Raw genomic sequence first — 144179 nt, 5'->3', positions numbered from 1 at the left:
AAACCCAGCGTGACCAAGAACACTACGAATACCTTTAACATCCCTAGGATAGGGCATCTTCTCAATTGCTTCAACTTTAGCTCTATCAACTTCAATACCTCTCTCGGAAATTTTATGTCCCAATACAATTCCTTCATTAACCATAAAGTGGCATTTCTCCCAATTAAGAACAAGGTTAGTTTCTTCACATCTCTGCAAAACTTTATCAAGGTTCCACAAGCAATTATCAAAAGAATTCCCATAGACAGAAAAATCATCCATGAATACCTCTACAATACTCTCGCAAAAGCCATGAAAAATAGCAGACATACATCTTTGAAAAGTAGCAGGGGCATTACATAAACCAAAAGGCATACGTCTATAAGCATAAGTTCCATAGGGACAAGTAAAAGTGGTTTTCTCTTGATCCTTAGTTTTAACAGCAATTTGTGAAAACCCAGAATAACCATCAAGAAAGCAAAAGTGAGTATTCTTAGATAACCTTTCTAACATTTGATCAATAAAAGGCAAAGGGTAATGATCTTTTTAGTAACCTTATTAACTTTTCGATAATCAATGCACATTCTATACCCTACAACTACTCTTTGAGGTATGAGCTCATCATTATCATTAGGCACAACAGTCATTCCTCCTTTCTTAGGAACACAATGCACAGGACTAACCCATCTACTATCAGCAATAGGATATATAATACCAGCTTCAAGAAGTCTTAATACCTCATTTCTTACCACATCCTTCATCTTAGGAATTAGACGACGCTGAGGTTCAACAACAGGCTTGGCATCATCTTCCATATTAATGGCGTGTTGGCAAATAGAGGGAGAATCCCCTTCAAGTCATTAAGAGTGTAGCCAATAGCACCTCAGTGTTTCTTTAATATTTCCAATAACCTTTCTTCTTCAAACTCTGTAAGCTTAGAACTAATAATAACAGGATATATTTTCTTATCATCAATATGAGCATATTTAAGATTATCAGGCAATGGTTTTAAATCAAAGACAGGATCTTCCTTTGGTGGTGGTGTTGTACCCAGATCTTCCACCGGTAAATCATGCTTAAGAATAGGTTGACGAAGGAAAATTTCATCAAGCTCATCTCTTTCTTCCCTAAAAACTTCACTCTCACTATTCTCCAAATGTTGCTGCAAGGGATTATTAGGAGCAAGAACAATAGATGCACACTGTTCAACTTTAAAATCATTATTAGGCAAATCAGCTTTATAAGGAGTTTTGGTAAATTTAGAGAAGTTAAACTCATAAGATTCACAGCAAATTTAGTCAAAATTTTCTCTTTCTTGCAATCTATAATAGCTCCACAAGTATTTAGAAAAGGTCTACCAAAAATGATAGGACAATATTTACTAGCAGCAGAACCAAGTACCAAAAAGTCAGCAGGATATTTAATCTTACCGCATAGAACTTCCACATCTCGAACAATACCAATTGGAGAAATAGTTTCTCTATTAGCCAGCCGAATAACCACATCAATATCTTCAAGTTCACAAGAACCAATTTCGTGCATAATCTCCGTGTAAAGCTCATAAGGAATAGCACTAATACTTGCACCAATATCACATAAACCATAATAACAATGATCACCAATTCTAACAGATAGCATAGGAACACTAGCTTGCTTGGACTTAATAGGACGTGAAACAATATTAGAGGCATCTTCACAGAAAATAATATGACCATCCTCCACATTTTCAGTCACAAGATCTTTAACTATTGCAACAGCAGGTTCAACTTTTATTTGTTCTTCAGGTTCTATAGGTTTCTTTTCACTTTTATGAACCGCACTATTTATAACAGAGTACTCCTTCATTTTAGCAGGGAAAGGAGTTTTTTCAATATAAGCTTCAGGAATAACATGATCAACAGTTTCAACTACAACACATTTATTAATAGATGAATCAATTTTATCTTTATACGGTTCATGATACTTATCAAAATTCTTCTTAGGCAATTCATAATGAGAGGCAAAAGCTTTATAAAGATTTGCAGCAACTTGAGAATCAAGACCATAAGTAGCACTCATATTACGAAATTTATCAGTATCCATAAAAGCTTCAATGCATTTATAATCATAATTTATACCTGATTCTCTATCTTTGTCGTTCTCCCATCCTTCAGTATTTTCCTAGATCCGATTGAGAAGGTCCCTTTTAAACTCTTCTTTGTTGTGCGTAAATGATCCAGAACAAGAAGTATCCAGCAAGGTCTTGTCTTCAAAAGAAAGTCTTGCATAGAAATTATCAATAATAACATTACCAGGAAGCTCATGAATGGGGCATTTGAGCATTAAAGACTTCAATATCCCCCACGCTTGGGCAATACTCTCTCCATCATGAGGCCAAAAAATATATATGCGGTTCCGATCCTTATGAATTTCACTTGGAGGATAGAACTTAGAATAAAATCGGGGCACAATATCATTCTATTCAAGAGAATCCCCATTATCCAGTAATTTATACCAATGCGCCGCTTTACCAGACAGCGATATAGAGAATAGTTTCTTCCTCACTTCATCCATAGCAATACCTGCACACTTGAATAAACCGCATAATTCATGTAAAAACAGTAAATGATCTCCAGGGTGGACAGTTCCATCCCCTGTATAACGGTTATCCACTACACGTTCAATAATTTTCATAGGTATTTTGTATGGTATCTCTTCCTCACCTGGCGCCTCATCAACTACCTTTGCAGTAGTAGCAGATTTTCCAAATAAAAACTCAAGAGAAGATCTCTCCATAATGAATTATGGCAGCAGGCAGAAATAAAATCAGCACAAACAGTAGGAGTTTCCCTTACCAATTCCACTTACCAATAGCGCTTCACTCCCCGGCAACGGCGCCAGAAAATAGTCTTGATGACCCACAAGTATAGGGGGTGTATCGTAGTATCTTCGATAAGTAAGAATGTCGATCCCAACGAGGAGCAGAAGGTGTTGACAAGTAGTTTCGATGAAGGATTCACTGTAAATGCTCACAGACAAGTATTCAGGGGGTTTTGATGTAGCAGATGAATAAAGTACGAGTAAGTAAAGTGCGAGAGTAACAATTGCAGCGAGTGGCCCAATCCTTTTTAGCACAAAGGACAAGCCGGTTTGTTTACTTATAATGACCAAACGTTCTCGAGGACACACGGGATTTTAGTCTAGTGCTTTCGCTACATACGGCTAATTAATCTTCATTGTTTTGATAAGTGTTGTGTGGGTGAACCTGTGCTAATGTACCACCCTTCCTAGGACTAATACATACTTGTGATTATACCCCTTGCAAGCATCCGCAACTACAAGAAAGTAATTAAGATAAATCTAACCACAACCTTAAACTCTGAGATCCTGCTATCCCTCCTGCATCGATATACCAACGGGGGCTTAGGTTTCTGTCACTCCGGCAACCCCGCAATTGGCAAACGAGTACAAGATGCATTCCCCTAGGCCCATAAAGGTGAAGTGTCGTGTAGTCGACATTCACACGACACCACTAGAAGAATAACACCACAACTTAAATATCATAACATCGAATATTACTCAACCATACTTCACTACTAACATTTAGACTTCACCCATGTCCTCAAGAACTAAACGAACTACTCACGAGACATCATATGGAACATGATCAGAGGTGATATGATGATGAATAACAATCTGAACATAAACCTTGGTCCAACGGTTTCACTCAATAGCATCAATAACAAGTAGAAATCAACACCGGGAGAGTTTCCCCTATCAAACAATCAAGATCAAACCCAAATTGCTATAGCGGTGACGATGTGCAGCGGTGGAGACGGCGGTGATGATGATGAAGATGATGATGATGGTGATGGAGATGATGTCCAACTTGATGGCGGTGACGATGGCGTCGATTTCCCCCTCCAGGAGGGAATTTCCCCGGCGGATCTCAGCCCGCCGGAGAGCTCTTTTCTCTCTGGTGTTCTCCGCCCCGCAGAGGCGGCTGTAACTCTTCGCGAGGTATCCCCTGGAGCTTAGGTTTTCGGGACGAAGGCATACGCGAAGAAAAGGAGGCGAGAGGGGGCTGTGGGCCCCTCCTCACAGGGCGGCACGGCCAGGCCTTGGGCCGCGCCGGCCTATGAGGTGGGCCCACCTCGGGTCCCCTCGGGTCCCCCTTCTGGCTCCCTCCGTCATCTGGAAAAATAGGATTTTTCGTATAATTTCCGTTAACTGTTGATCTTCCGAAATATTGCATTCTGACGGCGCTTTTTCCAGCAGAATCCTGGCTCCGGTGCGCGATCCTCCAATAATCATGAAACATGCAAAATAGATGAAATAACATAAGTATTATCTCCAAATATGAAATATATCAATGAATAACAGCAAATTATGATATAAAATAGTGATGCAAATTGGACGTATCAAGGTATCACCGAGATATGGATAGATGGGGTCATTCGGGAAACAAGTTATTCCAAGAAGCTCGCGAGCCAACTAATTGTGGATCATGCAATAGTAAGGGCCACAATAAAAGGAAGTGTACATCCGGCAAAAAATTAAAGGGCAATGATGCTACCACAAGTCAAGCATCAATTAGCCAACAAGCTTTAAATCAACCTCCAAGCCAACAAACCCCAAGCCAACAAACCCCAAGCCAACAAGCTCCAAGCCAACCGTCTCCACGTCAACCTCCTCCAAGCCAACAAGCTCCAAGCACATAAGCCCCACGGCAACAAGCTCCAAGGCAACAAGCCCCACTGCAACAAGCTCCAACGCAACAAGCTCCAAGTCAACAAGCTCCAAGGCAATAAGCCCCACGGCAACAAGCTCCTACGCAACAAGCTCCAAGGCAACAAGCCGCAAGGCATCAACCACAATGGCGACAAGCTCCAAGGCAACCAAGGATTCATGTAGGGCTTAGTAGAGGTCGGCATGGTGGCCGTCGGGGTACTAGTATGCTAGGATACCTAGTTGGGCCTTATCCCTATGTGTCTCCAAGTTACTAATTGCATTGTACTTTCTATTTTCCTATTCCATGACTAACTTTGGTTTTTCAATTTGGATTTCAGGTATGGCAACTCAACCCACCAAGGGGAAGGGGGCATGGGAGGGCAATGAGAAGGAGGAGTCGGTTTGGGAGGAGGCGATAAGGACGGTGCGGAAGAGGGAAAAGGAAGAACTTGAGAGGAAGAGGCGGGAGGAGATAGCTAAGAAGAAGGAGGAAGATGACCGTATGCAAAGGGGGTATGAGGAATATCTGTTACGCCACAAGAGGAGGAATGAGAAGCTGAAGGCCGAACGGGACCGCGAGGCACGGGAAAAATTCCAGAGGAGCTGCCAACTTGAGCAAATAGCGAGGGAGAGGGCCAATAGGATGCACCTAGAGGAGGTGGCTAGGGAGGTTGAACGCATCAAGGAGGAAAGAGCTCAAGCGGAAGCTGCAAAGATGGAGGAGCGCCACCACTTCTTCGATTTGGTCATTCAGTTGGCTCGTGACATAAGGGAGAAGGAAGAATTGGCTGAAGAATCTAAGAAGAAGAAGACGAGGGGGAGGGAGCCTTTGCCACGCAGTGATGTCCATTTGGCTATGTTCTTGTTGTCGAACCTTTATGTTGTCGAACCATGATGTTGTGTGAACCTTGATCTTCTCGAACCTTCATGTCGTTGAACCTTATTGTAATTGGAACCTTGATGTCGTGAACCTTATTTGTCGTTTGAACCATTATGCTGTGTCGTACATATTCAGTGCAATGTTGTACTCAAAACTGTTGGAATATGGTAGGATTTTTCATGGTTTTAACACAAGTCAATGTGTGGCGCCCTTCCCACTGGCGCCACACAGCACACTGCACTGTGTGGCGCCCGTGGCATCGGCGCCACACATGCCAACATATATCAACTTTTTGGTCGAAAACATCCAGGGGCTCCGGACGATTAGTCCTTAGCCGTTTTGGCGAGCCTCTTTGTGTGGCGCCCGTGGCATCGGCGCCACACTGTGAGGTGTGGCGCCCGTGGCATCGGCGCCACACAAACAGGGTCGCAAAACGGCTAAGTCCCAGACTTCCGGATCCCCTGGATGTTTTCGACATAAAAGTTGCAATGTGTGGCGCCCGTGTCGTCGGCGCCACACTGTGAAGTGTGGCGCCCATGTCATCGGCGCCACACATTGACTTGGGTATAAAAATCAAGAAAACTGCCTTCGTATGGTTGCAAAGTGACTTCTCATATCAACAGCAATTTCATACACACATCATACACATAACAACATCATAGTTAACATCGTAGCACATAGTTTCATACAATTTAAGATAGAATTCAAACCACGTAGCAATGAAGATGGAGTTCACAACACTCTAAGTTCTAACTATCAGTGTCCGAGCCGGATTTGCCGGTATGGTAGTGCACGCGGCAAGCAGTGTCGTCGAACACCTTGATGATCATCTCGTCGTCCCCCTCGTAGAGGAAGGTGAGCTGGCAGCCGGGCTCGAGCGCGAGGTCACGGGCAAACTTGTCCCACCCCGTGTGCAGGTACATCTTGCCCTGCCCATCGAACAGGACCTCCACGGTCCAGCGGCAGAAGTTGCAGCTGGCCTCCCGTAGCTGCAACTGCGCCGGCTCGACGCCATCGACGAACTCGGCGAAGACGAGGAGGGCGCAGGCGACGGCGAGCGTGGGGCCATTGCTGCTCCACCACGGCGGCCCCTTCCCCGACCCCGGGGGCGTCCAGGGCCGCGGTCTCGACCGCCTCGCCGGCCACCAGGACCGGCCATGGACTTCCTCGCGGGCCTGGATATTATGAGCCATTCCACTAACAAATATGAGTTATTCCATCAAAAATACTAGGCATATGTAACACATTTGAATGCATTTTCTAGGCAAATATTACACATTTCAACACATACATACATAGGGTTTCAAAACATACATGTGAAATTTATATCTAGGTTTCAACAAATCTATGGTTCAAACACATGCATACATGAGGCTATGAATTTCAACACATACACTACAATATAGAGTCCACCAAAAAAATTCCATGTCTAGGGTTCATGTACAAATCTAGCAAGATCTATGAAATTAGTGGATGAATGTGAAGGATTCGAAGGGGATTACCTTGAGGAATGGATGGGGAAGAGATTGGCCGGACAGATCTGATGATTTGGTGGTGGATTTGGTGGGGGGGAGAGGGGGAGGAGGAGAAACCGTCGGCCGCCTCCTGTTCTTGACGCGAAGCAGAGAAAGAAAGAAAGGCTGGTCGGGCTGGGGGCGGGCGCGGGCGCCACACATAAGTGGATGTGTGGCGCCCTTGTCACGGGCGCCACACTTTCAAAGTGTGGCGCTGGCGAGAGCGGCGCCACACGGCCTGCCACGTGGGATCGGTGCACAGCTCAGCGTCGACGGCGCCACGTCGGATGGGTGTGTGGCGCCGGCAGCATGGGCATCACACGGGCATGTGTGGCGCCCATGAGAGGGACGCCACACAAAATGGTTAGATAGGTGAAATAGTTTGCCCGAGAGGTCAGTATGTGCTATAGTTGCAACAAAGGGTTATTTCTGTGTAAATCGCCTCAACTAATCAACCTCCTTTTGGGCGATCAGCCAAAAATTGGAACCCGCAACCCTGAAGCGAGTCCACACTGACATGCTACTGCACCAACAATTGCTCTATTTTAATCATAGCAAGCTACCCTATTTGATCCAATTCTGAAGTTTAAATTAAAAAGTTTCTGAGATTTCTGGTTTCCAGCAAGATTTCAGATATTTCAGCCGAGAAAAAATCCCTGCTGATAGGTTATTGCAAGAAATTGCTCTATTTGATATTCAAATTTTTTGAATTCAAATTGTTTGAATAAACTTGGATGGGATAATCTAAGAATTTGCCGTAACCGTATTTTCTGTTGGCCTCCGGTAAAAAGCTGTCACCGAGAAAAGAAACTAAAAAGACATTGTTCATTCCTTCTTTTTCATAATATTTATCGCATATTTGGACATATCAATTCATAACCTATGTCATAGATACATTAAAATTTACGATAAGAATTATGGAACGGAGAAAATAGCCTGAATTAGCTTTTTCTTAACGGCTTACATTTCAAAACGGGGTAGTATAGTTAAATTACGAGAGGCTCGGAATTAGTGAATACAGAGTACGTACGTTGCACCATGGTGTGTTAACAGACTGGACACTGCAGGCCCCGCCAGAGGATTTTAGCTTGTCGGTGAGAATGAAAATGGCCCCACAGCTTTGTTGCATGGAACGCCTTGGGTCGACCGGTTCCTGGGTGGAGACATTAGAGCATCTCCAGCTGCGTCCCACAAAGTGTCCCCAAAACGCGTCGGATTAAGCATTTGGGGGACGTGTTTCATTTGTGCCGCGTTTGGGGGACGTCGCTCCCCAGTCGCGTCCTCCAAACAAAATTTCGAAAATTTTAAGCTTAACGAGATTCGATTAAGATTCGTCCAAACTTACATAGATTCGAACGAAATTTGACTAAATTTAAACTAAACATAATCTAGAACCACTTGCGGCGGCCGGAGGCGTCGTAGTACTGCTGGAAGTTGTACATGTCGTCGGTGACGACCTCCTGCTTGACGCGCTCGTCGACGGGCTCGTCCTTCACCAAGCCGCTTGGTCCTGCCTCGCCGTCGTCTGAGAGGTCCACCAGCGGCTTGCCGGAGTCGCGGATGGACATGGCGATCGCCGCGTCGAGGTCGCCCCTCCAGGCGTCCTTGTCGTTCATGGACGCCAAGAACGCCGCCCGCAAACCCGGGCAGTCCTCGGGGTCGTCGCTGTTGGCGATGAGCCGCTGCTGCCGCTCGTACTCCGCCAGCAGCGCCGCCTGCGACGTTTCCTCCGGCTCCTCCTTCACCTCCGGCTTCGGGATGAGGAGGGCGCCGCCGCTCCTCCCTTGCTTCCGCCGGCTGCCGCTGCCGCCACACCTCGTGTTAACGGGCGTCGCCGGCTCCTCCTTCACCTCCCGTTTGGGGACGGTGTAGGGCACCGACCGGTACGACGAGGACGGCGTCGATCGCGCCGGTCCTGAGGAAGAAGAGTGCGAGGAGGACGAGTATGTCGTCCTACTCGGCTGCCATTGAGGAGACGGCGGCGGTGACGACGGCATCTCCAACCTTGGAGCGCCGTTGCGGATGCCGCGGATGACGTTCTCGAGGGTGCGCCCCGAAACGCCCCAGAACAGGGCGCGGCCGTCCTTGTTCCAGCTGTTGGGGCCGCCGACGAGCCCGTCGGTGCTGTGCATCTCAACGTCGTACTTCGCCTTGAAGTACGTCGTCCACCAGGCGTTGTTGTTGTTGGCCGCCCACGTCGGATCCAACCGCTCCTCGGCGGTGAGTTGAGCCCGACGGGCCTTGATGGCGTCCCTCCATTGGTCCGTGCGCGGCTTCGGCGGCGGCGGAACGCCAATGCCGTTCATGGCCATCTTCCAGCCGCCGCTGCTTGGCAGCCGCATGTCCGGCGGGACTGGATACCGGGCGTTGTACTGCGCCCACGCCTCCGACACAGTGAGGCTGCCGCGGCCGAAGCCGTTCGCTGCGGCGATCTTGCGGGAGGACGAGCTCGACATTTTTGGAGCGGCGAGGAGAAGATCTGGTAGGGGGGAGGCGGCGGCGACGAGATGGTTTGTGAGCGGTGAGAACTGCAGGGCGTCTTTAAACAGCGGCGGCAGCGGGTGGTTGCACGCAATAACGATGGCGCAGATGGCCACGCGGCCCTGCACGACGAGACGCGTCCCTGCGTCGGCTGGGAAAACAGGGACGCCATTAACGTCGCTTGACCAAAGGTAGGCGACGGGGTTTTAGGCTTCCGAGCCGCTGACGCGTCAGGCCCGCGTCGGTTCGCCTCGTTTTTCGGTGTCTCCGGCGTCCCCGGAGCGTCCCCTGTAGGACGGGGACGGGCTCGGGGTGCCGGACACCGTATTGGGGCGCGCCGGAAAAAATGGGCTTTGGGGGACGCGGCTGGAACGGTTTTTTGGTCCGGCGCGCCCCAAATCCCTTTGGGAGACGCTTTGGGGGACGCGGCTGGAGATGCTCTTAGATCCTAAGAGCATCCCCACTCGTTTGTCCTCCCCAGGCCGAAATCCGGGGATAATTTCGTCCGGATTGGACGGAAAAGTGGCGTGGGGAGGGCCAGTTTCCCAGCCGCGATCCCAGGCGTAGCCGTTGATTTAATTTTGAAAAACATAAACTTGAGGCTTAATGATATTTACTATATAGAGGGCGAAGTTCATACATAGAGACCGAATTCGACTATATTTCGAATTCGACTAGGGGAATACAACTCTAAATTTTAAAACACGATGCTCTACATACTGAAATGGCGGTAGAACACCGTGTAGTCGCCGCCGCCGTCGCCGCCATCATCGTCGGAGCCGTCGTCGTCAAACTGCGGCGGCGCGGCCTGGCTACTGCCCTGACCGGCGTCTCCCCACCGACCACTGGTGCGAGGAGGGGATGGCGATGGCTTGTACCAGTCGTCGTCGGAGGCTTCGAGGTCGATGACGGGGACGGCGACGCCGGATGGAGGAGTCGCAGGCCGGCGGTAGCGAGCGACGTCCTCGAGGAGCCTCGCCTGCCGCTCCGCCTCCTCCTTCTCCCACTGCTCCCTCGACCAGGCGCAGGCCTGGTCGAGTGGCATGGAGTTCTCGGCGGGGACGAGGTCCTGGAGGGACCTCGCCTTGACGGCCTCGAGGATGGCAGCGTCCTCGGCGCTTTCGGCCTCCTCCACCTTCACCTTCGCTGGCTTGCGCTTCCACTCGCCGGAGGAGTCGAGTTCGCGCTTGGGGCGCCGCCGTCCTTGTGCCGTCGATGGCTCGCGGATGACAATCCCGCCGCCGCGCCGACCTGGAGATCGACCTCGCCGCCGAACCGGACGACGAGGAACTGGCAGCCATGCGTCGTGGCTGACAGCTTCCCCTTCGGCGGCTGGCCGATGCCCTCGACAGTGGGGGCACACTACAAGGAAAAGGCCTATTGCCGGCGCACCAAAAAGGCCTATTGCCGGCGCACTTAGAGCCCGCCGGTGGGAACAGGCCGGTGATAATCGCTTATTGCCGGCGCACCTGTTGGTGCGCCGGTGGTAACTCGCGTTATCCCCGGCGCACCTGTCTTGTTCGCCGGCGGTAGGTTATACAAGAAAACAAAAAAAAAATCTAGATCTAGATCTAGCTAATCAGTGGTTGTCGTCTCTGCGCCGGTGTAGGAGGTACAGGAGGTGCAGGATGATGGCGGAAGCTCCCGAGGTCATCACGTCGGTGTAGGAGGAGGAGGAGTAGGCCGGAGGTGGAGGAGCCCGGAGTAGGTGGGGGAGCCCGGAGTTGATGGAGGTGGCCGGAGTTGGTGGAGGAGGCCGGAGGTGGTGGAGGAGGCTGGACGTGGTGGCGGAGGCCGGACGTGGTGGAGGAGGCCGGAGGTGGTGGAGGAGGCCGGAGGTGTTGGAGGAGGCCGGAGGACGTTGTGGCCGTCGGTGGCCATCGTGGCCGTCGGTGCAGTAAAGGTCGCCGAAGTAGCTCGCTGCAGTAGCTCGATGTAGTAGATGAGGAGGAGGAGGAGGAGGAAAAGAGAAGGAAAATGTGAAAGTGAGGAGCACAGGTAGGTGTGGAGTATATATATACCATAGGGTACTGCCGGCGCACCAAGTAGGGTGGTGCGCCGGGGGTATTTTTTTTCTTTTTTTCTCCCAAATCTTAAATCTGAAAAAAGTCCTGTTTCTGTTTTGAATTTGATGAATCCATTTTTTCTCCAAACGGCCATAGGCCGTTGAATTCGAATAGAAAATTTCGAGTAGATCGATTTTGATATAAAAAAGTTTTTCATCGGAGGTCGTATGCAACCAGAAATCCCGTTTTACCGAAAGATGACGCCATTTTGCATAATACATCGAAATTCAAATTTTCAAATTTTTACTAAAACTAGATCACATATTACATGGGCATTTCAAAGGATTTTATTTTTTGAATTTTCTATCATTTTCTATTATTTTTTCAAAAACTGAAAAGGCGATTCCCGCCGGGGGGGGGGGGGGTGGAGAGAAAAATCTAGGCAGCTTACCCCCGGCGCACCACCATAGAGGTGCACCGGGGGTAAGGTGCCCATAATTTTTGGTTCCGGCCAGATCTCTTCGAATTTTATCCCCGGCGCACTAATTTTTTTTGTGCGCCGGCAGTATAGGTCCATCGCCGGCGCGGCGCTTATTTGGTGCGCCGGCAACATGTTCCACCGGCGCATGCCTATGGTGGTGCGCCGGCACCACTTGCGTGCAGCTATAGCCCTTTTCCTAGTAGTGGCATCGTCAGAATGGGGAAGTTGCCGCCCTCGATGTGCTCGAGGACGGCCTCGAGCGTCCGGCCAGGAACGCTCCACCACCTCTTGCGTCCTGCGGTGTTGTTGCGCGGAGGCGGAGGCGGCGGGCCGTCGTAGGCGGCGAGCTCCTGCTCCCACCGGCGAAGGAAGAAGCTGTTCCACGCCGTCAGGTTGTCGGGTGGTAGCGCGGCTCGGCGCGGTCCTGGTCCGACAACGTTAGTCGGACCTCCACGATGGCGGCTTCGAGGTAGCGTCTGATATGTCTCCGACGTATCGATAATTTCTTATGTTCCATGCTACATTATTGATGATATCTACATGTTTTATGCATACTTTACATCATATTTATGCATTTTCTGGAACTAACCTATTAACAAGATGCCGAAGAGCCGATTCTTTGTTTCTGCTGTTTTTGGTTTCAGAAATCCTAGTAAGGAAATATTCTCGGAATTGGACGAAATCAACGCCCAGGGTCCTATTTTGCCACGAAGCTTCCAGAAGACCGAAGAGTCAACGAAGTGGGGCCACGAGGTGGCCAGGAGGTAGGGCGGCGCGGCCCAAGCCCTGGCCGCGCCGGCCTGTCTCCTGGGCCCCTCGCGACGCCCCTTGAGCTGCCCTTCCGCCTACAAATAGCCTTCGTCGCGAAACCCCCAGTACCGAGAGCCACGATACGGAAAACCTTCCAGAGACACCGCCGCCGCCAATCCCATCTCAAGGGATTCAGGAGATCGCCTCCGGCACCCTGCCGGAGAGGGGAATCATCTCCCGGAGGACTCTACGCCGCCATGGTCGCCTCCGGAGTGATGTGTGAGTAGTCTACCCCTGGACTATGGGTCCATAGCAGTAGCTAGATGGTTGTCTTCTCCCCATTGTGCTTAATTGTCGGGTCTTGTGAGCTGCCGAACATGATCAAGATCATCTATCTGTAATTCTATATGTTGTGTTTGTTGGGATCCGATGAATAGAGAATACCATGTTATGTTGATTATCAATTTATATCTATGTGTTGTTTATGATCTTGCATGCTCTCCGTTATTAGTAGATGCTCTGGCCAAGTTGATGCTAGTAACTCCAAGAGGGGGTATTTATGCTCGATAGTGGGTTCATGTCTCCGTGAATCTGGAGGAGTGACAAGAACCTCTAAGGTTATGGATGTGCCGTTCCCACTAGGGATAAAACATTGATGCTATGTCCGAGGATGTAGTTATTGATTACATTACGCGCAATACTTAATGCAATTGTCTGTTGTTAGCAACTTAATACTGGAAGGGGTTCGGATGATAACCTGAAGGTGAACTTTTTAGGCATAGATGCATGCTGGATAGCGGTCTATGTACTTTATCGTAATGCCCAATTAAATCTCACTATACTCATCATAATATGTATGTGCATGGTCATGCCCTCTCTATTTGTCAATTACCCAACTGTAATTTGTTCACCCAACATGCTGTTTATCTTATGGGAGAGACACCTCTAGTGAACTGTGGACCCGGTCCAATTCTCTATACTGAAATACAATCTACTGCAATACTGTTCTACTGTTTTCTGCAAACAATCATCATCCACACTATACATCTAATCCTTTGTTACACCAAGCCGGTGAGATTGACAACCTCACTGTTTCGTTGGGGCAAAGTACTTGGTTTGTGTTGTGCAGGTTCCACGTTGGCGCCGGAATCCCTGGTGTTGCGCCGCACTACATCTCGCCGCCATCAACCTTCAACGTGCTTCTTGGCTCCTACTGGTTCGATAAACCTTGGTTTCATACTGAGAGCAAACTTGCCGCTGTACGCATCACACCTTCCTCTTGGGGTTCCCAACGGACGCGTGCTGTACGCGTATCAAGCTCTTTTTCTGGCACCGTTGCCGGGGAGAACAAGACACGCTGCAAGGGGAGTCTCCACATCCCAATCTCTTTACTTTATTTTTGTCTTGCTTTACTTTATTTAGTACTTTGTTTGCTGCACTAAATCAAAATACAAAAAAATTAGTTGCTAGTTTTACTTTATTTACTGTCTTGCACGCTATATCAAAAACACAAAAAAATTAGTTACTTACATTTACTTTACTTATTTCATTATGTTTCCTTTTAATTTTACCGTAAAAGACATGCCGGTAGGACGTGGGTCTATAATTGGGAGAAATAATATAGAAGAATTTTTCAATCATGTTAGTACCGTTGAAGATTTTGAAGATAGACACTTGGTAGAACTCGCTCCTACTTATGAAATTGCTGCTGCTGCTTTAGTTCGCATGTTGGAAACTAAATTTGTTAATCTCAATCCTATAATCCAACACATGTTTCTTACACTCGGTGATATGGAAGAAGGGGAAAAGAAAGATTTTGTTTTAGAAACCCTTCTTAGAGAATTTGGTGGTATAGCAAGAGAGGCTAGAAAGGTCTTTATTAAATATAAGATGCTTGGTTCTTATACCAATTTTGTTAGTCTCCTTGAAAAGATGGATATGGATAGAATTAAGTACACTAATAATATTAATGATGGTGGGCAGATCAAAGCACCAATACCATGTAAGCTCCTAGCGATGAATGACGCACTAGAAAATAACTATGCTTGGCTTGTTCCTGAAAATTTGTTTGATGAGAGTAGCAAGCCCAAGACTAATGAAAAGGGAGCCGCTAAAACTTATGTATCCAATATACTATGCATGGTTAAGAAAACTCCACGCCCCGCTGTAGATGCACCATCCTTCGATAATACTTGATACACACTTTCTGCGCCTAGCTGAAAGGCGTTAAAGAAAAGCGCTTATGGGAGACAACCCATGTTTTTACTACAGTACTTTGTTTTATATGTGTCTTGGAAGTTGTTTACTACTGTAGCAACCTCTCCTTATCTTAGTTTTGTGCATTGTTATGCCAAGTAAAGTCGTTGATAATAAGGTTCATACTAGATTTGGATTACTGCGCAGAAACAGATTTCTTTGCTGTCACGAATCTGGGCAAAATTCTCTGTAGGTAACTCAGAAAATTATGCCAATTTACGTGAGTGATCCTCAGATATGTACGTAACTTTCATTCAATATAAGAATTTTCATTTGAGCAAGTCTGGTGCCTCAATAAAATTCGTCATTACGAACTGTTTTGTTTTTGACAGATTCTGCCTTTTATTTCGCATTGCCTGTTTTGATATGCTCGATGGATATTTCGATTCCATTGACTTTCAGTAGCTTTGTGCAATGTCCAGAAGTGTTAAGAATGATTATGTCACCTCTGAACATGTATATTTTGATTGTGCACTAACTCTCTAATGAGTTGTTTTGAGTTTGGTGTGGAGGAAGTTTTCAAGGATCAAGAGAGGGAGATGATACAACATGATCAAGGAGAGTGAAAGCTCTAAGCTTGGGGATGCCCCGGTGGTCCACCCCTGCATATATCAAGAAGACTCAAGCGTCTAAGCTTGGGGATGCCCAAGGCATCCCCTTCTTCATCGACAACATTATCAGGTTCCTCCCCTGAAACTATATTTTTATTCCATCACATCTTATGTGCTTTGCTTGGAGCGTCGGTTTGTTTTTGTTTTTGTTTTGTTTGAATAAAATGGATCCTAGCATTCTTTTTGTGGGAGAGAGACACGCTCCGCTGTTGCATATGGACAAATATGTCCTTAGGCTCTACTCATAGTATTCATGGCGAAGTTTCTTCTTCGTTAAATTTTTATATGGTTGGAATTGGAAAATGCTACATGTAGTAAATTGCTAAAATGTCTTGGATAATGTGATACTTGGAAATTTTTGTGCTCATGTTTAAGCTCTTGCATCATATGCTTTGCACCTATTAATGAAGAAATACATAGAGCATGCTAAAATTTGGTTTGCATATTTGGTCTCTCTAAGGTCTAGATAATTTCTAGTATTGAGTTTGAACAACAAGGAAGATGGTGTAGAGTCTTATAATGTTTTCAATATGTCTTTTATGTGAGTTTTGCTGCACCAGTTCATCCTTGTGTTTGTTTCAAATAGCCTTGCTAGCCTAAACCTTGTATCGAGAGGGAATACTTCTCATGCATCCAAAATACTTGAGCCAACCACTATGCCATTTGTGTCCACCATACCTACCTACTACATGGTATTTCCCCGCCATTCCAAAGTAAATTGCTTGAGCGCTACCTTTAAATTTCTATCGTCTACCTTTACAATATATAGCTCATGGGACAAATAGCTTAAAAACTATTGTGGTATTGAATATGTACTTATGCACTTTATCTCTTATTAAGTTGCTTGTTGTGCGATAACCATGTTCCTGGGGACGCCATCAACTACTCTTTGTTGAATATCATGTGAGTTGCTATGCATGTTCGTCTTGTCTGAAGTAAGGGAGATTTACCACCTAATGGTTAGAGCATGCGTATTGTTAGAGAAGAACATTGGGCCGCTAACTAAAGCCATGATCCATGGTGGAAGTTTCAGTTTTGGACAAATATCCTCAATCTCATATGAGAAAATTAATTGTTGCTACATGCTTATGCATAAAAGAGGAGTCCATTATCTGTTGTCTATGTTGTCCCGGTATGGATGTCTAAGTTGAGAATAATCAATAGCGAGAAATCCAATGCGAGCTTTCTCCTTAGACCTTTGTACATGCGGCATAGAGGTACCCCTTTGTGACACTTGGTTAAAACATGTGCATTGCGATAATCCCGGTAATCCAAGCTAATTAGGACAAGGTGCGGGCACTATTAGTATACTATGCATGAGGCTTGCAACTTGTAAGATATAATTTACATAACACATATGCTTTATTACTACCGTTGACAAAATTGTTTCTTGTTTTCAAAACCAAAGCTCTAGCACAAATATAGCAATCGATGCTTTCCTCTTTGAAGGACCATTCTTTTACTTTTATTGTTGAGTCAGTTCACCTATCTCTCTCCACCTCAAGAAGCAAACACTTGTGTGAACTGTGCATTGATTCCTACATACTTGCATATTGCACTTGTTATATTACTCTATGTTGACAATATCCATGAGATATACATGTTATAAGTTGAAAGCAACCGCTGAAACTTCATCTTCCTTTGTTTTGCTTCAATACCTCTACTTTGAATTATTGCTTTATGAGTTAACTCTTATGCAAGACTTATTGATGCTTGTCTTGAAGTACTATTCATGAAAAGTCTTTGCTATATGATTCATTTGTTTACTCATGTCATATACATTGTTTGGATCGCTGCATTCATTACATATGCTTACAATAGTATGATCAAGGTTATGATGGCATGTCACTCCAGAAATTATCTTTGTTTATCGTTTACCTGCTCGGGACGAGCAGGAACTAAGCTTGGGGATGCTGATACGTCTCCGACGTATCGATAATTTCTTATGTTCCATGCTACATTATTGATGATATCTACATGTTTTATGCATACTTTACATCATATTTATGCATTTTCTGGAACTAACATATTAACAAGATGCCGAAGAGCCAGTTGCTGTTTTCTGCTGTTTTTGGTTTCAGAAATCCTAGTAAGAAAATATTCTCGGAATTGGACGAAATCAACGCCCAGGGTCCTATTTTGCCACGAAGCTTCCAGAAGACCGAAGAGTCAACGAAGTGGGGCCACGAGGTGGCCAGGAGGTAGGGTGGCGTGGCCCAAGCCCTGGCCGCGCCGGCCTGTCTCCTGGGCCCCTCGCGACGCCCCTTGACCTGCCTTTCCGCCTACAAATAGCCTTCGTCGCGAAACCCCCAGTACCGAGAGCCACGATACGGAAAACCTTCCAGAGACGCCGCTGCCAATCCCATCTTGGGGGATTCAGGAGATCGCCTCCGGCACCCTGCCGGAGAGGGGAATCATCTCTCGGAGGACTCTACGCCGCCATGGTCGCCTCCGGAGTGATGTGTGAGTAGTCTACCCCTGGACTATGGGTCCATAGCAGTAGCTAGATGGTTGTCTTCTCCCCATTATGCTTAATTGTAGGGTCTTGTGAGCTGCCGAACATGATCAAGATCATCTATCTGTAATTCTATATGTTGTGTTTGTTGGGATCCGATGAATAGAGAATACCATGTTATGTTGATTATCAATTTATATCTATGTGTTGTTTATGATCTTGCATGCTCTCCGTTATTAGTAGATGCTCTGGCCAAGTTGATGCTAGTAACTCCAAGAGGGGGTATTTATGCTCGATAGTGGGTTCATGTCTCCGTGAATCTGGAGGAGTGACAAGAACCTCTAAGGTTATGGATGTGTTGTTGCCACTAGGGATAAAACATTGATGCTATGTCCGAGGATGTAGTTATTGATTACATTACGCGCAATACTTAATGCAATTGTCTGTTGTTAGCAACTTAATACTGGAAGGGGTTCGGATGATAACCTGAAGGTGGACTTTTTAGGCATAGATGCATGCTGGATATCGGTCTATGTACTTTGTCGTAATGCCCAATTAAATCTCACTATACTCATCATAATATGTATGTGCATGGTCATGCCCTCTCTATTTGTCAATTGCCCAACTGTAATTTGTTCACCCAACATGCTGTTTATCTTATGGGAGAGACACCTCTAATGAACTGTGGACCCCGGTCCAATTCTCTATACTGAAATACAATCTACTGCAATACTGTTCTACTGTTTTCTGCAAACAATCATCATCCACACTATACATCTAATCCTTTGTTACAGCAAGCCGGTGAGATTGACAACCTCACTGTTTTGTTGGGGCAAAGTACTTGGTTTGTGTTGTGCAGGTTCCATGTTGGCGCCGGAATCCCTGGTGTTGCGCCGCACTACATCTCGCCGCCATCAACCTTCAACGTGCTTCTTGGCTCTTACTTGTTCGATAAACCTTGGTTTCATATTGAGGGAAAACTTGCCGCTGTACGCATCACACCTTCCTCTTGGGGTTCCCAAGGGACGCGTGCTGTACGCGTATCAGCGTCCCTGGGGCGGCGGCGGGATAAGCACGCCGCCCGCACTTAACCGCCACCCGCCGCCGGGAGGCCTCGTGTCCAGCGGGCAGGGGTGCCCCGCCTGGTGGAGGAGGTGCCCCTCCCACGCGTGGAGGGACCGGCGAGGGAAGCCGTTGTTGGCGGCGCCATCTTCGTCGTTGTAGGCCATGGATCTCGTCGAGGTCGAGGAGGAGAAAGAGGAAGAGGAAGAGTGGTGCGACGCGTCGCGGCGAGCGGGGTATTTAGGCGAGCCAGGAGCCGGCGATTTATTGCCGCGTGGATGCTATGCGTCCGCGGCGAGCTGACCGGCGGCAGCCTTTACTCCGCGCGGAAGACGATGCGTCTGTCGCTGACCGGCCGGGTCCATCTCTCGCGCGGAAGCCGAAGCGAAAGCGCGGGAGATAAATCTCGGTGTTTGGCGCGCTTTCGCTTCGTCCGGAGTCCCCGAGCGCGCCTCGGGGGACCGGGGATGGCGTGGGCTCGCCGCATATATTTTGGTCCAAATCCGGAGAAAAACGAGAAATCGGGGGCGCGAATGGGCCAAAATTCGCCGTCCGGATGAGAAAAACGTCGCTCGGAGGCCTCGTCGGGGAGACGAGTGGGGATGCTCTAACTTTTACCTAGCTGAATAAGCCGATAAATCACCAGTTGATCGACACTTGGGTTAGGGTCCTGCACTCACCAGCCCAACTTTAAAAATAGAGCCTTCCAGAAGTTACTAAGGAGATATTCTTGATCGATGCTCTCCAATCATATTATTTCTACACTATTTTGTCAACTTTTCTATCGGTTTTGCAAAATAGCAGGCCTCCCATTCATTAAGCCCGTAACTTTATTATTTTAAAACAGGCAGAAGTTTTGCCATAGTCTATTAAATAGAGAACAATTACTCAGATATTAACAAAAAGTCGGTCAAAAACCGTAAGAACAAAGCCGCATGCCGACTACTCCTAAAACATGCACCTCTCGGACAACATATACATGCCAACAAACTCTCTCAACCCTACTAACGATACATGGATCACCACATCTCATAGAAAACTCTAGTGAAAACACACAAACAAAGACCTTGAACACAATGATGTCGAAAGTTGGGAACCTTCTGTCAAGCAGTTGCGTGCACCTTCTTTATAGCATCACTCTTCTTTAATTTTCTCGTGGGACACTTCCTCACCATCTTGATTTTTCCCCTCGTAGCCTTACCTGTTAGGAGGCAAGCGATTTCCTTGCCAGATCTAGGACTAGCCGTGTCCAAACTAACGAGTAAGTTGCAAACAGGTTTGTAAAGAGAGACTCATAGTTAGGTGCCACGAACCTGCCTCACTAACCTCAATACTTGATGGTCCACAAAGATGAACACCTGAAATGGATCTAACAACAATGGGGAGGGCTTCATGGACACGGCCAACATCGATGGTTTCCCACATAGCTTATGGAGCTCAGGAATAATCTGCACAACTGGAGCTACGACCTAGGTGATGACTTCACTCCCAAGACACGACAGTTGGGGTAGCATCGCCGGTGGGAGCAGACGGTGGGGGAGGTGGTGAAGCGGCACATCGGAGCGGTGTAGACTGATAAGTGTGAGGCTTAGCACGACAAGTGACATGACCGAAATGGATGCAGTTTGTCCATTGGATTGGGTCCCTGTTGGACCTGGCCCGATGACCTCTGGAGAGGTACCGGAAGGGGCTAGCCGTGCGCTGAAAGCTAGACTGATAAAAGGTTTTTAGAAGTCGGGAAAGATAACATACCATAGCTAAGAAAGTAAAATATGGCCATATTTGCTCTATCATTTTTTGGAGCAAGCACGAGAACCAGATTTCACAAAATTTACAATGTTCGTTCACTAGTAGGAAAACCCTTATAGGCGGAGCTTAGTTCTGTGGCGCACCTCGAAAAATGCGCCACAGAAATTTATTTTGTGGCGCACCAGGCAAGGTGCGCCACAGAAATAGCTTAATTTTGTGGCGCACCAGCGAACCGTGCGCCACAAAAACTTGGTGGGCCCCACAACCTGTCACCCCCAATCATTGGTTTTACTATTTCTATGGCGCACGTACCCCAGTGCGCCACAGAAATAAGCTATTCTGTGGTGCACGGCAACAGTGCGCCACAAAAATAAGCTATTCTGTGGCGCAGTTTGCCTGGTGCGCCACAGAAATAAGGTATTCTGTGACGCACTGTGTTCGGTGCGCCACAGAATTAGCGAACCAGATATACAAAAGTGAGCCAACCTCCCACCTACCACACTACACAAGCCATTCTTCTTCCTCCATCTAGCTCGTCCCCCCTTCTCTCTCATACCATTTTGGCTCTACTTTTCACTTGCTTGGGTATTTATTGCACTTACTTTGGTTGATACTTAATTGGAGTTGAGGATAAGGCTCTCCATACTCTCTCCTCCTCTCGAACTCATCGATCGCGGTCTCGTCTCGGTATCGAATCTAGAAGGTGAGTAGTTGGAGGAGACATACATATGCTTGGAGGAGACATGCATATGCTTGTAGATCTTGTGTGGCCGTCGTGTGTATGGATGCTTGTTGCAGGTGAAGCGCTTGTGTGTGTGCCGGTGTGGTGCATGGATGTTTTCCGAAATGTTGATTCATTTCCGTTTCGGCAAATTTTGCACTACCCATATGTCCTACTTTGAGGAGAGGTCATGCCGAATTTTTCCGCTCCATGTAATACCTTGAGGAGAGGTACGGCCCATGCATGTGTGTGCATTTGTTGCGGTTCTAATTTCCTGTTCTATGTATACCATTTGCAGGCAAGCATGGTCCTCTCGATGAGTTCCGCTCGAATCTCTAGATACAAGATAGACGCGAAGGAGGACATGATTCGGAACAATAGGCGCCAGATAAGATGTCCGTGTCGATCATGCAAACTCGAGCGCTGGATCAACCCTGATTCCGGACAACTGGAGGAGCACCTGCTGAGGCGCGGTTTCATGCAAGACAACCAGGCGCGGCCGGCCCCATCAAATGGTGCGCATGAAGACCATGTCGAGCGAGATGACTATCATCATGAAGAAGACTATCATCATGCCGACGGGGACTATCATCATGAAGAAGAAGTCGGCGGAGAAGATCATCATGAAGAAGAAGATGCCGGCGGAGAAGATCATCATGATGAAGAAGAAGTTTCCGGCGCGACCCCGCTAATTTCGGCCTTGTGGGACTCTCATGTTCAAGATCTTCTCCTCCAGGAGACGAGCAACGATAGAGTTGCAGCTAGAGAGAGAGCCAAGCTGTCGCAAATGGAGAAAGACGGGATGACTCTGATCTTTCCTGGGTGTCGTCTGCAGGATACGCGCTTGCATGTAACGCTTGATTACCTGCAGATGAAGACGCAGAACAAGTGGACCGATTCCAGCTTCAGCAAGAACTTAAAATTCTGGCACGATCGTCTCCCGGAGGGGAACACATTGCCAAGTAGTACCGAGGAGGCCAAGAAAGTCGTGTGTCCCCTTGACCTACCGCACGAAAAATACCACGCCTGCATTAATGATTGTGTGATTTATAGGTGCGAGTACAAGGACAGAACCACATATCCGGTGTGTGGCCACGGACGGTACAAGGTTGGGAACAAGAAGGTACCTCGAAAAGTGGTATGGTACTTTCCTATCACTCCCCGTCTGCAGCGGTATTTCGTGGACCCTAAGGAAGCAAAGCTCATGCAATGGCATGCGGAAAGGCAGAAGCCCGAAGAAGATCCGGAGATGGGCTATATGCTGACACACCCTTCAGACGCTGGACAGTGGCAAGCATTGGACATCGCCTTCCCTAGGTTTGGGGGCGACGCAATGAACATCAGGCTGGGTATGAGCACCGATGGACTCAATCCGTTCGGCAACCAGAGTAGCACGCATAGCACCTGGCATGTGTTTGTATGGCCTTACAACCTACCCCCGTGGCTGTGCACCAAGCAAAGGTACATACACCTGAGTATTCTCATTCAGGGGCCGAAACAACCAGGTGTCGACATGCATTTGTATCTCGGGCTGCTGAAAGAGGAGTTAGACACGTTGTGGAAGACGCCACCCCGTACGTGGGACGCCTACACTAAAACTTATTTCGATATGAGAGCCGCGTTGATCACGACGGTCACGGACTATCCTGGTTACGCATATGTATCTGCCCAAGTCGGCCACGGATTCAACGGTTGTGTGAAGTGCATGGACGAGACCCCGCATCTACAACTACCAAGGGATCCCGGGTCCTCGAAAACCGTCTACCCAGGTGCTCGAAGGTGGCTTCGCTTGGATCACCCGTGGAGAAAACGCGGTGATCTGTTCAATGGTAAAGATGAGCCAGATGGACCCCCACGCCCGAGGAGCGGCGCAGAAATTGATGATCTTCTGAAAAATTGGAAGGAGTGCCCAGCGCCGGGAAAGAAGCGACCGAAGCCAGAGCCGCTGCTCGGTGTATGGAAAGCGAGGTCTGTTTTCCACGACTTGGAGTACTGGAAGGTCCTCCACACGCCCCACAGCCTCGATGTCATGCACATTACGAAGAACGTTGCCGAGAGTCTGCTTGGCACTCTTTGACACTCAGAAAAGTCCAAGGATGGACCGAAAGCAAGATACGATCTTAAACATTTTGGCATCAGGAAAGATCTTCAAGCCCCCGATACTGACGACGACGATGATGATGATGATGATGATGATCAGACGGAAGGGACTCAGCGTCTCAGCAAAATGGCTAAGAAGAACGCGGTGCAGCTTCCCGCTGCCTGCTTCACAACGAGTCCGGAGGAGCTCGAGCAGTTTTTCAGGTGCCTCCTAGGAGTGAAAGTTCCTCACGGTTACTCCGGGAATATAAGCAGATATCTGGACATAGCGAAGAAGAGGTTCACCGGGATGAAGTCTCACGATTGCCACGTGCTAATGACGCAGATACTTCCTATTGCGATCCGAGGCATAATGGACGAGCACGTCCGTGATACGCTGTTTGGCCTTTGCAACTTTTTTGACGTTATCACCAGGAAGTCGATCGGCGTGAGGCAGCTCAAGATGCTACAGGATGAGATCGTGGTGATACTATGTGAGCTCGAGATTTACTTCCCGCCTGCATTCTGTGATATATGCGTCCATCTCCTTCTCCATGTCATTGAAGACATCAAGCAGCTCGGCCCAACGTTCCTCCACAACATGATGCCTTTCGAAAGGCAGAACGGTGTCATGAAAGGATACGTTTGCAATAGGGCCCGTCCAGACGCAAGCATGGCCAAGGGGTTTCTAACCTACGAGTGCATCTCCTTCTGCCAGAATTATCTAAGCACCGAGGACGACGAGGATCATGTTGGTTTACCCCCAGACGCACTCGGGAGGCTCGCTGGAGTCGGTCACCGCGAGGGCTACCGCTCAGTCCATGTCGGCATTGAAAATCGACGCGACGACTTTGACAGGGCTCACCGGGTCGCGCTACAACACTTAAAACTGATCGAACCTTTCATGCAAGAGCACAAAAGCATGGTCGAGCAGAATTACATCGATATGGGCCGGCCGAGGAAGATGGGAGACGTAACCAAAAAGCACAACTCCAGCTTCACGCGTTGGTTCAAGCAAACTCAACTGGTTGAAGCACAGAGAAAAAGGCCTTCTACCGAAGATGAAAAACTCATATACACCTTATCACAGGGACCCGCGCATAACGTAAGGACCTATCAGGGGTACGACATCAACGGTTACAGATTCTACACCGAGGAAAAGGACAGAAATAGTGAAAATCAAAACTCAGGAGTAACTATGTTGTCATACGCCGATGACGAGACTAATGTCAAGGAAAGATTTTTTGGAAGGATCGAGGAGATATGGGAGCTCAATTACTGTGGAGAGACGGTGCCAATGTTTCGTGTGAGATGGGCCAAGAAGGTCGAAAAAGAAGGCCGATATTTCACAACCATGGTTATACCCGATGCAAAATCGAAGAACGCATCCGCGAAAAATGAGCCATGGGTACTCGGTAGCCAAGTTGACCAATGCTTCTTCATCATCGATCCGTCGAGGCCTAGCCGTGTTGTCGTGAGGAGGGGCAAGAGGAGCATCATAGGAATGCAAGGAGATGCCAACGAGGAAGACTTGGACAAGAACAGTGACCCGAAGATTGAGGAGGAATTCGACAGGCACTTCGACATGCCTACTACTAGTAAAGTAAGAAGGAAGACCTCCCTACCCTCTAAAGGTTGTCCGTTCACGCGAAGAAATCTCAAGGTGGCCGGCATAAAGTATTCAACCGCCAACAACCGAAAGGGCAAGAAGATTGCGAAGAGACGCTAGAGCTCGGAGCCGGGACGAAGAAGATCTTTTTTTGGTCTATCACATGTGTGTGAGTGTGTGTGTTAGACAAGTACATGCATGTGTGTGTGAGAGAAACAAGAACATGTTTGTATGAGACAAGTAATTTATAATTCTCTACTAATTACTAAATAATGTTGTGTTATTTATTGAAATGTAACTAAAATATGAAAAAAAGGAAGAAAAATTGTGTGGCAGCCAGGGTTCGAACCTGGCTACTAATGGGCTAACATTGGCCTTAACCACTAGGCTAGTGCTAAGTATCTGTCAGGACACAGGTAACCCGTTTTGTTTTGCTAAGTGTCTAAATTCTGTGGCGCACGCCCCTTTGGGTGCGCCACAGAATTAAGGAATTCTGTGGCGCATGTCTGAGTTGATGTGCCACAGAATGCTTAGTTCAGTAGCGCATGTATAGGTGGTGCGCCACAGAATTTAGACACTTGGTGAAATAATCGACTCGTTTCTTTCTTCCCCACTCACAAACAGTTCTTCCCCGACAAGCCAACCCTAGCGCACGCCCGCCACTCTGCTCTCGCAACCACCGCCACCGCCTAGCGCCGCCGAGGAGGAGGAGGACCGCCACGCCACCGCCGAGCAGGACGCCCGAGCCGCTGCTGCCGCAGATCGAGGAGGAGGAGGACCACCACACCACCGCCGAGCAGGGACGCACGAGCCCGAGCCTCCATCGCAGAGGAGGAGGAGGAGGACAACGCTGCCACCACCGCAACCCTGCGCCGCCGCCATTCAGTGAGAGCCCCTCTCCCCTGTCCCCACTCCCTTGTCCCCCTCCTCACTGCCCTGTGCCCATCCCCAATCCTGCCACCGCGAGCGTCCTGCTCGATTAGTCCTTTTTTCTGGTGCTTTTGGGATGCTGGGTGATTTCCTTCTTGCTCGCAACTTGGAATTTGTCCATGTAATCGTCTGATTGAATCCTAATGCAATGTAGTGAAGATTATTTCATGTAAGAAGGCTGAATAAACAAGACGAAATACTAATGCAATGTGAATTATTTGTTTATATGTTTGGTATGTTGGTTTTGCAGTAAACAATTAATTGGTCTCTTGTGTTTTGCAGTAAACAATTATACAATTTTAGGACAATTTTAATTAGTTGATAAAGTAGCAGCAGTAGCTAGCAGTAGGTTTATTTAGTTGATATAATTTGGTGATTTAAATTTGCTACTACTGGGTAATGCTATGCTAGCTATTGGTAGGTAATGCTATGTTAGCAATAGCTCATGCTCATTTTCTAAATTCGAATTGGCAGAGAAATGTAGATACAAATAATTGGTTGATTTAGGTTTTGAATGTAGTTAGTGAATTGGCAGATACAAATTGGTTAGTGAATGTAGTTAGTGAATTGGTTGATTTAGGTTTTGAATGTTAGTTAGTGAATGTTAGGTAGAGAAATGTAGATATTAATCTTGTCATTTAGTAAGAACAGAATTAGGGTGAGAGTTAGTGATCATGTGTGTGTTGCATGTGCTAGTGAATCACTTGTGTCTCCTGCTGCCATTTTATGTTTTGAATTCATTTATGAAATGATCATGCTCATGCTTCTTGGTTGCAAGATAAGAATTCATAGATGGTTTTAGTTCACCTTTGGCCACTGATTAAATAGATGGTTTTAGTTCACATATGACCACTGATTAAATACATGATTAAATGCATAGATGGTTGCAGTATATATACAGTATATATATAGTATATATGAACTGTGTTAGTTGAGAAGATTATGATGATTGATGCTTTGGTTGTGGTTTAATAGCTTGTGATGCTAGGGGCCACTTCTCAAACCTATGAATGCCTATGATCCTATAGCAGCCCAATTTTGCTTCCCCCAAATAATGCAGTGGATGATGCTTTCATGAATATGTTGGCAGTAGCTAGTGGTCACATGTCATTATATACCATTACTGCTTGGGGTTTCAAGATAATAATGCTACTAGTACATGAAATGCTGCTGTTTGAATTTAGAGATAAAAAAGCTATTGCCTACTATTTGAATGAACAAGCTACAACCTACTATTTGGGAATAAAAATAAAAATGAACAAGCTAATGTTGTTGTTGTTTCTCTGTTTCTGCCAATTACTACTGCCTAGGATTTAGTTCACCTCTGGCCATCTCTGTCCTAGCAAGAATATTCCTCTGAACCAAAAATGCCTCTGCCTAGCAAGAACCGTCAGTACATGCATTGTCTCTCCTGACCAAATATGAAAGATTTTGAAGAATATTCCTGAACCAAAATGGACAGGCTCTCCTGACCCATTTTGGGGAATATTCCCAATGGCTTGTCTCTGACCCATTTTGGAGAATATTCTCCCTCTTGTGGATTGACATCACAATTCAAAAAAAGAAACTGATGGCATTGTCCTATGTAACAGAACTGTTCAGCTTGTGTTCTCATAACCTCTGTGCATGCCCTCCATCCTATATAAATGCCTAGTGTAGTGAACCTGAAAACCACACCAAACATGGACAACCTGTCCTGGAGTGCAAAGAGGAGGAGCACTGGCTCCCTTGGTGCCTCTGGCTCTAGGGATGCCACTCTTTCCAAGACTTTTTCTATGGGTAGGGCAGACAAGGAGTTGCTAGTGTATCGTAGGAGAAGTGTGCAAGAGAGGGAAGCTTCGCACAGGTTCAGGGAAGAAGAAGCAGCAGATGGCTTGAACCAGCTAGGTGTGTTCACATACACTACACAAGTTCTCCCAGTTCCAAAATCCAGACCTAAGGGCATGATCAAACTGAAAAAGTATAAGCATCAGTTGAGGGAAGGAGGACCCACAGAGGTGTTGCCCTACTATGTAGAACCAAATCTTGAAGAAAAGGTTAAAGCTGGAGTTATCTTGTGCTGGCTGAGGAAGGGCATGAAAAAAATCAAAGATTTGTTATCCTAGTTTGTTGTAGTTAGTTGTAGTTTCAGCCATCTAGTTTTAGTGTGTCCTAGGTTGTCTGAATAATTATGTAATGTAAGGGTTGATGTAATGCTTCCATGCAATATTCAAAAATGAAGAAGCATATACTGCCTTTTTAAATTTAAGTAATTATCTACCAAAAATTTAAGTAATTATGAGTAATAGCATTTTCATTTGAAGTCACTAGCATTTCCATATGATGCTCAAGCTTCTGCTATTTAATTATCTCTGGAATTTTATATGTTGATGTTCTTTATTGCTACTGCTAGCTAGGATTTGTTAGGTTTTTTAATACAAATGAAAAAATGAACAAGCTAATCATGAAATGATACTGCCTAGTTGATTTTGAATGAAATGCTACTGCCTACTATTGAAGTCATTTTTCTAAGTCATTAGCTACTGCCTTGGCTGCACTAAATATGCTAACAGTTGGTTAAAAAGATGCTCCAGGTTTGTTGTAGTGCTCCAGGTGATTGCTCCAGGTTTTGTTTGATGTATTGTAGATTCTCCAGGTTAATTTGTTGTAGATGCTCCAGGTTAATAATATCTGTTGTATTGATGCTCTAGGTTAATAATGCCTGCTGTATTGATGCTCCAGGTGTTATTTGATGTATTGTAGATGCTTCAGGTTAATTTGTTGTAGTGCTCCAGGTTAAAAAAATAGGAACTATATATGTCCAGCAATATATGTCCAGGTTTTCTGGTTTATGGTGGATATGGTGGATATATGGTGTATATGGTGGATATGGTGGATATACGGTGTATATGGTGGATATTTTTGCAGAGATTTCATTGAGTTGCCCATTTCTCCCAAAGCGTTGATTAACTTCCGTTTCGGTTGAGAAATGGGCACTCCTACATAGAAAAAATAGCAAAGGTCATGCCGAATTTTTTGGTTGACTTTTGTACTAACTTTTTGCCTCTTTTTAATGAAGTGCAAATAAACATGTCGGGCAGCACTTCTAAGCCCAGGAGCCAGAACGAAGAAGCAAGAGAGGCCAACAAGGACTTCTGGGAGGGCTACGAGCAGCCCCGGAAGGCCGCCGCCGAGTCGCCCGGCGATGAGGAAGAGGGCCGGGACGCCGCCTCCCAGGGAGAGGGCCGGGAGGCCGCCGACGACACCGACGAGGGCCGGGACGCCGCCTCCGAGGGAGAGGGTCGGGGGGCCGCCGACACCTGCGACGATGACGATACCTGGGACGCCGCCGCCGAGACCGGTGAAGAGACGACCGGTGAAGAGAACGCGGCCAACCGCACGGAAGGTGATAGCGGCGGCAACCCTCAGGAGGGTAAAAAGAAGAGGACGGCGAGGAGGCCAAGGAGGGATCAGAGGCCGCAAGTGCTCGCCAACGTCACCGATCATTTCACGGTAGTCTCCGAAAGTGGCCTACCCTTGGAGCCTTCGTGGGTTGCCAAAGGGTACGGCATGCAACTAGGGTGCATCGTCCGTGAAACCGTGCCGATCCTAACTCAGGACCTCAGAAGCAAGGAGAACGAGGCTCTCGCCCAATCCCTCCTCTAGAAGCTTCACCAACGATACACGTTCCCGGAGCCGTTCAATAAGAAGGTGGACTCTTTAGCTCTCACGAAGATGAGCACCGCCTTGAGCAGCTGGAAGAACCGGCTGAAGAAAAAGATCGATGTCGGTGAAAGCTGGGAGAGGATAAGTACCAAAGACCCGTTGATCTCCTTAGAAGACTTCAATGCATTCAAGTCTTACTTACAGACTGACAGTGTTAAAAAATGGACCGCCTGGGGGAAGAAAATGCGGGACTTGAACTTAGGGGCCCACCATTGCGGAAGCGGCGGTTACCGAGGAAAACAACCCACTTGGGACAAGGAGGATGCCGAGATGGTACGTCTAGGGAAAGAAAACCCCTGGCACAAAATCCAGGATGAACAGGCTAGGAACTTTGTCCGGTCCCGCTACTACTTAGACTGGAAGACGGGGGAATTTATTACGGATCACGAAGACGTGAGGGATTTCGAGAAGTACCTGGTAAGGATAGTTCTATATTATTTCGCTCATCTTATCAGGCAATGAAGCCAAATGGGCTAACCTTAAGTTCCTTTGTCTGAAGGATGAAGAGTTGACGAAGGTTGGCCCGTCGTCCCAGGGGTCGACGGAACTGTGGGACACGCCTTTCAACAGGGCGATGAACAAATACAAGGAGAGGGAGCTGGACAAGCCACCGACGTCGGGTGGCCGTGTGTCCGGCTTTGGCACAAGTATGAAGCTATCCGAGTACTACGGATCGGATGCCAAGACGAGAAAGCTGGAGAGGAGGTCGTCGGCTAAGGATAAATCCGAGGTTCAGGAGCTGAAGAAGAAGGTGGAGTCACTAGAGAAGCTGGTGGCCGAAAAGCCTGTGGAGAACACGGAGATGATGAACAAGTTATTGGACGAGAAGATCCGGCAGATCATCCCCCCTGGGTTGATGGAGGGGTTAGCTGCTTGGAATGCGGGAGGTCAAGTGGGGCCGATACATGTGCCCAGCATCAGCGGCAGCAACTCAAGCTTCCACGTGTCGCCGACGGTGCCGCTCCACCCGACGCCGGCGTCGGGGCTCCACCAGACGCCGCCGCTCCACCCGACGCCGCAGCTCCAACCGCCGCCGCAGCTCCAACTGGTCGCATCGACGCCCCCAACAGCCGCCCTTGTATCGACAGTAGCCGAGATCGACGCCATCAAGGAGGTAAACTCATTAGTTACTCCTTCGTGTCATCTTCTTTAACTATATATGCCTTTCATGACTGCCATCTCACGATGCCCAACATGGCACCCCTGACTCAGGATGAACAATGCATATTTCTGCAAGCGGTGGAGCCCGGCGGCAAGTTGGTGGAAGTTGCTAGCGGCCATGTCATGGCTTCCCGCACTATGCACGGCGCTAGATTGGCGGAAGACGTGGCGAAGGTCAAGTTGGTAATGGTAGTGCCGGAGTACCGCTACACCATGCCCCCTTTCAACCTCTGGGCACAGACGAAGGCGACGTTTTGCCCCTTGGGGATTGCACCTCATGGGTTATGAAATGGCCGAAGAACCAGATTCGTCTGGGGGGGGGGGGGTCTTCCGAGTGCTAAGAAAAGCACCGGCGCCACCTCCCCTATCATCCGGCCCAAGATCGCCAGCGCCGACGACACCCTTAAGGAACCGGCGGTCGCCGCCGCCACCCGGAAGGAACCGACAATCGCCGCCACCACCACGCGCCACAAACAGTTGTTGGGAGCGCTACCGCAACGACCGTCAACTAGACGCACGGTACGCCAAGCGGCGGCATCGCAACCGCCACCACCTAAGGTCCAGGACATGGCGCCACTTGATGGCAACGATGCAGATGATGATGATGACATCGATGCCTACATCAACACTGGCGCCTGCAGCCAAGATATGTACATGCCTCCTATGGATGAACAAGCCTTTCGCACACACGGCGATCAACTTGGTCGTCCCCTACAGTGACGAAGCAGCGCCTGGTCTTCACGGGTCTTTCTCAAGACACTCCTCCGGAGGCTGGCAATCCAACTCAAGTCAAGCCTGCTACCGTTTTCAGCCCTAACACGCTGCGTAAGACGATCATCGGGGAGCCACCCAAATCAACCCCAGCAACCTCAGAAGCACCACCAGCACCCGAAGCACCACCATCAGCACCACCAGCACCCCTAGTAGGTCAGGTGAAGAAGGCAAGGAAGAGAGGAGCCAAGAAGGGCGCATCTTCGAGCCAGCCTGCTCCTAAGAGGATCCGGGCCGATGACATGGTACCACCTACACCGGATGGCTTGCCCCGGTGTCATGAAGCTGGTAAACCGATACTGCCTCCGGACATGGAACACCTCGCAAGTGGACCAATGCTCCCTTTGCAGAACACTATTAATTATCTAGAGAGCGTCCTTCTTAAAGAAAAGGATCCAAATTACCCGGTGTTCTCGGTCAAGGTGCCGTCCGACCAGAACTTCGTCAATGAAGACCCCGCGGATATCTTCTTCATAGCGTTCGAGGACGTCTTCAACCTATTTCACTCGAAACGGCTCGACTATAACTTGGTCCGCCTATACGCGATCAATCTTCAGATGAAGATCAACAGAGAGAGACCCCGCCACATCGCGGTAGCGGATCCCAACTACATGCGCGATAGCTAGCTCCAGGACGGCTCAAGTACACGGACCAAGGCGGTGCGATACCTCCAGAACTTCATGCTCATGTACAAAGAGAGCAACACCATTCTTCTGCATGTCTTTCCCGAGTAAGTACACATCCGCTCACGGCCGTCGTAACTTATGCTTTCTTATATATTTCTTCCATTTCCGATCATTTCCAACATTCCATTTCAATTACATGTGTTGAGCAGGGACAAATACTGCACACTCATCATCCTAGATCCGAAGTGGTCACTAGCCCAGTATTTCGACTCGTCGAGTACGACGACGAAGAAAGACTACAAGAGAATAAGGGGTGTTCTCGATGAGGCTATCCTTGGCTACTCCAAAAATGGAGGCACCTTCGACAAGAATGGGCAATATATCAGGCCGGACACTAAAAAGCCCGGGTTCAAGCACGTGATCGACTTCCCTTGTGTCAAGCAGCTAGCTGGCAGCATTAAGGAGGCCTTCTATGTCCTCCATCACCTTAAAGGGTTTGTCGAGGATGCAGAGATGATGTCTTTGCCACCTAGTAAGCGAGACCCCATTAAAATGTCGAGGCAAATCTATGATGATGATCTTAGAGAAGACTTCCATCGCATCCAAGTAAAGCTCTCGGAAATTATCTTACAAGATGTATCCAACGCATCGGGGCTCTTACACCAACTCAGAGGGTTGTCTAAGAGGGATATCGAAGAACGCCTACATAGGCAGGGTGATGGAAGGACGTGGACAACGAAGGACTTGTACAAGCCGTTCCCGAAGCCGCTCAAGAAGACGTCTCGTTGACCGAGGCCGGTGTGCCTAGCATTACTTTGAATCGATGGACAATTTGTACCGTGTTGTAAACTAAACTTGCTTAATTTGCTCGAAACGGTGGTCGTCGTTGTTGGACTTCAATTACTATTGTAGTCGTTATCGTTGAACCATATTACTTATGTGATACCGATGATATATGTCTTTTAGGTTTATTATTATTTCCTTGCTTTAATTCTTGTGAATATGTATGCATGTGAACCCTCTAACTCTTTCCATTGCGTTATATACTAATATGCCTTGTGTCCATAGAGATGACGTACTACGTCGTGTTCGAGGGGCGGGTTCCAGGAGTGTACGAGGAGTGGGAGGAGTGCAAGAAAGCAGTGCACAAGTTCAGCGGCAATCGCTACAAAGGGTACCCGACTAGACACGAGGCGGTTGCCAAGTGGAGGGCGCACCAAGCGAACAAGAGCAAGATGAAGACCTTCCTTGTGCTCTCGCTCTTGCTCACCATCGTCGCGGCGGTACTCTATTTCATCCTAGTGTAGGCGGCGGCCGGTGTCACTTCGTTTGTATCTAGAGATGATGAGAACTTAATTAATTTGCACGGATTATGAGTTGTATGGAGCTATATGTATAACTCGATCGGGCTCTAAGTAATGTGATGATGATGTGATGATTATATATGTCCATATTATATCTGTCTATATTATATCAGTATATAACCTGTATACGGTGTATAAAACCAGTATAAAATCAGTATAATACACCAGGGAGCACAAAATCGAGTATACATGTAGATTGTTCTGTGGCGCACCAAAACATAGTTCTGTGGCGCACCTATTTCTGTGGCGCAGCTACATCTCATGCGCCACAGAACTACTTATTTCTGTGGCGCACCGGACCTAGTGCGCCACAGAAACCTTAATTCTGTGGCGCATTGCCAGATGCGCCATTTTCGTGCGCCACTGATGAGGCTTTTCCTACTAGTGGTTTGCACGTGTATTTTTTCGAACTTCCTTGAAATGCCCCCAAATTTTTTTTGGGAACACAAGTTTTGCCAACTCATGATAGGGCTTTGTCTAGAAATTGTAGGTCCATACATAGGCCGAGACTAATGGTAATGGCGCCAGCTGCAGGCACGATATTCAGCTGAATACCCATTCTTTTTGGCAAAAAGAAGTTATGCAGTAGTATTCAGCCCAAGAAATATAGCTGCCTCCTTGGCCTATAGCATCTTCATTGAGCTTTTTAGCCAACAACGGTGGTAGCTTGGCTCCAGCACCAGTCCTGTGAGCTTCAGTCCAGCTTCAGGCTTGCTGGGTGGCTCAACAGCGATACGCAACTACACAAGTATGCAAGGCGGCCAGCGATTGTTTCAGTTGCCAGGCGAGGCAATTTCTTTTCCAATTTCAGAACAAGCAAGTCAGCAATTGCTCTACCAGTTAGATTATCGATTGATGAAGCAAATTGATCCGATAATGATGTACTAACTCCGTTCTTGTTTAATGGATGTAGAGTCGAGGCGAGCTAGTAGAGCTAGTAGAGCATGTTTGCGTCCACTAAGGGCATCTCCACCGGGGCGACTCGTCCGTTTGCGTCTGCGCGACAAAAAATGCGCTCCAGCGGGTAGACGAACGTGGACCAAATATGCGTCAGGAATGCGTCTCTGCGGACGCGTCCGCGCGTCCTTTTGTGTCCGGTTGGGCTGCATGCAGCTCTCTCCCCTCCTTTAATCACGCATGCGTTCATTCCTAGCCACAAAAATAGAATCTTTCCCTCTCTCTCTCCTCTCTAATCACGCATGCGGTCAAATAAATGCGTCTCTGCCGCTGGAAAAGGGGCAAGGGGCAAACGCATGCGGACATGCGGATGTTTTTTATGTCTGTGTCCAACGCAAACGGACATAAATATGCGTCACCCTGCTGGAGATGCCCTAAACACGAAGGGAGGGACCGAGGGAGTAGGTTGCCGTTGTACTGAATTTGTGGTTAGAACACACTAAAACACATGAAGAACATTGGAGATTCGAAGACATTGTAAGAGAGAGCTTCAAATACAAAGAAGACGGTTCCACCTCTACATCAGAACTGTCGTGTTGTATTGGACTTTTTATTTACTTTGAATACCCATTACAAATATCGTGTGCCCCTCAATGCGGTGTGCGCGCGCTACACAGTACGCATAGACGCATAGTGTGTGCTTGTAAGAGCATCTCCACTCGTGCCCCCGACGAGGCCCCCGAGCGACGTTTTTTCCATCCGGACGGTGAAATTTGGCCCAGTCGCGCCCCCGGTTCCTCGTTTTCGTTCGGATTTGGTCCTTCATCCATCCGGCGAGCCCACGCCATCCCCGGCCCCCCGGGGCGCGCTCGGGGACTCCGGACGAAAGATTTTGGCGCGAAACGTCGTGTGGACCCGCGTAGTCGGCGACTGGAAAACCAAATCCTGTCGATTTTCCCTCCAATTTGCTTGCATATCCCCATTCCCTCCAATTTGCTTGCATATCCCCATTCTCTCCCGCCGAAATTCACCAATCTCCTCGTCTTCCAGCTCCAGTTCCCGGCGGCGTCTTCTCGTCCACCACCACTCTCCTCCTCGTCCTCTCGTCCACCAAAATGCCACCGAAGGCGCCGGCGAGGAAGATGCGGGCGAAGAAGACGAAGCCGCCGAGCATGTCGAACGCCGAGTGGGCGGCGGACGAGAAACGGCGCGAGGTGGAAACAAGCGGCAGGGCAGAGAGGGTGAAAAAAGCCGCCGCCAAGAGGACGGCGGCGGCGGCCCAGGACGAACAACAAGTTCGACGGCAGGTGGCGGGAGATGCTCGCCAACCAAGGCGTCCGGATCGCCCTGCTGAAGACGACGGCGGCGGCGAAGAAGAGAAACACAGACTTGACGTTCCTCATGGGCGGCGGCGACATGGAACTGATGGACGAGGAGACGAGGAATTGGTACCAGGGCCACCGCAGCGACATCCTCCGAGCCACTCCGGCCAGTCCTTCGTCGTCTCCGCCGGCTCCTACCTCGTCTGCCTCACCATCTACCTCGTCGACTGCGGCTGCTTCGACGTCCACTGCCGCTGCTTCATCGTCGGCCGCCGCAGCCGCTTCGGCCACGACGTGTGAGGAAACTGGTCCGTCGGACACCGCCGTGCCGGCCGGGACTGCCGACGAGCCTGTCTCCGTGTAATTTCCCTCCGATCGCCGATCTGTGGCTGATCCTTTTACTCCTTTTGCCGATCAACTGGCCGTACTTGTAGCGCGGGACGGCGATTTGTTTGAATTTAAACTCTATCCGCCGAACTCCGGGTGGACGACTGGAAATACGGTACTCCCCACGACTTATTTTCGTCCAATCCGGCGGTTGTTTCGTCCGGATTTGGGCATGGGGAGAGCGGGGATGCTCTAAGCTTTAGAGTGACTGCGACGTGAATGATCGCCCTCGCCTCCCTCTTGGAGCCGCCCGGGAGCCTCTCGTCGTGCATGCGGCGCCCTGCATGCATTCCATTTCGCCACCCACCTTCACGTCGCGTCGTGGCCTCTCCTTCCTTCCCGGTATTTAAGCCACACGCTCTCACTAAAATCTAAACCAATCGCCTCATTGGCTAGCTAGCAGCAGCCTAGTACTACAACTAGAGGCCGAGCTTGAGTCCACAGATCCATCGATCACACGCTCACCGATAGATCATTTGCCTCGGTCTAACCGCAGCGCAGGTACGTCATGGTCACCATGGGGAAGGACGAGGAGGTACACCAAGAACAGTACTGGTACGGCGACTGGCCGGTCGACGGCGTCGACGCAGAGGGCCGCGCCACGGAGCTGCGGCCTCTTGCGCTGTCGCGGCCGCACACGCAGGCCTTCCACCTCGCCTGGCTCTCCCTCTTCGCCTGCTTCTTTGCCGCCTTCGCCGCGCCGCCCATCCTCCCTGCGCTGCGCCCGGCACTCGTGCTCGCTCCGTCCGACGCCTCCTCCGCCGCCGTCGCCTCCCTCGCCGCCGCGCTCGTCGGGCGCCTCGCCATGGGCCCTGCCTGCGACCTCCTCGGCCCGCGCCGCGCGTCCGGGGTCGCCAGCCTCGTCTGCGCGCTCGCCCTCGCGCTGGCCGCCGTGTACGCGTCCTCGCCCGCGGGCTTCGTCGCGCTCCGCTTCTGCGCGGGGCTCTCGCTCTCCAACTTCGTCGCCAACCAGCACTGGATGTCCCGCATCTTCGCGCCCTCCGCCGTCGGCCTCGCCAACGCCGTGGCCGCGGGCTGGGCCAACGTCGGCAGCGCCGCCACGCAGATCGCCATGCCGCTCGCCTACGACTACATCGTGCTGCGCCTCGGCGTGCCCATCACCGTCGCGTGGCGCGTGGCCTACCTCATCCCCTGCGCCATGCTCATCGCCACCGGCCTCGCCGTCCTCGCCTTCCCCTACGACCTGCCGCGCGGCTGCGCTGCTGGCGGTGGCGGCGGGGACAAAGGAGGAAACAAGCAGGGCTTCTGGAAGGTGGTGCGAGGGGGCGTCTGCGATTACCGGGCGTGGGTGCTGCTGCTCACCTACGGCTACTGCTACGGCGTGGAGCTCATCATGGAAAACGTGGCCGCCGACTTCTTCAGGAAGCGCTTCCAGCTGCCTATGGAGGCCGCGGGCGCCGCCGCGGCGTGCTTCGGCGTCATGAACACCGTGGCGCGGCCGGCGGGAGGGGTGGCGTCCGACGAGGTTGGAAAGCGTTTCGGGATGCGCGGGAGGCTATGGGCGCTCTGGGCCGTGCAAAGCACCGGCGCGCTGCTCTGCGTTCTGGTCGGCAGGATGGGCGCCGCCGAGGCGCCGTCTCTGGCGGCGACCATGGCGGTCATGGTGGCGTGCGGGGCGTTCGTGCAGGCCGCGTCCGGGCTCACCTTCGGCATCGTTCCCTTCGTCTCCAAGAGGTAATTCACATTTTTTTTCTCCCACAATTTAATTGGACGATGCCGTAAACCTAAGCTGAAGCTGATAGCTAGCTAGCGTGAGATGAAAGGTGGCGACGTCACACTTGGCTGGGTAACCACTAGGATTCTCGCCGACCACAACCTTTCGTTGCATCTAAAAGAATCTAAAACAGAATCCCCGTGTAGTTGCATAGTATCGCTGACGCTACGTTTCTTTCTTCCATTTTTTCAAAGAAAGAAACGCGCGAAGATTCCTTGAAAAAATTAGTTGAAATCGTTTAATTGGTCAGAGAGCGACGCGCCATGTTGATGTTGGTTGCGTAAGCTGTGGTGCATATACCTGGTCATCAGTAATGCTGGTCATGCTTGGCCACTGACGAGATCTACAATGCATGTGGAGGGTAGGCAATCAACCAGTTGCTAGGAGTACTTTCTTGTCATGTATACTGAATATAACCGAAAAGTGCTTTTAGCACACGAGCTCTAGTGCTCTCGCTCAGTTAAAAAAATTGAAAAATGTTTTTACAAGTTATTAAAAATTATGAAAATAATTCTGTAGATTACCAATGATACATCCCACAATCATGGAAAATCCCAATTCAAAATTCTTTTTATTTTGACCTGGACAAAAATGATAAATTCTGATATGTTTTGGAGATTTGAAAATGACTACTCAGATCTACAATTTTGTCATTTTTGTGTAGCTCAAAATATTAAGTGTTTGAAATTGATTTTTTGCCCGTTTGTGGGATACATCATTGACTATGTGTGGATTTTTTCCAAATTTTTTTACAACTCAAAACTATTATTTTTAATTTTTTTTAAAAACGAGATCACTGGTGCCCATGTGCACCAGCTACTGTAGTATAGTAGTATACAGTATATGTATGTTTTTCTTGCTCACACACAAAAAAAAAGTAAGCTGCAGGCAGGTTGAAACTTTGAAACGGCGTAATTTAAGACTTCAATTAAATTGGACGTAATTTACCCGAGAAATCAACTGCTGTGTTGAGCGCCTATTTACATTTGATTGATGAATTAAGCGATATTATGATGCAGATCGATGGGCGTGGTGTCCGGCATGACGGCAAGCGGCGGCGCGGTTGGCGCCATCATCACCAATCGGCTCTTCTTCAGCAGCTCAAGATACACGGTGGAGGAGGCCATCTCCTTCACCGGCCTCACGAGCCTCCTCTGCACCCTCCCCGTCGCGCTCATCTACTTCCCACGCTCCGGCGGAATGCTCTGCGGCGCCTTAGAGTCTGATGTCGTCGACCAGGATTGCCACGGCGACGAAGAGGATGTAAATAAAGATGATGATTACATGCTTCTCAAATGATGTGGCAGCTAGCTCAGCCTGTAAATATAAGAGCATGTCTAACAGGCCCCGTATTTCGCTGCGCCGTATAACGCTCGCATTTCGCCCCATATCGAAAAACTGCTAACGGAAGAGCCATTCCGTCTAGCAGACCCCGTATTTCGCCCCGTATTTTCAAAAATAAAAACCCCGGGAAGTTCATCTTCATTGATCATAGGGATTTCTATTTTCGTGCCCTCGGGTCGTTAGTTGTACTCAGTTTTCCCCAGCCCCTTAGGTTTTCCTCAGTTTTCCCCAAGCCTATGTCTGAAACCCGCCAGAAGGAGCTCAGACGGAAGGAATCCGTTTATTTGGACGTTCTGTGCTGACGTGTTGCGCCGCGTCGTCTGTGGGGCCGCGTCGTGTGGGACCGCGTCGCGTGGGGCTGGTAGAAAGGGACCGCGTGGGACAGGATGAGAAGCGTTTGGTTGCACGTGAGCAGGAGCTGGGTTTTGTCTCTCTCGGCCCAAATTGACATTTTTAAGAGCACCTTTTCCCCTCTTTCTCTCTCTGTCTTTTTCACCAAATTAGTATCAAATCTAGAGAAGCTTCTATTTCTGTCTTTCTTCAATATGGCAGCAAATCTAGTAGCAAATCTCTGGGGTTATTTATGCCTTTTGGCCCTTGTTTTTTGCCCAATATGGCAGCAAATCTAGAAGCTAGTATATGATAAATTCACAACAGCATAATCAGAAAACTAAGTATAATACATAAACTGCATACAGCAGCCAAAAGCAGCCAATAACGTTGTTAATGTTCACGATAAACTAAGCTGAAAAATATACAAGACGCACGCAATGTATGGACAACAAGAAGATTAGGATACCCCAGGATGAATGAATTTGTTCTTCATTCCTCCTCATATATTTCTTCGTCGCTCCATTCGTGCATTACCCCAAGGAAATATTCATTGAACTCGTTCCGTCTGCAGTGTGCGGCCAATACATCCTCCAGACGGTATGGCCTGTGTTCATTTTTCATACCGTAGTTTCCTATTCTATCCACACGTAGTGGCCACTCATCCCATGCCTTCGTATCATGAGAGTACTCTCTGATATAACCCAAATCCGTGTAGTAGATGCAGCCAGGTCGAAGTGTCGGGTGCACTCTAGTGTCGACGGAGATAGACCGGATATAATTCACGAAGAAGGCATTACTGCCAATGTTACTGACCGGATGGAGAGAGCGGCTCTGAGTGTCCACACGGTACACCAATGGTTTGCCCGCCAAAGCTCGGTTGACCAACAACACAAGCAGCAGATCACCATCCGACTTCACAAGGTAGAACTTCTCATTTCCAAGTTCTGGAAATGAAATTAGTGTCTCCATCTTGACAGTGCTCGCGCGCTGCTGCAACTGTACATTGGTGCACACTATTCTTCCGGACTCAAAATTGTCCGCAGCTATTGCATACAGTTCACCATTGAATGGGGTAATGCAATGCAGACAATGGTTCTCGATCGAAAATATTTCTTCTCCCCAATCTTCATATATATCCTTAGTTGGAGTGCTCTCATCGACCCAACCAATTTCCGGCGGGAATTGTGCGGCAACGAAGACCATAGTCGGGGATTTTATTACAGCGACTGAATTCAGAAAAACAGATGGCATCTGCGCCTCAAACATAGTGTTCGATGCCTTTGTGAGTGGGTTCAGAAGCCGTATCTTGTGCGGCGGGTTCTTCTGGGCAAGCACGATGAAGCCACGGCAAAAGCCGACGAAGTAGTATCTAAAATATATAGATGAAGATAACATTCAGCACTAAGATGTTTAAGATTGAAAATAAAAAGGTTGATATGGAGGAATTTGAACCTTGTATGAACTTCTGATAGATCTATGGTGACGGAGCGTGATGTGCCGAGTTGGAGGAAGGTGAACTCAGCGACGCGTGGAAGGGCGTGGTCTAGCATGATCCATTCGTCCATGTGCACGTCGGGCTCAGGCAAACCTGAGCGCCAATTTCTACAGACTTGCCTCATAGCAGAGTAGGTGTCGGCGTACTCCTCGTTCGCCAGTAAGCATTCGCCGATCTTGTGAAGTGGTCCATCAGCCGAGAGAGAGGCCCAGTTCACGGAGGCGCCGCGCTTGGATGCGCCGCCCTCGGCGGCGACGGGCTCGGCGGCGACGGGCTCGGAGGCGACGGCCACCGGCGCATTCTTCTTCTCCATCGCCGGCAGGGTAGCGTGCGTAGGGCGGTTGGGGTTTTTCCGATTTGGAGAAGTTGATGGGACGTGAGAGGGGTGGTTTCGTGCGTGAGTGAGAATGAGACGACTGTGTGCAGAGGGAGGGAAGGAGGGGCTTATGCGTCCTAAATGCGACCCGCGTCCTACACGTCCACTATTTGCACGTCTGCACCGCGACACGCGTCAACAATGGCACGTCTTCCACTTCTGCACCGCAACACGCGTCCTCGGGTCTAACCCTGGAAATTTAGATATACTCAGGTATACCCTCGAGTCATATACTAGCATTTTTTGTGTGCTCAGTTTTCTCCTTGAGTGCTAATACTGGCTAGTGCAATATACTCAGTTTTACCCTCAAGTGGCTGGTCAACAGAGAGTCAACAAATGGGATTAACTAGTTAAATGAGTTATTTAATGTGCAAAAAATTCCGAAAAAGAGTGGCACTTACTCATTGAGTCTTTACCACAAATTGCCACTTCTCAAATCATAGATAAATCAAGTTTCACCACAAATTGCCACTTCTCAAATCACCTAGTAGCTATGAAGGTGCATGGTTTTCCATAATAAGCCCTACCCAAAACAGCTTTCCCCAAAACATACTTTGTCTGAATGAGGCCATAATTTTCACACTCATGTAGATTTGTATTGAAAATAGTTTTAGGTAGGCCAAGATGGGTTTCATTATACAGAACACGCATTTTCCATTTTTTAAATCTCATATTTGAATCCCTTAGTCTGTTTACTACTCACTTGCCCTTGGTTTCTTGATACTACTCAGTTTTGCCCTCTCCCTTCACAAACTCTCACAGACGCCCAACATTGCCCTGATTGGTCTAGCCCATGTCACGCGGATCGTGCCCGCCGACCGTTGATCGTATGATCTAACGGGCAGGACCCCTATCTCTCTCTCTGGTCGGGGCCACCACCCTCTCTCTCTCTCTCTGTCGTCGGTTAGCTTCACGCAAAGTTTGGTTTTCTGCATTATTTTTCACGAGCTAAATTATAAACTCTTTTTAGGCATTACGTTTCACGCAAAAAATGATAAACCATCACCGATTTGTTGTAGCCATTACTTTTCACGCAAAAAAATGATAAACCATCACCGATTTGTTGTAGCCATTACTTTTCACGCAAAAAATGATAAATCATCACCGATTTTGTTGTAGCCATTACTTTTCACGCAAAAAATGATATACCATCACCCATTTCTTGTAGCCATTACTTTTCACGCAAAAAACGATAAACCATCACCGATTTTGTTGTAGCCATTACTTTTCACGCAAAATGATACACCATCACCCATTTCTTGTAGCCATTACTTTTCACGCAAAAAAACGATAAACCATCACCGATTTTGTTGTAGACATTACTTTTCATGCAAAAAATGATACACCATCACCCATTTCTTGTAGCCATTACTTTTCACGCAAAAAACGATATACCATCACCGGTTTTGTTGTAGCCATTACTTTTCACGCAAAAAATGATACACCATCACCCATTTCTTGTAGCCATTACTTTTCACGCAAAAAATGATAAACCATCAATGATTTGTTGTAGCCATTACGGTAAATGATAAACTATCACGAATTACCATTTATTTTAGGCATTACTTTTCACGGTAAAATGATAAACTATATCACGAAGTTCCATTTCCGTCAAGATAGTCCGCATTACTTTTTTGTTGAGATATATACCCCCACAACGGTCGTCTCCTCCATAATTTATTGTGTAAACCCCCACAACGGTCATCTCCTCCTTAATTTATTGTGTAAACCCCCACCAACGTTCACCTCCTCCTTATTTTATTGTGTAAACCCCTACAACGGTCATCTCTCCCTTATAAACACCCACACGGCCATCCCTTGTGTCAATAGGTTCTACCTCTCTCTTCTTCGTTCACATATACTTGATCCATTACCATGGCTTCCACGTCTCGGACGCGGACCGGAAGGGGAATGGGAAGGGGAAGGGGAAGTGGATCATCATCATTGCCACCACCACCGTCAACACTTCCATTGATCATAGAGGAGTTCTTCATTGTCGTCAATGAAGACCCTTTGGTCAAGAAGGTACGTACGCGTTCCCACATATATGATGCATGTGATTAATTATGGGCATGTTCTAAAAAACCTTTAATTTCAAACGATCGGCGCTCGATCTCTTTGCAGGCTCTCCCAAAAAAGTTTGCGGACTATCTTGACGGCCAGGAGTCAACTAAGGTGTATCTGCGAGCAGCTGACTGTGGTCCTCGTCTCTGGACCGTGGAGGTCCTATTTGACGGCCAAGGCCGGATGTACCTCGACAAGGGCTGGGAGAATTTCGCCATCGCGCACGGTGTGGATTTCGGCTGCTTCGTACACTTCAAATATGAAGGCGATGATGTGCTCACAGTGAAGGTGTTCGACGGAACAATGTGCAGGAAGTACTACTACTCGGACGACGAAGATACTGACGATGAAAGAGACGACGACGTGAAGCCATGCATCCATCCCCTTTAGATAAGGGGATTATGACCAAGAATATATATGTAGCTTCATATGCATCGATTTAGAGATCTAACTATTTTCTATATATTATGCATGTAAAAGATAATATCGCATTTCCACTATTATTCGAGCACCACATCCTCCAAACGATGCCGATGCCGATGTCGATATCGGCATGGTCAGAACGGCTATGATCGCCGCCACTGCTAGGTCAACGTCGGGATGCACAATGTTTAGCATAAGAGTCACTTTAGATTAAGCTGCGAAAATAGTCACCTGCCACAGCGGTCATTGGCTGCGGAGGCCCCACAGAGCGGCAATATAATTTTCTATAAATAAATAGACGACCCACTGGTCATTGGCTGCGGCAGCCCCATAGAGCGGCCCCATTTGTCATTGGCAGCACCGCGTATACAATCAGGAAATAAAACGGCCCACGCGTCAGCGGTAGATGGATGGCTACCCGTCAGCACGAGACGGTCAGAGAGGAACTGCTCTCTATGCTGCCCCACCTCTGTGCAGCCCCACCCGTCAGATTAACGGTAACGGTAAGGCCTCTAACCTGACGGCAACCCGCGTCTTCGAGGGGTTTCAAACTAGAGGGAGGGGAAAGCTGAGGAAAAACTAACGAGCTGGGGAAAACTGAGTACAACTAACGAAGCAGGGGCACGAAAATAGAAATCCCTTGATCATACTACGGATCATACATACATTGCGATCATACTACATATCATACTACATCTATCCTACATCTACTCTTCAAGGATGACGTAGGGGATGAACGCGATGGAGGCCGCCTCCTCCTGCGCCTCCCGCGCCTCGAACTCCCGGACGGCGGCGATGGCCGCCGCCTCCTCCTCTGCCTCCGCCAGAGCTTTCTCGGCGGCATCCGCCTCGGATTCGGCCACCGCACGCCGGAAGGCCGCCTCCTCCTCTGCCGCCTCCTCTTCCTCCTCGCCGCCTCCGCTTCCTCCACCGCTGGTGCTGCCGATGGTCGCCGCCCATGCCGCCTTGGACGCGCGGTCGCGCTGCCACTCGGCGAGCCACTTCTCGAAGGCTCCGCCGCTCATCGGCTTGAGCGGCGGGTCTTATCGGTACCACCGCCCACCCGCGGCATACTCCCGGAGCAAATCTGGCACGTACAGCGCGCCGGCGTACCGGCACGCCGCACGGCGGCTCCCGACGGCGGATCGCTTGCACTTGAGCCGCCACGCCTCCTCAACGGTGTCCAGCGAGCGGGATCGCTTCGATCCGCTCGCCGGCGACGCGGTACTGCGGCGGCCGGAGTCCATGCGGAAAATGGGGTGGAATGCGGCGTGGGGGAGCGAGTAATTTCTCGCCGGAGCAGGATGGAGGAGGCGGCGGCGCACGGCGGAGCTAGGGTTGCGAACCCCTCACTCGCACATGCGCCCAGTATAGGTAGGGGGCGACGGGGCCGATTTCCTAGGCCCCGTATTCCGCTGAAACGGGCCGGCCCGAATACAGGGCCTGCTAGACGGCCCATATCGCGCCTGCCCCGTATCCCGCCGGAATTTTACGGGGTGGATGGGTTATACGGGGCATGTTAGACATGCTCTAAGGATATAGTTACATGCTCTTCTGAAATCGAAATACGAAAACTGCGTTCTCAAGACTCTGAGCTCGACGTGAGGAGCCAAGCTAAGGATAAGCTTCATCTTGCACATTTCGACGAAAAAAGGGAGAGCCACGATGAAGTTAATCTCTCCCCATCCTGCGCTTCGCTGTCGCCGCCCGCTCGGATTGATGGTTTGCTTCATGAATCGATTTTCCCAACCACCTTCCCGGTCATCTTTTTTAGGTCAACAAGGATCGACATCCCCGGTTCCATTGATAACAACGAAACCTCAGTGACGGTAGTTCAGGTTTCCAACATATAACACACACATGTCTGGGAGGTGCAAAAGAAAAAAAAACAAAACGAAGAGCCGTAAATGTTTTTTTTATTACAAAGCCAAGAGGTACATCCACCGGCTAGACGGACGGGGGAACTAGAGAGAGCTTTAGTGTGGCGGTGACAAAGCCGAAGAGGCATCCTGGCTCGAGGTGGGTGTGCATTAGCTCCCTTGCATTGCCGCGCGCTTGGCCGCATGCGAGGAGCTTCGGTCACAATTGCCAGACCACCATTGGCAAGGGTAGCTTACCCCCCCACCCCCACCCCCCACCAGGCGGAAGTCTTGACAAAAGGACTCCAAGAGATAGCCACGGAATTGGTCTACTTATGATCCCATTCCTTCCCCGAAGATGAGCTTCCAGCTCTTCACCAAGTTCAGGATCATTCTCAGGATCTCGTTCAGATTAACCCAAGGTTGGCCATTAAAAATGCACCAGAGAGGAGGAGCACAAACTGAATTTAAAATTTGATGTTTCTTATTAGCTACCCTAAATTTGTCAAGAGCGATAATAATCTCCAATATTTATGGAAAATAAGGAGGTTTTCCAAATCTGCTTAGCAACTATACAAAAGACGATCCAAAAATTCATTTTCGGTGCAGAAAATGCAGCATTCATCTTTGTTTAACTTCCTTTTTTCAGTTTATCTCTAGTCATTAGTTTGTTTTGAGATAAAAGCCAAAGGAAAATGTGCACTCTTGGAGGAATGTGAAGATTCCAAACATCAGGAATAAAGATATGGGTAATTCCACCAAAGTTAATAACGGCATACAGAGATGGAGTTGAGTATTCCCATTTACTCTCATATTGCCAAATAAGGGCATCGGGCTCATGAGAGAAGTGAATGCTTTAAGCAATGGCTTCCACCTCATACCATTGTTTCATGAGAGTTGGGGGAAATTTTCTCCTAAAGGTAAGCTTGAAGGTAGAACCATCTCAGATGTGTTGTATGGTTCTACCTTGCTCATTACAAAGGACGAAAATAGTGAAAAATTGGACAGCCAGAGGGGAAGTGCCACACCAGGTGTCTTTCCATAATCTAACTTTCAGTCCATCCCCTATTTTCCAACTGTAACCAAACTAGACACTCTGTACAACCCACATAACTCCTTTCCCGAAATGAGAAGAGCTAGTGTTTTTGCTACAGAAAATATTAGGGGGGCTAGTGTCATACTTAGCATCGATCCACAATAGCTTTCCACATTTTGCCATCATCATTTGTGTATCTCTTGATCCAAGAAGCTAGAAAAAGAGGTTAACATACCCCAAATCAGGGATAGCCAAATGTTGTAGCCCCGCCCAAGGACGAAACTACACCAAGGCCAACTAGTCCCCCAAGTGGACCAATGACTCGAGCGCAAGTGAAAGCTCTACATGACAAGGTGAATTCAATCCTCTCTACACTCGACCTCGACACACCCTTGAATGGTTTGCTACTTCATTCTGAAACTCTTTGTGTGATAAGGTACGAACCTAGGGAAGAAGACATGGGAGAGCGCTCAGGAAAGGACCACGAGGTGGAAGAAGGACAATGTCAATACACATGTCTACTGCAGGACGCCAAGGACCAGCCCAGCCACCCAGGCAGCACGGCACTACCGCCAGTGCCATCAGCACTGCCGCCCCGGGAAGCGGCACTACTGCCCCTACCCCCAACTCGATGACTAGGCCGGCATTGCCGCCCGTGAAGGCCGGCACTACCGCCCCAACAAGTCAACGCCCTATCTGAACCGTTCATCTGCCCATCTGTGGCCCTGCTTATTTGTGCCCAATTACCAAATTGCCCTCACTTCGAATATGGACTATATGTATCTATTCCCTCACCTAGATTAGGGTTAGACAAGATTTGAGATTAGACTTGAGCTTTGTCTCCCTAGAACCAATGTTCTTTGTATCAAGGCACTCTTGAGGATTTCATACTCTTCATGGATGATTCTAGGGCTACCCCTCTTTCATCCAAGTTCTAGTGTGGATCTCCATCACCAATCTCTCTCTTCTTGGATTCTACTTAAGAGTCTTTCCAAGAAGTGATTCTATTGGCTTGGTCTAACCTACCAAGAGAGTATAATTGGTTTGTGTTGGGTGTGTGTGTGTGTGTTTGGGTTGGATTTGTGTGTGTTCTTCCTCTTCGCCATCCCTCTTCATCCACCTACTTGGTCAAATTCATGGTATTTGGGCCATCCCTAGACCTAAGGTCTCATCAAATGGTATCAGTAGATCTTGGTTGCCACGATTTTGACCCCCACCACCCCGAATTTCATCTCTAGAAGAAATTCGAAATCCCCACAAAATAGCCCTAATTTTCCTCTTGATGGATTTGTGATTTGGTAGAGTTTTGAGTGGTTTTGGTCCAAAGATTTCGTGTTCCTAGTGTTGATCTACTATTTCCCCCACTTTTTAGCCGCAAAATTTTCTTTTCCATCGAGTTTGGGACGAAATTGCTCAAGAACAACCCGACCAGTTCATCGGCCAGCGGCACTGCCGCCGCAAAAGGTCGGCACTACCGCCCCTGGAAGCTTGCACCAACACTACCGCCGAGTTGGGCTGGCACTGCCGCCCCTGGCAAGAAGAGCACGTTCCCATTTTCATCTCCATTTTAACTTGTGTTTGTTGTTCTGGTTTGAGTGCCTTTGTTTGTAATACTAACACGCAGCTCCGAAGCAAACGACGACAACCTCGGCACCCCGAACTAGCAAACGTACATTTTCGTCCACCACCATCCTTGCAAGTTGTGTGATCATCACCGCCTACAAACCATCTAGGTATAACTTGCATTGCCTTGTAGCCCCTCTTCCTTTTGCGACCTATCCTATCGAGCATTGCTTATCAAGTGTTGCGAGACATTGCACGTGGCCCCGATTGTGAGGTTGTGTGTGTAGTGTGGAGTAAATCTTATAAGCAAACACTCATGTGGAAACATAGAAAAAGCTAGGCTAACACCATTATAGTGTGACAAAAGCCGGAAAATCACAAAAAGAGCAAACGAGTGCAAGTGCCACCATATACAAAAGAGTAAAAAGTTTTTAAGCAAAAGAGAGAAAAGAGAAGAGTGGCCGCGTGTGAATCTTGTTGTCTCTCATTTTGCAACCGAAGCTTTGATCTCTTCTTGTGTTAGTGTGACACCGAGCCGGTCTTTGTACACCATCGTGTTTTTCCGCTCATTCCTTGGTCGCACTAACCCCGCTCATCTCGTGTGTGAGTTCCACATATTTTCCATGTTTATAGTGATCATCGCTTTGACATTTTATTTTTGGATTTCACCCACTCTTGAAAACAACACTCGATTTCAGATTCATCGTTAGGCTTTCCACCATGCTCACCTACCACCATATTTGCCAGCTTTTGCGTGTTTTTTTGCGTGTGTACCCCAACACAAATTGGTTTTTCTCTTGGTTTCATTAGTTGACCCAATTCCATCACTCCAAGGTGAGACTTGAAGGTCGTTTCTTCCACTAACATCTACCACCTAGCTCTTGCCTTTATATCATGGATAGGAACGGAGAACAAGCAAGGAAAGACGGAGTCCTCCACAACAACGAAAGGTTGGTGATCCAGCACAACCTATGGACTCAACACCAAGAATTCAAGGAGAAAATCGCCTTGTTAGAGACGCGCATCAATGAGCAATATGAAGAAGTGGCTCACAACTTCACCATCGTCAACCAAGATATGACCCTCCTTCGAGAATCCACGGACAACTTGAATGGCCAAATAGCAGCCAATGATGCGAACATGGAGCGGCGCATGGATAGCCTCGAGCGCGCCATCAACAACTTGGGTCACCACCATCGACACCGCTCTAGTTCATCATCCTCAAGCTCGTCACAAGATTACTACTCCCATGATCGTCATACGTCATCAAGCTCCAACTCAAGGCGAGGAGACCTTCACCGACTTAGTCGACCACATGATCTCCATGAAGACTCACGCTCCAACTCAAGGCGAGGAGATATTCATCGACATGCTCGTCCACATGAACGCCCTCAACAAGAAGAAGCGCTACACCATGACCGCCATCAACTTGATCGACATGCCCACCATGGGCGTGACGACCAACCCCACGACAACGTCCTCCACAACATGGACCCGGCACCTCATCGCGAGTCATACATTGATGCTCAAGACCAAGGTCATCAAGCTCAACCTAAGAATGATCTCCGCAATCATCCACGCCCAAACCAACATGGAAGAGGAGACCCATCAAATGCTCAAGATGAGATAGCCAACAATGGACGTCGTCAACAACCTCAACAACCCCGGCAAGACAATCGCCAACACCATCCCCCCGCACCAAGTGAAGCTAGTGTTCAAATTCAACACCAACCCAATGTTATGGTTGGCCGCGGAAGACCTCCTCACCCACCACAAGCCGCAAGATACGAAGGCCTACGACCTCGCCGAAGGAACTTGGAAGATGAAGAAAACATGCATGGAAAGCTCAAGTTCAACATGCCCAAGTTCAAAGGTGAAGACGACGCCGAGGCTTACCTCTCATGGGCACTCAAGGTTGACAAGATCTTCTGCATACACAACTACTCTGGTGCTAAGAAAGTGGCGGTGACATTGCCAACACTTGGTGGGAGCAAGTGGTCACTCTAAGGGAAGAAAAGGGTGAGCCTCCAATTGACACTTGGGAAGAGATGAAGGAGGAGATGCAAGCTCGTTTTGTGCCCGCACACTACATGACCGGCCTCTTCAACAAACTCCAAAAATTAAAGCAAGGCACCAAGACTGTTGAGGAGTTCTACAAGGAGATGGAGTTGACTATGATGCAAGCCAACATCCAAGAACCCGAGAACCAAACTATTGCTTGGTTCTTCAATGGCCTTAACTACCCAATCAAGAGGATTGTGGAGTTCCAACCATACTCCAACATGGTTGAGTTGGTACACTAAGCTTCCAAGGTCGAGCGTCAAGTGAATGGGGACATCAAGTACCCATGTCCAAGTCATACTTTGCCTCCAAGCTCGCTACAATCGCTCCCACAACAAGTACCAAGCCTTCCGTTTCCTCTACACCATCCAAGAAAACGACTATCCAAAGTCGCATTAAGCAACCGGTGAATTCAACCGCCTCCTCAAAAGCCTCTATGGGACCCTCCAATGTCACTTGCTTAAAGTGTGGAACACAAGGACACAAGTCCTTCAAATGCAAAAATACCAAGGTCATGGTCACCATGGAGAATGGTGACATAGAGACGCTAAGTGAAGGCGAATACGAAGCACTTGTCCAAGCCGCCATCGCTAATGAAGAAGATTACGATGAAGAAACTGGAGAAGACCCTCTCATATGTGTACATGACCCAATCCCTTCACTTGTGGTCACAAGGGTGCTAACTACTCAACCTCAAGCTATTGAAGACCAACGGTGCAACATCTTCCAAACCCATGCCGGTATTGGAGGCAAGTCCATCAAGGTCATCATCGATGGAGGAAGTTGCCAAAACCTCGCAAGCACCAAGTTGTGTGAGAAGCTCAACCTCACACTCCGCAAGCATCCACACCCATACCATGTCCAATGGTTGGGTGACAAGGGAAACGTCAAGATACAAAAAACCGTCACCATCAATTTCAAGATCGGCCCTTATGAAGACACCATTGAGTGTGACGTGGTGCCCATGATGGTGTCCCACATGTAGCTTGGCCGCCCAAGGAAATATGACAATAAGGTGATACATGATGGTCACTCAAATGTCTACACCTTCAGGGTCAAGGACAAGAAGTTTGAGCTTCGCCCAATGATGCCTAGACAAATCATCGTGGACAATGCGAAGGTTTTAGCATGGGTACAACAACACAACCACCATGGTGACTTGAGAGGAGAGGGAGTGACCCACCTAAAAGAGAGTGAGCGCCACAAGCCATACATGAGTGACATAAAGAGTGTCCTCATAGACACCAAAAGCGAGTGGAGAGAAGTGCAAGAAAACCCATCCACCACTTTGCACTATGTGCTCATTTGCAAGGGGCCATCATCGGAGACTAACACCTTAACCAACATTCCTTCGTCTTTGTTGTCATTTTTGAAGGAGTTTCAAGATGTCTTCCCCGACGAGATACCTCATGACTGCCACCGCTTAGGGGCATCGAACACCGCATCGACCTCATACCCGGAGCTCCCCTTCCAAATCGCTCCGCCTACCGCACCAACCCCGAAGAGACAAAGGATATACAACGCCAAATACAAGATCTCCTCGCTAAAGGGTACGTCCATGAAAGCCTTAGCCCTTGTGCGGTACCGGTCATTCTAGTTCCTAAACCTTGTTTGCATTTTATATCTAAAATCCAAAAAATTAGTATAGCCTTTATTTCTGTTGCTTGCATTATTTTTATTAAATGGCTACTCCTGAGAATACTAAGTTGTGCGATTTTACTAGCACCAACAACAATGATTTTATTTGCACACCCATTGCTCCACCTGCTCCTGAAGCAGCTTTTTATGAGATTAAGCCTGCCTTGTTGAACCTTGTTATGAAAGAGCAATTTCTGGTGTTAGTACTGATGATGCTGCTTCTCGCCTCAACAATTTTTTTGAGCTATGTGAGATGCAAAAATATAAGGATGTAGATGGTGATATTATTAAGTTGAAATTGTTTCCTTTCTCATTATAAGGTAGAGCTAAGGAGTGGTTGCTATCTTTGCCTAGAAATAGTATTGATTCTTGGGTTAAATGCAAAGATGCTTTTATTGGAAAATATTATCCTCCTGCTAAAATTATATCTTTGATAAGTGATATTATGAAGTTTAGACAATTTGATACTGAGCATGTTGCCCAAGATTGGGAAAGAATGAAATCTTTGGTTAAAAATTGTCACACTCATGGACTGACTACTTGGATGATTATTCAAACCTTCTATGTAGGACTAAAATTTTCTTCAAGGAACTTATTGGATTCAGCTGCTGGAGGCACTTTTATGTCTATGAACCTTGGGGCGGCTACAAAACTTCTAGACAATATGATGGTAAATTATTCGGAGTGGCATACCGAGAGAGCTCCACAAGGTAAAAAGGTAAATTTTGTTGAGGAAACTTCTATTTTGAGTGATAAGATTGATGCTATTATGTCTATGCTTGCAAATAATAATGCTCCTATGGATCCAAACAATGTTCCTTTGGCCTCTTTGGTTTCTCCAGAAGAAAATGTAGATGTGAATTTTATTAAGAGCAACAATTTTAATAATAATGCCTATAGGAATAATTTTGGTAGCAATAATTATAGGCCGTATACTCCCAACAATGGAAGTGGTTTTAGTAACTCTTATGGTAATTCTTATAACAACAATAGGAGTGCTCCCTCTGAAATTGAGGGTATGCTCAAATATTTATTAGTAAACAAACTGCTTTTAATAAATCTGTGGACGAAAAGGTTAGCAAAATAGGTTGCTCTTGTTTCTAAATAGGTTGCTCTGAACTTATTGGATTCAGTGCTGGAGGCACTTTTATGTCTATGACCCTTGGGGCGGCTACAAAACTTCTAGACAATATGATGGTAAATTAGTTTGCAACTTTATAGCCTTGCTCTTGATGTTGATATTATTAAATTAAAGGTTGTTCCTCATGATAATACTGAGAATAAAACTTTTTCTCAAGCAAATGCTATTCAAGTTAGAATTGATGACAATATGAGGTTGTTAGCTGAATTGCATGCTAGGTGGGAAAGAGAAGATGAGATGGCTAGAGAAAATAATTTAGTCAAGGTTTACACAATCACCACCAATAGTAATATTGAACCTTTGAATGCTAGCAAACCTCCTACTACTAGCAAAATCGAAAATGTAGGAAAAGTCCCCACTCCACATAGAAAAGTATAAAACCCATTAAAACTGTTCCCGATAAGCGTTCTGAAATTTTTAGAGGTGTGCGAGATAATTGTCCTTTTATTTTTGATATCAATGATTTTGATTTTGAAAGTTGTACCATTACTTAAGTTATAAAGTTCTTGCAAAAGCTCGCTGAAACTCCCAATGCTAGTGAACAAAATGTTGCTCTTACAAAGCATATTGCTAGTGCTATTATGAAAATGAGGGAAGAGAAGTTGAAACATGAGGCTTCAATTCCTAAAAAGTTAGAAGATGGTTGGGAACCTATTATTAAGATGAGAGTAGAAGAATTTGATTGTAATGCTTTATGTGATCTTGGTTCAAGTATTTCTGTTATGCCTAACAGAGTTTATGATATGCTTGACTTGCCACCGTTAGAAAAATCTTATTTGGATGTTCTTCTTGTTGATGTTGCTGCAAAGAAACCTTTGGGGAGAGTTGATAATGTTCTTATACAAGTGAATAATAATTATGTCCCCGTTGATTTTGTTGTTTTGGATATTGAATGCAATGCTTCATGCCCTATTATTTTGGGAAGACTGTTTCTTAAAACTGCAGGTGCTATCATTGATATGAGAGATGGAATAATTCGTTATCAATTTCCACTCAAAAGAGGTATGGAACACTTCCCTAGAAAAATAAAGAAGTCACCTTATGACTCTATTTATAGGAAAACTTATGGTGTTGATGAGCCACCTCTTGACAATACTTGATTTGCACCCTTTCTGCGCCTAGCTCAAAGGCGTTAAAGAAAAGCGCTTATGGGAGACAACCCATGTTTTATTTCTATTATTTTTGCTTTGTTGAGTCTTGGAAGTTATTGCTACTGTAATAACCTCTCCTTACCGTTTTTATTTCGTTTTGTGCCAAGGGTAGCCTCTAATAGAAAGAAAGCAGTGTTTGGGGTATTTGCAATTCTGAAACAGATTCTGTGCTGGTCACGAAACAAATTCTTAAAAATCGCCAGAACGTTATTTTGAGCTGAAATTTTTTTCTTATGCCTCAGTATGTTAGCTAACTTTCATTAGTTTAGCATTTTTCGATTTGAGCAACAGAACTATTTATTTAATTACGATCTCTGCCCGCTGGTCTGTTTTGAGAGATTTCTGTCATGTTTTGCATTTGCGTCTTATGCTTCTTTTTTTTCAGTTCTTTTGTGAAAAAGAGATTTGGGAAGAAGTAGCTAAAGTAGCATATGTTAAAATGGGTGTTTGATATGTGCCATTACTGAAGCTTTGCTGGTTTGATATATTTTTATTTGCACAAAATGTTGCTAATCAATTGTGTTGAGTTTTATGTGAAGGAAGTTTTCAAGTGTAGGGAGAGAAGAATGATGCAATAAGATGAAGCATGGACAATAGCTCAAGCTTGGGGATGTCCCCTAGACCCCCCAAGAAATATCCAAGAAGTACAAGCGTCAAAGCTTGGGGATGCCCAAGGCATCCCCTCTTCATCAACAAAAGGCACCAGGTCATTTTTCAACACGCTATATTTTTAATCCTTCATGTGTTATGTGTTATCCTTGGAGCGTCTTTATTTTTTGATGTGTGGTTACTTTCAATAAAGTTGGATCCCATCATTCATGTTTACTTTGGAGTGAGACTCGCTCCAACGCTTTGCATATTTACTTTGGAGTGAGACACGGTCCGCTGTTTTGCATGTTTATTTTGGAGTGAGACACGCTCCACTGTTATGCATTTTGCATTGGAGAGAGACACGCTCCACTTTTACATTTATTTGAGTTTCAATAGCTTTCTGTACATTTACTTGTTTTTCATATATGAGAGTTGTTTGGTTTCATTTGGTTGGTGTTGGAAGCATGAAAAAAGTTTTATGTGTATGTGATGCAAATGGAAGCATTTTTAGACCGTGGCATAGTTATTTTTGCATATATTGCTAGATGTTATTCTCATGATGAGCTTGTTAATTATGTTTTCATTATGATTAGTATCAAATACTGAGAGTGTTTGGTGTGTCATTGAAGTTTTCATGCATTGTTTTTAGCATACAATAGAAAAGCATACTATTGTGGTATATATTCTCATGCGGATGTTTTTATTTGGGTCGACTTGGCACATGTTTTGCAACATGTTATGATTACATTCCAGTCAATTATTGCCTCTATGATCATTTAGTTTGCAACTTGTGTATCACATTATGCTTTGATTAATATATTTTGTCGATGTGCATGATTATGGCCATTATGCTCTCTTAGTTGGTCGCACCCAGTCTTTTTCTAGCCTCCATTTCTATGAGTATTTTATTCATGCATACAACCACCAAAAAACAAATATGCCAAAGTGTCCACCATATCTACCTATATGTGGTATTTCATTTCCATTCCATAGTAGTTTGCCCGTGTGCTACCTTTAAAACATTCAAACAGTTCCTCGTTTTGTGACATTGTTTTTAGCTCATGAGGAAGTAAATTAAAATTGCGGTTGTCGTCTTCCATACTAGTTAAGTAACTCAAAGACTCGCGAGCTTCATCTTGCTTGTCACATAAAAAGTATATAAAAAAAGAAGGGCTGGTTTGACGACAACTTCCAATAGGGGAAGAAAATAGGAAAATTATAAGAAAAGGGCACTCCTCCATGGTTTGTGATTGCTTGGTCGGCACCCGAGGATTCGGTTAGCCATGGTATGTGTAAGCAAAGGTTGGGAGGAGTGTCACAATTTTATAAGTAGTATAAATGAAAAGAGGCTTCGCCCAAATATTTCGGAACCGCTCTCAAACTTGCTTAGTATGGAAGATGACAATAGTTTTTTTTACTAGACGTTGACATGAACAACCACCTCTCAAAAGTGCATTTTATACTCTTGTTGTTTCAATAAAAAGCTCTAGCACATGAGTGATCTTACTTTCCTCTCAAAGAGAGACCTTCTTTTACTTTTATGTTGAGTCTCCACCTTCTAGTTTATGCACCTCTTATGGGAGCATAGTTTTCATTCTTAGTTTTATATGCATGGTCCCAAGATTTTATTGATTGATTCATAATTATGGTATTGCTTGTTCAAACTTTTTGTTTCTAGTCATCCTTATAATCCTTTAAAGGTGTCCGAGCATTTATGTTTTGCTTCCACTTATGGGACAAGCTGAGTACCACTTTATTATGTATCTATGCTATGCTCTTGACAATGACTTTGCTTTCCATGCACGTTATACATTTTCTTTTGTTTTATTACTATTCATGTTTTAGCATGGTTATTAAGTTTCATTGTTTGATTATATCTATCATGCTTATGTTAGGAATCTATGATTCCAGCTATGTTTGCTTTTACACTTAGATTGATCAAAGTAGTGTGACAGCATGTCACCTCAAAAGTTATTTGTTTGTTATCACTTACCTACTCGAGGACGGGCAGGAGTTAAGCTTGGGGATCATGATATGTACCAAACGTATCTATAATTTTTGATGCTCCATGCTTGTTTTGTTACAATTCTTTTTTTTTGTGCACTTTTCCACACTTTTTAGCATTTTCTGGGACTAACCTATTAACGCAGTGCCGCAGTGCCAGTTCCTGTTTTCTGTTGTTTTTGTGTTTCAGAAAAGTTCTACATGAAAGTTTCTCGGAATGATCCAGGCCAGAGCTTTTGGACGAAAGAAAGTCCAAATCAACCATGTCAAAGGCTTTTCATACTCTAATTTGATGACAATCCCTTTAGATTTAGATTGGATCATGGAATGTAAAGTTTCATGAGCAGTGACCACACTTTCAAGAATAAATCTCCCTTTAATGAAAGTAGATTGATTAATTGAGGTGATGATACTCATGATATATAAGAGCTAATCTATTAGTTAGAAGTTTGGTAAATATCTTAAAGGAAGAGTTAAGGAGACTGATGGGTCTAAAAAAATTCATGTTGCTAGCATCAGGCTCTTTTGAATCAGAGTCAAGATGGCAAAGTTAAACTAAAATATCTAGGTCTCCATTATGGAAATTAGAAAACATAGCCATCAGTTCTGCTTTAACATTATCCCAAAAGTGCTGATAAAAAAGGAAATGAAGACCATCTGGGCCAGGGACCCCATCTATAGGAATCAAACACAGAATTTTTGACTTCCTCTTCAGAAAAGGGGGAATCAAAGACCTGGTTTTGTTCAGGTGTAAGTTTTTCTCCCGGGGAGAAAAAATCATCTGCCAGAGAACAACCATATGGTTCAGCTTTCCTAAACAAGTTTCTTATAAAAATCAGTGGCTATCCCTAGCATGTTAGCCTCATCCATGACTTGTCCATCAAGACCCTCCAATGAGTGAAGTAACATCTTCCTTCCCCTTTGATTGGCCACTGCATGGAAGTATGCAGTATTCCTATCACCTTCCTAAATATCCCTATCTCTAGATCTCTATTTACCTTTAGTTTCTTCTTTTAGCCAAAGATTCTACATTTCTCTGTAAATTATGGAGTGAACTTTCCAAAAAGTGTTGGCGGTGGTGGGTTAATTTGTCGGTTGAGTGGGTTAGTTAGGTTTAGAATGTTTTTAGTTAGAGAGGGCCGGTTTTGTAGAATTGATGGCCATTCTACAACCTCTCAGGGGGTTGTAGTATGAAAGATCGGAGATGGTAAACCTAGAGGGCGGTGAATAGGATTCTACAAGTTTTAATTCTTTCTTTGCAATGTTAGGCTTTGCGGAATATAAAGGTAAGCCTAATGCAAACTAGGTGAGGCACCCTAGATGATGATACAAGTAACTCAATCATGAAGGCTCTCACATGCATATATAGCACAAGTAAAGAGTTCGGTTAGGGATAACCGAGAGAACGCGGAGACGAAGGTTTATTCCTGTGTTCCCTTCCTTTGCAAGAAGGTACGTCATGTTTGGAAAGGTGGGGATCCCACGAAGGATTTCCCAACGCCGCGAAGGCTCACCTTCTTCTCCGAGCCTATCCCATGAAGGAATAGCTCTTTCACTTGTGGTAGACATTGAGGCAGCCTCAAAACCTTCACAAAAACCCTAGAGAGCAAGTGTCTTGATGAATACAAGGGGGAGCAAGATTTGGCTCAGTGGAACTATAGATCAAGACCTCCTCTAACTTTTCAGCGGGGGGATTTGTAACATCCCAAATTTCAAATAAAGGAAGAATAAGAATTTCAAAGATCCAAAATTTAGAACCAACAAAAACTTTTATTTGCATATAGTGCTATGCATAGGACTTGTGCATTTTTGAGTGATATGCCATGATGATTGTTATTGTGTTTATGTACTAAACCCTAAAACCCTAAGTTGATCAAGGGAACATCATAAATCAACTCAAATAAAAAGAAAAGAAATCAAATAAGAAAAACCCTAAAACCCTCACATATGGTTTATGCCATTTTTTAAAATCTTTACCCTAGACCAAATTGACTTTCACCATTAGTTGTATTATGTTACTAAACACTTATTACAACTTTTGGAATCAAAGAAACTCAAATCAAATCAAGTTTGAACTCAAATTGTGATCACATGGAATAATGGTCAAATCTGCCATTTACAATCTGGTCACTAATTTGAGCCCCTGGATTTCAAGATTTTCAAACCAAAAAAATCCAATTCTTTGCACCTCATCCAAGTACACATCAAGGTGAACAACTTTTGTAAAGACCACCATAACAAATTCACCCTGGATCAAAAACTATGCTCATGCAAAGTTGAGACTTTTTAACAAATTCAACAATCTCACACTTTGCCAATTTTGCAATTCTTTTATTTTTAAAATTCCACCACCACCTCTGAATGTCTCTGGTCATTTACAACCAAACCAAACCACCCATTTTCAAATTTTGGAACTACTTTGCATAGAACAAATTTAGCAAAAATTTGAATTTGCAAATAGGCACAAATCCAAAACACTATTTCAAATAGTGTTTGGCCCAACCCTACTACCCCACTTGAGCTCTACCTGTCCCTTGGTCCCTTCTCCACTAACACCAAGCATAGGAACCCAAAGAGAGGAGCTAGCATAGCATGGACATGGCCATGCCGGCCATGGACACCATGTCCACCCAAACCCTCTCTCCTTCCTCACCAGCCCTGTCCACCATGCCCTGGAGCTCCACCTCACTCTAGTGCACCGTCCTACGCCAGCCATTGTCGAGGAGGAGCACGACAGTCGCCGGACGGCGCGCGCCCAGGGACGGCCAAGCCATGCCGACGCCGTCGCGCGTGCACGCCGTAGACGCGCACTGGACACGCGTCGCCTGGCCACCTCGCGCAGCCCCTGGACCCCCTCTCTGCACGTTGAGCTTCACCGCGCCACCACGACGCTGCCAGACAACCTCGCGACCACGACCCGTGCCCACCGCCGCTGGAGACGAGGAAGAAATCCCGCTGCGGGCGCGCCAGACGTCGAAGCACCCCGACCAGGTTGTGCACCGCCTAGTCTACCTTTCGCCACCTAGAGAACCGCCATGATGTACTGAGCAGTGCGCCGCCCTCGCCTAGCCCAGTAGCTCGCCGGAGAAGCCGCGCCGTGGTCGAGTTCGCCGCAGCACCTACGGCCACTTCCGCACCTATAAAAGGAGACGCCTTCGCAACGATTTCTTCACACCAGCACCCTTCCCTCTTCTCCCTCGACCTCCTGAGCTCCTCCACTGCCTCGATTAGCCACCACCGCCGCTCAATTGAAGCCTCACTGCTGCACGCTGCCGCGAAACATCGCCGACGATTGGAGCCGCCCAAGGACGAGCCGCCGGTACCTGGAGCTTCGCCGTCGTCCACCACTTCGTCGAGCACACTGCCCATCGCCGCTGGAGCCCCGGTGAGCTCTCCGATGCCCTAGCGCCGCCGCTGTCGAGGGTACTCCTTGGCAATGCCCTCCGATTGGGGCTTAGGGTTGATGGAATCCTGCAAGCTGACACGAGACATCGGTTCACAGACAAGCAGGGAGAGCGATTTACCCAGGTTCGGGGCCCTCGATGAGGTAAAACCCTTACGTCCTGCCTGTCTGATCTTGATTGTGAAGATATTGGGTTACAATGGGGTGCCGAATAGTTCGGCTGAGATCTCGTCGAGGGGCTAAGTGCTGCGGCGACCTAGCTCTAGACTTTCGGTGGCTAAGATTGCTAAGATTGATTGTGTGTCTCGGCAGCCCCTCTCCTGGCCTTTATATAGGGGGCCAGGTCTCAAGAGGTCTAACCGAGTACGACTAGGTTTACAATAGGATTAAATCTAATCTTTCCTTGTTCAGCTGCTTCCTTGTCTTGCCCGTCAAGGAATCTTCTGGTGAACCATCCAGGTGGCCCGTCTTGCCTCCAAGTGCCTTCATGGGCCTCCAACTAGATAATACATGATAGAGCAATGTCGGTTATCCGAAGGGTAATGCCCACGTCAGTAGCCCCCGAGTGTCTAGCCGAACATAGTTCGGGTAGAGACTGAAGCATGCCTCCTTTTAATGTTCTTCTCCTTGATTGTTCTTGTTCATCTTGAATCAGCATCACCTTGTTCTATCGGGTGCGCGTCAGCGCTCCCGATGGGAGTAGCCCCCGAGTCTAGGTACGGATGCTTGCAATCCGTGCTTAGACTCAAGTTGTACCACTCGAACGTTCTGTTCTGCCGAAGTTTTTCTGCAAGTCTTCATAGGTCATCCGATATTTTCCGCATGCAAGGGATAATGAGTAACGTGCCCAACTTTTGCTGGTTAACTACCGATGGCGAAACATCGTTACCCTACACAGAATCAAGTCCCCGGGCATGATCCTGGAGTGCAAAAAAGTTCTGTCGGGTGCGCATCTAGCGCTCCCGACGGGAGTAGCCCCCGAGTCTGGGTACGGGTGCTTGCAACCGGGTGAAGACTCGAGCTGAGCAACCATCTCTTTCTTCAATCTTCTTTTTTCTCTTCGAGTCCTCATTCTGTCGGGTGCGCGTCCAGCACTCCCGATGGGAGTAGCCCCCGAGTCTAAGTGTAGATGCTCGCAATCTGTGCATAGACTCAAGTTCACCATCCGATACTTTTTTATTCCTTCGAGTACTTTGAGCATTCCTCACGATGTCATTGATGACGTTTTACTGACATCTTGATTTTGACTGATAAGACGCGACCCGCTGGGCCACTCTTTCTCTGTTTGGCCCTATTTTTAAGCAATATCCGCCCTTCTAGCGCAGTTACCAAGGCGGCTCCTCGATTCCCGCAATCATCAATGGAAAAAGGTCCACTTAATGAACTAGCACAATGACACGTGCCCACGCAGCCCTCAAGTTTTTCCTCTCTTAAAATCTTCAAAGAACAAAGATCTCTAATCTTCTCCCACATTTGCTGTAGCATCTTCTTGTCCTTCTTCTTCCTTTCTTCGCAACCGTTGCGCCGCCACCACCGCTTTTCCGATCCTCTTCAGATCTCGCAATGGTGAAGAAGAAGAGCCTCACCGCCGCTGCCAGTTCCACGAGCGGTGGCACCGCCGCCAAATCCTCCTCGAATGCTCCAAAGAGGAGTGCTTCAGATGCTCCTCCTCCAGCTCCGGCGCCGCCGGCGCCGCCAGGCTTGATAGCCAAACCTGGGGATTGGCTAGCGTCCTCCATCACGAAGCGTGATGAGAAGAGGGCCTGAAGCCTCGGGTTAATCTCCTCCGACGAGGGGAACGTGATTCTTCCAGGTGCGATTTCTCGGCCCAATCCCTCTGCTGGTTTTATCGTGGTGTTCCTATCGTTCCTGTATCGGGGTCTCTCGCTTCCTGCCCATGAATTCCTTCATCACCTTCTGCGGACTTACGAAATCCAACTGTGGCAACTCACCCCTAACTCAATGCTTCACGTTGCTGTGTTCATCACCCTCTGCGAGGCGTTCTTGGGCATTGAGCCTCATTTTGGGTTGTGGAAAAAGATCTTCTATGTAAAGAGGTACAACAGTAGTAATGGATCTTTTGTCATCGGCGGAGTGGGGTTTGCGGCCCGTTCAGAGGTTAACTATTTCAGTTTCCCAATGAGAGAATCCGTGCAAGGATGGAGACTGAAATGGTTTTATGTCAAGGATTCCTCGACAACCGAATCCCAGCTTCCTTGCTTTGCCGACGTTCTCGAAGCCAAGCCTAAGGATTCTTGGAAGAGCATTCTCTCTCCCGACGAAAGGGCAGCAGCCGACGAATTATTTGCCAAATTCCTTCGGATCAAAGAGGCCGATGGTCAAACTATGATCGGCACAGAGGTGGCAGCGGTGTTCTTGAAACGTCGAGTCCAACCAGTCATGGCCAGAGTTCGTCCGATGTGGTTGTATTCGGGTCCAAAGGATGAAACCAGGATAAACATTGCTGAACTGTCGGAAAAGGAGCTGCTTGATGAAGTCCGGCGACTTACTCTCTTCAGTCAGGAAGACTTGATCCCATTGATATCTTCTTATACTCCTCTTGATGCCGATCATCCACCATCAAAGGTAATTTTCCTTCTCATACTCTTATTAAGCTGCTTCCACTTTAGTCGATATAATTATTATTGTTCTTATTTGTTCTTTTCTTCGACAGATCCCCATAGTTTCTAGAAACTTGCACGATTCGCCAAACGATACTTCTGAGGGAAGAGGCTCCTCAGTCCCTGTTGATTTTCATACTGCCGAACACACAGGCCCAGAGAGCGAACACGATGATCCGATAGATTCTGAAGCTGTCCACATCGATCTTCCTTCCTCAGCCGATGATGCTTGCGACACAGAGGGATCAGTGCGTGATGATGACGCTGATCGTGATGCCTTTGTTAATGCAGCTGTGGAGGAAACCAGGGATTCACCCGTGAAGAGGTCGACCGGTGGCTTTGCCGATGAAGATGACCTCTTCGATATGTAAGCGCCTTCTTCCCTGAATTCACATTTCGTCTTTTACTTCTCGCATAACTTTTGTCAATCATCCCCTTCCGCAGCGACGAAGGTTTCATTGAGCCTCCGTCTAAGAAAGCGAAATCCGGCGCTGCTCCACCGGACGTCGCAGCTTCCGATGCTTCGGCTCCTAAGGCAGCCCCCGCGGCTCAGGTATCGACAGCTTCCTCCCTTTCTAAGGGAAAAGATGTTCCTTCAACTGCTGCCGCCACGACTCCTCCTTCTGTAAGTCCTTTTTGATTATAACGCGAATTCCCTAGTGTGTACCTTGTTTAATGATTCTTCGTCAAACATCCTCTTTTCTTTTAGGACCTGCGGGGTATTATATCCTCTTTGGAGGCCTTCGCCTCCCAATTCACTTCTCTAGAGGCAGACAAGGTTCGGCTGCAAAAGGAAGTTAAATCTTCTTCCTTGAAGTTGGATGGTGCAGTCAAGATAGCTGCCGAAGCTCGCCAGGAAGTCGACTCCCTGAAGGAGGAACTGGGCAAGCTGAAGGAGAAGCTGAAAGAAGAGGAGACGTCCAGGCTGACTGCCGAGGCTTGGGCAGCTGAGAAGGATGAACTCCTTCGTCAGTCTTCCTTGGCTTTGCTTGGTAATTTATTTTATACTCCTCTGTCGATTATTGCACTTATGGATTCGATCTCTTGTCAGTGACCTTTTCCATTTCAAGCTGAAGGAGAAGCTGCTAACATCCCCGCCAATGCCTTGGACAAAATTCCAAACAACTCTCCGGCAAACGGTGTGTCGATGACTCTCGCCTCCCACTAGCTTACACGGGAGCTTCTTGAAAAGGGAAAAGGTGCCATGGCGCGCATGCACTCGATGATCTTCCCCAAGATCAATCAAGACAAAACTCTGGGGCAGTTGATCGACGCCTTCGCGGTTGACACCAAGGAGGTTATCGAGGTATTCAAACGCACTTCGCGTACCTATGGTGCCCTCCTTGCCTTCCAACTTATAATGGGTCACGGCTTTAAGGCCGACATCGAAGAAATGTCTAAGGAGCTGCCGAAAGAGCAGGATGGGCAGTTCGTTGATTTAAGCATCTTCAAGACATTGGCTCTTAAGTGTGCACGCCAGCTCCTCGAGCTGGTGTCATCAAGGAAGACATCGGCTGGCCCTAGCTTATCGACTCAGACCCAAGCCCTTTGATTTTTGTAACAAACTTTTTTTTAAGCTGATGTGAAACAATGTTCTGTCGGATAACTTCTGCTTGTAATAAACTTTGTGCTAGCAATGTTGCTAGCACACTATTTGTTATGATATTTTCGCTTGCATTCTCCCGATGGGAGTACCTTCTGATGTTTATGTAAATCGATCTGTCACGCCTTTGACGCTTTTTCTTGCAGGTGTTCCCAGTGCCTGCATTTGTTGACGATTCTTCTGGTGCTCTTTCTGAGGATGATCGAGTCTAGCGTATGAAGGGTCGGATCGCGCAGTTGGAAAAGGATCTGCGCAGCACCTATGCCTTGGCTGCTATCATCAAGAAGAAGGGCGAGATTGCAGCTGACGTAGAGCGCTATGCTCTTACTGAACTGCATAAGGCCACTGAGAATTTAAACTGTAAGTTCCTTGGTCCCTGTGTTCATTACTCTTTCGTCAAAAACGTAATGCATGATCTTCCGTTGGCTCCTCTGCTAGTCATAGCTTTGAACCGTGCGGAAGAAAACAAGAGGATTCACGAGCGTGTGCACGCATTAACCCAGCTGTCATCAGCCGAAGAAATTTTCTGGAGGGAACACTCGAAGGCTTTGGCTGTCGCACAATTCCAAGATCGGGTCCAACAGGTCCACCACTTCTTCGACAAGTGCTACAAAGCCCTGAGGGTAATTTGGAGGACGATGTTCCCTTTGAACGCAGTCCCTCCTACGCTGCTGACTCTGATGTCTAAGTTTGGGAATACCAAGAAGATCCGGGACTTGGTGCGAGCTCAGGTTTTTGCAGGGGCCAGATTTACACTTGCCCTTGTCCTTGCGCGTTATCCCTCAGCGAATCTGCTGTCTATCGCCAACGCGGTTGGTGACTTGGAGACGTTGTATCCGAAGGTATTGTTGCCTGGCAATATAATTGTCGACAAATTTGAAAAGGATTCAAAGGTTCCTGAAGAAAAAGAAACTCCGCAAGGGTGATTCAGGGGTTAAGGTTGTTTTGTAAATAGGTATTTTGACTATTTCATCCAAGTGTTTGGATTGTTTAGCCGAGACTTTTCATTCGGTAGATACATGTAGATGTACTTTTACCGTGTTAATGCCGTTGGCAAATTTTGAAGGAGCAAATCTTAATTGCCCGTTTAAATGTATGTGTATTCGTTGGTCAGCAAATTATTTGAGTGATCAGCTCGTGTTGCAGGTCTTGCTAAACCCGTTGTATGTGCAACTTTGCTTTCAACCGATGTATGTTTTGACAGGAGCTCCTGAGTTTATCGGGTGGAATAACTCTGCCAATTGACCTGTTGTCCTTTGATATTTCCATAAGTAAAACATCGAACGTGGGTTGTGTTTATATGTATTTCCGAACTCTTGCTATTTACGACACTCGTAGAGGCATCTATAGCAGAGGGAAGAGTTAATGTCCTTGTTTATTTTGCGTCCTGTAGCACTCGTAGAGGCTTTTTTCGGAGCACAATCTTTTGCCGCGTACTATGTTGCACCGTCGTTCGCCAGGAGGCGTAAACAGGGTTTATGATGATGCGGTTTAGGTGCTCTGATTTACTGCAACGCTTTTCAAGGAATCGAAACTTAAGTTCTCATTAATAAAAACACGGGACTAAAAGGGCGAAAAAGGGGGAGCCCTGCTTGAAAAGAAAGGGAAAACTAAACACTAGTAGATTGCTTAGGCAAGAAAGGGGTTCTTCTCATCTTTTGGCTTGTCCACCACGCTGGTGGCTAGTGAAGTGTCGTTGATTTCATCAGGGGTCTGGTCAGCGATTGGTAGTGTCTTGCCGTCTCCCATGTCTTATTTGCCATCAGCTGCCGAAGCTTTTTCTGCCGCAGCTTTAGCTGCAGAGGTCTGTGCTGCCGAAGCTTCTATAGCAAGGTCGGCTGGCTTCTTCTTCGCTCCTCTGACGTGTTCTTCTTTCTTATTATCGCGTGACGACGACTTCGAAGGGAGGTCAGTAATTTCCTGCTTCAGTCCAAACTTTGCAGCAATCCTCTGAAAGTCGCGATCACAATTGTCCGAGCGTGAGAAACTTCCATAGACTGTAATGTTTGTCCCGTTGCTCCCAGGCATTTTCAGCTTGAGGTATGCGTAGTGCGGTACAGCCATGAACTTGGCATAAGCTGGCCTCCCGAGTATAGCGTGATACTGCGACTCCCAGTTCACGACTTCGAACTCGATCTTTTCCTTCCTGAAGTTGTCGGGTTTGCCAAAGATGACGTTCAGGTAAACTTTGCCAAGAGAGTACGCCGGTGAAGTGGGGAGAATCCCATGAAAACAGGTATCCGTTTCTTCTAGCATCCTCGTGGTGATCCCCATACTCTTGATTGTGTCGAGAAATATCAAGTTTAGTCCACTTCCACCATCCATGAAGACTTTGCTTATTTTGAATCCCCCGACCTGCGCCTCAACTACTAAGGCAGCGTGTCCTGGTTTCGGTATGGTCATCGGGTGATCTGCTCAGCTGAATGTAATGTTCTGAGACGACCACTCGACATATTCGGGGATGTTTGCCATGATGCTTTCTGCTAGGTTGATTTCTCGAGTGAGCTTCTTCATTTTTCTTCTTGAAACACTTGTTCTGTGGATCATGCTCATCTGCCCACGTGGTGGTGGGAATGCCTCGTTGGGTTGATGAGGTTGAGCCTGCTGGACCTGATGCTGTGGTGGAGGTGGTGGTGGTGGTGGCGGATGCTGACCTGACTGCTGGATGAGTTTCTGCATGTCAATGAACTGCCGATAGTCCCTGAGAAAATGGCTTGACTTCGTTTTGCCATCCTTAGAATCGACATACGAGTGCAAGTAACAAGGAGCGTTGATCTGCTCAGCGTAGGGCAGTTCGGGAGTCCTCTGTTGCCGTGGTTTATAATTGCCGCGGTTCCTAGAGTTGTTCCGATTACCGTCCTGCCGATCGTCTCTTCTGTCGTCATATCGATCGTCCTGCCGATCAGAGTACCCAGCGGCTACCAGGTTGTTGTCGTCATAGTTGCGGTTCTTCCTTCTCTTGTGACGAACCCTTCGTCCACCCGAGTCGTGTTTCGGCTGGTCGTCGTCTTTGTCATCACTGCGCTGTCGCGGCTTTCGTACGTTGTCCTCGCCATCAGCCCAGCTGTTAGCGATTTCCATTAACTTGGTTATGGTTTTTGGCTTTTTGCGTCCAAGTTCTTCTATGTAGCATTCATGTCGGATGCCGTCGCTGAAGGCGTCGATTTCTCTGTCGACAGATACATCTTCGGCAGCGTTTAGGAGCTTGGTGAATCTCCCGATGTATGCGTGCATCGATTCCTTCTGCTTTTGCTGGCAATGCCGTAACTCTTCAATCCCGACGGGCCTTTCGTAAGTTGCTTGGAAATTGGCAACGAAAGCCTCTACTAGGCCGTCCCATGATTTGATGGAACCCTCCGGCAGACCCCTTAACCAGGCTCGCGCTGAATCCTTTAGGTAAAGCTGCAAGCATTGCATTGCTGCTATCTGATTCCCCTTTTGCAGAATCACAGTCTGCAAATAGTCGTCTATCCAGGACCTCGGCTCCTGCTGCCCAACGTATTTGGCAGCGTCAGTAGGGGTGGGTTTGAACTTTCTTGGTGGCATCGCCTCACGGATTTTGTAGCTTAAACAATCGGCTCCCCTTAGCTCGTCGTCGTTCTCCTGACTCTCATCCGAAGAATCACTGTCATATTGCTCCCTGGCGGCGCGTCGTCGCCTTGCTTTGTCGATTCTGCTTTGGGTGATTTCATCCCGAGCGTCTCTCGCATGATGCTTTGAACCACTAGCCTGCAACGTGGTCTTTTCCTTCCGCGGGACCAGATTGTCTCCCAATATTGTGAGACTTTCCAGGGCACCTCGGTGGGCTTGAGTCATGGAGCCTTCAGGGCGCTGATTGATGAGGTATGCAGCGAGGTTGGTGGTCGCTCCCGCGACGGTTTTTGGCCGTGGCATGCCCGCGGTGTCCGTGGTCATAAATGACTTGGTCATATTCGAAGTTATTTCTCTGGCGTCGTCTTCTGAGAGCCTGGATAATCTCGATTGGTGCTTGCATGCCCCTTGAGTACTTTGAGAGGCGCTTCCTTGCGAGCCTCTTCGTCGTTCACTGGATCGGTCTGCCGCGGATAGGCGTCTCTCGAGGTTGGCTTGTTCTTTGGATAATCGTTCCCGGTTTTTCTCCAATATAGAGCGGTAAGCGTTGAGGGTGCCAACCGTGGTTCCTGCCGGGAGCGGCGTGTTGTTAAGCACGGCTGCCTTGGCTGCTGCCCACTCGTCCTCTGCGATGGTGTGATCGCTGTTGTTGTTGCTGGCGCTGTTCTCAAAACTTGCTCGCCTGCTGGAATGGGGGGTGCGATCTCCATCTCCCATGTTCTTCGTGTTGTTGGCAACATAAACCTGGTGGTGCGCTGTTCCTCGGGTGACACCTCGGACGATGTTGTCGATACTGTCCTCTCCCGATGAATACTGGGCATTGCAGATGAACGGTGTGTCACTTGATCCTAGCCCGTGCCTGGTGTCGCAGTTCAAGCAGTAGTACGAGGTTAACTCCGAAGATGTGGGATTGTCGGACCCAACCGACATGGAAGACGCTGAACGAGGAGTCAATGGCGCGGGCGAACTCATTGAGCCTGTCAGACCAGCCGAAAGGTCGAGTGATGACGACGCGCTTGGACTTGTCGATCTGGAAGTGGGCGATTCCAGCAGCCGAAGAGTTCCTTCCGAGTTGACGTTGTAGTGGACGCTCCCGAAGGTCATCTCCATGTTTCCTTGTAGATCGGAAAAGGTCGAGCGAGACGAGTCGCTGTGCGGGGTGAATTCGTAGGAGCCGAAGCGAATCGGGCTTCCCAGTCTTGGCGATGACGGTGTTGATGAAGCTGTTGATGACATGACCGGTTCTGCCGATGTCCGATCTTGTGCCGACAGGGTCCCCACAGACGGCGCCAATTGTCGAGGGTACTCCTCGGCAATGCCCTCCGATTGGGGCTTAGGGTTGATGGAATCCTGCAAGCTGACACGAGACATCGGTTCACAGACAAGCGGGGAGAGCGATTTACCCAGGTTCGGGGCCCTCGATGAGGTAAAACCCTTACGTCTTGCCTGTCTGATCTTGATTATGAAGATATTGGGTTACAATGGGATGCCGAATAGTTCGGCTGAGATCTCGTTGAAGGGCTAAGTGCTGCGGCGACCTAGCTCTAGACTTTCGGTGGCTAAGATTGCTAAGATTGATTGTGTGTCTCGGCAGCCCCTCTCCTGCCCTTTATATAGGGGGGCGTGTCTCAAGAGGTCTATCCGAGTACGACTAGGTTTACAATAGGTTTAAATCTAATCTTTCCCTGTTCGGCTGCTTCCTTGTCTTGCCCGTCAAGGAATCTTCTGGTGAACCATCCAGGTGGCCCGTCTTGCCTCCAAGTGCCTTCATGGGCCTCCAACTAGATAATACATGATAGGGAAATGTCGGTTACCTGAAGGGTAATGCCTACGTCAGCTGCGCCAGTAGCCTGCGCTCGCCGTCGACGACGATGGACGTGGTCCGTTGAATCACGATCTAATTGTGCGTCTCTCAGTCCCCCGTACCGATTCGGCGTTTAACGCCCACTAGCGGGTGGAGCCCACCGTCAGACAGCCCACGCGTGCGTGGACGCGTGGTGGGCAGGACTTTGTCCGTTTAAATGATTTGGGCCCGTTTAGTTTCCCGCCGGCCCATTTCCAACTTCAAATATGAAAATTGTTTAAATCAAATTCAATACTGGCCCTGTGTTCAAAATTGAATAGATTCAAATTGGCTTAACCAAATTTTATGAATTTTATATTGTTGGAAAGCTAAGAAAAAGATCTACACAACTACAGTGGTATCACTGTGAGATTCTTTGTAGAAATAATGTGACAAAAAGAATAAAGCAGGGACTTTTGCACATTCAAATAATTATCAAAAATCAACTAAAAGTAATATTAAGTTGATTTCAACTCTCATAGCCAACATTTCACTTACACTAATTGTTTCTGCAAAAATATGGCATGGTTACTTTGAGTGATCATGGCCTAGTTTAAATAAAGGACTATATGGCTATTTTAGTCAAATGATATTGTCCAAAACTATTATGTAAATCATATGAAGTGTTTGGCTTCATTTAAATATTGTCCCAAGTAATTTCATATGAAGTTGTGACCCTGGTCTAAATGCTCTCACATGAAATTACTTGGTGATATTAAATCATAATTAGTATTGATAAATAGTGTGAGGTATTCTATCTCATTTAAATCATTTTCCCAAATGATGATGATGAATGGTTGACTTAGGTCAACATGATTTCATGCATGGTTGTTTGAGGAAATTAAATCTTAAGAAGATTCAATGAGAGGAAATTATTTCCTCAAAGAACTAAAGGGAAACTATCATTTACATATGTAATGAGAGGAAATTATTTTTCTTCAAGAAAGAAAACCAAATGCAACTAATATGTTATGTGTGCCATAATAATAGAATAGTTTGTGTGAAGCCATGGTGTGCTTAGTATAGCTCTTGAACCTTGTTGGGTGATTGTATCTCGTATTCGTTTTTAGACACTAGTACCGGAGAATACAAGGAAGAGGAAGGCTTCTACCAAGAAGAGGAGGAAGAGAACTTTGATCACTACCCCCACCAAGGCAAGCTAATATTCTTGCAAGTGCAAAGCCCTTTGGTGCAAGGCACCATTAGTCTTACCTTACTTACAATGATCCCATCCCAAGTTTTTACCTTACAAGTTTTTACTTGATTTATGAAGAAGTTACTTTTATAGTTAACTTTGGTCTAAGTTTAGAATGTTACTAGGGTAGCAAAGTTAGTCTCAAAGATGGCCAAGCAAGATAGCACCCCTCATGATTAGAGCTAGTGCTAACAACTAAAAGTGACTACTCTATATGGGAACTTGTGATTTGAAATGAATTTGAAAACCATGGAATGATGAGTCATTCTATTGAAAGATCTTTCGAAGGTGAATATGACTTGAATGATATGGTGAATTTTTGATCAAAACTGATATTGGTTTGGATGCGATACCTTTCCAAAAAAATTTGAGTACCCCCACAATACCTGATTATGGGTAGGGCTTAACTGGAAGTTTATACATCTTAGTATGGGTTCCCTCTGAACAAGCCTCATAGGGGTTATGCCGAGGCTGCCTCCGTTGTATGAGAAATGATGTGAAATGAGGTGAATTGTACGGCCAAGCCCTGCGCAGGTTGATAGTTGGTCTTCACTGGGAGGCCAAGCTCATGGGGAGAGGTGCCTATACTAGGGTTTGTAAGTGAAAGGTTATGGTTGATGATCCGCGTACTGAGTTACGATGATTCGGGGTTATCCCGACGAATGAAATCAAATGTTGTGGCACAAGTGTGCAACCTCTGTAGAGTGTAAACCTATTCGAATAGCCGTGTCCACGGTTACGGACGGTTGGAAAGGCCATACAGTTTCCGGTGTCAGATTCTTAAAAATGTGGTGAAGTGAATGGTGAATTGACTTGAACTGAATTTGAATCACAACTGAGTTGTGGGAATGACACTATTGTTCCCACTTGAGTTAGTTAGCACCTGAAAGAGTCTTTATAAAATACTTGTGAACTAAAATTGGCTTTATGCAAAAGAAACTAGAGCTTAGCACCCCTTACTAGAATTGATAGCACTTACACTAGTATTAGTTTGCGAGTACTTAAAGTATTCACGGCTGTGTCCCTGGCTATTCAAATGGCCAGAATATGAAGAGCAGCAGAACTACCAAGGTGACGACCAGAAGGACGCCTACGACAACTAGGAGTCTTCTGACGTCAAGCGTTGGCCTGTGGACTAGAGAGTCCATTCTATTTACGCTTCCGCTATGAACTTTGTGTTCGTTGATCAATAGATCAACTATTTGTGTAATATGTATCAGGTGATCTGAATTTGTAGGACAAGTATGGTTTGTAATGAATGATGACTATGATATTCGACTGTTATGTCTCGCAACAACAATATTCCTGGGATTGCGATGAATGGCATAATAGGCACCTGGACTTAAAAATCCGGGTGTTGACAAGTTGGTATCAGAGCCATTGTTTGACCTTAGAAGACCCTAGTTAGAATGGACATTCAGAAAAAACTTAGTTTTGGAATAAATTTATGAAAATTTATTCACACTCTTGTCTTGAGATCTTTTCAAAAATTGATGAATCATGCTCTTTCTTATTGAATGTACTTCAAATTTTGACACACTTGTTCACTCTCTAACTTACTCATCCATTTCACTTTCAGATGGAGTCGAATGAACCCATCAACACCAAGTTCTACCAGCTTGGGAATGGAGGAAGCTTGATCTTCGAGCAAGACCTCAACGCCCTCTCAAACTTTCTTGGACGCCATCACCCCGAGTTCCACGGAATCGAGGTTAACGACCAGCCCGGAGGAGAGTTGCAGTGGATCATCACCGCTGACTTGAGGGGCAAGATGGAGCCTCCCACCTCGGAGAGAATCCTCTTCTCTTTCAGGGATAGCAACTGGCTCGACGGACTCGCGTGTGCTCTTCAGGAAGCACTCGCCCGTCTGTGTGGATAGAACGTGGTGCGCATACTCGCGTCCCGCTTCGCGCATCTCGTGAGGTGTGATTCTATGGGAGTGCCCATGGAGCTGCAGCCCCACCCTGAGCTGAGGCACCATGCAGAGTGAAGGAGATATGCCCTAGAGGCAATAATAAAGTGGTTATTATTTATATCTTTATGTTTATGATAAATGTTTATATATCATGCTAGAATTGTATTAACCGAAACATTAGTACATGTGTGATATGTAGACAAACAAGAAGTCCCTAGTATGCCTCTTAAACTAGCTTGTTGATTAATGGATGATTAGTTTCATAATCATGAACATTGGATGTTATTAATAACAAGGTTATGTCATTGTGTGAATGATATAATGGACACACCCAATTAAGCGTAGCATAAGATCTCGTCATTAAGTTATTTGCTATAAGCTTTCGATACATAGTTACCTAGTCCTTATAACCATGAGATCATGTAAATCACTTATACCGGAAAGGTACTTTGATTACACCAAACACCACTGCGTAAATGGGTGGCTATAAAGGTGGGATTAAGTATCCGGAAAGTATGAGTTGAGGCATATGGATCAACAGTGGGATTTGTCCATCCCGATGACGGATAGATATACTCTGGGCCCTCTCGGTGGAATGTCGTCTAATGTCTTGCAAGCATATGAATGAGTTCATAAGAGACCACATACCACGGTACGAGTAAAGAGTACTTGTCAGGAGACGAGGTTGAACAAGGTATAGAGTGATACCGAAGATCAAACCTCGGACAAGTAAAATATCGCGAGACAAAGGGAATTGGTAATATATGTGTATGGTTCATTCGATCACTAAAGTCATCGTTGAATATGTGGGAGCCATTATGGATCTCCAGATCCCGCTATTGGTTATTGGTCGGAGTGAGTACTCAACCATGTCCGCATAGTTCTCGAACCGTAGGGTGACACACTTAAAGTTGGATGTTGAAATGGTAGCACTTGAATTATGGAATGGAGTTCGAATATTTGTTCGGAGTCCCGGATGAGATCCCGGACATCACGAGGAGTTCCGGAATGGTCCGGAGAATAAGATTCATATATAGGATGTCATTTTATGTGAAATAAAATGTCGCGGAAGGTTCTATGGAAGGTTCTAGAAGGTTCTAGAAAAGTCCGGAAGAAACCACCAAGGAAGGTGGAGTCCACAAGGGACTCCACCTCCATGGCCGGCCAGCCCTAGATGGGGTGGAGTCCCAAGTGGACTCCACCATAGGGGGCCGGCCACCCCCCACATGGGAGGTGGGAATCCCACCTTTGGGTGGGAGTCCTAGTTGGGCTAGGTTTCCCCCTCCTATGGAAGGTTTTGGTTTCGGGTCTTATTCGAAGACTTGGACACCAACACTTGGGATCCACCTATATAATGAGGGGCCAAGGGAGGGGCCGGCCACCCCAAGACCATAAGCTGGCCGCCCCCCATAGAGTGGCCGGCCACCCCCTCCCAAACCCTAGCCAAGCTCCTCCACTCCATATTGCCCGCATTGCTTAGCGAAGCTCCGCCGGACTTCTACACCGCCACCGACACCACGCCGTCGTGCGGTCGGATTCAAGAGGAGCTACTACTTCCGCTGCCCGCTGGAACGGGGAGGTGGACGTCGTCTTCATCAACAACCGAACGTGTGACCGAGTACGGAGGTGCTGCCCGTTCGTGGCGCCGGAACCGATCGTGATCAAGATCTTCTACGCGCTTTTGCAAGCGGCAAGTGATCGTCTACCGCAGCAACAAGAGCCTCATCTTGTAGGCTTTGGAATCTCTTCAAGGGTGAGACTCGATACCCCCTCGTTGCTACCGTCTTCTAGATTGCATCTTGGCTTGGATTGCGTGTTCGCCGTAGGAAAATTTTTGTTTTCTATGCAACGTTATCCTACAGTGGTATCAGAGCCGTGTCTATGCATAGATGGTTGCACGAGTAGAACACAATGGTTTGTGGGCGTTGATGCTCTTGTTATCTTTAGTTTGAGTACTTTGCATCTTTATGGCATAGTGGGATGAAGCGGCTCGGACTAACTTTACATGACCGCGTTCATGAGACTTGTTCCTCGTTCGACATGCAACTTGTATTGCATAAGAGGCTTTGCGGGTGTCTGTCTCTCCTACTATAGTAAAGATTCAATTTACTCTTCTATTGAAAACATTAGTATCAACGTTGTGGTTCATGTTCGTAGGTAGATTAGATCTCTCTCGAAAACCCTAAACCACGTAAAATATGCAAACCAAATTAGAGACGTCTAACTTGTTTTTGCAGGGTTTGGTGATGTGATATGGCCATAATGTGATGATGAATATGTATGAGATGATCATTATTGTATTGTGGCAACCGGCAGGAGCCTTATGGTTGTCTTTAAATTTCATGTTGAGTAGTATTTCAAAGTAGTTGTAATAGTTGCTACATGGAGGACAATCATGAAGACGGCGCCATTGACCTTGACGCTACGCCGACGATGATGGAGATCATGCCCGAAGATGATGGAGATCATATCCGTGCTTTGGAGATGAAGATCAAAGGCGCAAGAACAAAAGGGCCATATCATATCACATATGAACTGCATGTGATGTTAATCCTTTTTATGCATCTTATTTTGCTTAGATCGCGACGGTAGCATTATAAGATGATCCCTCACTAAAATCTCAAGATAATAAAGTGTTCATCCTTAGTAGCACCGTTGCCAAGTCTTGTCGTTTCGAAGCACCTCGTGATGATCGGGTGTGATAGATTCAATAAGTACATATAACGGGTGCAAGACAGTTTTGCACATGCGGATACTAAGGTGGCCTTGACGAGCCTAGCATGTACGTACATGGTCTCGGAACACGTGATACCGAAAGGTAGAGCATGAATCATATGGTTGATATGATGAACACTTTGAGTGTTCGCCATTGAAATCACACCTTTTCTCGTGATGATCGGGTTTAGGTGCGGTGGTTTTGGTTCGTGTGATCACTAAGACAATGCGAGGGATATTGTTTTGAGTGGGAGTTCACTTAGGTTTTTAATTATGTTGAATTAAAATTTGAACTCAATTTGTCATAAACTTAGTCTAAACTATTGCAAATATATGTTGTAGAGATGGCGTCCCCAATCAATTTTAATCAGTTCCTAGAGAAAGAGAAACTTAAGAGCAACGGTAGCAACTTCACCGACTGGTTCCGTCATGTGAGGATCTTCCTCTCTGGCGGAAATCTGCAATTTGTGCTTGATGCACCGCTAGGTGACCCTCTTGCAGAAGATGAAACCGATGAAGTAAAAGCTGTTTACGCGACTCAGAAAACTCGGTACTCTCAAGTTCAGTGTGCCATCCTGTGCGATCTGGAATCCGATCTTCAAAAACGTTTTGAGCACCATGATCCTCATGAGTTGATGAATGAGCTGAAAGCTATATTCGAGACTCATGCGGCGATGGAATGCTATGAAGCATCGAAACATTTCTTCACTGTATGATGGAAGAAGGCAGCTCCGTTAGTGAGCACATGCTCGCCATGACCGGGCATGCGAAGAAACTCAGTGACTTGGGAATAGTGATTCCTAACAGACTGGGGATTAATCGTGTCCTTCAATCACTGCCACCAAGTTACAAGAACTTTGTGATGAACTACAATATGCAGAACATGAACAAGGAGTTACCTGAACTCTTTGGCATGCTAAAAGCTGCTGAGATTGAGATCAAGAAAGAGCACCAAGTGTTGATGGTCAACAAGACCACCGGTTTCAAGAAACAGGGCAAGTCTAAGGGAAAATTCAAGAAGCGTGGCAAGAAAGCTGCCACGCCTCCTATGAAACCTAAGAACGGCCCTAAGCACGATGCTGAGTGCTATTCGCAAGGAGAAGGGACACCTGGAAGCGTAATTGCTCCAAGTATCGGCTGATCTGAAGAGCGGCCTTGTCAAGAAGAAGAAAGAAGGTATATTTGATATACATGTTATAGATGTTCATTTCACGGTTCTCGTTCTAGTACACGGGTATTTGATACTGGTTCGGTTGCTCATATTTGTAACTCGAAACAGGAACTAAAGAATAAACGACAAGCTGAAAGATGAAGTGACGATGCGCGTTGGAAACGGATCCAAGGTCAATGTGATCGCAGATCGGCACACTTCCTCTACATCTACCTTCGGGATTAGTTTTAAGCCTAAATAATTGCTATTATGTACCTGCGTTGAGCATGAACATTATATCTGGATCTTGTTTAATGCAAGACGGTTATTCATTCAAGTCTGAGAATAATGGTTGTTCTATTTTTATGAATAATATATTTTATGGTCGAGCACCACAAAAGAATGGCTTATTTCTATTAGATCTCGATAGTAGTGATACGCATATACATAACATTGATGCTAAGCGAATTAAACTTAATGATAATTCTACTTATATGTGGCACTTGTCGTCTTGGTCATATTGGAGTGAAACGCATGAAGAAACTCCATCTTGATGGATTACTTGAATCACTTGACTTTGAGTCACTTGATAGATGCGAAGCATGTCTAATGGGTAAAATGACAAAGACTCCATTTTACGGTATGATGGAGCGAGCTCTTGACTTATTGGAAATCATACATACAGATGTATGTGGACCAATGAGCGTAGCATCGCGCGGTGGTTATCGTTATGTTCTAACCTTCACAGATGATCTGAGTAGATATGGGTATATCTATTTCATGAAACATAAATCCGAAACTTTCGAGAAGTTTAAGGAATTTCAAAGTGAAGTAGAAAATCAACGTAACAAGAAGATCAAATTTCTACGATCTGATCGTGGAGGTGAATATCTGAGTTATGAGTTTGGCATGCATTTAAAGAAATGCGGAATACTTTCACAATTGACACCGCCGGGAACACCTCAACGAAACGGTGTGTCCGAACGTCGTAATCGAACTCTCTTAGATATGGTTCGTAGTATGATGTCTCTTACTGATTTGCCGTTATCATTTTGGAGTTATGCATTAGAGACAGCCGCATTCACTTTAAATAGAGCACCATCAAAATCCGTAGAAACGACACCGTATGAATTATGGTTTAATAAGAAACCTAAGTCAATGCGTTCTGAAAGTTTGGGGTTGCGAAGCCTATGTAAAGAAGTTACAACCGGACAAGCTAGAACCCAAAGCGGAGAAATGCGTCTTCATAGGATACCCTAAGGAAACTATAGGGTACACTTTCTATCACAAATCCGAAGGCAAAATCTTTGTTGCTAAGAACGGAACCTTTCTTGAGAAAGAATTTCTCACTAAAGAAGTGACTGGAAGAAAAGTAGAACTCGATGAGATTGATGAATCTATACTCGTTGATCGAGTAGCGCGATGCGGAAGTTGTACACTGTACCGCCTACACCGGCAACAGAGGAAGCTAATGATAATGATCATGAAACTTCGAGCGAGGAAACTCGAACCTCGCAGATCGACAAGGGAACGTGCCACTCCTGATTGGTATGATCCTTGTCTAAATGTCATGATTGTAGATAACAATGATGAGGACCCTGCGACGTATGAAGAAGCGATGATGAGCCCAGATTCCAACAAATGGCAAGAAGCCATGAAATCCGAAATGGGATCCATGTATGATAACAAAGTATGGACTTTGGTAGACTTACCTGATAGCCGAAAGGCTGTCGAGAATAAATGGATCTTCAAGAGAAAAACAGATGCTGATGGTAATATTACTGTCTATAAAGCTCGACTTGTCGCAAAGGGTTTCCGACAAATTCAAGGAGTTGACTACGATGAGACTTTCTCACTGTAGCGAAGCTAAAATCTGTGAGGATTTTGTTAGCAATAGCTGCATTTTTCGATTATGAGATTTGGCAGATGGATGTCAAAACGGCGTTCCTTAATGGAGATATTGAGGAAGAGTTGTATATGGTACAACCCAAAGGTTTTGTCGATCCTAAAAATGCTGACAAAGTATGCAAACTTCAGCGTTCAATCTATGGACTGAAGCAAGCATCAAGAAGTTGGAACCGACGCTTTGATAAGGTGATCAAAGACTTCGGGTTTATACAATGTCATGGAGAGGCCTGTATTTACAAGAAAGTGAGTGGGAGCTCTGTAGCATTCCTGATATTATATGTAGATGACATATTATTGATCGGGAATGATATAGAACTATCAAGCAAAGTGTTAAGGGTTATTTGAATAATAGTTTTTCAATGAAAGACCTTGGTGAAGCATCGTATATATTAGGCATCAAGATTTATAGAGATAGATCAAGACGCCTAATAGGGCTATCACAGAGTACATATCTGGACAAGATTCTAAAGAAGTTTAGAATGGACGAAAGTAAGAAAGGGTTCTTACCTATGTTACTGTGCAAGGTATTGAGTAAAACTCAAGGACCGGCTACGAGCGAAGAAAGAGAAAGGATGTGTAACATCCCCTATGCCTCGGCGATGGGATCTATCATGTATGCCATGCTATGTACTAGACCGGATATAGCACATGCTTTGTTAGTTTGACTAGCAGATATCAAAGTGATCCAGGAATGGAACAACTGGACAGCGGTCAAGAATATCCTGAAGTACTTGAAAAGAACTAAGGATATGTTTCTTTGTTATGGAGGTGACCAAGAGCTCGTTGTAAACGGTTACACCGATGCAAGTTGGAACACTCGATCCCGATGACTCTAAGTCACAATCTGGGTACGTGTTTATATTGAATGGTGCTGCGATAAGCTGGGCAAGCTCGAAGCGGTGCACGGTGGCGAAGTCTTCAACAGAATCAGAGTACATAGCGGCTTCAGAGGCTTCATCAGCAGCGGTATGGATGAAGACGTTCATTGTAGAGCTCGGTGTGGTTCCTAGTGCATTGGACCCATTAATCATTTCTTGTGATAACATGGGTGCCATCGCCAATGCACAAGAGCCAAGGTCACACAAGAGGCTGAAGCATATCAAGCTGCGTTACCACTCGATTCGCGAGTACATCGAAGATGGAGAAGTAAAGATTTGCAAAGTACACACTGATCTGAATGTAGCAGATCCGTTGACTAAAGCTCTCCCTAGGGCAAAGCATGACCAACACCGAGAATGCCATGGGTGTTAGGTATATTACAATGTAATCTAGATTATTGACTCTAGTGCAAGTGGGAGACTGAAGGAGATATGCCCTAGAGGCAATAATAAAGTGGTTATTATTTATATCTTTATGTTTATGATAAATGTTTATATATCATGCTAGAATTGTATTAACCGAAACATTAGTACATGTGTGATATGTAGACAAACAAGAAGTCCCTAGTATGCCTCTTAAACTAGCTTGTTGATTAATGGATGATTAGTTTCATAATCATGAACATTGGATGTTATTAATAACAAGGTAATGTCATTGTGTGAATGATATAATGGACACACCCAATTAAGCGTAGCATAAGATCTCGTCATTAAGTTATTTGCTATAAGCTTTCGATACATAGTTACCTAGTCCTTATGACCATGAGATCATGTAAATCACTTATACCGGAAAGGTACTTTGATTACACCAAACACCACTGCGTAAATGGGTGGCTATAAAGGTGGGATTAAGTATCCGGAAAGTATGCGTTGAGGCATATGGATCTTGAGTGGGTTTTGTCCATGCCGTTGACGGTTTGATATACTCTGGGCCCTCTCGGTGGAATGTCGTCTAATGTCTTGCAAGCATATGAATGAGTTCATAAGAGACCACATACCACGGTACGAGTAAAGAGTACTTGTCGGGAGACGAGGTTGAACAAGGTATAGAGTGATACCGAAGATCAAACCTCGGACAAGTAAAATATCGCGAGACAAAGGGAATTGGTAATATATGTGTATGGTTCATTCGATCACTAAAGTCATCGTTGAATATGTGGGAGCCATTATGGATCTCCAGATCCCGCTATTGGTTATTGGTCGGAGTGAGTACTCAACCATGTCCGCATAGTTCTCGAACCGTAGGGTGACACACTTAAAGTTGGATGTTGAAATGGTAGCACTTGAATTATGGAATGGAGTTCGAATATTTGTTCGGAGTCCCGGATGAGATCCCGGACATCACGAGGAGTTCCGGAATGGTCCGGAGAATAAGATTCATATATAGGATGTCATTTTATGTGAAATAAAATGTCGCGGAAGGTTCTATGGAAGGTTCTAGAAGGTTCTAGAAAAGTCCGGAAGAAACCACCAAGGAAGGTGGAGTCCACAAGGGACTCCACCTCCATGGCCGGCCAGCCCTAGATGGGGTGGAGTCCCAAGTGGACTCCACCATAGGGGGCCGGCCACCCCCCACATGGGAGGTGGGAATCCCACCTTTGGGTGGGAGTCCTAGTTGGGCTAGGTTTCCCCCTCCTATGGAAGGTTTTGGTTTCGGGTCTTATTCGAAGACTTGGACACCAACACTTGGGATCCACCTATATAATGAGGGGCCAAGGGAGGGGGCCGGCCACCCCAAGACCATAAGCTGGCCGCCCCCCATAGAGTGGCCGGCCACCCCCTCCCAAACCCTAGCCAAGCTCCTCCACTCCATATTGCCCGCATTGCTTAGCGAAGCTCCGCCGGACTTCTACACCGCCACCGACACCACGCCGTCGTGCTGTCGGATTCAAGAGGAGCTACTACTTCCGCTGCCCGCTGGAACGGGGAGGTGGACGTCGTCTTCATCAACAACCGAACGTGTGACCGAGTACGGAGGTGCTGCCCGTTCGTGGCGCCGGAACCGATCGTGATCAAGATCTTCTACGCGCTTTTGCAAGCGGCAAGTGATCGTCTACCGCAGCAACAAGAGCCTCATCTTGTAGGCTTTGGAATCTCTTCAAGGGTGAGACTCGATACCCCCTCGTTGCTACCGTCTTCTAGATTGCATCTTGGCTTGGATTGCGTGTTCGCCGTAGGAAAATTTTTGTTTTCTATGCAACGTTATCCTACACAGAGTACCTCGACTTCATGTTGTACCAGACTCAGAAGGATCTGGACGCCTCCCGCGCGTACGCCAACCAGACCCACGCTCACATCACCGAGCAGGGTGAGGCGATCAAGCTGCTTGCCCGAGACCGCAAGACACTTCGCCAGCAGCGTGCCAAGAGGGACGCTACTATCATGCGCCTTCGCGCAAAGATAGCATCCTTGGAGGCCACTGTCAAGGCCCGGGAGGACCAGCTGAGAGAGATGGAGGAAGATGATGGAGGTGAAGACCTTCAGGGAGGAGGAGCCTTCTTGAGTGACGACGATGACTTTGAGGAGGATGAGTTCACCGAGGAGGAGGACTACGAGTTCCTAGAGGCCGGAGCAGACGACTTCGTCCCGATCGACGTTGATGATGAGGAGTAGTTGCACTTAATCACTTATGTAGGTGTGAGTTGTATCCCGTCCGTTGTATCGTAGCATGAGAAATGGTTCTTCAAATCATGGGAAGTGTTAGTTTGTAATGTGTGATGTTGAATGAATGAATGAATGTTTGTGTTTGTCATCAAAAAGAATTCAAGTTTTAAACTTATGAACTTACTCAAAATAAGCCATAGAAAGTTCCCTCTTATCTCATGATCTTCTCTATGTTCAGATGGCCCCTCCCAATCGCAACAACAACGATGCCATGATGCAACTGCTGCAAACTTTGATGGCAGATCAAGAGACTGACAGAGCTGAACGCCAAGCCAACATCGCAGCACTGCAAAACCTTGGCAACCAAGGCCATGGGAATCATGACCACCCCGGCTCAAAGCTCAAGAACTTCCAGAACACCAACCCTCCGGTGTTTAGCAAGACAGAAGAACCCCTCGATGCCGACGATTGGCTCCAGACCATGGAGAACAACCTATAAGTGGCGGGAGCTGAATCCGCCGAGAAGGACTTGTTTGCAACCCATTACCTTGCCGGACCAGCCCGAGCCTGGTGGACTAGCACCCGTGCCATGAACGCAGGTCAAGTCATGACTTGGGCAGACTTCAAGCTCAAGTTTAGCAAGTACCATGTGCCCCCGGGTCTAATCAAGAAGATGAGGGACGAGTTCCGTGAACTCAAGCAAGGACGGATGACGGTGGTAGAATACCGCGACAGGTTCCTTACACTGTCAAGGTACGCCCCCGACGAGACCGACACCACCGAGAAGAGGCAGGAGAGATTCCTGAACGGACTGCATGATGAGATGCAGACTGTCCTAGTCAACATCCCCTTTGCCGACCTTGAAGCCTTAGTGGACTCCGCCATCCAGATGGAGGGCAAGCTTAACCAAGCCAATGAGAACCGCAAACGCCGCATGATGCACCAGAGTGGGCCCAGCAATGCTCCGAAGTATCGCCCCAGCTCAAACGGAGGTTTCGCTCCAAGAAACAACAAGCCCCAGATGCAGACTTCACGCCCGGGTTATCACAACCGGAGTGGAGGAAATTCCAGGCCAGGAGGCCACCACAACAACAGCAACAACAACAACAACAACTTCAACTGCGCTCCGCCCAGAGCCCCCAACAACAACAACAACAACAACACCAACACCGCTCCAAGGACTGGGAGCAACGCTATCCCCGTCGCAACCAAGGACAAGGCCACCATCACTTGTTATGAGTGTGGAGTGGTGGGACACTACTCCAACGAGTGCCCCAAGAGGCTAGCCAAGAATGCCGCCAACACCGCTGTACCTGCTCAGCAGCAACGCCGCGTCTCCACCGGCAAAAAGTTCGCCCCCAACAACCCCAATAACCGCAACGGCCGTCTCTTCCACATGAACGCCGAAGAAGCCCAGGAAGCACCAGATGTTGTACTGGGTATGTTTTCTGTTAACTCAATACCTGCCAGAGTGTTGTTTGATTCTGGAGCATCGCATTCATTTGTCACTGAAGACTTTGCATGCACAAGTAAAGTCCAACCCATCAGTTTGAAGCATGTTATGATAGTTCAAATACCTGGATCAACCACCAAAGCTAGAAAATTTTGCAAAGATGTACCCATCAGAATCCATGAAGTAGATTTTTATGCCAATCTGATTGTTCTAGGAACCAAAGGTTTGGAAGTCGTACTAGGAATGGACTGGATGTCAAAACACCATGGACTGATTGATTGTGCTAAGAAAGCCATCACCATGACTAGTAGCACTGGTATCCTAGTAGAGCATGTATCTGAAAGATTGCCCAGAAAGTTTACCTGCAACCAAAGTGTAGCCAAGCCAACTCTGGATCAGATCAGGGTCATTTTTCGATATCCTGATGTGTTTCCGGATGATCTACCCGGTATGCCCCCTGATCGGGATATCGAGTTTATCATCGAGTTAATCCCCGAAACTGGACCTATATCCCAGATAGCCTATAGTATGAACCCAACAGAGCTTGTGGAGCTGAAGAAGCAAATTGATGATATGTTAGCCAAAGGTTTGATTCGACCTAGTGCATCACCCTGGAGATCACCTATTTTGTTTGTGGACAAGAAGGATGGTGCCACTCGTTTATGTACGGATTACCGTAAGCTTAACGATGTCACCATCAAGAACAAGTACCCCTACCCAAGATAGAAGACCTGTTTGATCAGTTGACCAGTGCCAAAGTTTTTTCTAAGATTGATCTTAGGACTGGTTATCATCAGCTGAAGATTCGAGCCACTGATATCCCAAAGACTGCCTTTACCACCAGATATGGGTTGTATGAGTACAACGTCATGTCGTTTGTATTAACCAATGCCCCCACTTATTTCATGAACCTCATGAATAAGATCTTCATGAACTTTTTGGACAAGTTTGTCATTGTCTTCATCGACGACATCCTTATCTACTCCAAATCCGAAGAAGAACATGAACAACATTTGGATACTGTCCTAGAAACCCTTAGACACCACCAGTTGTATGCCAAGTTCAGCAAATGTGAGTTTTGGTTGAAGGAAGTAGGATTCCTAGGACATATCTTGTCTGCAGGAGGAATTGCCGTAGATCCCGCCAAGATCAAAACAGTTACAGAATGGCAAGCCCCAACCACCCAGACCGAGGTCCGCGCTTTTCTTGGATTAGCCGGATATTACCGCAGATTTGTAGAAGGCTTTTCAAGCATCGCTAGACCGATGACCCAACTGTTGAAGAAGGACAAGAAGTTTGAGTGGACTGACAAATGCGAAGAGAGTTTCCAGTAACTCAAGAGTGGATTGACCTCAGCCCCAATTCTGATCATGCCGTACATCACCAAGCCCTTTGACGTCTATTGCGACGCCTCCAAGATTGGTCTTGGATGTGTACTTATGCAAGAAGACAAAGTGATATCATACCTTTCAAGACAACTGAAACAACATGAGCAGAATTATCCAACCCATGACTTAGAGCTTGCAGCCGTAGTCTTAGCCTTGAAAGTTTGGCGTCATTACCTCATGGGTAATCGATGCGAGATCTACTCCGACCACAAGAGCCTGAAATATATCTTCACCCAGAAGGAGCTAAATATGAGGCAACGCAGATGGATCGAATTGATCAAGGATTACGACATGGAAATTCACTACCACCCCGGCAAGGCCAATGTGGTAGCGGATGCTTTGAGTCGACTGCCGTGTCAGTTGAACTCCATGATCGCAATCGAGCAGCCCAGCCTGTTTCAGGAGTTTGAACAGTTAAGACTTGAACTTGTTAGTGAAGGATTCCTATCCAGCATAGAGCTTCAACCCACCTTGATTAGCCAGATCAAGGAAGCCCAGAAAGGAAACGCTAGCATCGACGGAATCAAGAACCAGATAGCTGCGGGGAAAGCACCAGGATTCACCGTAGATGAAGCCAGAGTTCTTTGGTACAAAGGACGCCTATGTGTGCCAGCAGATTCTGAACTGAAGCAAGTCATCCTGAAAGAAGCCCATGACACCCTCTACTCAATTCATCCCGGAGGTACCAAGATGTATCAAGACCTGAAGGAACAATTCTGGTGGCATGGAATGAAGAGAGCAATCGGAAGCTACATCGCCAAGTGTGATATCTGTCAGAGAGTCAAGGCGGAACATCAACGACCCGCAGGATTGCTGCAGCCACTACAGATTGCAAAATGGAAGTGGGACTCAGTAGGAATGGACTTTATCACTGGTTTGCCCAAATCCAGCAAAGGAAATGATTCAATCTGGGCAGTTGTCGATAGATTAACCAAGGTAGCCCATTTCATCCCCGTCAAGACCACATACCAGGGCCCAAAGTTAGCTGAGTTGTACATCTCCAGAATAGTCGCCCTGCACGGAACCCCGAAGTCGATTGTGTCAGATATAGGATCTCAGTTTACCTCAAGATTCTGGCAGAAAGTGCACGAAGGACTAGGAACCCGGCTGAATTTCAGCACCGCCTATCACCCGCAGACCGATGGACAGACGAAAAGAGTCAACCAGATACTGGAGGACATGCTGAGAGCATGTGTACTGGAATATGGATCCAAATGGTAAGACTGCCTGCCTTACGCAGAATTCTCATACAACAACAGCTACCAAGCCAGCCTACAGATGGCCCCCTTTGAAGCCTTGTACGGAAGAAAGTGCCGTACCCCTCTGAATTGGTCGGAAGTCGGAGAAAGCCAAGTCTTTGGACCAGATGTTCTTCGCGAAGCCAAAGAGAAAGTGCACAAGATCCGCGAGTACCTCAATACGGCGCAATCAAGACAGAAGAGCTACGCCGACAAGAGATGCCGAGAGATGACCTTCGAGATCGGAGACTTCGTCTATCTCAAAGTATCCCCCCTGAAAGGAATGCAGAGATTCCAGCTGAAAGGAAAACTTGCACCCCGATATGTCGGACCCTTAAAAGTTCTGAGCCACCGAGGAGAAGTATCTTACCAGCTGGAGCTACCAGAAGAAATGTCAGGCTGTGCACGACGTGTTTCACATCTCCTTACTCCGGAAGTGTCTAGAAGTGCCCGAGAAGACCGAAGTGTTGAAGAACATCGATCACAGATCGGTGGATATCAACAAGGACTTGACGTACCGCGAAGTGCCGATTCGCATACTGGAAGAAGCTTACAGAACCACCCGCACCCGAAGTATCAAGTTTCTGAAGATACAATGGAGCAACCATACCGAAGACGAAGCCACTTGGGAACGAGAAGACTACATGAAGAAGGAGTACCCAGATCTCTTTAGTACCTAATTTTCTTTAAGATATCGGGACGAGATCTTTTGTAAGGGGGAAGGGTTTGTAACATCCCAAATTTCAAATAAAGGAAGAAGAAGAACTTCAACGATCCAAAATTTAGAACCAACAAAAACTTTTATTTGCATATAGTGCTATGCATAGGACTCGTGCATTTTTGAGTGATATGCCTTGATGCTTGTTATTGTGTTTATGTACTAAACCCTAAAACCCTAAGTTGATCAAGGGAAGATCACAAATCAACTCAAATAAAAAGAAAAGAAATCAAATCAAATAAGAAAAACCCTAAAACCCTCACATATGGTTTATGCCATTTTTTAAAATCTTTACCCTAGACCAAATTGACTTTCACCATTAGTTGTATTATGCTACTAAACACTTATTACAACTTTTGGAATCAAAGAAACTCAAATCAAATCAAGTTTGAACTCAAATTGTGATCACATGGAATAATGGTCAAATCTGCCATTTACAATCTGGTCACTACTTTGAGCCCCTGGATTTCAAGATTTTCAAACCAAACAAATCCAATTCTTTGCACCTCATCCAAGTACACATCAAGGAGAACAACTTTTGTAAAGACCACCATACCAAATTCACCCTGGATCAAAAACTATGCTCATGCAAAGTTGAGACTTTTTAACAAATTCAACAATCTCACACTTTGCCAATTTTGCAATTCTTTTATTTTTAAAATTCCACCACCACCTCTGAATGTCTCTGGTCATTTGCAACCAAACCAAACCACCCATTTTAAAATTTTGGAACTACTTTGCATACAACAAATTTAGAAAAAAATTGAATTTGCAAATAGGCACAAATCCAAAACACTACTTCAAATAGTGTTTGGCCCAACCCTAGTGCCCCACTTGAGCTCTACCTGTCCCTTGGTCCCTTCTCCGCCAACACCAAGTATAGGAACCCTAAGAGAGGAGCTAGCATAGCATGGACATGGCCATGCCGGCCATGGACACCATGTCCACCCAAACCCTCTCTCCTTCCTCACCAGCCCTGTCCATCATTCCCTGGAGCTCCACCTCACTCTAGTGCACCGTCCTACGCCAACCATTGTCGAGGAGGAGCACGACAGTCGCCGGATGACGCGCGCCCAGGGACGGCCAAGCCATGCCGACGCCGTCGCGCGTGCATGCCGCAGACGCGCACTGGACACGCGCCGCCTAGCCACCTTGCGCAGCCCCTGGACCCCCTCTCTACACGTTGAGCTTCACCGCGCCACCACGACGCTGCCAGACAACCTCGTGACCACGACCCGTGCCCGCCGCCACCGTAGACGAGGATGAAATCCCGCCGCGGGCGCGCCAGATGTCGAAGCACCCCGACCAGGTTGGGCACCGCCTAGTCTACCTGTCGCCACCCAGAGAACCGCCATGATGTGCTGAGCAGTGCGCCGCCCTTGCCTAGCCAAGTAGCTCGCCGGAGAAGCCGCGCCGTGGTCGAGTTCGCCGCAGCACCTACGGCCACTTTTGCGCCTATAAAAGGAGACGCCCTCGCGACGATTTCTTCACACCAGCACCCTTCCCTCTTCTCCCTCGACCTCCTGAGCTCCTCCACTGCCTCGATTAGCCACCACCGCCACTCAATTGAAGCCTCACTGCTGCACGCCGCCGCGTAACATCACCGACGATTGGAGCCGCCGGTACCTGGAGCTTCGCCGTCGTCCACCACTTCGTCGAGCACACTGCCCACTGCCGCTGGAGCCCCGGTGAGATCTCCGACCCCCTAGCGTCGCCGCGCCAGTAGCCTGCGCTCGCCGTCGACGACGATGGACGTGGTCCGTTCGATCTTGATCTAATCGTGCGTCTCTCAGTCCCCCGTACCGATTTGGCGTTTAACGCCCACTGACGGGTGGAGCCCACTGACATAGGCATCCCCAATGGGCCTGCCGAAGATGGTACCCGGGGTTTACTGAAGGCCCACGACTCGAAGGACAAGAAGAATCGGAAGCCCAAGTTACTATTAAGGAAAGCTAGAGTTGTATCAGGAAATACTACTTGTAATCTTGCGGGATGGGTTGGAAATCCTCCCGGACTGTCGTGGTATCGTCACGGCATATGCCATAGGGTGGCTAATCGAAGTGGCTCCTGAGGGATCTCACGGCGGTATCCGGAAGCGGGTATGGGCACGAGCGACACGGCGACGTACCCAGGTTCGAGGCCCTCCGGTGGAGGTAAAACCTCTACTCCTGCTATGAGTGTATATGATGATCACACAGTACAGTGGTGCTCCTAGAGCTGTGTCCGGCTGGCCCTGAGAGGCTAAGGGAGACGATGGTCTCTCTCACAGGGCAGCTCTGCAGGTAGGTGAAAGCAAATAAAATGATCGATCCCCTGCACGAGAGGGGGTAGTGCGGCTTATATAGGCACCGGCACTTTACATAAAAGACCCTATAGTTTACTGGCCGGCTTGGCCGGCTCCGGCTCCCGCTCCTTCCCGAGGCGGTGACGTCAGGAGTGGTTGAGGCATCGTGGCCTGTCCCATCCGGCTGCCACGGTCAGCGGTATGGAGGAGGTGTCCCTGTCGCCGTCAGCCGCTGTAGCCAGTACGGATCGTCGTAAGCTCTGACGGCCTGTCCGGCGCGTGGCACTATTGCTCCACAGTGCCCCGCGCTTTACGGAAGATGGAGTCAGAGTGGACTTTGGGAACCCGGATCACCAACCCGGTTCCTTCCAGTGCAAGACTCGCCAGCCTCGAGTCGGTCCGAGGTACAAACCCCGATCGGATATGGCTTGTAGAAGCCGGCCCAGCTACGGCATTGATGGCCGCAGCCAGGCCGACTAGGACCTAGAGCCAACCGGCTCCCGGACCAGCCGGCCACGGCGCCAGCCGGCTGCTCCTCAGCCGGCCTTTGCCGCGAGCCGGCCAGTGGCCGGCCGGCTGCTCCGCGTCCATTGCCCTATCCGGGGTCTTCCCCCCGACATTAGCCCCCGAAGCTGGCAAGGTCCTGCGTTTAGAAGGACCTAGGCAGGTTTTCCTGGCTTCTCGAATATATTAGACGGCACTTGGAGGGGCCGACTGAGAATTTCCATTCAGCCGGCTGCGCCCTCATCCGGCTCGTCCCTGCCGGCTGCTTCCCAGCCGGCCGCTTTTTACACTTGTACAGTTTTTGCTTTCTTGCAAGATCTGACGGCGCCTCCGCCTTGCTGATGAATTTTGGTTCGGGTGGAACTTTTGGTCCGGCTCCGGCTTGCGGCGCGCCGGAGCCTCCGCCGCCTCGGGTCCTGCGCCCGACTTGACGGGTCTGACGCCTGGCCCGTCGGTCGGTTCGTCTGGTCACATCAATGTTCCCCCGGATCCGGTGCGGTAGTGGGCGACGTGGTGTGGCCGTTTTTCGGTAACCGTCGTGGACGTGGGAGGAGTTACGGCGCAGTTACGGCGCAGTAAATCCGGCGACGTGGGAGGAGCTACGGCCCACGACCGCCACTTGGAGGCCAACCGCCCGCGTCGGGTGGCTATAAATGCCGCGGGGGAGCGCCTCGAGGCGGCCACTTGCCATTTCTTCCTCCTCGCGCTCCTGCTCCCAACGCTATCCTCTGCGCGCTCGAGCTCGCTGCTGCTCCGGCGAACATCTTCCGCTGGCGAACTCCGGCGGGCGAATCTCCACCGATCCGCCGCCGCCACTCCGCCAATCCGGCGCCACGGGGCCGCGCGTCTTGACGGAGCGTCCTCAGCCGCCATTGTCGCCGCCACGGTCGCAAGGTTCTTCCTCGCCGTTCAGCCTCTCCTGGTCCTCTTCTTCCTCGTCCTCGTCAATGGCGTCCCCCAGCGGATCGTGGAGGGGCTCCTACATGCGGGAGGACGACATCGAACGCCTGGTGCGCCTCCGGCGGATCCCGCAGTCGGTCATCACGCGGGTGCCCGGCGAGGAGACGGAGCCCGAGCCGAGGGACGGCGAGCGCGTCGTCTTCGGCGCGCATCTTGACCGCGGGCTGGGTCTGCCGGCTTCGCCGTTCTTCCGGCAATTCCTCGACCACTTCGGCCTCCAGCCGCACCACCTGCCGGCCAACGCGTGCGTCCTCCTGAGCTGCTTCGTAGCGTTCATGGAGGCTTACGCCGGCTTGTGGCCCGACATCGACTTCTGGAGCCGGCTCTTCTTCTTGAAGGCGCAGACCAACGACGGCCGCCTGCGAGCCTGCGGCGCCGCCTCGATCTACACCCGGCCTGGTACGCCTTTCCCCAAGATCCCCACCGTCGACTCGGTGAAGAACTGGCAAATGTCATTCTTCTACGTGCGCAACGAGGGGGAGCTCGTCGACCGGATCAACCTGCCGGAGTTCAATCCGGCTCCTCCAGTCGGCCGGATCAACTGGAGCCACAACGCCCGCTCGACGGACCAGAACGCCGAGGTGAACCTGCTCTGGGATCTCCTGGCGACAGCCACCGCTGGCGGGCTGACTGCCGAAGATCTTCTCTGCACCATCGCCGAGCGCCGGGTGCTGCCGCTCCAGATGCGCACCCACAAGATCGGGCACATGTCCGGCCGGTTCGATCCGAACCGGACGTCCAAGGTGCCGCTCACCAAGGCCCAGGTGGCCAGCCGGGTGAACCACATCACCAAGGCGAACCTGGCGGAGGACTGGAGCTACGGGCTGGTGCCCTGCGACAGGAACCATCCACCGGCGCGGGTAAGCTTCGTGTCTTTGCCATTTTCCGGCTTGCGGCTGCGAGGCCGACTTCCTTTTTCTTCTGCCGACTTCCGGCTTGTCATATGCTCATGTTTTTTCTTTCTAGGTTTTTGAGCGCCAGAACGCCGAGGACGGCGACCTGGCGACGAAGAGGTGGACGCCGGATCTCGTCGATCCGGCTGACCAAGCCGGCGACCATGCCGGCGACGACGACTGCCGCAGGCGCCCGATCTAGGCGGCCGTGGGGAGCACAATCCGCCCCCTTCACCAGAGCACCAGGAGGAGGAGGAGCCGGCGACGTCCGGCACGGGGCCAATCCCCGCCGTGCCTCTGCGCACGAGGCCGCCAAGCACCACGGCGACTTCGGCGCCCAAGGGCACGAAGAGAGCCGGCTCCACCGCCGCCGCGGAGTCGAGGGCGAAGAAACAGCGCCGGCATCAGCCGAAGAAGGTCCCGGAGCAAGCCGGGTGAGTTCTCTCTCGTTTTCTTGTTTGATTCCTTTTCTTTCCTTACTTTCATGCTTACCATCTTTCTGTTTATCCGGCTAGGGCCCCTATCAAGTTTGCCCAGGGCGGCGGCTCCCGGCAAGCTCCGCGCGTTGTGTCGCCGCTTCCGCGCCAGAGGAGGGAGCAGACGCCGCAGCCTTCCTCGCGCGCACCCACGCCGCCGCCGCCTGCGACAGGGGCTTCTTCCTTTGCCGTGCCGCTGGCCTCCGCGCCCGATCGCGGCATGCGGGTCGAGCCAACGCGGCAGCCGACGCTGGACGACATGTTCCCGCGCCGGACACCTCTTCGGACCCAGCCCGGCGGGCCGGGCGGGGCATGCCGCCTTCAGCCGGGGCCGGAGCCGGCGGGGCTGCTCCTAGGACCGGCGCCGGCAGGGCCGCGCCGCTGCGGCCGGAGCCGGCAGCAGGCCCATCGTGGTGGAGTTGGACGAGAGTCCGGAGGGGGCGCCCCAGGCGCCGGAGACAACTGGGCCGGCTGGGCCATCTGCTGCGCCCGGAACGACGCCGCCGCCGCAGCCGACACCAGAGGAGCCGGCCAGGCAGGAGCCGGCAAGGGACGAGCCGGCGCGCACTGGGGACGCTGATTCGCGCGCGCTGGTGAGGACGGAGGGCCCAGCGGGCCCGTCTGAGGGCCTTCATGTGGCCCAGGGTGCCCGGCGGGTGGCGGTGCCGTCCGCCTCCGACTCCAGCTTCGGCTCGGCAGGAACCATGGAGAAGGCGTGGCATCAGGCGAACTCCTGCGAGGTACTCAGCCGGGAGGGGCAGCCTGGCACGGCGCCCATGAAGATGCTTTTCTCCGGCTATCGCGCCAGCCTCAAGACCAAGGCCGCCGAGACCCTTGCCCAGCTGGCGACGCTGGAGGATGCTGAGAAGGTGTGTTTTCTTTTCTTCTGCAATTTTCTTGTCCTGGTAGCCCTCCGAGACGTGGGCCGGCTGCCTGAAGCCGGCTCAGGTTTCGTCTAAACAACTGATTCTTTCAGACGGTTGAGGAGCGGCGCACCTTCTTGTACAACCAGGTGGTGACCAGCTACCACCGGGCCAAGATCGAGCGGGCCGCCTTGGCTCGTGAGCTGGAGGTCGTCAAGGGTGAGCTCTACGCTTCTTCCGACTTGATGTCTTATTTTCTTTTTAATCTTGGTTGGCTGATATTTCTTTCCGGCCGCCCCGCAGCTGAAGCCGCCAAAGTCCCGCAGCTGGAGTCGGATCTCCGAGCCGCTCGCGCGCAGTGCGCCGAGAGCGAGGAGGCGGGCCGATCCGCCGCCGGCAAGCTCAAGCTGGCTGAGCAGGAGCTGACACGGCTGCGCCTGCTGGAGAAGAACCACATCACCGAGCTCAACTCCCTCAGGTCGGCGGAGAAGGAGAAGGTGGATGATCTGAGCCGGCGGCTGTCGGAGGTGGAGAAGCAGCGACTTGCGCTGCAGGAGGAGGTCACTGCCAAGTCCACAGAGCTGACGGCTACCGCCAAGCGTTGGACCGACGATTTTAGCGCGCTTGATCGCGGCTTGGCGGGTGAGTGCATCTTTATGTTCCTTCCCTTTGCCGGCTTTCGGCTGTCGACCGGCAGCAGAAACTTCTGATTTCTTCGTTATCCTCATCTTTGGGCTGGTGGCAGTCGGTTCTTGCCGGCTGCCGCCAGGCTTTTCCTTTTGGTTTAGGACTTCGAAAATTTGCATTTTTCAGCTTATTTCGGCTTTGATGGTTTCTGACTTGCTTCTTCTTCTTGCAGCGGCCTTCCCGGAGACGCAGGAGGCGGCTTTGGCAGCCGTTGGCGTCGCGCGCGATTCCAGGAGGCGGGAAACCGGCGAGGGCAGCTCGGAGTACTTCTCCATGGAGGACCATCTGGCGTCCATGGCTGCCCGCATCGAGCCCGTCACCAAGCTCGGCTGGGAGCTGCGGAAGGCGGCCGAAGAGCTGGTGCCCATGCTGTGGCCTGGGGAGGCGGCGCCGCAAGACATCTCCGGCCTCATCTCCTCGATGGAGCAGGCGCCGGACCGCTTCCTCGACTGGAAGGAGTCGGCCACGCGCGCCGGTGCCGATATGGCGCTGTCCTTCGTCCTCTCCTGGTACAACGAGGTGGACCTGGGGCAGCTTGAGTTCCGGCGAGCCGGCGTGGAGGACAAGCTCCCAGCCGACTTCAAGGCCGCCCGCCTTGCTCGAGCCAGCACCATCGCCGACTTCGTCGACAAGACGCTCTTCGTCGCGGACCCGAACCCTCCTCCATCCGATGGAGAATACATGGATGATGAGGAGGCGGAAGATGTGCCTGAGGATGACCCGGCCGCCGGCTCCACTGATGCCCCTCCGGCTTAGATTTCCTGCTTTTCAGTTGTTCCTTTGCAAGACAATTTTATTAAATCCCCGGGATGCCGGGTGCAGATGTAAGACAATATTATTATCCTTTTATTAAGTCACACTTTAGTGTGTTTGTTAATCATTTGTGTGCCGAGTTGCTTTCTTTCGACTCGTTCGCTTTTTCCCATCCGCCCCACTCTTTGGCTGTGCCCTTGCCGGTCGTACGTCCGACTTGCGATCCGTCGCCGGATCAAGAGCGGGCCGCTGGGTGAGGCCGATAGTATTTCAGTCGAACGAGCTGAATTCGGCAATCCGGCACTTATAGGAAAAGTTGCAAGTCAACTCACTTTTACTCTTTCCCTTAGTCGTTTTTCGCGTGCCGGCTCCCTAGGCCTTACTCCCGCCAGCCGGACAGCCGGGTTGCGGTCTGTAGCTGGTCGGAAGCCGGCTGTCGGAAACCGGATCACGTTACTGAGCCGACCGCGTGAGAGGGTTCAAGCCAATTGGCGAAACAAGGTAAAGTATGCGAAAAACTTGTCGGAAACGGCGCTCTTGGCGCAAGCTTTTTCATAACTCACAAAGGGGATACAAGGGATACATACATTCCTGCTCTCATGCGTAAAATGGGCGGAGTAACCTGACATTCCAGGGGCGTTTAGTCTCCTCGTCAGCCTTGTCCGGCTTGTTTTTCTTAGCCTCTTGGGCATCTATGAGATAGTAGGAATCATTGCCTACTGCCTTGCTCACGATGAAGGGACCCTCCCATGGGGATGACAGTTTATGCTGTCCGGCTGTCCTCTGGATCAGCCGGAGCACTAGGTCTCCTTCTCGGAATGCTAAGGGCTGGACCTTCCGGCTGTGATAGCGTCGGAGGCTTTGCTGGTAGATGGTAGATCTAGACTCAGCCAGCAGCCGGGCCTCTTCGACCAGGTCAACTCCATCTTCGCGAGCTTCTTTGGCTTCGGCTTCTGTGTAGAGCTTGATCCTTGGCGCGTCGTGCTCGATATCAGTCGGCAGGACGGCTTCGGCCCCGTATACGAGGAAAAATGGTGTGAAGCCGACTGAGCGATTTGTCGTTGTGCGCAGGCTCCACAGCACATTGGGCAATTCTTCAATCCAGCAGCCGGCTGCTCGCTCGAGCGGCTCCACCAGCCGGGGCCGGATGCCGGCTAGTACTAAGCCGTTGGCCTTCTCCACTTGTCCGTTGGACTCTGGGTGTGCCACGGAAGATAGGGCCATCCGGATCCCCATTTCCCCGCAATAGCGAGAGAAGATGCCTTGGGAGAAGTTGGTGCCGTTGTCGGTGATGATGGTGTGGGGGTAGCCGAATCTCACAATGATTTCCTTGAGGAATGTGACGGCTGTGGACCCGTCCAGTTTCTTGATTGGCTTGGCTTCGATCCACTTGGTGAATTTATCAATCATCACCAAGAGATGTGTCATGCCGCCTCGCGCTGTTCTGAATGGGCCCACCATATCCAAGCCCCATACGGCAAATGGCCATGTGATGGGGATGGTTTTCAAGGCGGAAGCCGGCTGGTGTCTTTGCTGCGAAGCGGCGACAGCCGTTGCACTTCTTCACCAAATCTTCTGCGTCTCTGAGCGCAGTCGGCCAGTAAAAGCCGTGCCGGAAGGCTTTGGCCACTATGGCTCTGGATGAGGCGTGATGTCCGCACTCTCCTTGATGGATTTCCCGTAGGAGTTCAATCCCTTCAGCCGGCTCGACGCACCGCTGGAACACCCCACTTACGCTGCGTTTGTACAGCTGGTGGTTGATGATGGTATAGGCCTTGGCCCTTCTCTCAATCTGCCTGGCCTGGACTCTATCATCAGGCAGCACACCGTCGGTGAGGTAGGAGAGGAATTCTTGTGCCCATGAAGGTACGCATCTTATCTCGAATACGCTGACCAACAGGGCCTCCTGCGTGGGAGCTTCCGGATTCGACTGCATGGTCGCCGGGTACGGCTTGCTAGCCGGCGGGTTCGGCTTGCTAGCCCCCGAGTTTGGCGATGAAGCCCCCGGGTTGGACTGAGAAGTCCCCGGGTTCGGCATGCTAGCCGGCGGGTTCGACTTGTTAGCCCCCGACTTGGGCGATGAAGCCCCCGGGTTCGGCTGAGCAGCCCCCGGGTCAGCCGGCACGAATATTGAATCCGAGTCCGGTGACGGTATGATGGACGGCTTCTTGAGAACCGCCAAGGCGACACCCGGCGGGATGGCTTGCCGGGTTGAGCCAATCTTGGATAAGGTATCAGCCGCTTCGTTGTTTGCTCGTGGCACATGGTGGAATTCGCAGCCGTCGAAGAAGCCGGATAGCTGCTGGACGTGGAAGCGGTATGAGGCCATGTTGGCGTCCTTCGCGTCCCAGTCGCCAGATGCTTGCTGTATAACCAAGTCGGAGTCGCCGAAGCAGAGTATGCGACGCACGCCAATCTCCTTGGCCAGCTTCAGCCCATGAATGAGTGCTTCATATTCCGCCACATTGTTGGATGCGGCGAAGTGGATCTGCAGGACGTAGTCCAGCCGGTCTCCCTTGGGAGAAGTGAGGACGATGCCGGCTCCCAAGCCGTTGCGCATCTTCGAGCCGTCGAAGTGCATCTTCCAATGTGTGGAATCCGGCACAGGCGGCAGGTACTGCATCTCAGCCCAGTCGACGAAGAAGTCGGCTAGGATCTGCGACTTGATGGCTGTGCGTGGCTCGTAGTGGATGGTGTGGGCGGCTAGCTCCAGGGCCCACTTGGCAACCCGGCCGTTGGCATCCTTGCTGCCTATGATTTCCGCCAAGGGCGCTGTGGCAACCACCCTGATGGGGTGCTCTTGGAAGTAGTGCTTGAGCTTCTTGGCCGCCATGTAGACGCCGTAGGTGACCTTCTGGTAGTGGGGGTAGTTTTGCTTCGACTGGGAGAGCACTTCGCTGAGGTAATAGACTGGGCGCTGGACCAGCTGCTCTCTGTTTTCGGCTTCTTTGCGCTCCACCACCAGGACGACGCTAACCACTCGGTTGGTGGCTGCGATGTACAACAGCATCGGCTCCATACAAGCCGGCGTTGCAAGGATTGGCGCGGTTGAAAGCACGCGCTTCAAGTCGCGGAAAGCTTCATCCGCCTGCGGTGACCAGACGAATTTGTCCGCCTTCCTCATCAATTGATACAGGGGCAGTGCCTTCTCCCCCAGCCGGCTGACGAAGCGGCTCAAGGAAGCCAGGCAGCCAGCAAACTTCTGGACGTCCTTGAGGCACTGCGGCAGTTCCATCTTCTCCAGGGCACTGATCTTGTCCGGGTTGGCTTCAATCCCTCGCTGAGAGACGAGGTAGCCGAGGAGCTGGCCAGACGGCACGCCGAATGTGCACTTGGCCGGGTTGAGCTTCATCCGGAATCTTCTCAGATTGGTGAAGGTTTCTCTCAGGTCGTCAAGGAGGGTAGGCATCTCCTTGGTTTTTACAACGACATCATCCACATATGCGTGGACATTTCTGCCGATTTGATCCTGCAAACACTTTTGCATGCACCTTTGGTAGGTGGCGCCTGCATTTTTCAAGCCGAATGGCATAGTCGTGTAGCAGTAAGCCCCATACGGGGTAATGAACGAAGTCTTTATTTGATCCGCCGGATTCAAAGGAATCTGGTGGTAGCCTGAATAGGCATCTAGGAAAGACAACAGTTCACAGCCGGCAGTCGAGTCTATGACTTGATCTATGCGCGGCAGGGGAAAGGGATCCTTTGGGCACGCCTTGTTCAGGCTTGTGTAGTCGATACACATGCGCCAGGAGCCGTTCTTCTTCAACACCAGGACCGGGTTTGCCAACCAGTCCAGGTGCAGCACTTCCATGATGAAGCCGGCAGCTAGGAGCCGGGCGATTTCTTCACCGATAGCCTTCCTTCGTTCTTCGGCGAAGCGCCTGAGAGGCTGCTTCACCGGCTTGGCTTCGGGCCGGACGTGGAGGTGGTGCTCAGCCAACTCCCTCGGCACACCCGGCATGTCTCTTGGAGTCCATGCGAAGATGTCCCGATTCTCACGGAGGAAGCTGGTGAGCTCGCTTTCCTATTTCTTGTTCAAGCCGGCACCGATGGTGACGAACTTGTCCGGCTGCGCCGGGTCCAGCAGGATCTTCTTGGTGTGGTCGGCCGGCTGGAAGTGAGTCGTCCCAGCCGGGTTGCCTGCAGCCGGCATGTCTGTCTGCGCGGCTTTGGCGAGGGCAACGGCGTCGTGGATGAGCTGCTTCTCGGTGGCGATGACCAGCGTCTGGGCCATCTTGGAGCTCTGCGTGGCGCAGTCCATGGAGCGGCGATAGTCGCCGGCTACGGTGATGACCCCCTTGGGGCCAGGCAGCTTCATCTTCAGGTACCCATAGTGGGGCACTGCCATGAACTTGGTCAGGGCCGGCCTGCCCAGGAGCGCGTGGTAGGGACTCACGAGGTCCACCACCTCGAACTCAATTCTTTCGGTGCGGAAGTGATCCGGCTTCCCGAGCATCACCTCCAGCGTGATCCGGCCGATCGGCTGGCAGCAATGGCCTGGCACGATGCCGTGGAAGACGGTGGGGGTGGGGCGCAACTCGGCCTCCTGGATGCCCAGCTTGCGGGCGGTGTCGCGGTAGAGGATGTTGATGCTGCTGCCGCCGTCGATGAGGACGCGCGAAAAACGGACGCTGCGCCGGGTTGTGGCGATGGTGGGGTCGAGGACCATGGCGTAGCTGCCCGGCTTCGGCAGGACAGCCGGCGTGTCGCGGCGATCAAAAGTGATGGCCTGCTCTGACCAGTTTAGGTACTGGGGGACCGGCGGTATGACCGCGTTGACCTCGAGGGAACGGCGCTCTTGGCTCGTCCTGTCCTCGGGCTCGGAGGTGAAGATGATGTAGGTGGCGTCTTCGGCCAGATATCGGCCGCCATGGTGCACTTTGTTAGCCTCGTGGTGCTCGAGGTTGGCGTTCTCTGCGCCGGCTTGGCCACCCGGCCCGCCGGCTGGTGGAGGCGGGGGTGGAGGCGGGAGGGGTTCAAAGCTTGTCAGCCGCTTCATGAAGTGGCAGTCGCGGGTGGTGTGGTTGGAGGGGTTCTTGCCGCTGTGGTATTTGCACGGCGAGTCGAGCATTTGCTCAAAGGTGTACTTCGGCTTCCACTGCCGGTCTTGCTTCTGGCGGCGGCTGCCGCCTGCCGCGTTGTCTGCCACGGCGGCTACGTGGGCGGAGCCGTACCGGCGGTCCGGCTGGTCGCTGTGACGCTTGCCGCGGTAGTTGTCCCGCCGGCTGCCATGCGAGCCGCCCTCGGCCGGCTTGTGCTCAGCCGGCCTGTTGTTGTCCCGCCTTGCTGGAGCCGGTGAAATATCAGCCGGCGCCTTGCCGGCTTCCTCTGCCAGCGCGTACTTGTCGGCGATGGCCATCAAGGCGGCCATCGACTTGGGGTCACTGCGGCGCAACTTGTGCCACAGCATGGTGTTGGGCCGACAGCCTCCCATGAAGAAGCTGATGGCCTGGATCTCGTGCACGCCCTCGCAGGAGTTGCGCATCTCGCACCAACGCGTCAGGTACGCGCGATCCGTCTCGTCGGGGCCCTGCTTGCACATCTCGAGCTGCTGGGGGCGACCCGGCCGGCGATAGGTGCCGGTGAAGTTGCTGATGAAGGCCGCTTCGAAGTCGAGCCAGCCGTTTATGCTGCCGGCTGGCAGGTTGTTGAGCCATGTGCGGGCGGAGCCGACCAGCATCAGGGGGGAGTAGCGCACGGCCCAGCGCTTGTTGCCTTTGGCGATGCCGACTGCGGTGGAGTAGTCCTGCAGCCAGTCCTCCGGCTTGGCTGTGCCGTCGTACTTGGGGGTGTCGCGGGGGAGCGTGAAGCCTTCGAGTGTGGGCTCGTTGGCGATGCGGGGCCCGAAGCACTTTGGGCCGGCTGGAGCTTCTTCTTCCGCAATGCGGGATTCGACCAGCCGGTCGAGGCGATCTCGGGCGTCGGCGGGCTCGATGCGCGGGCCCAGCCGGGAGTGTGCCGGCTGGCGCGCGCCGCTTGCTTCTGGAGCCGGCCGGTGATGACGGTGGGGCCCGGAGTCTTGCTCCTGGTTCCGGCTTGGAGGGGGCCGGCTGCGGCCGCTGCCGCTCGGCTGGTGGCTTGGCCGGCCCGAGCTGTGCGTGGCTCGGGAGTCATGGCGCCGGCTTGGTCCTGGGGAGGCGGACTCGGCCGTGTCCCTGGCGCCTTCCCTGTCGTTGCCTGCAGCTCCACGAGCGTGAGAAGCTCTGGGGGCGTTGACATACCTGGGGTCGGCGATCTGCCTGTTGGCTGCGTTAAGCAGCTCAGTCACCCGCCTGGTCTGGCGGCGTAACTCTTCGCCTTCGAGGCGGTTCAGCTCTTCCGCGGCGGCTTCTGCCGCACGTACGTTCTTGTCGGGCGTGTTGTAGACAGGGAGCTCCATGGACGGAGCCGGCGAAGGAGCGCCGTCGCGGGCGATCTCAGCGCCAAGGTCGCGGCCCCTGCGGCGGATATGGCTGGCTCGGCTTGGCTCGTCGCCGCCTGGAGTGAGGCCGTGGGCGCGGTTGTACTCGCGCTGGGTGATCTCCATCTGGCGCTTAGCAGCAGCCAGTTCTTCGGTTTGCTTGAGGAGGAGCTGGCGGTGCGCCTCCAAGTCCGCCTCGACGGTGGTGGGATCTCCGCCAGGCGTGAGCGGGGTGCTCAGTTTTGCCCGGACTGCATCCAGCCGGGACGGTGGTGGTGGCGCTTTCGGGCCCGAGCCGGAGGCGTTGGGGTCGATGTTGCGCTCCAAGCCGGGGCCGCGGGTGCGCGGGTTCTTCTCGGGGAGCTCCTCGCCAGCCATCATGACTTGCACGATGGCGGGGCTGGCGGGAGCGCTGCTGCCGGCTCGCGGAGGAGGGCTAGCGCAGCGCAGCACCTGCCGCGGGTAGCGCGGCGGTGCGACGGTGGCGACGTAAACGTCGAAGCCGCCGAAGGAGATGACGCTGCCGCCGGCTGGGAAGGGGCGGTCAGCGAAGCAGCCAGCGTTGTCGGCAGCGCGATTGAGGGTGCCGAATCTCCAGATCAAGCCTGAAGCGACTCGCTCGCCGGTGGTGATGGTGAGGCCCGTCCGGATGAAGACACCGGCCGAGGATGCTGAAGGCCCCACGGTGGGCGCCAAATGTCGTGGTATCGTCACGGCATATGCCATAGGGTGGCTAATCGAAGTGGCTCCTGAGGGATCTCACGGCGGTATCCGGAAGCGGGTATGGGCACGAGCGACACGGCGACGTACCCAGGTTCGAGGCCCTCCGGTGGAGGTAAAACCTCTACTCCTGCTATGAGTGTATATGATGATCACACAGTACAGTGGTGCTCCTAGAGCTGTGTCCGGCTGGCCCTGAGAGGCTAAGGGAGACGATGGTCTCTCTCACAGGGCAGCTCTGCAGGTAGGTGAAAGCAAATAAAATGATCGATCCCCTGCACGAGAGGGGGTAGTGCGGCTTATATAGGCACCGGCACTTTACATAAAAGACCCTATAGTTTACTGGCCGGCTTGGCCGGCTCCGGCTCCCGCTCCTTCCCGAGGCGGTGACGTCAGGAGTGGTTGAGGCATCGTGGCCTGTCCCATCCGGCTGCCACGGTCAGCGGTATGGAGGAGGTGTCCCTGTCGCCGTCAGCCGCTGTAGCCGCACGGATCGTCGTAAGCTCGACGGCCTGTCCGGCGCGTGGCACTATTGCTCCACGGTGCCCCGCGCTACGGAAGATGGAGTCAGAGTGGACTTTGGGAACCCGGATCACCAACCCGGTTCCTTCCAGTGCAAGACTCGCCAGCCTCGAGTCGGTCTGAGGTACAAACCCCAGTCGGATATGGCTTGTAGAAGCCGGCCCAGCTACAGCATTGATGGCCGCAGCCAGGCCGACTAGGACCTAGAGCCAACCGGCTCCCGGACCAGCCGGCCACGGCGCCAGCCGGCTGCTCCTCAGCCGGCCTTTGCCGCGAGCCGGCCAGTGGCCGGCCGGCTGCTCCGCGTCCATTGCCCTATCCGGGGTCTTCCCCCCGACACGGACTCTGTAACTTGTGTATTACGAATCCCTCGGCTCCGCCTCCTATATAAGGGGGAGTCGAGGGACAAAGAAAGCATCGATTCATTGTCTCACAAACCCTAGTTTTCATATCGTCGAGCACTTTTCGGCTGAAACCTTCGAGATCTACTTGCCCTCTACTTCCGACTAAAACCCTAGTCTACAACTTGTAGGCATTGATAAGTTAATCCCTTGTCAATTGGCGCCGACCGTGGGGATCGAACCCACGACCACGTAGATCGTCAGACAGCCCACGCGTGCGTGGACGCGTGGTGGGCTGGACTTTGTCCGTTTAAATGATTTGGGCCCGTTTAGTTTCCCGCCGGCCCGTTTCCAATTTCAAATATGAAAATTGTTTAAATCAAATTCAATTTGCCCTGTGTTCAAAATTGAATAGATTCAAATTGGCTTAACCAAATTTGATGAATTTTATATTGTTGGAAAGCTAAGAAAAAGATCTACACAACTACATTGTTCTCACTCTGAGATTCTTTGTATAAATAATGTGACAAAAAGAATAAGGCAGTGACTTTTGCACATTCAAATAATTATTAAAAGTGATATTAAGTTGATTTCAACTCTCATAGCCCACATTTCACTTACACTAATTGTTTCTGCAAAAATATGGCATGGTTACTTTGAGTGATCATGGCCTAGTTTAAATAAAGGACTATATGTGATGAGGTCTAAGACCCCGTGTGTGGCCCGATCTCGCGGATTGACTTCGAAACCAAGAGGGGAGATGGGAAAACGCGAGGAACACGAAGAACACGACGAACACGAGGAACTCCGAGACTCACGCACGCACACCAACCCGATACACCCGATACTTACCCCCGTGGCTCGATGGACCACGCCAATAGAATCACCCGGAAGAGGCACGCGGCAGAATTCCCGGTGAGAGATTGGTGTTGGAGAAAAGAGATTGGTGAGGGAGAGAGAGTAGCTTGTACTAGAATCTCACTCAACAATATCCAAATCAACAACAAGGATGGCCTTGATTACAGAGGGATGATACCCAAGGGAGACTAAGCTCAAAGGTAGGTTTGAGTTCAAAACAAGTCTAAAGAGGTAAAGGGGCGTCTGGGGTGCTTATATAGTCTTACAAGGCGTCACGGGCCGAAAAGGTACGAAGGAAACAAGTTCGGGCCGTTTTGGCGACTTAAGTCGTGCAGGCCGGTCAGGAGGCCGGTCAGACCGGGCCTGGGACCGGGCAGGCCGGTCCAGACCGGGCCTGGGACCGGGCGGCAACCGGACGAGGTTTCGAGGCCCCGGGATAGTGCCCGGATGGCACAAGCGCAAATCCCGGTTTGGAACGGGCGACCCGGTCAGGAGGCCGGTCAGACCGGGTTCTGGACCGGCCGGCCATCTTCTCTTCCTTGCGCTCTTCGGGCGACTTCCGGTCCAGTTCCATGTCCATCTTCGCGTCCAGCTGCTCCTCTCCTCCTCTTGACCATGGTGTGTCCTCCTCTTCGTGCTCTTGATGCTCCTTGTACCTAATGACACATAACACGTCGGCATGAGGTAGCAATCCATCCAAAGGGGTACCAAGATCAAGGGTGGTGAGGAGCAAGTTCACCTCATCATGAAGAGCTTTGACTCGGGCTCGTGTCATCGGTCCACTTGGGGGACTTGTTGGTCTTGGTGTAGCGACGTCGGTGACCGGGGCTACATCATCTCCCCCCCTTGGGAAAGAGTCGTCCTCGACTCTTGCACCTCCTCATCTCCATGATAGGGTGACAAGTCCGAGACGTTGAACGTGTTGCACACCAAGTACTTGGATGTCGGTATGTCGATGACGTAAGCGTTGTTGTTGATGCGTTTGAGGACCTTGAAGGGGCCATCTCCCCTTGGCTTGAGCTTGGAGTTGCGCTCATGAGGAAACCGTTCCTTCCGGAGGTGGATCCAAACGAGGTCTCCTTCTTCGAATATTCTTTCCTTCTTCTTGGCGTTGAGGCGGTTGGCTTGACGAAGAACATGTTCTTGTATGGTTGCCCTTGTCTGTTCATGTAGTTTCTTGACGGCGGCGGTGCGCTTGTCGAAGTCCATGTTGATGCGCTCGTGGAGGGGAAGCGGAAGTATGTCGAGTGCCGTGTAAGGTTCGAAGCCATAGACGACCATGAAGGGGCTCCTTGACGTAGTCTTGTGCTTGGCGCGGTTGTAGGCGAACTCGGCGTGAGGAAGGCACTCCTCCCATGACTTCAAGTTCTTCTTCACGAGGATCCGTAGGAGGGTGGAGAGGCTTCGATTGACCACTTCCGTTTGGCCATCCGTTTGCGGGTGCGATGATGATGAGAACAAGAGCTTGACTCCAAACTTCGCCATGAGCGACTTCCAAAGATAACTCATGAACTTGACGTCTCGATCCGACACAATGCTTTGCGGTACTCCATGTAGGCGGACAATTTCCCTGAAAAACAACGAAGCAATGTGTGAAGCATCGTCGCTCTTATGGCAAGGTATGAAATGAGCCATCTTAGAGAATCTATCCACTACAACAAAGATGGAATCATGACCATGCTTAGTGCGAGGCAAGCCTAGAACGAAATCCATGCTAATATCGGTCCATGGTGCATAAGGAATAGGCAATGGCATGTAAAGACCATAAGGGTTGGAGGTAGACTTAGCTTGTAAGCAAGTGGTGCACCGGCGGCAAAGGCGTTCCACATCTCGCTTCATCTTTGGCCAATAGTAATGAGTGGAGAGCATCGCAAGTGTCTTATCACGGCCAAAGTGACCCATAAGACCTCCTCCATGAGACTCTTGCAAAAGCAATTTTCGAAGCGAAGACTCGGGAATGCAAATCTTGTTAGCTTTGAACAAGTAGCCATCATGCAAATAGAAATCATCCACTCCTCGCTCAACGGAGCACTTTTCAAAAATTGGAGCAAAGAAAGAATCGGAAGGATAGAGTTCTTTGATCTCTTCAAGTCCCAAAACATGAAAATCCAAACGAGTTAGCAAAAGGGTGTTTTTGCGGGAAAGAGCATCCGCCACAACATTGTCCTTGCCCTTCTTGTATTTGATCACATATGGGAAGGACTCAATGAACTCGACCCATTTTGCATGTCATTTGTTCAAGTTGTGTTGGCTTTTCAAATATTTCAAGGACTCATGGTCGGAATGAATGATAAACTCTTTTGGCCAAAGATAGTGTTGCCAAACTTCAAGAACACGAACCAAAGCGTAGAGCTCCTTGTCATATATAGGATAGTTGAGGCGTGCGCCATCTAACTTCTCACTATAATATGCCACGGGTTTGCCCTCTTGCATAAGAACACCACCAATACCAAGCCCACTTGCATCACACTCAATCTCAAAATTTTTTACAAAATTTGGAAGAACAAGAAGGGGAGCTTCGGTAAGGCGTTTCTTCAACTCATCAAAAGCATTTTGTTGGGCCTTGCCCCAAACAAACGGAACATTCTTCTTGGTAAGCTCATTCAAAGGGCAAGCAATGGTGCTAAAGTCTTTCACAAAGCGACGATAGAAACCGGCAAGTCCATGGAAGCTTCGGACTTGACCAACATTTGTAGGGGTAGGCCAATTGTGGATGGCCTCCACCTTGGAAGAATCAACTTCAATCCCATTAGCGGAAACCACGAAACCAAGAAACACCAATTTGTTTTGGGCAAAAGTGCATTTGGGAAGATTTGCATAAAGCTTCTCATGACGCAAGATGCATAAGACTTCTCTCACATGTTGCACATGGTCCTCGAGATTTTGGCTATAAATAAGAATATCATCGAAATAGACAACCACGCTCTTGCCAATGAGAGGATGCAAGATGTGATTCATGAGGCGCATGAAAGTTGATGGAGCATTGGAAAGACCGAAAGGCATAACGAGCCATTCATAGAGACCGAGTTTGGTCTTGAATGCCGTTTTCCATTCATCACCAATAGCCATGCGGATTTGATGGTAACCACTACGCAAATCGATTTTAGAGAAAATCATGGCACCACTAAGTTCATCAAGCATGTCATCTAAACGCGGAATGGGATGGCGGTAACGGACAGTAATGGCATTGATGGGGCGACAATCCATACACATCCGTTGCGTCTCATCCGGTTTAGGCACAAGAATCACGGGAACCGCACAAGGGCTAAGGCTTTCGCGGACGTACCCTTTGGCGAGGAGATCTTGAATTTGGCGTTGGATCTCCTTGGTCTCTTCGGGGTTGGTGCGGTAGGCGGCACGGTTTGGGAGCGGAGCGCCGGGTATGAGGTCGATGCGGTGTTCTATGCCTCGGAGTGGTGGTAGTCCATGAGGGAGCTCGTCGGGGAAGACATCTTGAAATTCCTGCAAAAGAGACAACAAAAACGGAGGAATGTTGATTAAGTCGTTAGTCGCCGACGAGGGTCCCTTGCATATGAGCACATAGTGCAATATGGTGGATGGGTTCTCTTGGAGCTCTCTCCACTCACTCTTGGTGGCTAGAAGGACACTCTTGGAATCACTCATGTATGGCTTGTGGCGCTCACTCTCTTTGTGGTGGGTCGCTCCCTCTCCTCTCATCTCGCTATGGTGGGTGCGGAGTTGTGCCCTCGCTAAAGCCTTCGCATTATCCGCGATGATTTGGCTAGGAGTCATCGGGCGCAACTCGAACTTCTTATCGTTGACCTTGAAGGTGTATGTGTTGGAGAGTCCATCATGTATAGCCTTCTTGTCATATTGCCAAGGGCGGCCAAGCAACATGTGGCACACCGTCATGGGTACCACGTCACACTCGATAGTGTCCTCATAAGGTCCAATCTTGAAAGTGACGGTGACGGTATGTTGTATCTTGACGTTGCCCTTGTCACTCAACCATTGGATATGGTAAGGGTGAGGATGCTTGCGGAGAGTGAGGTTGAGCTTCTCACACAACTCGGTGCTTGCAAGGTTATGGAAACTTCCACCATCGATGATGACCTTGATCGATTTTCCACCAATTCCGGCACGGGTTTGGAATATGTTGCAACGTTGTTCTTCCATAGCATGAGGTTGTGTGGTTAGCACCCTTGTGACCACAAGTGAGGGGCTTGGGTCATGCTCACATAAGAGAGGATCTTCTCCACTTTCTTGCTCATAAGCTTCTTCACTTTCCACGGCGGCTTGCACAAGGGCTTCATATTCATCCTCATCAAGAGTCTCGATGTCACCATTCTCCATAGTGATCATAACCTTGGTGTTCTTGCACTCAAACGATTTGTGACCTTGGGTGCCACACTTGAAGCAAGTGACACTAGAGGGTCCCGTGGATGCCTTAGAGGAGGCGGTGGAGGAGACCGTTTGCTTCATGCGACTTTGGATAGTCGGTTTCTTGGACGGTGTAGAGGATGCGTCGGCCTTGGCACTTGTAGCATGAGGATTTGATGAAGTAGGAGGAGTCGATGTAGCGAGCTTGGAGGAGAAATAGGTCTTGGCCTTGGAGTACTTGATGTCCTCAATCACTTGGCGCTCGGCCTTCGATGCTTGGTGGACCAACTCAACCATGTTGGAGTAGGGTTGGAACTCGACAATCCTCTTGATGGGGTAAGTAAGGCCATTGAAGAAGCGAGCAATGGTTTGTTCCTCGGACTCTTGGATGTTGGCTCGCATCATAGTGAGCTCCATCTCCTTGTAGAACTCCTCAACGGTCTTGGTGCCTTGCTTCAACTTTTGGAGCTTGTTGAAGAGGTCGGTCATGTAGTGCGTTGGGACAAAGCGAGCATGCATTTATTTCTTCATGTCTTCCCAAGTGTCAATAGGAGGTTCACCCTTTTCTTCTCGAAGAGTGAGGACTTGCTCCCACCAAGTGTTGGCGTAGTCTTCAAACTCGAGTGATGCCATAGCCACTTTCTTGGCACCGGAGTAGTTGTGGATGCGGAAGATCTTGTCCACCTTGAGTGCCCATGAGAGGTAGGCTTCGGCGTCGTCTTCACCTTTGAACTTGGGCATGTTGAACTTGAGTTTGCCATACATGTTCTCTTCATCCTCCAAGGTTCTTCTACGAGGAGGGGCGCCGTCATCTCTTGCGGCTAGAGGAGGAATAGGAGGTCTTCTACGGCCAACCATAGCATTGGGTTGGCGTTGGAGGTGCACGCTTGCTTCACTTGGTTCACGGTGAGGATGTGGTTGAAGATCTTGTCGCGGTTGAGGACGATGCTCAATGGTGGGTCTCTCATCTTGATCATGGTGTAGCTCTCCTCGTCCACGTTGGTCATGGCGAGGGTGGCGTCGGAGATCTCGCCGAGGTTGATCTTGAGGACCTTGGTCTTGGGGATGGCCATCACGCCCATGGTGGGCATGGCGATCCGCTTGGTGACGATCTTGGTGAAGGACTTGGTCTTGTGGAGGACGCTCATGTGGACGAGCATGGCGATGTATTTCTCCACGCCTAGAGTTGGAGCGGGAGTCTTCATGACGAGCTTGTGGGCGATGAGGTCGATGATGGTCTTCATGCCTTGAAGAGGAGCTTGAGGACGAAAGGCCACCATGAGAGTAATAGTCTTGTGGCGAGCTTGATGAAGAGGAAGTAGAGCGGTGTCGACGATGACGACCCAAGTTGGTGATGGCGCGCTCGAGGCTATCCATGCGCCGCTCCATGTTGGCATCATTGGCCGCCATTTGGCCATTCAAGTTGTCCGTAGCTTCACGAAGAAGAGCCAAGTCTTGGTTCACGGTGGAGAAGTTGTGAGCCACCTCATCGTATTGCTCATCGATGCGCGTCTCGAAGAGGGAGAGTTGCTCCTTGAACTCTTGTCGTTGCGTCCATAGGTTGTGTTGAGTAGCCAACCTCTCGGTGTTGCGGAGGATCTCTTCATCCCTTGTGGTATCTCCGTTCCTATCCATGATGGAAAGACAAGAACTATGTTGTGTATGTTAGTGGAAGGAGACTACCTCGCACTCTTACCAAGGTAAGATAGTATTGAGGCAATCCACCAAGCCGAAAGCAAGATCAAGTGTATCGGGAACACACGCAAAACCACACGCAAAAGCTAGCAAATATGGTGTTAGGCGAGTGTTGTGGAAAGCCAAAAGACAATTCCAAGATCGAGTATGTTGTTAAAAGTGGGTGAGGTCCAAAATCCAAATGTCAATGTGAAGATCACTATAAACACGGAAAAAGTTGTGGAACACACACACGAGATAAGCGGGGTTAGTGCAACCAAAAGTGAGCGGAAAAGTGTATGTATAAGTGCTCGGTGTCACACTAACACAAGGAGAGCCAAAGCTTTGGTTGCAAAGGAAGAGACAACAAGATTCACACGCGGCCTCTCTTCTCCTATCTCTCTTTGCTTAGAAGCTTTTTCTCTTTTGTATATGGTGGCACTTGCACTCGTTTGTATCTTTGGTGGCACGTGGACACTTTTGTATGTATGGGCGTATGGATGTATGGATGTATGGATGTATGGATGTATGGTGCTACTCGCACTCTTTTTGTGTTTTTGGGGCTTTTTCACGCACTATGTTAGCGTGAGCCTCGCTTTTGCTATCTTGCCACACGAGTGTTTGCTTGGATGCCTTACTCAACGCGACACACACACCTCACAATGCGAGGCCACGTGCAATGTCTCGCAACACTAGACAAGCAATGCTCGATGGGATAGATCGCAAAAGGAAGAGGGGTTACAAGGTGAAAGCTGCAAGTTATACCTGCGATGGTGGTGGTGGTGGTGGTGGTGGTGGAGATCGCCGGAAGACGAGGTCGAAGGAGGGGGCGTTGCTGCACCCGTTCTGGGGCCCGGTTGGACCGGCTCCTGGACCGACCCGGCCGGTTGCACGGCCGGTCGACCGGGTTCTGGGCTGGCCCGGCCGGTCTGTAGCCCGGTTGACCGGCTGCTCAACCGGATCGCGCGATTTCTCTCTCCTGTTCTTCCCCAAACCAACTCCAAATCGACCAAAACGAAGGGAAACGATGGAATCGGAGGCTCAAAGTTGGGGAAATAGTAGATCAAGCACAACAACACCAGATCCACGGAACAAAACCACTCAAAACGCAACCAAATCACAGATCGGTCAAGAGGCAATTTAGGGCTATTTTTGGGGATTTTTTTGGAAAATTTTCTAGGGACGAAATCGGGTGGGTGGGAGGTCAAATCCGCGGTAACCAAGAGTTGCTGATACCATATGATGAGGTCTAAGACCCCGTGTGTGGCCCGATCTCGCGGATTGACTTCGAAACCAAGAGGGGAGATGGGAAAACGCGAGGAACACGAAGAACACGACGAACACGAGGAACTCCGAGACTCACGCACGCACACCAACCCGATACACCCGATACTTACCCCCGTGGCTCGATGGACCACGCCAATAGAATCACACGGAAGAGGCACGCGGCAGAATTCCCGGTGAGAGATTGGTGTTGGAGAAAAGAGATTGGTGAGGGAGAGAGAGTAGCTTGTACTAGAATCTCACTCAACAATATCCAAATCAACAACAAGGATGGCCTTGATTACAGAGGGATGATACCCAAGGGAGACTAAGCTCAAAGGTAGTTTTGAGTTCAAAACAAGTCTAAAGAGGTAAAGGGGCGTCTGGGGTGCTTATATAGTCTTACAAGGCGTCACGGGCCGAAAAGGTACGAAGGAAACAAGTTCGGGCCGTTTTGGCGACTTAAGTCGTGCAGGCCGGTCAGGAGGCCGGTCAGACCGGGCCTGGGACCGGGCGGCAACCGGACGAGGTTCCGAGGCCCCGGGATAGTGCCCGGATGGCACAAGCGCAAATCCCGGTTTGGACCGGGCGACCCGGTCAGGAGGCCGGTCAGACCGGGTTATGGACCGGGTGACCCGGTCAGGAGGCCGGTCAGACCGGGTTCTGGACCGGCCGGCCATCTTCTCTTCCTTGCGCTCTTCGGGCGACTTCCGGTCCAGTTCCATGTCCATCTTCGCGTCCAGCTGCTCCTCTCCTCCTCTTGACCATGGTGTGTCCTCCTCTTCGTGCTCTTGATGCTCCTTGTACCTAATGACACATAACACGTCGGCATGAGGTAGCAATCCATCCAAAGGGGTACCAAGATCAAGGGTGGTGAGGAGCGAGTTCACCTCATCATGAAGAGCTTTGACTCGGGCTCGTGTCATCGGTCCACTTGGGGGACTTGTTGGTCTTGGTGTAGCGACGTCGGTGACCGGGGCTACATCAATATGGCTATTTTAGTCAAATGATATTGTCCAAAACTATTATGTAAATCATATGAGGTGTTTGGCTTCATTTAAATCTTGTCCCAAGTACTTTCATATGAAGTTGTGACCCTGGTCTAAATGCTCTCACATGAAATTACTTGGTGATATTAAATCATAATTAGTATTGGTATGAGGTATTCTACCTCATTTAAATCATTTTCCCAAATGATGATGATGAATGGTTGACTTAGTTCAACATGATTTCATGCATGGTTGTTTGAGGAAATTAAATCTTAAGAAGATTCAATGAGAGGAAATTATTTCCTCAAAGAACTAAAGGGAAAAACCAAATGCAACTAATATGTTATGTGTGCCATAATAATAGAATAGTTTGTGTGAAGCCATGGTGTGCTTAGTATAGCTATTGAACCTTGTTGGGTGATTGTATCTCGTATTCGTTTTTAGACGCTAGTACTGGAGAATACCAGGAAGAGGAAGGCTTCTACCAAGAAGAGGAGGAAGTTTTTACCTTACAAGTTTTTACTTGATTTATGAAGAAGTTACTTTTATAGTTAACTTTGGTCTAAGTTTAGAATGTTACTAGGGTGGCAAAGTTAGTCTCAAAGATGGCCAAGCAAGATAGCACCCCTCATGATTAGTGCTAGTGCTAACAACTAAAAGTGACTACTCTAGATGGGAACTTGTGATTTGAAATGAATTTGAAAACCTTGGAATGATGAGTCATTCTATTGAAAGATCTTTTGAAGGTGAATATGACTTGAATGATATGGTGAATTTTTTTATCAAAACTGATATTGGTTTGGATGCGATACCTTTCCAATTATTTTTGAGTACCCCCACAATACCTGATTATGGGTAGGGCTTAACTGGAAGTTTATACGTCTTAGTATGGGTTCCCTCTGAACAAGCCTCATAGGGGTTATGCCGAGGCTGCCTCCGTTGTATGAGAAATGATGTGAAATGAGGTGAATTGTACGGCCAAGCCCTGTGCAGTTCCCAGGTTGACAGTTGGTCTTCATTGGGAGGCCAAGCTCATGGGGAGAGGTGCCTATACTAGGGTTTGTAAGTGAAAGGTTATGGTTGATGATCCGCGTACTGAGTTACGATGATTCGGGGTTATCCCGACAGATGAAATCAAATGTTGTGGCACAAATGTGCAACCTCTGTAGAGTGTAAACCTATTTGAATAGCCGTGTCCACGGTTACGGACGGTTGGAAAGGCCATACAGTTTCTGGTGTCGGATTCTTGAAAATGTGGTGAAGTGAATGGTGAATTGACTTGAACTGAATTTGAATCACAACTGAGTTGTGGGAATGACACTATTGTTCCCACTTGAGTTAGTTAGCACCTGAAAGAGTCTTTATCAAATACCTGTGAACTAAAATTGGCTTTATGCAAAAGAAACTAGATCTTAGCACCCCTTACTAGAATTGATAGCACTTACACTAGTATTAGTTTGCGAGTACTTAAAGTACTCACGGCTGTGTCCCTGGCTATTCAAGTGGCCAGAATATGAAGAGGAGCAGAACTACCAAGGTGACAACCAGTAGGACGCCTACGACAACTAGGAGTCTTCCGACGTCAAGCGTTGGCCTGTGGACTAGAGAGTCCATTCTATTTACGCTTCCGCTATGAACTTTGTGTTCGTTGATCAATAGATCAACTATTTGTGTAATATGGATCAGGTGATCTGAATGATGACTATGATATTCGACTGTTATGTCTCACAACAACAATATTCCTGGGATTGCGATGAATGGCATAATAGGCACCTGGACTTAAAAATCTGGGTGTTGACAGGATTTTAGTTTGGGTGGAGGAGGGAGATTTGAGGCTTTTGGTGTTTTTATCAATGGAGTATGAGAGAGAGAGCTCAAGAACAGTTTGTAGTGTAGTGCCTGACAGTTCTAAGCTAGGAGAAGGGGTATACATAGGTCCCCTGGAAATCCAACCATTGGAGACCGTTGACGACTTGTGCAACTCAGCAATCTGTCGAGGAGGCCAGTCTGCCGGGCCAGGCGCTGGACTGGTTGGTGGAACGCCCGGTGCTGCCGGGCCACAGACCGGGCCGGCCGGCAGCCGCCGGTCCTGGCACTGGGCCAGTGCCGAGCGTATGCATTGAGTCCCTGGATCCGCTACGGTGTCCACCGGCGTGGGAGCCGGCATTCGCCGAGAGGTCTGGTGCTATAGCCGGTGTCACCGGGTTGTGCGCCGGGCCAGCTGGCAGAAACCGGATGCTGGCGCTGGGCTTGAAGCGCTGACTCCCTGGAATGCGCCCGGTGTGCACCGGTGCTAGGGCCGGTCTCCGCCGGACCAGCTGATGTGGCACCCGGTGCCATTGGACCAGATCGGCCTGAGGGAAACTGATGTTCCCCTTTTTTTCATCGAAGTGGGGGTATCCCTTTTCCTTCTTGTTCCATTGTTACACCATTATGCTTGTTAGACTAATACCTTAGAATAATCTTGTAGACATGTATTAATCCGATTACTCTAGCTATGGTGTCATTGTTACCAAAATAATGGATAAGGTTAAAATACCCTTACAATCTCCCCCGTTTTGGTATACGATGACAAACCGAGCAAGAGTCACATATAGATATTATGATAAGCTTAGAACCTTGATTCCATATTAGATATTAAGACAACTCCCCCATAATGTATGCACCGAAGAATTTGCGTTTGAATGCAAAGTGCACCATTTGTAAAACATGAGAAGCTCCCCCAATATCTTTAGGAAACAAGCATGGTATGGACAAGCATATAACAAGATATAAGTAATAATCATAATCATCCTACATAGAGAGATTAAGCATACAATAACTTGTCCACACACGAATTATTAAGAGTAGCAAATGGTTCCAGAAAGCAAATAGCACAAGCCAAATAAGAAGCAAATAAAGTAGCAGTGGCTTGTGCAAAATGGCAACACCCATCCAGGAAACCCATAGTCCTAGACTCTACTCTCTTCTCCCCCTTTGGCATCGGTACACCAAAAAGGTAGGAGATAGCAGAAAAGCTAGCGTTTCCATTAGTAGAAGTCCAGTGACTCCTCATCTTCATCCTCATCACCGTCTTCATTCTCTTCATCATCTCTAATCCTATAGGAGCTAGACCACGTAGCATCAAAAGAAGTAGCAGTCCTAGACCTAGTCCTGGGAGGAGGAACACCATGTGAAGATCCACCACGAGCAAACAAAGATAGGTCAAAGTTCTGGAACATGGCATCATCAATGGGAGGCATCGCCCAAGTTATAGCAACCAAAGGCTTAAGTTCAGGATCAGGAGGAGGAACATGATGGTTTCTTGCAGCCATGAATTCATTTTGGCGCCTCCTAGTCTCTTGATTTAGGGCAAGGCTTATATGAGCCACATCATTTGTATTCCTACACATCTGCCACAGATTTTCCAAGAAGCGGGAGGCACCCCGCTTGGGGCGCATAGAGGAGCTAGAGCTAGCGTCCGGGTCATGCCTTTCCTTGGACCTTCGCTCTGAAGGCATCATCTCAGGTATGTCAAGTTTGTGCATTTATTGAGGAACTTGAAAGGTTCCATCTTCACTACCTCATCTTTCCTATTGTAAGGAGATGGCACAATAGTGTTGATGAGCTGCTGAACATACTGAGCAATGTTTGGAGTCATGCGGTTGCGAATAATGCATCTCAATTCATTGTAGAGATAGTCACAGCCATCAATTGTACTAAAATTTTCAGGACGACAGTAGTACATGAGGTTGAGATGGTAGGCTCGGCAGTCACTTGAGTCACCAGACTTGCTGACTAGATTCTCACAGAATATCTTGGCAAGCACTTGGTAAGAGTAGTACATCCCTGAGATGAGTGGAGGATCATGTGTAGGCTCTGGAGGGTAGCAGAAAGCAATGTTACCATGAGTGAATGGATCCTGACTGTGGATCTGAAACCCTTGAGCATGGCCACCACCAAACCCGATTTCTTGACATAAGTCAAGGTAGTTGCAAGAATACTTCTCCTTCCCAGTCATCCAAGTCATAGTGCGAGAAAGGTCATCACGGAAGAAGACTATGCAATGGAACTAATGGACAAGACTTGGGCAATACTACCCAAGAATTTTGAAGTTGCTAGGCTTCAAGCATACTAGATCAAAAAGTCCCATCTTCTGCAAAGTGTCAACCACAAAGCGGTACTTTGTGGCATGGAACATGCTGAGCTCTTCCTTGTTGACGGCCTTGGGCTGCACAAAGATGCCATTCTTCATGAGCTCCGGATATTTGTAGAACTCATCCCAGATGATAGCCCGAGTCTCTGTCCAGAATTCCTAGTCACCACGGGTGTAGGTTCGTTCCTCAAAACAATAGGGATTCTCGTCTCTGAGTCTTCTCCAACCAGAAATATGAATAGTACCACTATTGAATTTTGGTGGTCTCTCCTCTAGAACTTCATCTTTGCCTTTCCTCTTCTTTGTTGTTGTCTTGGTTCGACCTCCAGCTGAACTGCCTGGACCACTGCTCTAAGCTGCTTTGTTGGGCACACGGTTGCCTATACGGCACCCCGGGGGCCTCTCATGCTTGCCCCTCTTGGCAGCGACATGGCTGCCATCACTACAATCTCCTGTGAATGAGAAAACAGAGGGCGATAGCACTGGGTTACGTGTACATGTCATCAGGAGTAAAGAGGCCAAAGGTATAACATATATACAAGTGTTTTGACGAGATTGCAAAAAAAATTGGTGAGTCGGCTCATTGGTCGGCAGCACCGGACTGTAGACCGGACCAGCTGGTCAGGCAGCCGGTCTGCCGAGCGACACGCCGGTCTGGCCGGTGTATGAGCTGTCGCACCGGGCCGTAGGCCGGGTGATGATGAACACTATGATTTTTCCAGATTTTTTACACAAAATGATGCAAAAACTCAATATTTGTAAACATATTATAGTAATGTAGAGTGAATCCCATGGATTGAGGTGTATGCCATTCCAATGGCATGAGGTACTAGACCAAACCCTAGCCGGCGGCACCGGGCCAGGCACCGGGTGACAGTTTTTAGCCCCCTTTTGCTTTTTCTTTATGGAAAGATTTGTGTAGACTCATATTATGACATGTACAATATAGATAGATATATGATAAGAGGGGCATAGACATGGGGTAGGAACACAAGTTTTTCTAGGCATACCCATTGGAGTGAAATCCGAATAAGATGTTAATAGCAACAATGGGCATTATTCAAAATATATCAAGAATCATAAATCATTTTAGAATAGTTTTGCAATAAGATCAGCTAGCCTCATAGAATGAAATCATTTTGCAACTGAGGCTAATGAGTGGTGGGGGATTACTCCCCCTATGTTAAAGCGCAAATGTCATGAGACCTCAAAGAGACATGCTTGGGTCCATATTATGAAATTGGGTCTATTTATGTTGCACACATAGGTATGCATCATACCAAGATATGGTAAGATGACTATCCCCATATGTGCTGCACAACTAAGCTAGATAGCAAGATAAATGCAAGAATATAGTGCAAGAAGTTGTTCAATCTAAGTTGTTAGGATCAAGAATACCAAGTTCTCCTCTCAAGTTCACAAACCAGGCTTCATCCAAAGGCTTAGTGCAAATATCTTCCAATTGGTACGTTGTTCCCACATGAGTGAGTTCAATGTCCCGATTGGCAACATAATCACGTAGGAAGTGATGGCGAATGTCAATGTGTTTTGTGCGGCAATGTTGAACTAGGTTATTGGCGATCTTTATTGCACTGTCGTTGTCACATAGAAGAGGCACCGTACCAAGAGACACACCATAGTTTTTCAAGGTTTGCTTCATCCATAAAAACTGAGTGCAACAAGATGCCGCAGATATGTATTTGGCTTCGGCGGTGGATAGCGCAGTGGAGTTTTGTTTCTTGGATGACCAACTCACCAATGACCGGCCAATATATTGGCAAGCCCCGGAGGTAGACATCCGGTCGACCTTATCACCAGCCCAATCGGAATCCGAATAGCCTATGAGTTCAAAGATTGACCCCTTCGGATACCAGAGCCCGAGAGTAGGAGTGAGAACAAGATATCTTAGAATCCGTTTGACCGCCACCAAGTGTCTCTCCTTAGGAGCATATTGAAAATGAGCACACATCCCAACACTTAGCATGATATCCGGCCTAGAAGCACAAAGGTAGAGCAAGGATCCAATCATGGAACGGTATACCTTTTTATCCACATCCTTCTCACCATCACATGATCCAAGCTGCCCCTTTATGGGCGTGGGTGTCTTCATTGGACTTGCATTGGTCATGTTATACTTCTTGAGCATGTCCCTCACATATTTTTCTTGGGAGATGAAGGTGCCTTTTGCAAGTTGCCTTACTTTGAAGCCTAAACAGAACTTCAACTCCCCCATCATGGACATCTCAAATTTCCTATTCATCAATAGCTCAAAAGCTTTGTTATGATTAGGGTTAGTTCCACCAAATATAATATCATCAACATATATTTGACATAGAAATAGGCCACCCCCTTTAACCTGCTTGGTGAAAAGGGTGGAATCGATCGTACCAATGCTAAACCCATCCTTGAGTAAGAAATCCCTAAGGTACTACCAAGCACTTGGAGCTTGCTTGAGACCGTAGAGTGCCTTATGGAGTAAATATCCATGGTTGGGACAGCATGGGTCTTCGAAACCTGAGGGTTGAGCCACATATGCAGTTTCTTTTAGGGGACCATTCAAAAATGCACTTTTCACATCCATTCGATATAGCTTGAAATTGTGAAAGGATGCAAATGCAAGCAAAATACGAATAGCTTCAAGACGGGCAACCGGCGCAAATGTGTCCTCATAATTCATACCTTCTATTTGGGCAAACCCTTGCGCCACTAACCTTGCTTTATTTCTTATGACAATGTCATTCTCATCTTGCTTGTTCTTGAACACCCATTTGGTCCCAATGACATTGATGTGATGATCTTTGGGTCTCTCAACTAGAGACCATACTTCATTGCGGGGTGAAACATTCCAATTCTTATTGCATGGCAATTACCCAATCCGGATCAACCAAGGCTTCATGTACCTTGAGTGGCTCAAAGCTAGACACAAAAGCATGATGTTGACAATAAGGGATAAGTAATGCATGGTGTCTACGAGTTACCACTCCTTTTGAAATGCTACCAAGGACTTGATCTACTTTCATGTCACTTGCCCTTGAAGCAGCCTTGATCTTCTGAATGGTTCCTTCATGATCAATAAATTCATCTTTTGCTAGTTCTTGATCACGAGGGACAACATGAGCTTGACCATGGGTTGAGGATGATTCTTGATTAGCATCATGGTCTTGCTCAGGTGGTTGAGGGATTTCTTCTTATTCTTCGGAATGCGGTTCATCTTGAGTAGAGGATGAATCTTGGGCTGCACTTGATGGTTCAGCTTGAGTTGAGCAAGGCTCCACTTGGGCTGAGCTTGAGACTTCTATCACATCATCTTGATCATTAGTATGGACCTCCGTGGGTTGGATGTGTCCAATGCCCATAAGCTTGATGGTGTTAGAAGGATCATCATCACCTGCATCACATGGAACAACTTGCTCCAGCTGGGAGCCATTATCCTCCAAGAACACCACGTCACAAGATACTTCAATAGTCCCACTGGACTTGTTGTAGTATCTATAGGCGTGAGAGTTCTCCGCATATCCAACAAATGTACCATCTATAGTTCTAGTTTCAAATTTACCGAGCTTCCCTTTATTGTCTTTAACAACCATTGTCATCCAAAGACACGAATGTACATGACATTAGGCTTGTTACCTGTGAGAAGCTCGTATGGAGTTTTATTATGCAGGGGACGGAGGAAGAGTCGGTTGGAGTAGTGGATAGCTGTAGAGATGGTTTCTCCCCAAAAGTTATGGGCTGACTTGAATTCACTCAACATGGTACTTGCCATCTCAATAATAGTCCGATTCTTCCTTTCAACAACACCATTTTACTGAGGGGTATATGGAGCTGAAAACTCATGCTTGATGCCCTCGTCATCAACAAACTCTTGCCTAGTGTAATTCTTGAACTCGGTGCCATTGTCGGTCCTTATCGCCTTGATCTCAGATTCATACATTCGTTGAGCCTTCTTGACGAAGATGATCTCTCTATAGGTCTCATCCTTAGACTTAAGGAGAAAGACCCAAGAGTATCTTGAGTAATCCTCAACAATGACTAGTCCATATTTGCTCCCACCAAGAGTATCATAATGAGATGGCCCAAAGAGATTCAAGTGAAGAAGCTCCAGAGGCCTAGAGGTGGTGACGATACTCTTGATAGGGTGTCTCTTCTTGAGTTGCTTTCCAGCTACACATGCATTGCACACACGATCTTTCACAAAGGAAATGTCGGTTAGTCCAACAATGTGCTCACCCTTTAGGAGTTATTCAAGATCTCTCATGTTAACATGACCAAGGCGGTGATGCCATAGCCAACCTTCGTCATGTTTGGCCATTAGACATGTGGGGAGAGAGGGGCTCTCTTTCGAGAGGTCATCCACGTAAAGGGTGTTCTCCAAATATCCAACAAGGACCAATTTGAGATTATCACTCCTAAAGACTTTCACACAATATTTAGTAAAATAGGAATTATAGCCGGCATCTGAAAGATGATAAATACAAAGTAAATTAGAGCCAAGTGATTCAAGAAGCATGACCGTCTCAAGGCACAAGTCCTTAGAGATTGCCACCTTGCCATACCCAAGTACCTTTCCCTTTGAGTTGTCACCAAAGGTGATGCTTGACTTCTTGTTAATATCCTCTATGAATTGGTCAAGCACACATCTTCGTCCGGTTATATGATTGGTGCATCCACTATCAAACACCCATTTTGGACCACCGGAGGAATAACCCTACAAAATCAAGTAGTGTTTTTAGGAACCCATTGATTAATGGGTTCCTTTGTAATGGCAACAAGATCTTTTGGTACCCAAATTGAGTACCCTCTATAAGCATAGCCATTACGAGGGCCAACATATTCAGCATAAACATCACCATAATAATGAACAAATAAAGCATAGTGATTGTTAGGTCCCATGCGGTCAACACTAGTGGCTTTTCCCTTTGGGGCTTTGCCAGCATTACTGACCTTCTTGTTCTTTTCTTGAGCGGGTTTCTCCTTCTTGTAGTTGTTCTTCTTGTAGGGCTTGGGAGTATACCCAAGTCCATACTTCTGATTGTTTGACCTTTGCTTACTCAAAATGTCATCCAATCCCATCTTATTCTTGGAGGTGGTGAACTTGGCTAGTTCCTTTGTCAACTTTGAATTTTCCTCAAGAATAGTTGCTTGTTCACAAGCCGAGTCATTAGGATAATAGTTGAGACCATATTTGGTTACCAAGGATTCAAGATATACATTGGTCTCAACATAAAGAGAAAGCTCTTCTTTCAAATGAACATGTTCCTCAACAAGTTTAGCATGTTCACAAGTAAATGAGGTAGAAGAACTTGCAACATTTTTAGCAACACAATGGGATCATTCAATGATCCAAGAGCCTTCTTATAGGTGTCTTGGAGTAGGTCATGGTTCTCTCCAAGTTTCTTGAGATCATCCTTAACAAGCTTGTTAGCCTTTTCAAGGTGGTTAAGATCCTTAGTGAGAGAAGCATGAGCAACTTCAAGCTCCTTCTTTGAAACATCTAGCTCTTGGGCCATTAATTGAGCCCTTTCAATAGTTTCTTGGTCCTTAACTTTATCTAGTTCAAATGTTTCAACTAGTTGCTTAGGACCTTGAGATATGCACCTTTCATTTTTCAGATCTTGTCTTGGGAGATTGAATCTCCGTTTCTCATCTTTCATATGATATTCCAATTCCTCAATGGAATCATCCCTTTCTTTGAGGGATTCCATCAAGAAATCGAACTTGACAAGAGCATCACCACGAAGAGTGCATCTAGCTTTGAAAAGTTCCTTAAGAACAACCTCCTCATCTTGATCAACAGATTCATTATCAAGAATGCTAGATAAAGAAAGTGGGGATTCCATTACCTTTGCTTCCCTTGCCATTAGACAAGAGCCAATGATCATAGAGGAGGAAGTGTCATCGGAGTCATCGTCATGTGTTGTTCTAGCCATGAAGGAAGAACCAATATCATTTGGAGTTGAAGACTCCGTTGAATAATCCTTGGAGTAATCATATGTGAAGAGTGACCCGGGTTCGGAGTAAGTCAATCCAGCCACTCCAGCCTCCTTCTCCTCATCTTCTCCCTCTTCACCGGAAATGTACTCAGACCCAACAAAGGCTCTTCCCTTGTTCTTCTTGTATCGCTCATTGATTGGGTTTGGCTTCAACCTTGGCTTGACACCTTTGGCAACATTTGGCTTGTCAACCCTTTTTTCATAAGGGCACTCATTTGCAAAGTGAGTCTCTTTATCACAGTTGTAGCACGTTCTCTTCTTCTCTTTGGAGGAGATTGGGAATTTCTTCATGTACTTCTTGACAAAGAAAGCAACATTTGTTTGCATGTCACTAGTTGAAGTCATCTCTTCTTCTTCGAGATCATAGACTTGTTCTCTTTCTTGGTCTGCTCTAGCCTTCAAAGCAAGGTTGTGCGAGGGTATGTCGACATGGTTCATCGCCATGAGTTTTTCTCCTGCCTTGGCCATGTTGTCATTAGCAGACACATAGGAGACTAGATCATCCGCGGACATATCTGCTTGCTTGGTGAGGATTTGCAAGTTGAGGGCAAGGTTGGTGTCCTTTTGTTTGACAACAATCATGGAAATGACCGTGGACTTTATGAACTCTTCATTCATTTCAAAGCCATCATTATATTTTTCACATCCAAGGCCCTTGACCTTTACTCGAAGAGCACCAAGCCTTCCATAAGCTTCAGCCATAGTTTCTCCTTCTCTGATCATGAACAGAGTTAACTCTGTCTTTGCTGACTCATAGAGAGCCTTTTGGATCAGATTGGTTCCCTCTTGGAGTACTACAATCTGATCCCAAAGCTCTTTATCTAAGTAAATGTCATTGACTTGGTCAAGGAGCTTCGGTTGATGCCACTTCTAATCTTGTCACATGCAGAGGCATTGAGTTGACGGTTGTAGAATTCGGTGGAGGTCAACCTAATGGGATCTTGTGGCTTCTGGTATCCATCGACGATGATATCCCACATCTCCACACTGCAGCTACGAATATGAGACTCCATAGAGGATTTCCAAAAGGAAAAGTGAGTTCCATCAAAAAGGGGATCATTCCCACTATGGTTTATAGGAGGCATGGGTGAAGTGTTTTTGGGATAACCTTGATTGACCTGATTGTAGGTCTCCGGAGGGACAATAGAACTCCCACTTGTTATGCTTTTAAGCATGGCACTCATTTGTGCCATTTGGCTTTGGATATCATCCTCCTTTTTTTCTCAACATCATATGCTAAGAATCTAGATTTCATCTCCTTAACCGAAAGGTTAGAATCTTCATCCAGACCTTCGAATAGTTTATCCATCTCACTCTTAAGGCTGTAAGGCCCTAAAAAAGAGTCCAGTCTCTGATACCAATTGAAAGTTCAGAGATGGTAAACCTAGAGGGGGTGAATAGGTTTCTGAAAGTTTTAATTCTTTCTTTGCAATGTTAGGCTTGGCGGAATATAAAGGTGATCCTAATGCAAACTAGGTGAGGCACCTTAGAAGATGATATAGGTAACTCAAGTACGAAGGCTCTCACAGGCATATATAGAACAAGTAAAGAGTTCGGTTAGGGATAATGGAGAGCATGCGGAGACGAAGGTTTATTCATGTGTTCCCTTCCTTTCCAAGAAGGAACATCACGTTTGGAGAGGTGGGGATCCCACGAAGGATTTCCCAACGCCACGAAGGCTCACCTTATTCTCCGAGCCTATCCCACGAAGGAATATCTCTATCGCTTGTGGTAGACATTGAGGCAGCCTCCAAACCTTCACAATCTTGTTAGGAGCAAATCCACAACCCGGATACTTCCGGACGCTTTTTCCCACCTAAGGTTTCCAAGAAACCCTAGAGAGCAAGTATCTTGATAAATACAAGGGGGAAAAATATTTGGCTCGGTGGAACTACAGATCAAGACCTCCTCTAACTTTTCCCCAGAGGGATTTGAGTTTGGGTGGGGGAGGAGGGAGATCTGAGGCTTTTGGTGTTTCTATAAATGGAGTATGAGAGAGAGGGCTCAAGAACAGTTTGTAGTGTAGTGCCTGACAGTTATAAGCTAGGAGAAGGGGTATATATAGGTCCCCTGGAAATCCAACCATTGGAGACCATTGACGACTTGTCCATCTCAGCAATCTGTCGAGGAGGACGGTCTACCGGGCTAGGCGCCGGACTAGCCGGTGGAATGCCGGATGCCGCCGGGCCACAGACCGGGTCGGACGGTAGACGCTGGGCCTGGCATCGGGCCAGTGCCGAGCATATGCGTTCAGTCCCTAGATTTGCTCCGGTGTGGACCGGTGTGGGGGCCGGCATTCGCCGAGCGGTCCGGTGGTGGAGCCAGTGTCACCGGGCTGTGCATCGGGCCAGCCTGCAGAAACCGGATGCTAGCGCTGGGCTTGAAGCGCTGAATCCCTGGAATGCGCCCGGTGTGCACCGGTGCTAGGGCAGGTCTGCATCGAACCAGCCGGTGTGGCACCCGGTGCCACTGGACCAGACGCCCGCCTAAGGGAAACTGATGTTCCCCTTTTTCATCGAAGTGGGGGTCTGTTAGACTATTATGCCTGTTAGACTAATACCTAATAATAATCTTGTAGGCATGTATTAGTCCGATTACTCTAGCTACGGTGTCATTGTTACCAAAATAATGGATAAGGGTAAAATACCCTTACATAGTATAGTCCCACCCTATATATATATATATATATATATATATATATATATATATATATATATAATTAATATCTAGTCTATAACTTCTTGGTTTATTTTTAGGGTTTATGGTTTAAGGTTTAGGGTTTACTTTTAGTATCTTGTTGCTAAGGATTTGAACCAATGTTTGATTTACAAGTCTGGTACCACGTGGAATTGTTATTGCATGCATGATCTATATGGTATGTAAGATTCAACCAACAGATCAATCTGTGAGTGGAAGGAAAATCTATATATTCAGCTAAAGTCCTGAGCCATCTGATTTCATCGTGATTTGTGCATACCAGTTGCAAGTTGGATTGCAGTTGAGTTTTTTTGGGGGTTGCAAGTGGGGGGTCGCATCTGAGACTTTTTTAGTTGCAAATGGGAATGCAACTATGAAAAATGCTCCCACTTTCACCAGAGATTATTTTCGGTTGAAAATAGGAATATGCAATGGTTTGAACGTGTGCCAAAATCTCGTGAAAATATTGCGCCCACGGGATTGTGGAACGGCTAGACGACCCAATATTAATATATATAACCGTTGCTTGGTGGAAACATATTTGCATGCATGTGGGGTGGAGAACGAAACAAAATGACCTATGCATGTTAATTTGCATGCAGCTGGTGCAGTGGAAAACGAAGCAAATGGGAATGCAACTAAGAAAAATGTTCCCACTTAATTTCACCAGAGGGAATCGCATGTGATTGGAGGAGGGTTACTTAATCTAATTAAATAAATGCACGTAGCTTAGGGAGAATTTTTAGCATCCCATGAGAAATTGTCTTGGTGCTGATGCAAAACCAGCCCTTTAATTGAAGGAGGGAGTACCAAATTCCCATTCATTCTTCCGCATCCATCTACTCTCTTCCTCGCTCATTCCGCAGCAATCCATCCCCCACCCCCACCCCCCCACACACACTCAGTAGCTCTACCTCCCATGCATGGATGTCAGGAACCATACAGAGACCCATCACATCACTGCCCATGGCACCACGACTATGGAAGTTGTCTACACCAATGAGGAAGAGACTGTGGAGCGAATCCTTGCCATGTATGAGAAATGGCTCGAGAAGGAGAAGAGCAGATTCGTTGAACTCGACATCGAGTACACCCAACATAGCACATACAAGCGACAAGATATGGCCGTCGTGGAAATCGCGATGCGGCAGTACGTCCTCGTGTACCACTATAGCAGTTCCTCTAAACATTGTCCAGCTTTGAACAAATTGTTTGAGCGCAAGGGGATTATTTTCACAGGCGTTGACACGAGGAACGACAAGGTCATGCTTTCCCGTCCTAAGATATATATTCCAGAGCTGTACAACATCGACATCCAAGATATATTCAAGAGCCGGGTAGGAATGGCTGATCTAAAAGAGGCCATCATCGACGGGTCCTACAAGAACATGAAAACAAAGTTCTCATCTGACAAGGATGACTTATGGGAGACAAAGCCACTCTCCCCGATGCACCTCGAGTACGCAGCAAAAGACGTGATACGTGGTGGCTTTTGGACACCTCCTCCTCAAGACTGACAAGCCCTCCTCGCGGCCCAATGACACGAGCTCGGGCCAAAGCCATACACCAAGAGGTGAATTCACTCCTTTCCACGTATGCATTTGATACCTCATTGGATGGCATGCTACTTCATGCAAATACCTTGTGTTCAATCAGGTACATCGATGATGATCGCAAGTCATGGAGACCAAGCCAATGGAGAGGGAGCTGAAAATGGAGAAGATGGTGACCCAGCGCTCCAGCCGGAACTTCCGCCCCCCAGGACCGGAACTTCCGGCCAGATGCCTCCCAGATGCCGTCCAGCGCCCAGGAAAGAGAATCCAGCCGGAACTTCCGCCCCGAGTGACCGGCACTTCCGCCCACTGGAACTTTCACCCAAGTTCCGCCCTAGTTCCGAAATCGCGCCAAAACAACCCTGGATGGTTCGGCAAGGAAAACGTCCATTTTTGGAACTAGACTGGAAGTTGGCCGGAAGTACCGCCCCGACCGGAACTTCCGCCCCCCCAGGACCGGAACTTCCGCCAGATGCCTCCCTGATGCTTTCCAGCACCCTGTGAAGGGAATCCAGCCGGAACTTCCGCCCCGAGTGACCGGAACTTCCGCCTGCACGACTTTCAACTCAAAACAACACGTTTCAACATGTAACTTACCCCTTCGCCCAACCAACTATAAATAGCCTTGTTGGCTCAGATCTGAGATTCAGACTTGTTGTGAGATTAAACATGAGCTTTGCTCCTTCCTATGGGAAACCCTTCTAGATCCAAATCTATGAAGTTATCAAGACTCTTCTAAGGAATTGGTCCCTCCATTCTAGGAATTCTAGTGTTTGGATCTTTTGTTTCTTGCAATTCTATATTTTCACTCTTTTCCTCTTTGGATCTCTACCAATTGCTTGCCAATCTTTTGTGAGGGATTCTACTCCTTGTGGGTCTTAGCCTTGCAATTCTATTGGGTTGGTGTATCGGGCCAACGAAGAACAACCGGTTCTGTGTGTGTTGCGTTTGTATCTTCGATCCCCTCCGCTTTCCACCCGTGTTCTTCGTGTTCATCCACCTCCCCTACGAATCCCATCCAAATCCGTGAAGATCGGGCCTCCCCTAGGGCTTAGCCCATATCATATGGTATCAAGAGCTCCTTGGTTGCCACAGATTTGACCCCCACACCCCAAAATGTTTCTTGAGAAAAATTTCGAAAATCCCAAAAAATAGCCCCAAATTGGCCTTGGTTGGATCTCGCGATTTGTTGAGTTTTTGGTGGTTTTTGTCCAATAGAAACTTCTTTGGTGTTGATCTACAACTCCCCCACCTTCCCACAGCTTCTAGTGCCAAATTTTCCGCGAATTTGAAGATTTTTGGCCCGGATTTCCGCCCAAATCGACGAACAGCCCGCAGATCTGTTGCGACCGGAAGTTCCGCCCGGCGGGACTGGAAGTTCCGCCCGGGACCGGAAGTACCGCCCCCAGACACAGGAAGTTCCGCCCGACCGAAATTTTGCCAGCTAACTTCGTTTTTCGTGTTGGTGCTACCCCTTTTGTGTTTGGACTTCGGATTTGAGTGACATTTCAGCTACCACAAGCTTCCGCAACGTCTACAACGACGACGGCACCCCGAAGATCCAAGAGGTTCACTCGACACCCCCACTACCATCGCAAGTTTGAGATCATCGGCCACCATCATCAAGTGGTATAACTTTCCCTTTTACCTTGTAGCCCTAGCCTCCTTTGCGTACCTTTCCCATCGAGAGTGGCTTTCTAGTGTTGTGAAGCATTGCGCAAGCGTCCCGATCGTGAGGGTGTGCGTATGTTGAGCAAAGCTACGAAGCAAGCTCGTTGTGAAAAGATAAGCAAAAGAAGTGTGACATACTTACATAGATAGTAGTATCCTTACATAGTGAGAAAAAGAAAGAAAAATACAAAAAGAAAAAAGGAGTGTGAGTGACACCTATATACAAAAGATTCCAATGCTTATAAGCAAAAGAGAGAAAAGAGAAGAGAGACGTCTTGCGCAAATCTAGTTGCTTCTCACTTTTGCAACCAAGCCACGGTCTCTCTTGTGTTAGCGTGACACCAAGCTAGTAGTCTTCGTTAGGACCAATTTTGTTTGTGCTCATTTTCTTTGGTCGCGCTAACCCCATTTTGTCCCGTGCGTGTGTTCCACCTTGTGTATGCCTTTTGTGATCACTGCTTTTGACTTGTGACTTTTGGATCTTACCCACTTTTGACAATAGACTTTTCGTTTGGTTCTTCCATTTGGCTTTCCACATCCATACCTAACACCATATAGAGTTTTTGTTTTGTGTGTGTAACCGGTTGTTCCTCACCTTGACACACCTTTTCAATTTTGTTGTGAGTCTTTGACTTACTTGTGAGTTTTCCTCTAACCCCCACAACATAGTTCTTGTTATATTTGTAACCATGTCTAGTGGAGAGGGGAACCAACTACCGATGACACGGCACCAACATTGGATAGCTACTCAAGCTGTCAACAAGAGTATCCATGACCTCACGGCAAGGATCGATGAGACCGTCATACGCTATGAAGAACGAGCTCAAGTGCAAAGAAGGGACCTCAATGTCCAAGTGCAAGACCTCCATGACAAGCTTGATGCTCAAGGCCATTATATGAGGGCTACACTCGCTACTCAAGGTCAACAAAACATGGAGAGCATGAGAAGACAAGAAGAAAGGTTGGCACGCCTTGAACAAGCTATTGCCAACATCGCCAACAATCGAAGCCAACACTCAAGGTATTCACGCTCTCATAGTTCAAGGCATCGAGCTCCGTCTCCGTCTTACCATGCTTATAATGAAGATCCACACCACCATAATGTGGATGCTTAAGTACTTCAACAATAAGCTCGAGATGCGGAGCAAGCACGTGCTCAACTTGAACAAGAGAGACTACAACAAGCAAATAGTCAAGCTCAATTCCAAGAGGAACAACAACGTCTTCGTCATGATCAAGATCTCCTTCATGCACGTGAGCAAGAACGTCTTCAACATGAGCAAGCGGCACGTCAACAACAAGGACAACCTCGTCCATCTCAAGTGGCACATGCTCAAAGGCGTCCACCACATGACGCCGAACAAGAAGTGAACCAAGAACGCCAAATCATCAATATTGATGCTCCTCAAGATGATGGCGCTAGAAGAAACAATATGGACAATAGAAGACACAATCCTTTCAATCATCGAGCTCGTCAAGCACCTCATGAACATCAAGGTGAAGCAAGGCACCTCAATGAAGAAGACGCACCAAGTGAAGCTGGTGTAATGCCACGCACTCGGCAACCACATGAAAGGCGTCCTCCTCCTCCAAACCGCCACAATGAAAATGAGGATCAATCTCAACAACCTCGCAACCATTATGATTATGAAGATGATGCAAGACCAATACCTCGACGCATTGACCGTAATGAGGAAGAAATCTTTGGGAAGCTAAAGTTCACCATGCCCAAGTTCCAAGGAGAAGAAGACCCCGATGCATACTTGTCTTGGGTACTCAAGGTTGACAAGATCTTCCGCATACACAACTTCTCCGAAGCAAAGAAAGTGGCCATGGCATCACTTGAGTTTGAGGGATATGCAAATGTTTGGTGGGAAGAAGTAAACAAGAAGCGTACTAAAGAAGACTTAGAGCCTATTGACACATGGGAAGAGATGCAAGAAGTCATGCACAAACGCTTTGTGCCCACCCACCAAAAATGTGACCTCTTCAACAAGCTCACTCAACTCAAGCAAATCTTCAAGTCCATTGAGGAGTATTACAAGGAGATGCACATGACCATGATGAGTGCGAATGTGGATGAGCGAGAAGAGAAAACAATGGCAAGATTCTTGAATGGATTGAACATTCCTGTCAAGAGGATAGTGGAGTTCTTGCCTTATACCAACATGGTTGAGTTACTTCATCAAGCTACAAGGGCCGAGCTCCAAGTGCGAGAAGACATAGCAAGTGCAAAGATGCAATATCTTCCAAACAAGAGCCGAAATCAATGGCAAGTCTATCAAGGTCATAATCGATGGAGGTAGTTGCCACAACCTTGCAAGCACCAAACTATGTTCCAAGCTCAACCTCCCACTCCGGAAACACCCCCATCCTTACCATGTGCAATGGCTAAGTGACAACGGAAATGTGAAGATACAACACACCGTCACAATATCCTTCAAGATCGGTGCTTATGAAGACACCGTTGATTGTGATGTCGTGCCTATGACGGTGTGCCATATGCTACTTGGTCGCCCTTGGCAATAAGACAAAAGAGAAAACCATGATGGCTACACAAATGCCTATAGCTTCAAGGCCGACAGCAAGTCCTTCATCCTACGCCCAATGACTCCTAGCCAAGTAATTGCGGATAATGCAAAGGCTTTAGCAAGGGCTAAGGAATCTACTATCCCTAGTGAGATGAGAGGTGAGAGAGTGGTCCACCAAAAATAGAGTGAGCGCCACAAGCCATATGTGAGTGAGATGAAGAGTGTCCTCATAGCTACCAAGAGTGAGATGAGAGAAGTGCACTACAACCCATCCACCAAACTGCACTATGTGCTCATTTGCAAGGGTCCACCCTCGGAGACTAACAACTTAACAACACTTCCTTCGTATTTGTTGTCTCTTTTGAAGGAATTCCAAGATGTCTTCCTCGACGAGCTCCCTCATGGGCTACCACCGCTTAGAGGAATTGAGCAGTGCATCGACCTCATACCCGGCGCCCCCTACCAAACCGCGCCGCCTACCACACCAACCCCGAAGACACAAAGGAGATTCAATGCCTAATTCAAGATCTCCTCGAAAAAGGTTATGTACATGAAAGCTTAAGCCCTTGTGGGGTTCCCGTCATTCTCGTTCCTAAACCAGATGAGTCGCAAAGAATGTGTATGGATTGTCGCCCCATCAATGCCATTACCGTTCGATACCGCCAGCCCATTCCGCGTTTAGATGACATGCTCGATGAGTTGAGTGGTGCCACGATTTTCTCTAAGATAGATTTGCGTAGTGGCTACCACCAAATCTGCATGGCAATTGGTGATGAATGGAAGACGACATTCAAGACCAAACTTGGTATCTATGAATGGCTTGTCATGCCATTTGGTCTTTCAAATGCTCCATCAACTTTTATGCGTCTTATGAACCATATCTTGAGACCTCTCATTGGCAAGAGTGTGGTGGTCTACTTTGATGATATTCTTATTTATAGCAAAAATCTCGAGGACCATGTGCAACATGCGAGATAAGTCTTATGCATCTTACGCCGTGAGAAGCTATTTGCAAATCTTCCCAAGTGCACCTTTGCACAAAACAAATTGGTTTTTCTTGGATTTGTTGTTTCCGCCAATGGCATTGAAGTGGACTCTTCGAAAGTTGAGGCCATTCACAATTGGCCCACTCCTACCAACGTTGGTCAAGTTCGAAGTTTCCATGGACTTGTCGGCTTCTATATACGATTTGTGAAAGATTTTAGCACCATTGCTTGCCATTTAAATGAGCTTACTAAAAATAATGTTCCATTTGTGTGGGGCAAGGCCCAACAAAAAACTTTTGATGAATTGAAAAAGAAACTTACCGAGGCTCCACTTCTCGTTCTTTCGAACTTTGCAAAACCTTTTGAGATTGAGTGCGATGCGAGTGGACTCGGTATTGGAGGAGTCCTTATGCAAGATGGAAAACCCGTTGCATATCATAGTGAGAAGTTAGATGGTGCACGCCTCAACTATCCTATATACGACAAGGAATGCGCTTGTTCGAGTTCTTGAAGTTTGGCAACATTATCTTTGGCCAAAAGAGTTTGTTATTCACTCCGACCATGAGTCTTTGAAGTATTTGAAAAATCAACACAGTTTGAACAAAATACATGCAAAATGGGTTGAGTTCATTGAGTCCTTTCCATATGTAATCAAATACAAGAAGGACAAGGACAATGTAGTTGCAGATGCTCTTTCCCGCAAGCTCACCCTTTTACTCACTCGTTTGGATTTCCATGTTTTGGGTCTTGATGAAATCAAAGCCCTATATGCCTATGATACCTTCTTTGGCCCAATTTTTGCAAAGTATTCTAGTGAAAAGGGCATCGATGATTTCTATTTGCACCAAGGATTCTTGTTCAAGGGCAACAAACTTTGTATTCCCATGTCTTCGCTTCGCCTTTTGCTCTTACAAGAATCGCATGGTGGTGGTCTTATGGGAAACTTTGGACGAGAGAAGACATGTGCAATGCTCTCAACTCACTACTATTGGCCAAGAATTTTCCGTGAAGTTGAACGTCTTTGCTAACGGTGCACAACATGCTTAAAAGCTAAGTCCACTTCCAACCCCTATAGCATTTATATACCGTTTCCTATTCCTTATGCTCCTTGGTCCGATATAAGCATGGAATTTGTACTAGGATTGCCTCGAAACAAATATGGTCATGATTCAATTTTTGTAGTGGTTGATAGATTCTATAAAATGGCTCATTTTATACCATGCTCCCGAACGGATGATGCTTCACATATTGCCTCCTTGTTTTTTAGGGAAATTGTGAGACTCCACAGTGTACCAAGAAGCATTGTCTCGGACCGAGATGTAAAATTCATGAGATACCTTTGGAAGACACTAATGGTCAAGTTCAACGTCAAGCTTTTGTTCTCATCATCCTCACATCCACAAACCGATGGGCAAACCGAAGTGGTGAACCGAAGCCTCTCCACACTACTACGAGTCCTTTTCAAGAAGAATTTGAAAGCATGGGAAGATTGCATCCCGCATGCAGAGTTCGCCTACAACCGCGCCAATCACTCTACAACAATGATAAGTCCCTTCATGGTCGTATATGGGTTTGAACCACCTACGGCGATCGACCTACTTCCTCTTCCGCTACATGAGCAAGTAAACATGAACATCGACAAGCGAGCCCGATACATGAAGAAGCTACATGAAGATACAAGGGAAACAATCGAGAAACAAGTCCTTCGTCACGCCACTAGACTCAACATGAAGAAGAAGAAGGCAAGGATCTTCAATGAAGGAGACTTAGTGTGGATACACCTTCACAAAGACCGCTTCCCTCAAGAACGAAACTCCAAGCTCAAGCCCCGAGGCGATGGTCCCTTCAAGTTCCTCAAGCGCATCAATAACAACGCCTACGTCATCGACATACCAACATCCAAGTACTTGGTGAGAAACCAATTCAATGTGTCCGACCTCTCACCCTATCATGGCGATGAGGAGAACATAGAGTCGAGGACAACTCTTTCGCAAGGGGGGAGATGCTACGGGGTGGCTTTTGGACACCTCCTCCTCAAGACCGACAAGTCCTCCTCGCGGCCCAATGACACGAGCTCGGGCCAATACACCAAGAGGTGAATTCGCTCCTTTCCACGTACGCATTTGAATCTTGATACCTCATTGCATGGCATGCTACTTCATGCAAATACACTGTGTTCAATCAGGTACATCGATCAAGACGCAAGCCATGGAGATCAAGCCAATGGAGAGGGAGCTGAAAATGGAGAAGATGGAGACCCAGCGCTCCAGAGTTGTAATTGTAGGGCAATGGATCCACTTTCCCCATAGCCCTAAGGTTGTGTCTCGATCGCCCCCCAGGACCGGAATTTCTGGCCAGATGCCTCCCAGATGTCGTCCAACGCCCAGGAAAGAGAATCCAGCCGGAACTTCCGCCCCGAGCGACCGGCACTTCCGCCCACTGGAACTTCCGCCCAAGTTCCTCCCTAGTTCCAAAATCACGCCAAAACAACCCTGGATGGGTTTGTGTAACATCCCAATTTTCAAAAAACAATGAAGAATACAAATTCCTTTTTCCAAAACTTGGAACCAACAAAAACTTTATTTGAGTTCTATAATGTGCATAGTGCTCATGCCTACATATTGTGAGTTTTGCCAGGATGCTTGTGTGAAGTATTTTGAAATGTTCCTAAACCCTTAAACCTTGCTCTTTTTTCACAATCAAAGATAAAACAAAGAAAATAAATTAAATTAAAAAAGAAGCATATGAGAGCTTATAGCCATTTTTGCAAATCTTGTCCTATGACATTTTTACTTTAGCTAAATGATTTGAAACCATTACTAAACCCAATCTAACACTAAATGAACACTAAACCATGCCTAAGTAAATCAAAGAGAAACAAATGAAAGGAAAAGAAAATAAGAATAACACCACATATGAGCCTATGGCTATTTTTTTGCAAAACTCTAACCTGGGCCATTATGCTTTGTGCCAATGGTTTGGAAACATAACTAAACACTTAATAACACCTTTTGAATCAAGGAAATGCAAAGCAAATCAAAGGAAATAACAAAACACACTCACATAAGATAATGGTCAAAATTGACATTTACATCAGGGTACCCACTTTGAGCCTGTGTATTAAGAAATTTTTAAACTAAACTCTCTCAACTGTTTGCACCTCATCCAAGACCTCATCAAGATGAACACTTTTGGTGTTGACCACTTTGATTGGTTCCTTTTCAATTGCTTAATATAAGGATGCCAAGTGGCAACATTGAAACAGATTTTAGATCATACCACTTTTGGATTTCACAAAACTTTGTCCATTTTGCGCCTCACCACCACCAACATGTGCCAAACATTATTTGAATCACAACCATACAAAAGTTTGCCAAAATTCAAAAATGAAGTGCATGCGGCCATTTGGTCGAGCACTTGGTGTGCACAAATCTGCCAACTCCCTACACCCTATTATCCAGCATGTTTTAGACTAAACTATCAAGCCAATTGTCATCTACAAAACCCCCTTGCACCCAGTAGACAATGCGAGGCCTTGGAGAAAATGGTCAAGCATGATTTCATTGGGTACAAGCCTATGCCGTGAGCACCATGTCACTCCCCATGTCAACCCTCTCTACACTCCTCTCTAGCCTCACCAACTATGTCTAGGAGACGTGCCTCACTCCCCTGGTCATGCTTGTACCCGCCAAGGACGAAGGAGAACACCACACTGGCCAGAACGTGACGCGCCCAGACACGCCCAGACGCGCTAGGACGCGCACGGACATGTCCCTAGACGCGCTAGAGCGCGACCTGCCCCCGCTGACTCTGTCATCCCCTCGCCCTCTCCTCTCGCCTGTAGCCTCGCCACGACCCCAGCAAGCCCCTAGACAACCTCACCTGCCCGCGCTCGCCCTGTAGCAGACACCATCGTCGACGCTCGCCGCCACGGTACTGCGAGGACGACGACGTCGCCCGAGCCATTCCGTCCACCCCCTGCTGCACAACGACGCGCACTAGGACCGCCATGACGCCAGGAACAGTTCTGCATCCACGCCCACTCCTCGAAGCCTCTGTAGCAACGTCGCCATCGATGACCTGCCCCGTGCGCCTCGGCCACCCCTCGACCCTATAAATTGGAGCCTCCCCTTCATCCTCTGAGCACACCAGTCACCTCCCCTCTCCCTTCTGAGCCTCCTCGACCACCCCCTCCACATTTCCACCGGAGTCGCCCCAATTTCTCGCCGGAGCCCACTACAAGAAATTTGTTGACCTACGACCCTCCATTTTCGTCACTATAACGTCACTATTTTAGATCTATGACGATTTTATGACAAAAAATGCATCGTCAAAAACGGAGCGTCAGAAAGTAACTACAACGGCGATTTGTTTGAAAACATCATAGTCGTCTGTGACGATATGGGATCGTCGTAACCTCAATGACGATCCAATATCGTTACTGGCAATTCGGCTATGCCACATCAGATCATACGTGTCAATCCGACGTGGCAAAATTGCGACGAAACGAAATCGTCGTTAATCAAAACCAGCCCGGTCCATTTTGATGGTCTAAATGGGCCAAGCCCAACAACTAAGCCTGTTTTTGTTTTTATTTCTCAATCAATTCTGGTCGACTAGTGGGCTAAGCCCAATATTTTGGCTTTCTACATATTGGGTCTCACCTTTTATAATCTTTACTATTAAATTGCAATGCAACCGTGGTACGTCCTCGCTTTTTGACCGATTTACCCATAAACTTAAAGAGAAATTACCCACCATTGCCATCCGCAAGTGAAAAAACGTTTCGTTTCTCCATCGTGGCGCGTGCCCCTAGCTTCCTGCTCCGCCTAGGCTAGGGGTGTTGACTCTACGCGCATCCTCCCGACGGAAGCCTGGTTCGTTTGGACAATAGACCAACAAATACCCTCCCTGCATCCGACGCTCGTTCGCAGGCGGATGGCGGTTACCGACACCCCAAAAAAGGAGAGGTGTAGCAGCGTGGACTGCTAGAAGCGAAGGGAGGTCGAGGCAGGCGGCGGCCTCGCTCGCGGACGGATGCGTGGCCCTGTATCGCCCTCCTCTCAACCTCATTAGTCCCCGCCGGAGATCAACCCCACCCAGGTCAGCGCACAGCGCGCGCGGGGCGGCCAACGGCGCGGCTTCCCCCACAAGAGCGGCCGCCAGGTGCGCGGCTTGGACCTCCTGTGGCAGCGTCCGTTGGCACGCGTGGCCTCTCCCGCATGGCCACGGCCCATAAGGCCATAACCATTGTGGCAAGCTCCATGCGAGTAGCCGCATCCAGCGCGGCCGAACCATTCCAGGGTCGGGGTCGAGAGCAGGTCGACAGCATTCGATGGCCGGGTCAGGATCCCCTTCGATGGCTGCTGACTGCTGTACCCAAGATTGCAAGTAGATGAGTGCATACCAGGGATAGACATCCCATCGCAGTGCAACCACGAGTCGATCTGCCCGTGCGCCGTATGCTCTATCTCTGTACTGCCACTGATTTGTACGCTGGCGGGCTACGGCTGACCGGATGGTCTTAGTGTCACGACGCCACCAAAGGCCGAACTACGGCCTGCCCTGGTTCGTTCATCCGTCGGCGTCGTCGCCGCCTGGTCGCTTGTGTAGGGGAGGTTTAATTTCGACCGGCTGAGGCCCCGCTGGACTGGAATAGACAAAGGAATTTGGGGATTTTCTCGCTGCTTCGTCTTCCTGGGGAGGAAACAAGAATGCGTGAGTAGTGAATCAACTCACGTGGTCAGCTTAGTACTGGGCTACCGGCTGACCCATGGGCTCCACAATAATCTTATTAGTTACTGAGTTTTATCTTTTCGTGAAAAAATAATTATCTGATCCAATGAGATGTGTGAGTACAGAAGTCAACCGCCCATCTTATTGAACCAGGCTCAGCGACCTAAAATGAAGTGGATCCCGATCCACGGCCCGAATTAGCGTACCGGAGATGTATGCCCTTCTCGAAACTTGTTCCCCGACGTGGCGACCCGCGACCCCGTTCCTCGGCCCGGATGACTCGGATTTCTGGAAACTTTGGTTTGGTGTCGGGCGCAGCGGGAGGTCAAGGTCAATATCGCGCCCAGCGGGTGGGTCGCCTGGGGGTTCAACCCATCTGGCAGCAGCGTGCTCGACGCAAGGGCGGCGAGTACGACGTCCAAAAATATGACATCTCGGGGTAGTCGCTCCACTTGCCTTGGCGGACGAGCGCGAGCCAGTGCAAGCAAGGGGCCTCGTCATCCGAGCTGGCGAAGAAAGTCCGATTGTGGAGCTCGCGGCAGGGGAGGGAAAAAGGGCTGCCACCGTGGTTTACGCAACGCTAACAGGGTTGTACCCATGAGAATTTTACTAAAGTGGTGCTTATGTTCTTTGATTTCCACGTGTCGGATACGATCATGTTCAAAACCCTCATTGACAAGAGTGTAAGTTGGATGCCCAGCCAGCGTCGTTCATCACATTATCCCAAGTCCGTGCACACCTAAATTAAAAATTGGGTAACATCGAAAACCGCAGCAGTAAAATGTTTAGAAAGATGTCCAAATGAATATATATAACTAAGCTCGCAGTTTCTATAATAACGTATTTCCATTTATCACAATAGCTACAATTTTCAATATAAGATAACCCGCGATTGTGCTAGTTATTTTATATTCAGGTCTATGGTTAGGCCGTAGCGAAGCATGGGTTTTGTCCTAGTTTATATATTTTTCATTTTCAGCCTGACATTTTGGATCTGGCCCTACCAGTCAGTTCCCCCAACTGTTCAGATGGATCAACTTATTCAACAGGTCCCACTTGTCACGTTCATCTCATTGATTGGTCCCATTTGTGAGAAGAGTCAGTAATCCAACGTTTTCAGAAGTGGGGTGAGATTTCTATTTCACAATATTTCAAAGAGACATAGTGAACACATGAAAATCTTTAAATAACTCCTAACATTACTCTATTACAAACATTACAGTATTATTATACCCAAGTGCTAAAAAGCGCTTGGATGCTACTTGCTCCGTCGAGCACTCGCTTTGTGGCCGTCGGATCGAGTCCGTGCGAATCGATCACGGGACGCGTCGCATCTTCCGTCCCGACAGTTTTGACCTGGGGTCCCACCTCACACTAGGGTCTAGACCAGAGAGACACGCGCGTCCTCCATCTCTCCTCCTTCATCCCGTTCCCCATTCTATTCCCCAAGCTTCGTCGCTAGGGTTTCGGCGCCGATTTTTGCTCGCTGCTACGAGCGGTGCGACGAGCACGCAGGCGGGACAGCGAGGTGTGCGGAGAGCCTCGAGCTCATCGTCGCAGAGATGCCTGAGCGCTATGCCCGGGAGACCGCCTGCAGAGAGCGAGGCGCGCGGGAGTGCGCCGATCTCGTCAACGGAGAGCGACCCGCGTGCGAGGGCGGGGTGCTCGGTGGCGAGGAGCACTGGAGAGGGCGGGGTGCTCGGCGAGGAGGATCACTGGAGAGGACGTCGACCTCAACGAAGAGTGTGTGGGGAGCTCGGTGACGGGAGATCGGCGATGGTGAATTCAAGATCGCGGGTCCTGAGGGATGCTACAGTGTTCAAATCCCCCAGCTACGGCCGTGTTTTTGACGATTATGTGTCATAGAAACGTGAATCCACGTGTATTTTAGACCAATTTCACCCCTTCGTTTTCTGGCTGGGTATCTCCCCTGTTGGTTTGCGGTGGGTGAAACCTTGTGTGTGAAGTGTGCACACATAATCGGACCATGGCGTAATTAGATTGGGGTAGATCTTGGAAACGTCAGGTGTTAAGCTGGCATAGTCGCATAGATCATTCATTGGCCATTCTATATCCACTTTGAACTTAGCTACAACTTGCATACACCATCATCTACTGGAAATAATCAAGCCAGCTAGTGTTGTCGGACACCACTAATTCGAGTAACACATACACGAGATGACGAGAGCACTTGTGTATGCATCAATACTCACATAATCACATATGTGCGAAACATAAGAGGTGAATTTAATTAATCATATGCAAGATTTGTTCCCACCTGCATGGAGCAAGAAAAGGATCATCCATCGGGCATCTACCCAACATGTATATATACTTGATCAATTGACTCCAATTTGTCATGATACTTAAGTTGGTTTCAGACATGGTTTTAAAGGCGTTAAGGCGTCTTAGAGCAGAGGGGGACGCTCTGACGCCTAGGTGGGCGCTTTGGACGCCTAGGCGCCTAAAACGGCCGTTTTTCCAAGGCAGAGGGGGAACACCTGGACACCTAAGCGTCGCCTAGGCGATGCCTTAAAACCATGGTTCAGCATAGACTAGTTTGTTTTTGTTGAAGGTAATCAAGTTGCTTTGTAGGTTAAATTTAAGTTCATTTTTTATATATATAACTAAGTTTTCTTGCCACCTAAATTGCTTCAACCAGTTTTAAAAAGCTGATTACATAGTTGTTAGGCTATGTTGTCGCACTGATTGGTAAGCGGGAGGGGTATATCATCGTAGTTAAATTGTATTTCAGCATCGACAAGTTGTTTTGCAGCATTAGGCAAGTTGATTTTGTCTACATAATAAAGTGGTTTTTGCAATGTCTTTTATAAGAACTAAATTGTTTAGTCTCCATACGTAAATTACTTACACCACTGTAACTAAGTTGATTTACATAGTTTTTAAGGGTTTTAGTGTTACAAACTGATTTTTTGTGGTTCAGGCTTAATTAAGGTCAAATACTAGGTGTTCTTGTCTACATAACTAGTTTTTTTTGTGTTCATTTTTACATACAAGTAAGTTGGTTTTTCTCCATAAGTAAATTGCTTACACCGTCGTAACTAAGTTGACTTGGACTATCATCACATAGTTGGTTTCATAGCTTAAGTTTAGTGAGTCCTTAACTTTATTTGTCTCCATAAGTAAATTTCTTAGACTATCATCACTTAGTTGGTTGCATAGCTTGTATTAGGGGTTTAGTCTCACACTTACTTTTTGTGGGGTGTAGGGGCTTAATTTAAGTTGTTGTTGATTTTTAGATTTAGTATTTTCAGGTTACAGTTTAGTTGGTTTTGCGCATAATCAAGTTGCTTTTATCAACATGCCTAAGTTGTTTCCATAATCTAAATAAGTTGTATTTTATCACTTGACCAATTTGTTGTACAAGCTATGTCTGAAGTTGTAGAGTGATTTAATTAAGTTGATTTATCAACATGGTTTAGTTATTTCCATCATCTAACTAAGTTGTATTTTATCACCTAACCAAGTAGATGTAAAACCAATGTCCAAAGTTGCATAGAGATTTAATTAAGTTTCTTTTATTAGCATGCTTAAGTTGTTTACACCATCTAAAAGCAATGTCCACAGTTGCATAGAGATTTCATTAAGTTGTTTGCATAGAGGCGGACAAGTGTTCTCGCTTGCATTTACCAGAAGTTGATGCAGTAGCAGGGAATCATCCAGGGCCTCATTGGGAAATTTGCTAGCAAGTATGTATTCAAGGACGAGTGACAGTTGCATGAAACTCTTAACTATTGTGAGATGGAGACTTGTAGCCATTGAATTCATGAATCAAGAGTATGAATTGTCCAGATATTGCTCTCCACTACCTAATAGTTCTGAGTGTAATAGATAAACTGGGAAATTTACATATATTTATATGGGGGTAGTTTTAGTTCTTCTGGTTCCTTTTTGAGCTATATAAGTTTCTAGCAATTTAATTAAATTGTTTTATCACTATGCTAAAATTGTCTATTGAAATAAGTTAAGTTGATTTCTCAAGCATGTTGAAGTTTCTTTGTCAACGTGCTTAAGTTGAGTATACTAAAATTAATCATGTTGATTCCCCCAAGATGCTTTAGTTTCAGGGTATTGGTGCAATCTCTGTAGGTGTTTCTTTTGAGCAACATGCATAAGTTTTTCACTCGTTTAGTTAGTTGCCTTGTGAAAATGCGTAAGATGAAACAGAAAATTAATTAAGTTACTCTATCGGTATGCTTAAGTTGTGAGGGTATCTACAATCTATCTTGATTTTTGTTTTCGAGCAACATGCATAAGTTAGCCACTGGTCTAATTAAGTTGCCTTGTCAACATGCTTAAGGTACTTATTTGTGATATTGCTAAGTTGTACCGGGAAGCCGTGGATCCTGAGCGGTGTAGGTAGTGCCATCTCCAGCGCCATAGTGGAGGAAGCCATGGCGCCAAGCTCGAGCAGGTGGCAGCACCCACGATGCCTAGCGCGTGTGCAAGCCTGTCGTGGCTGGTGGCCAACGGAAGTTGATTATCCATTTTAATTAACTTACTCACTTCTCCCTCATTAAGTTGATTTTTGGGTTAAATGTTTAACTTTTCTAAACATTGATGCTAAGTTGCTTTCTAGGTAATATTGAAGTTGCCTTAACATTGATGCTAAGTTGTTTTCATGCAGGAGTAGATAATAGTGTTGTTTTGTGATCTACTCATAGTTTTCAGCCAAATCTTGAATCCATGGAGTTCTGGAAGGGGAAGAATACCTAGAGTAGTTGGTCTTGCAGAAAGGAAGAAAACCTGGAATAGCTCGTCTTGCAGAAAGGAAGAGCAGGAGTAGTTTGTCACACGCTAATGTCTGCTGTTTTCTTATCTTGCGTGTAACTTCCCTTTTTCTTGGTTGGATGCTGAACCAGTTAAACCAGTAAATGTATCTCATCACGCTACCATCTGCTGTCTTTACCTTCTGTGTAACCTCTTATTTTCTTGGCTGGATGCTGAATCAGTCAAACCAGCACCTGGATGCTGGGATGGACAAACCAGCACCCGGATGCTGGGATGGATAAACCAGCACCGGATGCTGGCTAGCCGTGTCCATTATTATAACCCAGATATGTTGACTATCATAGTACTGTTTGCCGAGTTGGGCTTCACAACTTCAAGATTATTGAAACTTCTTACGCCTGGAGCTCCTGTAAAAAAAGGCACGATGATTTTAGTTTCAATGGAATGCCTAGAATACAACAATAAACCCGACGGAATTTTAGTTTCAATGGAATGCCTGGAGCTCCTGCAAAATAGCATGCTCCAAACACCTAATAACCAACAAGAAACTGAAAAACCAACTAAAAAATCAAACACTACAAAAAACCTTGTATAGTGTATCTTTATAATTACAACAGCCAAATGATTGAAGTATCATATATACACTACCTGGCATAATTTAACAGGTATCCACTACACACAAAAAACATCGGATTTCAGTCACACTAAGAGCAACTTTGACATTGCAAGACAAAGTTATCGCCAATGCTTGCCTCCAAGCAAACAATGAAACATAACAAGCAGTTCAAAGAAGTGCAGTCCAATATAACTTACAAGCTATATTAGAAACCTACCATATTGTGCAATAACTATGTAATATTCTATGATTTGCGCACACACAGGCCTAGCCAACTACAATTTATTGAATGTAAACACCAACATGCATCTAACTAAAGTATCACGAACTTTCTGCTGCAGCTATACAGACATAAAAATCTTCTATTTATTCCAGAGATAAGATTTAGCAAAACAAAAATTAAGAGGAGTGTTTGTACTTAAATCCACACGGCATGGCAGGACTACAACATCTACAAGCTAGTATAGACACTAGATTATCAACTACACAAGACTAACACAACAGTATTGCACCCCGCAGTCAAAAGTGCATGAATTTTATAAAGGCATGTAATAGATTAGAGACCATAAAGCTTTCAAACTGACCACAATTAAGCTATGGCTCAAGTATAAGAAGTAAGAGAACCTGCTTTCTTTGTTGAACATACTTTTAGCACAAGTTTAATCAGTTGGCACCACAACTAGGAGACAATAACACTAGAAAATATACAAGTTCAATAATTGGAAGCTGGTAAGACAAGAAAAACTAGGAAGGATACACTATCAAAACCAAACCAAGAGTATGCACCAGCTTACTAGCTTCAGACCAACACCAAAATAGAAATATGCAAATAGGACGTGATGTGCAGCCAAACTTGGCAACCATTTTCAATTCTTCTTCCCGAAAAAAATTCCTGCAGCTCGAGCAATTGGTCTCACCTGCGACCTCCTACCAGTGCATCAGCAGGCAGCAGTGATCATCAACAGCAGGTCACACCTCGCTCCTTTTGTGTACTGCACAGAAATTTTCGAGAAGTGGTTTCAGCTAATACTCAAAAGGGTGCCTAAGCAACTATGGAGTCGTAAACAATTCAGTTTAGTTAACTACTTAGGTGCAGTTCGGGATAACTAGCTAACACCAGAAAATTGCAGGATTATATACTAATCAGAAGCAGACTAAATGCCCTCGAAGGGCCAGACTAAATGACCTTTCTCAGTTTCTCAAACTAGACATGTATGTACAGAAGGTTCACATAGCACTGATTTGCATGTATGTGCAACCAAAATGTGACAAGGAATTGCATTTTATTCTCCCAATTTCGTGCAGCTACAAACCCCTACAGCAGATCAAGGAGTTTTCCTCACCTGCGTCCGACCAACTACATGATATTGTCGTATGCGTAGAAGTCCGGACAGTCCTCACACCGGCGTCGGTGAGGAAGACCCAGCCGGAGGGGATC

General features: G+C 48.1%; 3 protein-coding genes and 1 long non-coding RNA gene across 5 annotated transcripts in view; 3 read left to right on the top strand and 1 right to left on the bottom strand.

Moving 5' to 3' along the window:
- Positions 1–36871: 36871 nt before the first annotated feature.
- LOC127342643 (probable high-affinity nitrate transporter 2.4) lies at positions 36872–39611 on the top strand. Its single transcript, XM_051368631.2, has 2 exons — positions 36872–38201; positions 39261–39611. Exons 1-2 carry the CDS (start codon positions 37015–37017, stop codon positions 39538–39540), a joined length of 1467 nt encoding a protein of 488 aa, XP_051224591.1. The 5' UTR covers positions 36872–37014; the 3' UTR covers positions 39541–39611.
- A 10759-nt stretch (positions 39612–50370) lies between these two features.
- On the top strand, positions 50371–114333 carry LOC127339670 (uncharacterized). The gene is made up of 6 exons (XM_051365490.2): positions 50371–50584; positions 63636–63711; positions 65094–65160; positions 93637–94165; positions 94383–94915; positions 114058–114333. The coding sequence occupies exons 1-6, from the start codon at positions 50371–50373 to the stop codon at positions 114331–114333; spliced, it is 1695 nt and encodes a 564-aa protein (XP_051221450.2).
- An 11486-nt stretch (positions 114334–125819) lies between these two features.
- LOC127339671 (uncharacterized) lies at positions 125820–126564 on the top strand. The gene is made up of 2 exons (XM_071827387.1): positions 125820–126371; positions 126553–126564. Exons 1-2 carry the CDS (start codon positions 125820–125822, stop codon positions 126562–126564), a joined length of 564 nt encoding a protein of 187 aa, XP_071683488.1.
- Positions 126565–138486: 11922 nt separating this feature from the next.
- Positions 138487–144179, bottom strand: part of LOC139838511 (uncharacterized) — a 6397-nt gene continuing 704 nt past the window's right edge. The window contains exons 1-4 of one of the 2 annotated variants that reach the window (XR_011755566.1): positions 144085–144179; positions 143659–143733; positions 142141–142532; positions 138487–139651 (exon numbers count right to left, since the gene is read on the bottom strand). The exon at positions 144085–144179 is cut by the window's right edge and continues 704 nt beyond it. This is a non-coding gene — a long non-coding RNA (uncharacterized lncRNA). Of the gene's footprint in view, positions 139652–142024; positions 142533–143658; positions 143734–144084 lie in introns of those variants that run through there. The other variant, XR_011755565.1, reaches the window with a different exon arrangement.

This window comes from Lolium perenne, chromosome 3 (genome assembly GCF_019359855.2).
Source record: "Lolium perenne isolate Kyuss_39 chromosome 3, Kyuss_2.0, whole genome shotgun sequence".
In the NCBI taxonomy this organism is placed as follows: domain Eukaryota; kingdom Viridiplantae; phylum Streptophyta; class Magnoliopsida; order Poales; family Poaceae; genus Lolium; species Lolium perenne.
This window is presented reverse-complemented; position numbering and strand designations above follow the sequence as displayed.

Bases quoted from the DNA above. Each gene is read 5' to 3' on its own strand.
- LOC127342643 (XM_051368631.2), top strand. From the start codon at position 37,015: ATGGTCACCATGGGGAAGGACGAGGAGGTACACCAAGAACAGTACTGG. The intron at 38,202-39,260 runs GTAATTCACATT...ATTATGATGCAG, and splicing joins GTTCCCTTCGTCTCCAAGAG to ATCGATGGGCGTGGTGTCCG.
- LOC127339670 (XM_051365490.2), top strand. From the start codon at position 50,371: ATGGACGTCGTCAACAACCTCAACAACCCCGGCAAGACAATCGCCAAC. The intron at 65,161-93,636 runs GTATGAAGGGTC...TGATTCTTTCAG, and splicing joins TGAGGATGATCGAGTCTAGC to ACGGTTGAGGAGCGGCGCAC. The intron at 94,166-94,382 runs GTGAGTGCATCT...TTCTTCTTGCAG, and splicing joins GCTTGATCGCGGCTTGGCGG to CGGCCTTCCCGGAGACGCAG.
- LOC127339671 (XM_071827387.1), top strand. From the start codon at position 125,820: ATGGATGTCAGGAACCATACAGAGACCCATCACATCACTGCCCATGGC.